General features: G+C 39.6%; 1 long non-coding RNA gene and 5 pseudogenes across 3 annotated transcripts; 3 read left to right on the forward strand and 3 right to left on the reverse strand.

Moving 5' to 3' along the window:
* Nucleotides 1-20635: 20635 nt before the first annotated feature.
* LOC144373710 (ankyrin repeat domain-containing protein 33B pseudogene) lies at nt 20636-24902 on the reverse strand (annotated as a pseudogene).
* A 239-nt stretch (nt 24903-25141) lies between these two features.
* Nucleotides 25142-79189, reverse strand: LOC144373711 (uncharacterized; annotated as a pseudogene).
* On the forward strand, nt 79188-86119 carry LOC144373712 (helicase MOV-10-like; annotated as a pseudogene). The gene is made up of 10 exons (XR_013433278.1): nt 79188-79243; nt 79691-79861; nt 80136-80372; nt 80572-80822; nt 82355-82489; nt 83165-83333; nt 84079-84232; nt 84500-84676; nt 84799-84946; nt 85503-86119. The product of XR_013433278.1 is annotated as a helicase MOV-10-like (transcript).
* A 2173-nt stretch (nt 86120-88292) lies between these two features.
* Nucleotides 88293-91163, forward strand: LOC144364803 (uncharacterized). Its single transcript, XR_013433270.1, has 3 exons — nt 88293-88535; nt 90058-90743; nt 90829-91163. It is a non-coding gene; the product is annotated as an uncharacterized LOC144364803 (long non-coding RNA).
* A 379-nt stretch (nt 91164-91542) lies between these two features.
* LOC144373686 (rho-related GTP-binding protein RhoC-like) lies at nt 91543-97920 on the reverse strand (annotated as a pseudogene). The gene is made up of 3 exons (XR_013433269.1): nt 97641-97920; nt 94383-94630; nt 91543-92130 (listed from the first exon to the last, which is right to left on the reverse strand). The product of XR_013433269.1 is annotated as a rho-related GTP-binding protein RhoC-like (transcript).
* Nucleotides 97921-100102: 2182 nt separating this feature from the next.
* LOC101974920 (chemokine-like protein TAFA-3) lies at nt 100103-103503 on the forward strand (annotated as a pseudogene).
* Nucleotides 103504-144179: the final 40676 nt, after the last annotated feature.

The raw sequence follows: 144179 nt of genomic DNA on the forward strand, positions 1-144179 counted from the left end.
TGCTGTGGCTGGCTCTGGGATATGATACCATCTCAAGCTGACTTACCTCATCAAATCTTTGAAAGCAATCCATATATAATCTTTTCAACTTTTTTAGTGTGAGAATGGCTTTTCTCTGATATGGTCTCTGACTGATATAACACCACTGTGAAGTTGCTGGAGATGCAGGTGGTCAGAAAGCAGACTCACATTAAGTTCCTGTGAACATATCCATCCCCTGCTTAATAAGTGGGGAATCTTGTTCTAAGCAAAAGGTCCTAATGCATTAGCAGCTATGGATCAAGGCTCTGGAGTCAGACTTTGAGTTTGAATTCTGGTTCAACCACTTACTAGCTATGTGATTTGGGACAAGTACCAACTTCCCTAAACCTCAGTGTTCTAGTCTACAAAATACAGATCAGGATAGCACCAAACCCAAAGAGGTTTACTGTAAAAATTAATGAGACAATTCATGGAATACATTAGTAAAATGTGTCTCATATGTAAGTGTTCAATAAACTTAGCTACTTTTCCTATACCTAATGGAATGGAGCTTGGTAGTTTATAAAGTGTATTTCAGGGATGAGGCAAATAATCTTGTTAGCTGGAGGAGGTTTCTGAGTACTAATTTTCCCAGCTCCTAAGACAGTACCAAGTCCATGCTGATGCTGGGAATTTCTTAATTACCTAATGTGGCTCAGGCTCTAAGATGGCACCAATTTTTTCCCCTCCTGGAATCTACACCTTCATGTTATTCCCCTTCCTTTGAAGCAAGACCTATGACATTTTAATGACAAAAATGTGGCAAAGGTGACGGGGTGCCAGTTCCAATCATGCTACTTTAGATGGCAGCTTCTGTCTGTCCTGTGTGCTCTCCCAGCTGTCTTTCTATAGTACACCATTGGGTAGCTGTATGGCAAGGAACTGAGGCTGGCTCTGTCCAGCAACTCTCCCAGAACTGAGTCATCACTGAAGTGACCTGGAAGGGCATTCTTTCCCAGTGGAGTTGAGATAAGACCACAGCTCTATCTGTCTCCTTGACTGTCCCCTAGTGAGAGCCAAAGCAGAGCATTCAGTGAAGCTGAGCTGGAGTTCTGGTCCTCAGAATCAGTGAGATATGTAAGAAATTTGTGTTGTTTTTAGCTTCTAAGTTTGTGGCCATCTTGTTATGCTGAGGTACATAACTAAAAGGACTATGAAGTGGCTCTGTTCTTTTGCTTCCTTCTCTAGCACTGGGTGGCCCTCTCTGAGGTCCTGAGGGCAAAGACTCAGTTTCTACCCTCAAGCAAGTAGTGGTGGGGAAAGGCTGACACTGAAACCACTGAGAATATCACAGAAACACAGAAATTTGGATGTCTGGCTGGGACACAGCCAAAGCCATAAGTAAAGGGTGGTCTGGAAGATGGGGGATTCAGGAAAGATGTGACCATGTGGTGGATTTTAGCGAAGTAATGGGAATCAGTGCTTCCTTGGCCAAAGGAACTGTGTTACCTAGGAAGAACATTATTAGTTAACAGCCTGGTGTGTCCAGGCAGGTGCAGGTCTTTATGGAGTAGAAGAGCACAGAATGTGTTGACATAGAAGGCATGCGGGTGGGGAGCAGGACCTCTGTGTAGACAGGGGTGGTGGCAGTGAGGTGGGCTAACCATCAAGGATTATGTGTTTGAAAGACAATTCTAAGACTTTAAACCATATATGATGTAGAAGAGAGACTAGAAGGTTTAAAGAGTGAAGCAACATAATTGAATTTCTGTTTTTTAAAGACACTATGTCATTGTAAGGGATGAACCAGAAGGGTAGAACCTAGAGTCAAAGGGACCAGCTGGGAGACTAGTCAGGAAACAAGTGTGTCCATAAGATGACCATGGAGAAACAGCAAGATAGAAGCCATGTGTCACCATCACAATGCGGGTGGAGGGTCAAGGTTGACTCTGAGACATCTAGGACTAGGGTCCTGCATGGGGTTGGGGGGAGGAGCAGGGTTGTACAGAGTAAGAAAGGAGGTTAGTGGGTGGGCTCCTTGGGCCATGACATTCATTATTGGAAAGAGACCATAAATCTTTCTGCTGATGAGAGGAACTGGGACCAGGGCTGGGAGAATCTCTCTAGTCTCTATGGGAAGGGAGCTGCTCATCTGAAGGGGAAAGCCCAAACAAAGCATCCTAAAGATGGTGCTGGTGTTGGGAGGCAAAGGTCAGAGGAAGCATGAAGTTTCAGACCATTGATATAGGAAGAGAGTTCCTCCCTGCTACGGGATCTCCTATTCTTAAGAAAAGAAAGATTCAGGATCTCTAATGCACCTTGAAGCCCCCATCTCCCTAGATCGTTCTCTTTCACCTTTTCTTCCCTCTAAGCATACTAGCCTCCTTTCATTCCCAGGGATGCCCCCTGCTTCCCTGGGGTGTAACTACCATTTAATTATCCTGCCCACCCCCAATGGATGCCATGACGACAAGAATGTCAAGTAGCAGCTTTCCTTTAAACAGAACCGACTTTGTCCTACACCCCTATTCCCAGTGTCTGACAGGCCTCTCTTCCTTTTTCACAGTGGCTTTGCAAAATCACACTTAAATATTTCATTCAGTACCCATTTCCTCTAATAAGCCTTCTCTGTTACCTCTCATATGAGCTAGGAACTCTCTTTGTGTTTCTATAGTACTCTTGATTTGTCTCCACCATCACACTTCTCAGAGAATTGAAATGATCTCAGGCCAATATATTTCTACCATTAAATTGTTAAAAACAGGCACCTCCCAAGGTTGGCACATGGTAGCCATTCAATCAACATGTCTTCAGTAAATAACCAATGTTTCTTGAACTGAAATGAATTGTTTTGATAGGAAAAAGCAAGGATTACAATCAACATCCAAATATTCAAGGAGACAGAGTTGAAAAACTGGCCTATGAAGGTATCATATTCCCAATGGGTCCCATTCATAATGGAGAAATGTATGGATGCATTTGAAGTGTACATCACTAATGGGGAACTAGCTTTTGCCAACAGTTTGCAATTAAATTTATACCACATATATATTTTTAACTCCCATGGCACTCAGGAGAACTTTCTGGCTTCCTGATGCCTACAATTTGCATAGGGCTGGGGGAGTAGTGCCTACACTTTGTTACATCTTGCCACCATTTACTACTAACCAGTAAAAATATGAGATCAATGGTGACATTCTTGTCATGAGCAAAGCTATAGGTTTAACGCATTTCCTCACACTCTCAGGAAGTCTATATTTCCTAGCACTCCTTGTGGGGTTGTCATGGAATGAGTTTGGCCAATGAGAATATGAATAGAAATGAGAATCACTGTGATTCCAAGGCAGAAATTGTTATGGATTTTCCACATTCCTCCATCTCTGTGCCTAGAAGTAAAGGAATCCAACATGTCAGATCCCATGGAAATAGCCTACATCTTTGCAATACTCTTTCACACTGAGACAAACTACACTGGTTTGTGATTTGATCAAGAAATAAATCTTTGTTGTGTTAGGTCACTGATGTTTATAGGTCTTTCTATTGCAGCAATCAGAGTTGTTTATTATAAATAATACAATCTCACAGAGCTGTTTTGAAGTAAATAACATTCCTCTACATAACCGTTGAAATGTCTATTTATTAATAACTGGTACAGTGTTTATTTTTAGATAGAACATAAAAAATCAGGTAAGAATTGTTTGCATAATATTTATATTTATATGGAAATCAACTTATTAAAGTTGTTCAAATATTGGACAGAGCCAGAATATAAATTACACATACAGTTTAAAAATTACAGGAAATCATATTATATGGAGCACTAAAGGCCACTTGTGGAATAGTTGTGTTCCCTTGTGAGCCAGAACGTGAAGAGAGCCTATTCATAGCATGGAGGAGACAAGTCCAGGGGGCAAGGCATCAGAATTCTATGCCAGAAGAAGGGGGTAAAAGAAGAAAATGACGCAGATCAAATACAATGGGTTTGCATCATTGGAAACCTCAATTTTTCTTTGATGACTGATGTTTTTCATCCCTGATACATAGAAAAAGTTGGGGGGAAATAATCCTATCTCATCTGAAGCAAAGTAGAGATCATTTTTTTCTTTAAGTCTAGGAAGGGTCAACAGATGTGATGAGGTTCATCTGTCTTTCTTAGGGATTGTCCAGAATAAGGCAGAGCCTACTTTACCTCTCTATCAGCAAATGACTGAGGCTAGACAAAAAGGCTGCCCCAAATTTTGGAACTTGGCCCACAGCTGGGTTTCCAATTTTCAGGGAAACACTGGAGAGTAAAGCTGATTCTCTCTTCCTTGGAAATGTATTCAGAGGGGTAAAGAAGGGTGCCATTGGCAGATCTGGTTGGCTTCCATGCAGAACCTTGATCTTTTCATATTGTGAAAGAAAGAGTCACAACTGTTCAGAGCTTTTGGCCTCCAGAGAATGTTTTTAAAGACTAGCCTGTTTCTACAGGAATCCAAAGCCCTGAAATAAAGGTGCAGTTTAGAGACAAAAGACCAGCATTGGAGTCAACAGAGACTTAGAGACATTTGAACTCCCTCCATTAAAAACAATGACAGAAGAACTTTGGGGACAGAGAATAAAGGGCACTTGTGGGATTAGCTGCAGCCACCAAACCCAAAGAGCTAATGGATTCCATCATGAACCAGGTGAATAACTTATGTGGCCTTAGTTTCTGCCATTGACAGCTGGATTGTGAAATCAAAGGACTGAATAGTCCTGGCATCCCTGCTCTCCCCAGGGGAGTCTGTGGGTCTGTGATCATTTTACTGTAAAGCTTACCAGACAGAGGAAAGCAAGGCCTCATGGGGAGACACAGGGCCTGATTTGTGAACATTTATATGACACAGGAGTCTTGGAATGCAGGTGAGGGCAGAATTTGAGTGGGAGAACCATGAGATTTGATTACAATCTCACCACTTCCTCCTATAATATTTGAATTTTGGCAAGGTCATTTCTGTTTCCTTCCCATTTTTAGTTTCCTCATCTCTGAGACTGAGACAGGAATGTCTCCCTCATGGGCTTGGGATGAGGATGGCATGGTCCATAGAGAAAAACTGTGTTTTCTGATATTCATGAAAAGAACTTAGGTTAAGCTTCTCTCTCTTTCTTTGACCTCAGTCTTATGGGAAGAGAAACAGAAGGGAACACTGAAGTTAAATAAAACATTCTGTCATTTTTCATTACTCTTAGGCTTCAAATTTCAGTCTTTTTGACAAGTAAAAGAGCAATTACAAATACATTCCTAAACAGTAGGCCAGGTTTTGATGGATTGTTAGCTATTCTAAGATTATTCTCATAAAGTCACCATTTTGACTGTTATGATCTAGTAATTCTTTTTTTCCTGAAACTTATGTTAATCCCAAAACAGTTCTATTGGGAAGAACAAGCCTTGGGTACAATTATAATTTTTCAATTACTGCCATCCAAGAACTTGACCACCTTTCTCCTTGATTCTCTTATTAGCATTTGGTTAAGCCTGATGCAGGAGAGCCAAACTCCTTCCATGGAGTTTAAGAGTAACCAAACATGGTTACTCTTTATCAAAATGCAGAAAGCCTAGATAGGTCCCAAGTACAACCCAAGTGGAAACCAACTACAGAGATCTTTATGAGAGTCAATAAAGTCCTGGTGATTTCTTAAAATAATACCCTACTTACACAAACATAAAATGTCTTAAGTTGGATCCCATTTTCTTTTTGTAGCTTTTGATGAAGGCCCTAGAATACCTGGTTAGGATCTGGTGAATATGGGGGTTCTCTGGAACAAGGTATGAGGAACCAGGTTGTGCTCAGATGAGACCAGATCCCAGTAGAGAGGGACACCTTTGGTAGAAATGGCAATTTGGGGTAATATAGATCCCCAAATAAATCATATCTCATTGTCTTAAATAAAACCCATAGAAAAATCAATTTTCTCGTCCTATAGAAAGAGGTACAATCTGAGTTGTGACTCTGGGGCTGAAATGAGTTCAAGCTGGGCCAAATGGATGAACCAGTTCAAGTTTGTCAGGATGAAGAGGAACAAAGCGGGAATAGCCAAATAAGTGGCCAAGGATTGCTCTTTATATTTTCTCAACTACACCTAGCAGCAGAAGGCCTTTGGAAGATAGAAGGAGTTTTTAAGGAGGAACATATTCATCTTTAAATACATGGGAACATCGATCATATTTCAGAGATTGGAAGAAGTCTCAGGAAGTATGTCTGGTTTAGGACTTTATTGAGTGGGCCAGGAAATTTTCATTCATTTTCTGGGCTCCACAGTCACACTTCTTTGTTTCCAACATCTGGAACAGGATTCAAGAGACTTGCATTCTAGGTTCAATCTGCTACTCCATCCCTTATTCAATCAGAAACCTGGTGTGATTCCCCACACTCTGAGCCTCTGCTTTCCCATCTAAAAAGAGAGGTAGTTTTTCTGGATGGTCAGGTTTCCCCATGCTCTGAGTATCTCAGAATTTATGAAATTTTGTCTCCACGCATCTATATAATAAGTCAAAGCCAGTCACAATTTTCCTACAGGGGTGCCGAAGCTGAGGCTGATAAAGTCTGGGAAAAAGTCCCCAGGAAGCATTTGACATACTTTAACTTTCTTCTGGAAGTTTCCCAACTTGCTGCTAGAGTGAGTCTGACAGCCATCACGTCTTGTACCAGGAGTCCTTTCACATTTAATCATATCTCTTTGACTTTACTTCCTGTAAACCCTCTTTTGAGAGAATGGTACAGCAACTGGGTCTAGGGGAATGTCAGTGGGATCAAACTTTTCTCCTCTCTTCATCCTGACATTCCTTCTCTTCTGCATTTTGTTGAAGAGTAACCATGTTTGGTTATAGAGTGGTACTTATATAAAAAGTAATTGTAACAGGGTCTGATTTTGTCATGCAATGATTGGGATAATATCTCCAGCATCATTTTTTCCTGAAAAAAAATTCTGGTGTAAAATTAGAAGTCATAAGTAACATCAAAGAATTAGACAAATTATTTACACGTACTGTTTAAAAGAACCTGAATAACAGTTCCACACATGGTTCTGTCACTGTACTAGGGGTTTTTCATATAGACTGATTGCCTTATTTGCAATTGACAAAATAAGACAAATAATAATTGATGTTAAATACTTTTGAATATTCTAAAACACAAAGTTTCATTCAGGTCAGCTCTATAACCTTCTTATCTCTTTGAATTACTATTACTAGTTCCCAAAACCTTGAAAACTATGCAGATTGCCTATCTTCTAACCTGTTCTAACCTGAGCCTCTATGAAGTTCTACCTGCTACCTTGTATAGAGGGCAATTAGTTCAGTTTTAAATGGTAAAAAAGCAGTAACAAAAGAATGTTGGGTTAATTTGGATGTGAAGAAAAGATACTCTTTTTAAAACTTCATTCTGAAATGAGTGAATTTTCAAGAACAAGTAAAGGCAAATTCCTAAGAATTTTCAGAAGGATTTTCCTAACTCCTTTTGTAAGGATTTTTGGAAAGCAAAGAAAATCTTTGTAATCCTAGGTGCCTTGAAAAACTATTCATGGAGACCAAAGGGCAGCTACATGCATCTGCTGGAGAAGCACAGGGTTGGGGAATCAGAGGTGTGTCAGCAGCACTGTTGGAAGTGTAGGTGATTTCCAAAGATCTGGACAAATTTCTTCTCTTGCTCCTAAAGACTTTGACCTGCCAGTTCCCATAGACTATGTGACCCCATTCTATTCAAAGGATAGGGCCATGACCATAGTCTCTCTTGGTAGCATGGTGAAAACCAAGTAGCTCAGCTTCTTGCCTGGCCTCCATCTAGGCAAGGATTTAGAGAGGAGGGAGAAGCTGGCTTCTTCAGATGCCACCTTCTTGTACAGCTTAACTGGAGCTATAAAGTCCAAAACAGAAATCCAGACTCCCATTCAGCCCACTCAGCTGAATCTCATTTTGTTTAACATTTGTAAAGTTAATTTATTTTATTAATTTTGATCTTTGAACCAAGATTGGTTCACGCAATCTTGATGCAAGGTCTGTGCTCTCACTTTCTTCCTAGTTGAACTTTCAACCATTTCAAGATGGGAAGCATTCTTCATGCCACAGAGTTGTCTGTGGCAGTTAAATCAGATATTTTCCATTCTTCTTAAACAGTTTTAAGGGACTTCTGACATTCGAGGCCCCCAGATTCCTAACTTCCTCATGGCAAAAACTGTGGCTTTCTAATCTCCAAATTTTGATTACACAGTTCCTGGCATAGAGTGGTGCTTAATAAATTTTGTCAAATGAATAAACCAATGATTTTTTTCTTTATTACACTCTCATTTCAGTAGCATAGAAATATAAAAATAGTTTTGGCAAATCATGAGTGGATTCTGTTATGTTAGTTTTCTATAGCTAATTACTCTTTCAACTCAAAGTACAAAGTGCCTGAATCGGATAGACATAGATTTTTAACTGTTGTCTAATAGTTTGCGTTGACCTCTATAGTTTGGGGTTTTCCTGTTTGGGTTTTTGTTGTTGTTGTGGTGGTGGTGGTGGTAGTGGTTTGTTTTTAATGAAAACTAGAGCTTAATAATATCAGTGTCATATCTAATAACTCTGAAGTCTCAGTTCTAAGAATGAATACAGTCATTGAAAAGATTTTTCTCAATTTAGTGTTACTCTCTTTGTCTCCCAGTTTTTAAAATATATATATATCTTTTTGTGCTTGCTTGTGTGCTAATGTTTGATAGTCAAACTCATGCTTCATCTAAAGTGTTTGTTCTCACCCCCATAGAATCTCATTTTGTTTAACATTTGTAAAGTTAATTTATTTCATTCATTTTGATCTTCCTAAAATTTGGCCTCTTTAAAAATTTGTGTGCATGCATGGGTGTGTGATGTGGGGGGATTGAACCAAGGACTTCATGAACAGTCATGCATGTCCTATCAGTGAACTTAATCCCCGGTTCCAAATTATTTGCTTACTTGTACTTATTGAATTTACTCTTTTTGTTGTTGTTCTGAAGATTAAGCTTGGGATATCAACCTGCTGCGCAGGTGCTTTACACTCTTAGTCTCACGTCTTACCTTTTTTATACATCATATAACACAAAGAGGACAAATAAAATGAGATCATAGTTTTACTTGAGAAGATCATTCCTAGTTTTATGATGTAATTAATTTGTCACTACTTCAAGTGATTTGGCCCAAACCCATGTGATCCTGGAAAATTGGAAATTCATTGGTGCATATAATAATCTTGGGGCATATTATTAGCCAATTCTTGTGGGTAATTCTTTTGTCCAACAGAAGGACCTTTGTGAAAGCACACTGTTTCTCTCCATCACTTAAATATTCCATATTGGTCCTTAAACTCCTGATTCCTCAATACCAGCTCTGTTGTAATGTAGTCTGTGGGCACACAACTTGAACTGGTTTGGTTTGATTTTCTAGAATGTATCTTTTGGGGGACAAATAGGAATATCAAACCAGAATTATTGAAGATCAATTTTCTTCTTTATTTTTGTTTTCTTAGATGGGAAAAACAGTTTTAAGATTCTTATTATTAATTCATGAAATGGATATTTTTCTGTGTCCACACTGATAGCTAATAAGAAAACTTACTAGATGTTGGTGACATATGGCAATCAACAAAAAATCAGTAGGAAGCTTCTTGGCATGCCATGTGTTTTTATGGAGATAATTATTTTCTTGTTTTAGAAAACTGTTAATTACCAGAGTATTTTACACAAAAAGTAAATTCTATTCTCTACTTACCAAAATAAAACCCAAGTCAGCCAACCAAACCAACAAACAGCTAGGCTTATCAGTAATTTTTCCCGGTACTGGTCCAGTCATGATTAAAAGGAAGAACAGCAGGGCCTTCTTAGAGAAACAAAAAAATGTAAATATAAAAAAAGCTTGAAAAATTTGATTTAAATTAAGTTTACATAAAAAGGTATCCCCTGGTTCAATTCCCCAAACACAGAGCAAACCTTAAAAAAATCAGCAAAAATGATGCTAAACTGTAAAATAAAAAAATGAAGAACAAATATAAATAAGGAATTTAGGAAACAGAAAATAAAAATTGTTGGAGAAACATGCAAAGATAGTCAACCTCACCAATAACTGGGGAAATGAAAATTAAGGCAATGAGAGATGCCTTACTTCACCACTGGATTTGCAAAACTTAGTGGTGCAAGGGGAGAGGCTCTCTCGCCCCCAGATGGTGGCTGAGTGCAAAGCTGAGCCTGTGCAAAGAGCCTTGTAATGTCACTATAGAAATTAACATGCATATTTCCTTTACCAGGCAAAATTCGCTTCTACATTCTGATCTTTTAAAAACACTCATTTGTGTGTACAAATAAATAGGTACAGGGACCTTCCTTGTTTATAAACAGTAAAAACCAAGAACATTTATGCTTCACCTCTCCTGGGTAATACTGTTTCACCACTTGGGAAGGGAGTTTGCTCTTATTTCTACACGTAAAACACCTTTCTAAGTACCTCCAAGACTTATCAAATTGCAGAATGAGTGACCCATTTGTCAGACAATTTCAGAAGCTGACAATGCAGAGAACTTCTATGATGGCAACGAGAACAGCAGACCCCCAACATGGGAACAGATGAAAAAGTTGACTCAAGAAGCTGAAAAAACCCTCCAAAAGGCAAATCAGCCTTTAAATCCTGTTAATCTTTTATTAGCAATGCTTGCAATTATTAATTGCCAGGTTAGTATAGTTTCTGCTCATTCTTTTGCTTATTGGGCCTCTGTTCCTAACACTCCTTTGGTGCACAGTGTTTCCTGGGGAAAACCTGAAGTTCGTGTGTGTACTAATAATACTAATTTTTCCCCCTCATGTATGTGGGGGAATTAAAAATATTCCATTCTATAAAAATCTGTATAATATTTATAATATAACTGTAGCTGTTGAAGGAGTCCCACTGTGTATAGGGGCTCATTTTTTCTGTTTGCCTCTTATAGCACATAACAACTCTCTTTCTTTTAATACTTGGGGAGTTAATTATCGTAGTTATTATACTGCTGTTTTTACTGTCATGATATCTTCCCGAGGATTTAATACCTCTAGTATGTATGTTAATCCATCATGGCTATCGTCTAAAGAATGTTTTGTCAGAACTCATCTTCCTTTATGTTCAGCTAAATATTCTGAAACATTTTTAACTCATTTAAAGTGGGAAAAATGTCATCATCATCACCCTAATACAGTAGTCAAATATCAAAATATCAATATAGTTGATTGGAGTCCTGATCATTCTGAATTTATAGAAAGTTGGTCAAATCGTACTTTAAGACAGCATTGACATAATGGGACAATAAATGCTTGGGGTAATGAGACAATTAAAATGCAACATTATGCTTTGGTCTCTCCAATATTACAGCATATAAGGTTTTCCAATATTCAAGGGGATATATAGAAATTATGGGCAGTATCTGGGAAACTCACTGTATGGACTGGAAATTTCACGTTAGATGTATCCCGTTCCTCTCCTTTTGAAGTACATCTACATAATAATCTGATTTATTTTGCTTCTGCATGTGTTAAATTCCCTTATTCTCTTATGATTGGAAACTGGAAATGGAATGTAACTCAATGTGTAAATAGAACTAATTGGGAATTAATAGAAATTAATAATTATTCTTTAGTTATTGTTAAGGCTGGCACAAAATTGTGGGTGCCTTTTAATTTGACTCATCCGTGCTCTGATTCATTGTCTGTTACTCATTTGTACAATGCTGTTCAAGTTTTGTTACATTGCTCTCTACAATTAATAGGAATAGTTATAGCTTCATTCCTTGCAGTTGCTTCTGTAACTGCCACTGCTGCGATAGCTAGTGTTGCTTTGCATCAAGACATTCAAACTGCGAATTTCATGAAAACATGGCATCAAGATGCTCATTTAATATGGCAACAACAAAAGGACTTAAACTCTCAATTGGCTACAGATGTGATCAACATACTGTTTCCTGGCTTGGCGATCAAGTTACTATCTTGGCTACCAGAAATGTTCTGAAGTGTGACTGGAATTCTTCTCATATTTGTGTGACTCCTGTGCCATAGAATACCAGTGGTTTCTGGGAAACTGTTAAAAGACAGTTAAATGGACATCAAAACTTAACTTTAGAAATTATAAATTTGGAAAAAACTATTATGGACACCTTTAGTAAGACATTACCTGAACTAACAGGATCTGACATTTTACAAAAATTGTCTTCAATTATTGCTAATTTAAATCCTTTAAATCATTTATCTACCTTGTTGTCAACTTCTTTAGGTAACACTATAATAATTTTTGTTTTGTGTTTTGTTTTGTATATAGTCATCCAATGCTGGAAAAAGCAAAGGCAACTGAAACATGAAACCTCTCTTATCGCTTCTCCTAAGGCTCATTTACAAAAACAAAAGGAGGGAGATGTAGAGAATCAGATGTAACTGCGTTACTATTACTGTTCTTGATGGAGTCTGCCTGCAAACGGGATATTCTGTCAAGGTATAGATAAGTAACAGCAGACATGCTTGAAAACGAGGTGTCTGCTGTCCTTGGGAGGACTTGCCTGCAAACAGAATGTTTTGCCAAGTGGGCTAGGAGGGCGCTGAGAAAAATGTTATTATCTGTTCTTAACAAAGAGCAGAGCTCAACGTACTCCTAGCAGAGAATAGATTAGCCATGAGAAGCGGGTCACTTCTGATTAGAAAGTAAAACTTCTGCATGCTATGTTTAATTAGCTGAAAGACCTGATTTATTGATGTTGGAAGGCTGCCTTCTTTGTTCACAATACTATAAAAAGATTGCTTGTACATAATAAAGGACTTTTTTTCTGCTGCTGCTTCACCTGCTCTGATTCTTCTTTTTCTTTCTTTTCCCATGCTGACCTGCAAGTGAATTACTGCAACAGAATACTATGCAGAAATTGAATGAAAGGGATCTAAATGTTCTCCCAAAATACAGACAATGAAAAAAAACTGCTTGTCCAGTGGGATCTTGTTTATACAATAGCAGGAAGAGCAGATTAAAAACTTGGTTCCAGCTGAGCATGGTGGCACATGCTTATAATCCCAGAGACCTGTGAGGCTAAAGAAGGAGGATTGTGATTTTGAGGCCAGCCTCATCAGCTAAGCAACTTAGTGCAATCCTGTCTCAAAATAAAAAAAAAAGTAAAAAGGACAAGAGATATAACTCAGTGGTAAAGCATCCCTGGGTTTAGTAAAATTATTGAAAAAAAAAGTAGATAAAAGGCTGGGTATGTTGGTGGATGCCTGTAATCCCAGTAGCTTCGGAGGCTAAGGGAGGAGCATCAAAAGTTCAAAGCCAGCCTCAGTAATTTAGCAAAGCCCTAAGCAATTCTGCAAGACCCTGTGTCTAAATAAAATATTAAAAAGGCTGGGGCTGTGGATCAGTTGTTAAGTACCCCTGGATTCAATTCCTGGTACCCACTCCCCCAAAAGTTAATAAAATACCTTTTAAATTATTTTAAAAGGTCCTCCAAAACATATCCAGCATACCATTTAGGTAAAAGGAAGCTCTATTTTGCTTCTGTGTGTGATGTGAATTTCTGCCTATGGGAGTGTCTGAGAAATACCATCTCAATTCTCAATCATTTCACTGTATGAGAAAGTATTCATGAGGAATTGACATATTTTAAATACTTACCTTGGAAAAATTAAGTGAAAGAGTGTGGAAATAAGAAAGTAAAAATCTGATTCAATTAAAATATCACCTGAAATATACCATCTATATCTTTTGTAATTTATACACACAGTTTTTTCAAATATCACATGAGAATATGTTTATTTTGCAAGTGGTTCTAATTCTTTTGCCACAATTTCCCCATGTTTTTACACTACCACATGTTTTTTTCTAGACTTAAAATATTCAATAGAATTTTTCATAAGTTAAAAAGGAAAAAAAACATTCTTTCTGCTGAAAATATCACATTTAAATTAAAAATCATGAACCTTTTAAATATCCGTAATTGAAGCTGCTGTGAAGGGGGGTCACATTTATCTGAAGGTCCCAAGATAGCCCTGAGATCTAAATAAGAAAATATCTCATAAACTGTAACAAAACTCTCACCTTAAAATAAAACACCCTGAAATGTATACAATTATATCCATATTCAATAGCTTTACAGTATCAAGTCTGGGTTTATAGAAATAATAAACAAAATAGCTTTATATTCAGAAAACAGGTTCTAAGACCCATTTATACCAAAATGACAAAATTTGAAACCCAGCACCCTGTGCAAATGTCTGTTCCATTCCTAACCCGTCACAAAGACACCGTTGCTTAAAAACACAGATCCTGGGACATCCAGTAAACACCATCTGTCATCTGAGCAAAGAAAATCCCAGTAAAATTAGCTCTAACACTTTATTTGAATGAAGAATCTGATTCAAACCAAGAGTCTGAATCCATCGAAGGTTCCTGGGATTGCTGGGTACCATTCCTGGGAGTGTGGTATCATGCACTTAGTTCCCATTGAGTGTAACCATAGTTAAGTGGTTCCAAACCAGGTTCTAGAACTCGTAATGGATGGTCAGGTGCCTTGATCAAGGCAGAGAGATCTCACAGTCCCGGCCTAAGTGGCTCTGTTCAAACTTCCTGTGTCATCTTTCAAAAAGAGATGCGTTACCTCGACTCCCAGGGAGCCCTCAGGTTTATGATTCTTCTGACCATGCGGGTCACCTAGACATTCCCTGGGTGCCACTGTCACCTTTCCAGGCAATCTGGTCTCCCTTGACGTCATCTGTGTGTACCTGGTGTGCATGCACGTGTGTGTGCCTGGTCACCTCTGCACACAGTCACCCTATTAAACACTGTGCTTGTTGGAACACAACAGGGGTGCACTTTGCACAGAATTCTTATTGCAGGCAGAGTGAGGAAACTCAGTGTGAGAACTGGCATTCAATGTCCTTGAAAATCAGTCAAATCAATGCAGGTAGTTGTTTTGTTTTGTTTTCTCCCGTTTCTTTATATTAAAAAAAAATCAGAGGCATTTTTTAGCCACTTATTTAAAATTTTAATGAAGAAATGTGAACCCAAGGGCACAGAAATGACTCACTGACTCAATAGTTATTATATAGGTGCATAAAACAAGCTCTAAATGCGTCCAGAGGTGGGAACTTGAAAAATCAGCATTTTGGAAAGAACTAGGTTTGTTCTAAGTTCTTTGTGGCTAATGTCATCCACTGTGAAATTTCCACGTGCCTCAATAACCGTGACTGGCTTGTTGTAAGTATTTATTGTGATTGATACTTTCTGTTTCCTATGAATCTTAATAAGAACAGGATCAATGTTCCATCCTTTCTTTCCCTAGAAGACGGAGGCCCTCCAGGTGACCACCTGGTTCAAAGTGGGGGGCTTGTGTGCTTCTGGTGGGCAGCAAACCAATAACGAGGCAGCAGGGTTCAGAATTCAAACAGCTACCCACTGTGAAAGACCAGGATCCTGAGGAAATTTGTGGAAGATAGGTGACTTCCCAAGTACTGTAAAGAAAAAGTAATTCATCACATAAAAGACCAACTGTGCTGGGAGCGCACAGTACTGCCTGACCACTCTGACACTAGTGGGAAGCAAGTGTAGTGTTAAAGGAGGAGCCAGCACAACCCTGTAGTAGACCCAGAGACTTGCATCAGGGTGTAACTCACTCCCCAGGGCAAATTTATGTCAAGGCAAATTGTACAAAAAGGGTCTTCTGGCTTTAGTTCATGTGGATAGGGTGAGCGTGCAGAGCACTTCCTACCCTCTCCTTGCTTTGGGCTCACTCCCTCAGTCTTCAAGAGTCAATTCTTCATGGAACTTGGGAGTCCTGTGGCTTCCCAACTGTCTGAGATGGCAGCCTTTCCATCACTTGGGGCTGCAATCTGGCCCCCTCCTTGGGCCTCTGTCTCACCCACAGCAGCCTCTACTCCAAACGTCTGGTTACTGCTGACATCTGGGAAGGAATGGACAGAGGCATCACAAATCCCATTTTCCAGCCCATGTCACAAACTCTCCTGAGCCACAAAAATGAGCTGACATCTCAGGAGTGCCCAAAGTGGAGGTGGTGATGGTCTTGCAATTCTGAGGTATCTAGCTGCTGGGAAGCTGCTAGGATAGCTCAAGAGGCCGCACAATGATGTCATGATTCCCAGGATGTCCATGATGTGATGTGGGTACTTCTCTACAGCAAGCAGAGAGGAACAGCTCTGACTCTCCCTGCTCCTTCTTGGTAGGCTGGTGCCGAGCCGCCTGCAGGACACTTAAGCACACAGCAAACGGGAACAACCGCATCAGCATCACTCTGCATCTGCAGCGTCAGTCCTGGTGTAGCCAGCTCTAGAGGTAGAAGCCATGAAGAGCCCATCTGCATTGTCAAGTAGCCACCTCTTCTCACACAGAAGCGACTTCACAGCCACTTTACAGCCAATTCCTCTGTGAGGGTCCCCCAATCTCCAGTAACCAAGGAAATCTCTGCCAAAGGGTAAGTTCCAGAATCCTCACTTAAAATCAGCAGCATTAACAAAGTTTTCGAAATATTTCTTCTGGCCAGTTTAATTATAATTTACTCAAGCTCTAAAACGTATTAAAGTATACTTCAACGTTCTTCCAACTCTATTTATATATAAATCCCTGAGAAGATACATGTCAACTATAAATTCATTATTTACAGTTAATAAACACACTGGGCGCAAGCAGAGGCCCCAAGCCTGCGCCCTCTGTGCTGTCCATATCAGGAGAGCAGACCAGGCCACCCTTCCTAAAAGTAGGAGGGGTTGGGTGCTGAGGCGGGACCCCAGCACAGGAGAGGCAGGGCCTGCTGCTCACTCATCCTTGGGGACAAGAGGTCCTGCCATGACAATGCATCAGGGCCACCATAATGCTTCTCAGGAACCCCTATTCTGATTTTTTAGACCTCAGGATAGCTGGTGCCAAAGACGAGCAAAGAGTTTAACCAAACTGGGAGAAGAAAACAGGCCAAGAAAGAAAAGGAAGGGGGAACTAAAGAGAAGGTAAAGAGGATTTCAGGGAAAGAATGTGGAAGCTGGATAGGATACTGTGATGGGTCCTCACCCATCAGCACCTGATGATAAATGGAGGGTGGAGCCTCAGTAATGAGATGCAGCTGTTCAAAGCAGTAAAAACACACACAAATGACGCCAGCTGGACTGTCAGAGAGACCAGGGGTGGTTTCTCTCCGCCTCAGGGACCAAACGATCATATCTTCTCTGCGAATCCCATATTCAGAAAAGGTCACCCTAACAATGTTGCCTAAGAAGGGACTGGCTCACTGAGCCCCACAAGCCTCCTCAAGGTGACCCAGATTACTCACTCTCTAGGTGGAGCTAATTCCAAGCCCAGCTGCTGCCCCCACCTGCCTCTCCCCACTTGCCTCCCCCCACCCTTCTCACAGTGACACTATCAAGCCTGGGCAGAAGGGTCCCACTTGAGGATATCTGTTCTTGTGCTCCCACAGATCCCCAAATTGAGAGACTCCAAAGGCCACCTGCTGAGAAGCATCCAGACTTCTCTTCCTGACTTCCTGCACTGCCTGCCCAAGACTGGGCACAGTGTCCACTGGCTGTCATGTAGCCCACTCCAAAAAGGCCAAGAAAACAAGAGCAAAAGCCTCTTCCTTAGATAGAGGAAAGAGGGGAGAGACATTGTCCTTGAAGGAGAACACTGTTAGAAAATATACTTCCACACAACCACAGTGACAATTGAGGGCACCTGGTTCAGAAGCCACCTGGACCCAACCTGAGGACATACCAGAGAAGAGCCTCCCCAGGCAGGGCAGTGATTTGATTCTGGAGAGAGGGACTGGTGAGAGTTTGCACCAGGCTGTGCATGGACACTTCCTGCACTTGAGTCCTTTGGGCTTCACAGACAAGTTCTTCTGTCTGGGGGTACACTTTAGCTCCCCTCCTGCCAGTCAGCTCTCCCACGCATCTGTCATTCTTACTTCATGAAACCCACCAGGTCATGGCTGCTCCAATGGAACAGGGAATGTGGCTGGTTCACCTTCAAGTCTGCCAAAGAAACTGATGGGCTAGTAGACTTTCTAAACATATGTATTTCAAAGTTTGCTGGCCTAGTAGACTTTCTAAATGCTTGTATCTCTAGAGCTGTCTTGTGGACACCAGCAGTATTGCTGGCCAAGCCCCATGCTGGTCAGGTGCGTCCTGTGCATCTGGTCAAGGCTGGAACAAACAGGATAGGAGGCCCCAGAACAGAAACTGAAGAAATCACTTATCACGCTGTTGACAGTCCACCCATCACTGGACAGTGACAATGGGTCGTGTGAGGTAGGGGGACGGGTGGGACCAGGAATGTGCACTTCTGATCAGGTAGCAGCAGAGACATGGCTTGGAGGGGTGCAGGGCTCCATACCATTCCCAGTGCATAGGTCCCACGGTGGTTAGCAAGCAGGATTACTTGGCAATGCAGTGGCAGGCAGATGCTGAATCAGCCAGAACAGACGCTGACTAACACTGTCTGTTCCAATGATAATTTGACATTCTTACAAAGTTAGAGCCTTTTGTGGGAGCTCAGGATGGGTGTTCAGGAAGAGCAACCCCCAAGTGAGAGGAGAAGCTGCAGTTCTCAACACAAGCTGCAGTGTACTCTCCTGGGAACTCAAACACTGGGGTTCTTCTCCCCCAGAACAACACAGTGCCAGCCTCTGCAGTAGGGGAAAAGGCAGAAAATGTTGACAAACTGCCTGGTGGTCCTCAGGGCACCCAGTATTGAAAGTCACAGATTAGAGGCCATTTGGCACTGCCTGGCTGGGCACTCAGCTGATGAGGGAGGAGCTTGTGGCAAGCTAGGTGAAGCTGTGGATTCTACAGACATGGCACGGAGATGCCACAATGCCAGGGACCCAGAGAAGACAACCTCCAAAGATAACTGAGGTCAAGAAGATGTTGTCAAATCCAACTTCCAAGTCACAGGGGTGATCCACAACCAACTAATATGCGTAGTTCTAAACGTGGGTCTAGGATTCTGTGGCATTCATCTTGATGTCTTTCTGGGATTAAGGAGAAACATGCTAAAATCTGATTCTGAAACACAGTGTTTTTATCTCACTAGTCTCTCCAACAGCCTGGGCGCAATCTTGCGATCTGATAAAGGGGGAAGGGCTAGTGTGAAATCCCTGATTGCTCAACACCAAGAAGGTGCTGATGGGAAGCCGCAAGGAGAACCCAGAGCCACAATTGCCTGCACCATGAGACAGATAAGTTCGTGTCAGCATGTATCCAGGGTTATAGTAAGGAGCTTCCAAACACTCTATGATAGTTTTTGAATTCATAGTTCCCAGTATTTCAAATAAATATTTAAATAAAGTGCATGTGTAACAGATATTCTAAGATCCAGTAAGAATTTCTCAGATTTTGGAGATAAAAGCATAAACAGAAAACTCCCCTAAGAGCTCAGGGCCCAGGCAAATCACATCTGCATCCTGCCAAAGTCCCCACATCCTGGACATCTTATACAATTGGCATGAGGATGAACTAAAGATCAGGGACAATCATCAAAGGAGAAATAGAAGTAAACTCCACTTGAGCCTGAATGAGAGGGATGCCCTGAAAATGCGAAATACTCCTAGAAATTTGCCTCAAACAAGCTTGTTAAAACTCAGTTCTAGCCTCCTGTTCCCATAAATCACCCTCGTGCCCCCTTCAGCAGTTCCATCCCTCTGGGATCCTATCTTTCCTGAATTTTTACATTTTAAGGATATACAGATTTGACTTATCTAAGAGCATGGAAGACTTAATTTTGTATTTCCAGTAATCATTTGTTGAGCTCACCCCACTTATTAAAAGCTAAATTTTCTCTTATATCCAATAAAAGATTTCCTATGCAGTTTATCCAAAGCTCCAATTTAAAATGAGTCTAGCAAGAAATGCAGTTAATGCATTGTTTCCTAATAATTCGACAATGATTTTCATTATTATTACTGTATGAACAAGAGAGTTTTAAAATAAGACACTGAAATTTGAACTATTTCATTTGATAATTTTGCTGTAAAAGTCAATGCCTCCATCAAATAAAAATAAATATTCAGCATCAATTAATCAAATAGGAAAATCTACACCAAAGCGCACCCACAATGAGATGGAAAGGCAAAAGCCAGAGCCAATGGCAAAAAGGAGAATCCCGTGAACTGTGTGAACTCATACAGCTCTCACAAATATTTATTGCTAGATACAGTAATTTAAACCAGGTGTCTTCAGACTCATATATTGAAACTGCCTTAAATACAAACATCCCCATCACCTGTAAAGTTCTGCAGATTGGTAAATAATGATTAAAAGTACAAAATTATGCAATAGAACCCCGCCCTTTGATAAATTGGTTTTTAAAAATTCTTAATTGAGGTTCTCTAAAGGGAAACATTAGGTGTATTGCCCGCTAGGTGTATTGATTGCTAGGGGAAGGAGGGTTAGGGAAATCAATACGCGCTGTTCCCAGCTCCCTCTTAGGAACACTTGACCACTTCCTGGGATCCCAGAAGGCGGCTGTGAGCGCGGTATGAGCGCACTGCAGGAGCCTGGAGCGCACCTCTGAGGACCCAGCCAGGGGGCAGCCTCCCCTGTGCCTCTCCACCTCCTCCATGGTCATGCCCCCATCCCCCTCCTCCCCGCTGGGGCTCTGCCCCACCCCCCACCCCCACCCCCAACCCCGCCCCCGCCCCCACCCCCGCCCTGCAGCGCTAGCTCGACACAGGCCCTCCACCCATAGACCCCTTCACAGTCCTTTTCCTCCAGCGTGGTGCTTTTCCTTCTGCGCTTCCTACTGGCACTTCCTCTGGGCCTCTTCTGCCTGCTTTTCTTCCTTGGCCTCCTTGTACTGCCACTTGGGGATCTGCAGGTGGGTGCTGTCCTTAGCTCTGCCCTTGCGGCCTATGCGCTCTGGCTGGAAGGTGGGCGCAGGCGCCTTGCTGATGCGGAACCTGGGGACCACCATACCCGGTTGCACACTGCTCAGGCACAGGAGCTGCAGGGGCAGGAGGCTCTGCTTCTGCCTGGCAGAGGCTGAACCCTGGGCCCCTGGCAGGTAGGGAAATGGGGGACTGAGTCTCAGAGCCTCCTCTCTGGAGCCCCCTACCTCAGAAGTCTGAAATTGCTGTTCAGTGCCTTCTGCCTTGTCCCTCTCTTGGGCAAGGGTGTCCTAGTCCCCCTTAGATGCCAGAATTTCCTGCACTGCCAGCCGCCTGTTTCCAACACTGGGAGGGTCCTCAGGACACACAGTTCGGCAGATGATGGCCCCAGCAGGACTATAAAGGCTTGTGGTCATCCTGACTATATGGTCAAGGACACCCCCCATCCTCCAGGTCCTGGCCTGAGCCCGAGGTCAGCGCAGACTGCACGAATTCAGTGAGCCTCTGCAAGCAGTTTTTGGAGGCTGCAGGCTTCAGAACTGCCTCCGGGCTCAGCGGCAGCTCTGGCCTGTAGTTCTCCCCAAACTGTTCAGGGCAGGGTCGCTCCAGCAGCCTCTGCATGAGTTGGACTACCTCCACCCTGCCTGTGTAAGCAGCCCACTCCTGGGGTGACATCCCACGTCGGCTTTCTCCGGCGTGTACATCTGCCCCTGAAAAACAAGAAGCACAAATGGATGGCTGCAGCAGCAACTCAAAGAATGGAACAAAGGTTAACTTTCCAAAACCTAATAACAAGCTCTATCCTGGCCCACTGCCACCTGCATGTGACAGTCACCTACTGCATTTACCACTGCAACAAGAAAAGGTTTCTCATGCATCATTTGATGTTTTTGTCTTTTCTAAATAAAAATTTGTCTAAATCATTATTTTTTTTTAAGAAATAAGATTCCAGCGGAGCACAGTGGCTCACTCCTGTAATCTCAGCAGCTCGAGAGGTTGAGGCAGGAGGATTGATTGCAAGTTCAAAGCCAGCTTCAGCAATAGCAAGGCACTAAGCAAGACAGTGAGCCCCTGTCTCTAAATAAAATACACAATAGGGCTGGGGATGTGGCTCAGTGGTTGAGTGCCTCTGAGTTCAATCCCTGGTACCCAAAAGAAAGAAAGAAGATTCCATAGCTCTCTGCCAATGGAGACATGACTAGACAACAAAAATGTATTGAGATCACTTGATGATGCAGCTTTAGTGCTCTAATTGCTAACGGTAACAGTCACTTGCAAGGCACTCGGAACCATCTCTTCTGTCCTATCACTTGGAGGGTTGGTCCTCTTTTGTGGGAAATGGTGGTCCTTCACCTCTCCCACTGGGTAGTTAACTGGCTGGGGGACTGCAGCCCATATTCCTATAGACCAGACAGTGGGCTATTCCAAAACAGAGGCCATATCTTATGCATTTTTATTCTGCAACACATCTAATCCTGGCAGGTGGGTGGCATGCCTATAACAAAGATTCATTACAGAATGAATGATGGTCACAGTGGCTGGGGGCTTGCCTGGGCTGCAAAGCTGGCAAGCTCCATGGAGTAGAGAGCTCCAGGGAGCGCCTTGGGTCCCCTGCACTCAGCTCTGTGTGCTAACAACCACCCAGCAGGGCAGATGTGATGGTCAGTATTCTGTGTCAGCTTGGCTACACTAGAACATCCAGTGCTTTAATCAAACACTAATCTAGGTGTAGCCTGAAGGGATCTTGTAGCTTTGGCTAACACCTTCTAATCAGTTAACTTTAAGTCAAGGAGATCAACCCCAAAGAAGTGGCTAGGCTTCATCCAATCATTGACTGCCTTAAGAGCAAAGACTCAAATTTCCTAGAGAAGAAAAAGTTCTTGTTGCATTCATATATGAATATGCAACAGCAAATCCCATCATTATATATAATTATAATACACCATACTACAGTGATGCAGCCACATCAATGTTTATAGCAGCTCAATTCACAATAGCTTTTCAGTGGAACCAACCTAGATCCCCATCAGTAGATGGATGGATAAAGAGACTGGCATGTATACACAATGGACTATTTCTCAGCATTAAAAAGAATAAAATTATGGCATTTGCACATAAATGGATAGAGCTGGAGAATATCATGCTATATAAAGTAAGCCAGTCCCTTAAAACCAAAGGCAGAACATATTCTCAGATTAGTGGGTGCTGATCTAAGTAGAATAAATAAAACATAAAAAAATTATAATGCACCAACAAAAAAACATGGAATAAAAGGAAAAGTTCTGCCTCTAGACTTCAGTATTAACTTCTACCTGTGGGCCTAGCCTACAAATTTTAGACTTCCCAACCCCCACAACTTCATGAGCCAATTCCTTAAAACAAATCTCTTAATTTATGCACCCTATCAGTTCTGATTGTCTAGAAAATCTTTAATAATGCATCCCCAATGTCTACCTGAATGTCTCTCCATTCTACCCACTAACCCCCCCACACATACAAACATTCCAACATTAAACTCCAAATCATCCTGGTGAAATATGCATAAATTTCAACTTGGCAATGCAGAAATTATTACAAAGTTGCTGTTAATCTTGGTCCAAACTCAGCCCCACATACAGTTTGAAATCATTCAGTATTTCAAGTCCCATTAGTCATATCTCTACTAGCAAAGCAATGTGAAAAACTATGGAAATTATCTAGTCTGTGAGCTCCCTGGAGACAGGCCTGGCAGAGGCAGCTTCATTTATATCCCACACAGACCCAGGTGTTGACATGCTGTGGCTGATCAATATGGGCTGAGCTGAGAGAGGTGGGGGAGCACTCCCACTTCCCTGCCCTGCCAGCTCACAGTGGCCTCATAGCCAGGCAGACCTGGCTCACTTGAGCTCACCTGCTAATAGTCTTAATACTGTGACACATTAAAGAATAGCCATCTTACAAGAGTGGTAATTATTTGGAACCAGAAATCAGGAGAACTCATTAGTTAGAGTACAATTTATAAACTGCCTAAAATGAAAAGGGGGCAGTAAAAATGTCATTGTAGAAAATAGATGACACATTAAACCTTAATTAATTGCATGTCACTTAAAAAAGGATCAAACTGCAAAATTAAAATCTTAATGAACACTGCATGAAAGAGACATTTTTCAAATGCTAATGGAAAACAAAAGAAATAGCTGTCCAAAGTGCAGCATTCTTCTTTCTGTTGTACCCACCTTTTCATTTTTATATCAGCCATATATATGACAATTGTGTGTCTTAAAAATTTATAAGCAATGATAATTTTTCTAACAGTGAGTATTAGGATAGGTAACATTCAATTAAATTACATAAAAAATTTAATTTAGTACTCTAAAAAATTTCAAACCCAGTAGAATTATTGGAAATAATCTTTTAATGTCAAAATTAAAATAAAAATTTGACTATAACTAAATGATAAAAATTAAAATCATTATTTTTCCATGAATATCAATCATATAGTTAGTTAATCTATCTGATACTGAAAAGTTGCAAATGTCTATGAAACCACCTGTTGTAAACAATCACATAAGGAAGGTCACAACTGACAATCCACAGTATTTATAATTTAGGTTATTTACTACAATTCAAGCATTCTAAAAAAATAAAATTGGGGGAGGGAGAAAGATGCCCTTGTTTTGTAATAAATTATAAACTACCATAGGAGTAGGAGTCGGTAATGCAATGAGGTTTTGAAACAAGCACTAAGAAGAAAGGTGTTCAGAGACTTCTAGCTAATTTTATATCTTCTTATTTCACCCATGCTTTCAATCACACAATACTATTTCATCTTAGCAAATTAAATAAACAAGATTTTAAAAAACATGATATAGGAAAATTTTTAAAAAGTTGAAGTACTATTAGTAAGCTTTACTCATCAAAAAGATGAAAACTTTAGGGACTCAGGCAAAAGTGGTTATCCCTTACTAAGAAGGTGAAAATAAGATGGATATCTATTCATGTGAATGAATTTTTAAAGAAAAAAAAGAGGATGAGAAGAGTTAGATGCTGGAAACAACTGGAATAAACATACAGACCAGCAACAAAATCATCGATTTTCCAAGATTTTTGCATAGTACCGAGCTTTTGCTTTGAAGTTAAAAAGGAAGTTTATTTCCTATGTGAATATGAGTAATGGAAATATAAAAATACTACACAGAGAAACAACTTCAGAGTTCAAAGATAATAGTCATAAATTTGATGTTTTATTTCACAATAATGTTTAGGAACCATTGGAGAAAATGTGACTGTTCAAATTGAGATATGAACACCATGAAAGAAGATACATGGCGGAAAAGGAAACCCAGGTGAGCTCAGGAATAGAAGAGATGCTGAGCAGAAAAAAAAAAGAGGAAAAAGATGGGGATATAGCTCAGTTGGTAGACTGCTTGCCTCCCATGCACAAGCCCCTTGGTTTGATCCCTAGGTCATACCCCCCCGCCAAAAAAAAAGAGGAAGACAGAATACATTCATCACTAAATAATAAAAACATAATGGAGTGCTATGATATTAATTAAGCATTTTAAATTACCCCTTTCCTGCTCTTACATGTTAATTTTTTTAATATTTTGGATTGAATCCAGGGGCATTTAACTACTAATCCACATCCCCAGCTATTTTTTAGAATTTTATTTAGAGACAGATCTCAATGCATTGCTTAGGGCCTCAGTAAGATGTTCAATATTCCTATATCAGTCCCCCCAACCTGCTAGAATTACAGGTGTGTGCTACAATGCCCATCAAATTAAACCCTAAATAAACTATTATAATGTTAATGGAAGAGGGTGATATCCCCCTTGTCGTAGTTTGGTATCAATGTGCCAATATGTTAACCAACTGGTCACGGATTTCTTTTACATGATTTAAAAAAAATATTGTAGTTGTTAGTGGACCTTTGTTATTTAAATTATTTATATGTGGTGCTGAGAACCAAACCCAGTGCCTCCCACATTAGGCAAGCACTCTAACTCTGGGACACAAACTCAGTCCCATCTTTTATGTTCTTTTGTTAGTGTATATTTCTAATTTTTTCTGCAACACTCATGGATCCTTGTGTCGTTTTACACAAAATCATCAATATAAGAAATCCCAATCAGTGTATATATATTTAAAAATCCAGTTTATATTTTATAAATTGAAATTTATTATTTATTAAAAATATTTAACATTATCTATTTGTGCCCAGACTACCAATAGGTACAGTATGATAAAGTATTTTCATTAAGAAATATTTACTATAGGTGCTTATATGAGGAAGAATACAACAACCATCATTTTGATTTTTTTCAAGAGAAAGTTTTGTGTAACCTTTATCAAGTCTGAATAGAAATTTAGGAAAAGTGCTATAAAGTGTTTTGTTGTTTTACTAAAAACAACAATCCTTTCCAAGCTAACGTACTGTAATAATGTCAAATTCATATAGTGTATATTCAAATACAAAAACTAATTAATATTGGGACCACTATGTTCTAAATCTATTACTATAAAATGAATATACAGAATTAATGTTATTTACCACTACATTACTGTTACTGCATATATTAATTATGTAACTATATTAAAGATTTTGTTTGCAATAGGATTTCAAATTTATACTACTTCAGTAATTATGTGCTTCCAAATTATCATAAAAGATACTTACTATATTTATGACAAAGTATAGACAGAGTCAAGAAATTGTAAATTTAAATTATAAAGAACAATAATTGTGTGACTGGCTCATCAAAGACAAAAAGATATTGAATGATATAATATAAAGAACCTTTTACCTTGATTCAAAAAATCTAGGAAGCTGAATTCCTGCCTCAGCCAAGAAATAGCTGTATGGCCAAATAGACTGTTTTCTCTGTGTAGAAAGTTTACTAAAAATTAAATCATTGGACTAGATAAATCATCATTTCTTCACCTCTTTCACAATAAACTATTACAAAAGTAAGATCCTTTCACTTTCACTGGACAGCATAGAGATAAAAAATAAAAAGAACTGGAGATCAGAATTACTTATGGGTGGTCTTTAAAGAGATACATTTTAGAAAATACTGACTATATATGGACACATAAATACCTATGTATTTACTATATTTAATCATATTCCAAACAGCTTTAAACTGTATGTATGAAAAGAATTTTTATATGCTGTTACCTCCTAATTCTTAATAAACTAAGAATATTGTAACTGGTATTTAATATTCTATATCTGAGCATCAATTTTGGTGACTCTGCAGTATTCCACTTTAAAAATGTAAATCCCTAAGTTTAATAATAATCTGGTACCTTTAAAACTGTTCTGCAATAAACATACCTACAAATATACTTTAATAAATCCTCATTATTAATTCTTCAGGGCAAATTCCTATGGTATTATACACAATTATAAAACACTTTTTATGTGATAAAAACTGCCCCCAAGGGGCTGGGGTTGTAACTCAGTTGTAGAGTGCTTGCCTAGCATATGTGTGTCACTGAGTTTGATTATCAGCTCTCTCTCTCTCTCTCTCTCTCTCTCTCTCTCTCTCTCTCTCTCTCTATATATATATATATATATATATATATATATATATATATATATATATATATATATATATATATAATCTCCCCTAAGTAGACTTCATCAACAAAGTAAAATGACACATAACCCACATCTTTAGAGACAATAGAATATCAATGCATTAGTAATTCCTCCTTTCCCTCCTGATACAAAAAGTTTACCTTCATATTGAGTTCCCTTAATGGTTTTGCTCTAGAGAAAATTCCATATGGGATTTTATTGATTTAATTATATTCCATGTTGAGGGAACAGATGGTGAAAAACTGAGCTGGACCACCCACTGGATATGACTGGAAGTAATTTCTAACCAAGTTCAAACTGTTCAGTTTCACAAGACTGCATAAAAGGCTCTGTTAAAAAAAAAACAAGCATAAATCTAAATTAGAACTAAAAAAAAAAACTTCATTTGAATAGAACAGCAAATTCCAAACACAAATACCTCAAGGCCTTGCAAGTAAGGATCTACAGAAATAGGTTAGGCTGATTCTGTGATACTTCCTCCAGATAATCAATACTCAATTCCAGGAAGCTATTGACTTGCCTCGTGGAAGACAGTGCACTCAGATTTTTCAGATTTCACAAGAAAACAGGAATTTTTTCCCTTTTTTTTGAATTGTTTGGCTTTAGTTTATTTAAATCACTGTATAACATAAATTACAAATTGGTGACTGAGAAGGATCTCAAGGTGACTAGTTTGAGAGTGCTATGCCACTTACTGTAACAAATCCTATATAGGTTTTAGTTATATAACTATCTAAATTAGTATTAAGATTAAGCTGGCGTTGTAGCTCAGTAGTAGAATACTTGCCTTGCACAAGTGAAACCCTGAATTTGATCCTCAGCAGCATGTAAAAATAAATAAATAAAAATAAATAGTAAAAAATTAACATAACTCCCTGTCACAGTATAAATCATTATTTAATAATTTAGTGGTTATTTAGGAATACTAAATTCAGAAGCTGATTATACTTCTTGATATAGTATAACACATTCCTTTTATATGGTAAAATTTGAAGGAATATAAGTACCTATTAAGCAAGTATTTACTAAACACATAAACTAATATGTCCCTACTTTAGTTTCCCACTACATAAAGAAACTGCTAAGTGTGTAAATATAAATAAATATCTGCCTTTAAGAACATTAAACATTTTTAGAGATATAAAGCACAAATAGGAAGCACTTAGAAAATAATGCACAATTGGCATATCATCAGTAAAAAATTACACAGAATTGGTGCTCATTATTTAGGCTGTATCAAGGAAGAGCAACATTAGTAGCTCCTGAAAGGCTATTAGAAATGGCGACTCTGGGCTGACTCTCACAGAATTAATATGCATTACAACAAACTTCTCTGTTGACTTGCATACCAATATTTAAGAAACACTGTTTGTTATTGGTTATTCAAATAGTTTTGAATCAATCTTGCCTTATCATTTAATAGCTTGTGATTTGGAGCAAACTATTTTTCTTTCTTCTTTTCTCTCTTTCTTTCTGGTGCTGGGGATTGAACCCAGGGTTCCTCCACCTATGAGCTATATCCTTGGAATTTTTCTTTGAAATTATCTTAGAGTTTTACTAAATTGCCTAGGCTAGCCTTGAACTTGTGATTCTACTTCAGCCTTCTGAGTAGCTGAGATTGCAGGTGGGCCCCAATATTCCTGTTTGGGTAAACTGATGTAGTAATACTTGGTTTATCCACTTTTGAAATGATAATGCCTTACTTTATTGGTTGTAGTGAAGGTAATGGAGACAAAATACACAAACAGTTTTACCATACCTAACATATAATAACTGCTAGAATTTTAGAATCCGTATTTAATTCCAAAGTAAAGAAGAAATACTAGAATAACTAGAAATAGAGAAAATAGACTGCAATGAAATTTTGAAATATCAAAAAAGAAATAAGAATTCAGAACAGGAAAAAATCCAATCTAGATTAAATAAAAATATAAGCAAAAGGAAACAAAGCCCACTGAGAGTATGTGGGTTTAAAATACCATTCAAAATTCAGCTGTCTGTCCTCCATGAAGGCTTGGTACCTGAGATGTCAGTTATGGCAATATAAAAGGAAGGAAGAAAATAACTATAGAATTGAAAGTGAATAATCTATTTAATAAATATTTGATTTTCAAACTAAACATTAAAATCTATCCTTAGCATCTATTTTTGCACACAGACAAAATGTGAGCAGAAGAACAGTGCTTAAGGAAACCTTACATGACATTTCAAGAAAATGTCTTTAGTCTGCTTTATCAGAAAAAAAATTTATTGAGATTCATTGCAAAAATGTTATTCTTAAAACTGACTTAAACTGCTGAACTGATATTCTTCTATGACAAAATATTAATATTTGATTATACTAAGAGTACAAGAAGACTTCTCTTCAACACATTTTTTTTTAAAAATTTGTAGTTGTAAATGTATAGAATGTCTTTATTTTATTTATTTTATTTTTATTTGGTACTTAGGATCGAACCCAATGCCTCACACATGCTAGGAGGCAAGTGCTCTGCCACTGAGCTCCCTCCCCAACCCTCTTCCATGCATTATTTATATCACACTGGGAAACATAGATGTTTATCTTTCCTTTAGAGTCACATATATCTAGATTCCTATCTTAGGTCTTCTACTCATCAATTTTGCCAACTTTGGTAAATTTATTAGATAATATCTCTCCCATATTTTCAAAAAAATGTTTACAGTAACAAATTTGACTAAAATAAAACTGTCTGTCTTTTCCCCCTATCTATTCAATAAGAATATTCCCAACAAATCCTAGGAAGATACTGAATATAAAATAATACATGTAGAGCTCCTAGCTTCATGTCTTGAGCATATGTGCTTAAAGTTATAGTTCCATTTCCTTATGAGTATTTAATCTTGCTAAGTGAAATATACCAGTCTCAAAAATTAAAGGATCTAATGTTTTCTCTCTCATATGAGGAAGCTAAAGCAAAATAAGAAAATGAAGAAAGAGAAGATTGGTATCATAAAATAATGGAAAGATCACTAGACTAGAAGGAGATTGAGAGGGAGAATGGAGGGAATGGAAAGGGGGTATGCAAAGCAATTTTAAAGTCATGTTATATACATACACAAACATAACATAGGCTATTTCAACTTTATGTAAAAGTAGAAAGAACCACAAAAAAGTGAACAAGTACATGAACAAAAGGAAAATCACTATCATATAGGAAGGAAAATGAGAAAAGGGGCATGAGAAGTAAAGAGGAGGAGCCCGAACTAAAATCGAGTTACATGCATGTATGACTTTGTCAAAAGTAACCCAAGTACAGCGTATAATTTTAATAGGGTAATGTGCGCGCACGGGCACACACACACACACACACATATATTTTTATAAGCTTCCCCTCACTGACAATAAAACTGGGGCAATATATACACGCATATTTAAATTGAATTTCCACTTTTTGAATTTTGATATAGACCCAGTCTTTATACTTATGTATATGGATATATATTAAAATCAGTCACTCTTAATTAAGCTCACAAACCACGTCCAAATATAATCTCAAAAACAACTAGTCAATGTGCTAATTACTTACCCTCTTATGTATACAAGTCATTCATTAGCAAGAGGGGTGACATTAAACAAAAGAAGCTCATACACTTTGATCATGTGTAAATTACTATGATCAAAGACAAAAACTCAGATATTCTGGTTCTCAGAGCTGTATCTGATATCTGTGGGTTTACTCCTTATCCCATTCAACCTGTTGCCAATAGAAGTACTCTTTTGTTATAGGTAGGCTCCTGTCATAGTAGTCTTAATGAACTGATAAGGAAATGAAGAACCCTTATTTAATTCCAAAGTAAAGAAGAAATACTAGAGTAACTAGACTAGAACTGCAATTGTGGGAAACTCATTTCCTCTCCACCCACGAATACTACAGATTGAACTCAGGGGCACTCTTACCACTGAGCTAAACCTCAGCCCTTTTTATTTTATTATTTTTTTTTTAAATTTTGAGATAAGGTATCATTAAATTGCCCATGCTGGCCTTAGGCATGCAATCTTCCTGCCTCAGTCTCTGGAGTAGTTAAAAACAAGCACCACTTTGCCTGGTTGAAATTCATCTTTCAACCCTGACCAAGCTGTTTTATGAAAATTCAGATACACAAATTTACTGTGTGTGTGTGTGTGTGTGTGTGTGTGTGTGTGTGTGTATCTACAGTTTTAATCATTAGGGAAGAAAAAAATTTGCAAAAAATCTATCAATTCTTAAGTCCACATTCCATTCTTTTTTTAGAATATTATGCTTGAGTAAACAGAAGCAAACATTTATGGTAAAATTCCCTTTCATTTTCGAGAGACACAGTTTAAAACAGTGTTATAATTTACCCAATTACTACCAACACAAAATAAATAAAAATTATTTGATATATACAACACAAGCCAAGTTAAAAGTAACATTTATGTAGCAAAATGAAATTAAACCTGTCTCCCTCTGTACAAAATGAAATTATACCTCTCTCTCCTCCTCTGTACAGAACTCAAATCAAAGTGGATAAAAAACTTAGGCATTAGAAAAGAGACCCTCTGCTTACTAGAAGAAAAAGTAGGCCCTACTCTTCACCATGATGACCAAGGATCTAACTTCTTTAACAAGACCCCAAAAGTGCAAGGAGTAAAAACAAGAATCAATAAATGGGATAGACTCAAACTAAAACATGTCTTCTCAGCAAAAGAAATAATTAATAATATGAAGAGAGATCCTACAGATTGGGAGAATATCTTTACTGCATGCACATACAATAAAGCATTAATGTCAAAAAAACTTATACAAAAATAACCCAATCAATAAATGGTCTAAGGTACTTAACAGACACTTCTCAGAAGAAATACAATCAACAAATATATGACAAAATGTTCAATATCTCTAGCAATTATAGAAAAGCAAATCAAAACTACTCTAAGATTTCATCTCACTCCAGGCAGATTGACAATGATCAAGAATAAAGGCAAGAAGATATGGCAAAGAGATAGTGAAAAAGGAACACTCATACATTGCTGGTGGGACTGTAAATTGGTAAAACTATATGGAAAGCAGATGGAGATTCCTAAGAAAACTTGATATAGAACCACCATTTGGCCCAGCCATCCAACTCCTTGGTTTATACTCAAAGGATTTGAAATTAGCATACTACAATGACACAGCCATGTCAATGTTTATAGCAGTTCAATTCACAATAGCTAAACTATGGAACCAATCTAAGTGTCTTTCAATATATGAATGGCTTAATAAATGTACAATGGAATATTACTCAGCCCTAAAGAAAAATGAAATTATGGCATTTTCCAGTAAATGCATGGAGCTTTAGAACATCATTATAAGCAAAATAAGCAAATCCTCAAACACCAAAGGCTAAATGTTTTCTCTGATATTTTGATGGTAATTCAAACTAAGAAGGGGCACTAGGAAAAAATACTTTAGATTACCTTAGATTAGGTAGATGGGAGTAAAGATAGGGGAGGGGAAAGGTTAGAAAAATAGGAACGATGACACAAACATTATTGCCTTATGTACATATATGTCTGTATTACTAATGTGATTCTATAACATGTAAAATCAAGGCTTTGTCTGTAGCTCAGTGACAGAGCACTTGCTTGGCACATGTGATGCACTGGGTTCAAACCTCAGCACCACAGAAAATAAATAAATAAAAATAAAAGTACTGTGTCTGTCACATAGAAAATCAGAAAAATAAATTATACCTACCTATGTATATAAAAGTGCACAAATGCATAATACTGTCATGGATAAGTAATTTAAATTTTTTTTCAAAAATTAAAAAGTAATGTTTAAAAATGAAAGATTTTGGTGATTCTAATATACTAAATACTTTTAATATTACTGCACTGATAAGGGTAATAATTTGTGTCACATTAGAGTTGTAGCTAACATTTATTTTAATAACAAGTAGTATGTTCTATCAAGGTTGTTCTTGCCATTTATCATCTTTCTACAGTACATTTTTATAAGGAACTGTGAAGGATAGATGAGATTTAAAACTAGCCATACAACTTTTTCTTAATATTTTTACTGCCAATGCCCAAAATGACATAAGAATGATTTACACAGTGCTACAGGGAACTATAGCACACTAATTTTCCTTTAGATTTTTACCTTCTTTATATTAAAAAAAGCTTCCCTGTATCCTTTCTTTCCTCTTTTTAATTATATTTTAGTGGTAGCTATATAGGATGCTTGTTATTTAAACAATTTCAGTTACCAAATTATGTCCCCAGCTATAAAGATTGGTTAGTTTTCCCTAAATTATCTTGAAGGTTATTTCAATCCAGTTATGTTTTCTCTCATCCAATTCTTACCTCTGGTAAGGCGAAAATGTTATTGTTCTCCAAATTTAAGTCTTCAAGTGCACTGCAGTTTGCTAGTGATCTGGGTATTGCTGACAGTCTATTGTATCTCAGACCAAGATGATATAAATGAGACAGGTTGCCTGAAAATATAAAATGAATCTCTTTACTGTCACAGGGTATCCACCGGATTACAAGATTCTTATCTTCTAGAACCAAGGAACTTTGATAAGAAAAATAATCAAATATGCAGCTATACTTTCTTAAGTATCCTATTGAAAATTATTGTCATTTTTTAACAACTTAATCTTTAGAACCAACTTGTGACAAGTAGTTACACAGATTGGGCATCACTAATGTAAAAATCTGAAGTGCTTCAAGATCAATAACTTTCTGAGCACCATACAAAAATACATCTACATTAATGAAATTTAAGCAAAACTTGCTTAAGAACATATTAGCCACTAATGAGTACATTAAAAATAGTGCTTTATTTTCCAGGCATGTTCTAGTTTTATTGTCAGTATGAGAATACACATGAGCTACACAGATGGATATAATGACATCTACTACCATAAAAGATTAAAATCAAATTAAACTTACCAAATAACATATATAAGAAAAAAGTTTCTTTGACATAACAGTTGCTATGACATTATTACATAGGGTAGGTTAAAATGCCAGATGTTGTCTTTACTTTTAAATTTTCTTTTCCAATGTTAGAAGACATAGAAATGAATGTCTGGTCTCTAGGTCACACTTATGTTTTTAGTGACAAATACTTGTGGGCTTTCAATTTTCAGAACCTTCTAGTATCTGTCCATTTGTTTCTCTTTGGTTTGATCATTTTTTAAAAACTGTTGTATGATAAACTTTCTTTTTGATATTTATAAATGGATGATAGCATACATTAAGTTGACAGCATAAATTAAGCCTTGGAACTTAAGAGGACAGTCATTATGCTTCATAATTTTCTGTCATTCATTCATTGGTTTCTTTCCCTCTTGCTGAAGAAAGTTACATGAAAATGATTAATTGGTACAGTTTTTCTTTCTACATTTATAAAATTTAGTCATTGAAAGTAAAAAAACATCGAATAAGTCTATACTCTAAATCTATTTAACTATAATGCAGGAAAGCATCAATGTCAGTTCTTCCAAGTACAACTATTGTTAGGCTCATGCACATCACTTTACTTCAACAGGGTTTGTAAACTGAGCCAAAAAGTATTCTGGTGCCAATTAAGCAATATTCCAACAGGAATAAAATAGTATACAAAAATCAAGATTAAAAACTATTACTTAGGAAATATTAAGTGTGTATTTTCTTTAATGTATCTTCTCAATTAACTAAGGAAATTCACTAGCATCTTTTTGATGACACTCTGGTAAATTACATCCATTTTGAAGGGGAGATGGGAATGGAGGGCTTGGGTGCATTTTCAAAGCTCCAGAGAACTTAGTGGTTAGTAATACAGGCAAAAATATTTACTATTGTGATCACTGCATTTCGACATTGAGAACAGCAAAATATGTGTTGGCCAAAAGTAAAATAATCTATGACTAAACATGTTAAGTTATATGCACATTAGCAAAAATGGAGACAATCTAAATGTTCAACAAAAACAGAATGTTTAAATTGGAGGCATAACCATAGAATAGAAAAACCAAAGTGTACTTATGTGACAATGGGCAAGTTGGTAACCTCTCTGAACATGCTATATTGCTGAGCCACAACCCCACCCCATGGCAACATTCTTTAACCCAAGGAAAAACTATTATGGCAGCTGCTATTTGACTAACATCAGCTCTTCAAGACAGCAGTTGGGTATTTATTTTTTTCATAATAAGTTACACTTTTGAAGTGCTAAGGAAGCAGCAAGAGTAAAGAAACAGAATCAAAAGATACATTTCTGTTAAGTTTGTGAATACTGTTTCAGGTATATCAATCTTCTCCAAGAGATAACAGGTAGAATCTCAAAAGTCAATTAAGACTGCTGAGATTTATTACAGATCATGATTCAAAGGTTCAAATTTTTACCAAAACTCAGGCTTCTGCTACATGATACAGGAGACAGGAATGATAAAAAAAAAAGAGAGAAAAAATTATTCTAATAAACACTGTAAATAAGAAAAACTGTGATTAATAAAATTTTAAAAACATAATATTATTAACTTTCTTTACTCAAAATAGGAATGGTACTATATTTGCTGACCACTAGCAAATCACATAAAATAAGGGCAATATTATTCTTAGACTTTATTGATCTCTAAAATATTACCTGACCTTGAAGAAAACGTTATACATGAAGCCATGTGTTTTTGATATGTCATCTGAATTACAAGATATTTATAATGAAGATAATTGTTTTCATATTCATAATATAAATTAAAATCAGAAGAATCATTTCTAATAAAAAAGAAACATAGAATAATTAATGAAACCAAGACAGAGAAGGATACATAAAGAAGTTACTTTGTGTTGAAAGAAGTGAACCAAAGGACCCTAGCATCCTACTTTCTGGGAGATTTTACAATCTAGTCCCATCGACGCTCTCTCTGTGGGCCAAAACCTTTCTTTTAGTGCTCTTATTGCATCACCCATGGATTAAGGATACAAATACATGCTCAAAAATACAAAACAAGAAAATATTGCTAAAATGTTAGAATGGATAGGGTCGATCGCTTACCAAGCCCCATGTATCCATTTGATGAACTGTATGAATAAGAAAATGATATCAATGTTTAGGAGAAAGGAGGCCTAAGCAGAGATACAATAAGATTAAAGACCTTGAGGCTATAATTTGCTTGATAAGCTCAAGTACCAATGGTGTATAGCATCCACAATATTTCAAGAATTATACAGTGTCAATAATTAGAAAATCCTAAAATTCCACCGAAAAATTGTTAGAGCTAACAAACAAATTTAACAAATTAGCAGGATACAAATCCAACATACAAAAATCAATGGCTTTCCTATATACCAACAATGAATCCACAGAGAAAAAAAATCATAAAACAATCTCACTCACAATAGACTTTAAAACAAAAAACAACAACAAAATAAACCACCAACTGACCAACCTAGGAACAAATCTAACCTCTACAATGAAAAGTATGGAATATTTAAAAAATTGAAGAGCCCAGAAGATGAAAAGACCTCCCATGTTCATGGATAGACAAAATATTATTAAAATGATCTTACTCCAACAAACAGAATATAGGTTCAATACAACCCCCATCAAAATACCAATAACATTACTCATAGAACTAAAAAAAATCCCAGAATTCATTTGAAAGAATAGAAGAACCAGAATAGGTAAAGCAATGCTTAGCCAACCAAGCAATGCTTTAGGCATCACAATAAATTACTTCAAATTGTACTACAGAACTACAGTAACAAAAACTGCATTGTATTGGCATAAAAAGAGACATAGATCAATGGTACAGAATAGAAGACACAGAGACAAACCCACAGTCATATGATACTTCAAAAGGTACAAAACATATATTAGAAAAAGATAACCTTTTTAGCACTTGGTGATGGGAAGAATAAAACTAGACCCTTATGCCTCACCCTGCCAAAAACCAACTCAAAATGAATCAAAATCCTAAGAATTAGACCAGAAACTGCAACTCCTAGAAGAAAATACAGGGTCATCACTCCAGCTTTTAGACACAGTCAATAACTTTCTCAATAGAACCCAAAAAGCCCTAGGAAATAGTAAAAAGAGTTAATACATGGGACAATATCAAATTAAAAAGCTTCTGATCAGCAAAGGCAATAATTAGGAATGTAATGAGAAAAAGTACACACCTGAGAGAGAATCACTGCTGTTCTCCTAAAATAGTGTTAATAGCTAAAATAAGAACTCCAAAAACCTAACAAATAACCCCAAATAACCCCCTAATAGGTAAATAGATACTTCTCAAAAGAAGAAGTACAAATGGCTAAATGGCATTAAAAATTTTTTTGAACACCTTTAAAAACTAGGGAATGCACTACAAAACTACACTGAGACTTGATCTCATGGCAGTCATGGGCCGGTACAGTATAGAATGCTTGTAACCCAACTGAATCCTGAGACTGAGACAAGGAATTCACAAGTTCTTGGTCAGCCTCACTGATTTATTGAAACCCCACCTCAAAATATAAAAGTGATTGGGGTTACAGCCTCAGTGGTATGTGCCCTTGGATTCAATTCCAAAAACAAAATAAAAAACAAAAAAACACCCAACAAGAACAAAAAATCAAAATACAAATGATAACAAATGCTGGAGATGATGTCGAGAAAAGAAGAAACTTTTACATTGTTGGTAGGATTGCAGATTAGTACAACCACTATGGAAATCAATATGATGGGGCCACAAAATCTAGGCATGGAAACACTGTATGACCCAGTTGAACAATTATCATCAGTACTTTTTTCTCAAAGAATTAAAGTCATTAAAGCTTTAATATATGATCCATGTATACCCACATTTATAGGCAGCACAATTCATAATAGCCAAACTATGGAGTCAGCTGGCTGTTCATCAACAGGTAAATGGATAAAGAAAATGTGGTATGTGTTCACAGAGGAGATAAATTCAGCCATTCTTTAGAAGAATAAAATGTATAATTTGCAAGAAAAAATAGATGGAATTAAGACCATTAGGTTAAGCAAAATAAGCCAAATTCAAAAGGTCCAAGGTTGTATATTTTCTCTCATCTGTGGGTGCTAGAATAAAAAAGAAAAAAGAAAAGAGATAGGGAAGGGGATCAATAAAAATCAAGGGGGAGACAATAGAGGAAAGGGACAAGGCTGTGAGAGGTATGAGGAGCTGGGTAGTGATAACTGGCCAAATTATATTGTTATATCTTGTGCAAGAACAAATATGTTACAACAAATTCCATCACAATCTACAACTAAGATGCATCAATAAAAAATGAGGAAAGAGAAATAGTAATACACAGTGACTAAGCACCAATGAGAAGAAGCTAACTTTTAAACATTTTGAGTATCTTAACTTTTGCTTCTTTTGTCTAATCTGCATAAATAGTAATAAATTTTTCTGCTTCTCTTTTAAAAACTAAACAAGATTTTGTATTTGATGATAATAGTTATTTTCTGAAAATGGAATTCCACTGAAGTTATCATGCTGAGATTCCACATTATTTTTCTCTTTACCATCCCAATTAGTTGGTTGTTCAAAGTAAACTTAAAGACATATATTTCAATGTAAGAACATATAACAAATTAAAAATGTAATTCTGTATTCAAAAAGTATACTGAAATAAAAATTGGATGTACATGTTGAGTTGGCCCATAGCATACCAGGGACATGCATCCTTGGGAAAAAAAACACTAGGAGATAAAATCTAGTTTTTGAATTTTAGAAATAAAGAATAATCTTTGAGTGGCCAGGCAAATAGATTAAATCATTTATAATGAAAAATACTGGACTGGCCTTGTAGTTTTGATCATTTAATTCCGAATAACAGAGAAACTGCCTGTTAGTTCTACTAAGATCCTCAAGAAAAGGAAGTCAAATACAATGACTTTATGCACATTCAACCTGTTTAAGTAAAAAGGTCACAAACACAATAACAATAGAGACACTACTGTTCCCATAAACTATGTTTGAAAAACTTCTACAAGGATTGACTTTAACTAAAGGAAAACTGACAAAAACAACAGTGGTAACAGTCTTGCTGATGGCCATTAAGACTGAAACAAAAATTAAGATTAGGGATTAGCACAGCAGTGTATGTTACCTGTCCAGACATTATAAAAATTACAAGGAAATACCCCAAAAGGCAGGAAATAGAATAAATTCACTGGTTGCCTCATCTGCACAATAGTTCATGACTGGCATTTACAAAACACCTGATTCATCAAATGTAGAATATACATTCAATTACATACAGAGTATTTAACAAGATAGACATCATACTTTTGCACCATAAATTTTGAATACACTAAAAATGATTCAAGACATACAAAGTCATGCTTTTCCCCACATGAAATAAAATTATAAATCAATAACAGAAAGAAGGAACACATGGTATATAAAAATGTGTGAGGTGCTAACTAAAGCAATCCTTAAAGGGAATGTCATAGCACTATATATCTTTATAAAAAATAAGGAAGATCTAAATCAATGACCTCAAACTCCTACCATGAGAAACTAGAAAAACAGCAAATAAAGTTCAGAGTAAGCAGATGAGAGGGAATAATAAAGTTCAAAATGGAAAAAAATCAATGAACTAAACATCAGAGAAATAGGAAAATATCAATAAAACCTTGAGAGGAGCAATAAAACTTACGGTTTTGATAAAGAATATTGGGGAGGGAGAGACAAGACAATTTACCAATATTAGATTCTGTAGATATTAAAGATAAGAAAATGTCATAATTTTATGTCTTTAATAACAACTCAAATGCAATTAACTTATTCCTAAAAAAAAAAAAACACATGACCAAGTTTGCTCAAGAAGAAAATAATAACCTGAACACCCCTATAACCTTTAAACACATTGGAAATGCTCTAAAAACCATTCATATAAAAGAAAACCCCTGCCCCAGACATCTTCAATGGAAAACTTTATGAATAGTAAAGAATAAAATAATGCCAATTTCATATAAATTGTTCCAAAAACAAAAGTGGGACTTACTATATGTTGGCCAGCAGTATCCTTAGACCAAAATAAAACAAAGATGGGTTGTAAAATTTTATACGTTAATATATAATTTATTCCAAATAAGTCAATGAATATAATTTTTAAAACTAAAAGTACCCTTTTTGATTATATTTTTGGAAACCAATATTAGTCTTATTCTTATTATCTAGGTTTTAATCAGTTTTAAGTAATCAGCATATTTTAAAATTATATTTTATAATTTTCTTCATTGGATTACTAGAATATTCTCTTTCTAGTACTTCTAGCTTTATTCTCATGATATAATTTTTCACAGGATTTACACACATTCCCTTCTTTCTGTTCTAGATATTGACGGAAATTCTACTTTATCCTATAGATCAATATTTTTGGTGTTTTTGATCACTAAAGTACATAGCATTTTCTATTTAGTTTGATTTGTGAAGCATATTTCTAAGATTTGTCTTTTATTCATGTTTCGTTTTTTAATTAGTCTGATCATGTTTTATATACAATACATATTTTCTATGCTTTTTTCTTCCAGGATCATTTCTCTTTGTTCATCATTGCCATTTCAGTAATTTTATTTTTTTAATTTTTTAAAGTTGTAGCTGGACACAATACCATTATTTTATTTATTTAGTTGTATGTGGTGCTGAGGATCAAACCCAGTGCCTCGCACATGCTAGATGAGCATTCTACTACTAAGCCAAAACTCCAGCCCCTTCAATAGATTTTAAAGAAAGAAAATTAGGATATAGTTGTTCTTGTTTCCTACTATATTGAACCATGAATATAAATCTCATATAGAAAATTTTTAGGGGAGGGGGGGATAGTAGAGGATAGGAAAGGGAGCAGAATACAACAGATACTAATAGGGCATTATGTAAAAATGTGGATATGTAACAGATGTGATTCTGCAATCGGTATTTGGGGTAAAAATGGGAGTTCATAACCAACTTGAATCTAATGTATGAAACATGATATGTCAATAGCTTTGTAATGTTTTGAACAACCAATAAAAAAAAGAGAAAAAAAAAGAAAATTTTTATAAAATATTCACTATGGCTATAAGACCAATTCATTATGAGTTACAGATGATCTTGCCTTTCAGAACAACATTTAGAAAATACTTTTAACCCATTATCACTTCAAATAAGAATATGACATAAAGACCCATGACAAGAATTCAGGAAAGCATATGTTCAATGGACAGTATCTATAATTAAGTCTCAGCAAGCTTTTCTGTATAGAGTTGTGCCAAATAACTGGATTTTAAAATTCTTTAGCAGTTTCTTTGGGAGTTAATTCAAACCATACCCTTAAAAAACTCTAAAAACCATCTTCCAAAATAAAAATATAGAACTAACAAGAACTAAATAATAGACCATAAATAATCAAAAGGCTGAAGATTTTGAGAGCACTTTCCTAACCTGCAGCTCCAAGGCTGTCATTATGGCAAGAGTCAAATCTAGGGCCTGAGCAGAGTGGGACCAATCATGACTATAACCAATAATATAGGTGAATTAGAGATAAAACATTCCTCCAAATAATCTGTAACAAATTTTGTATTACCTAATGGACCACAAAAAATATACAGCTATGAACACAGATTGATTATAGTGCTCCCATTAGGTACCTGCCACAGTTAATCAAAAATCTTTCTAGAGAAAGATAAGACAAACCTACATCTCAAAAAATACAATAGCATCTCTGAAATATTTTTAATGAGAGTATATGAATGTTTTTCCAAATAAGCACTCTTGTATTCTTATATTACACTAATAAATAAAAAGCATTATGTTTTTAAAATTACCTTTTGTGTTTGTAGAAATGTTGGGGCTTTAGGAAAAAAATCTACATAATTATAGAACATTGTCTTGGTAAGCTTAAACTTTTTGCAGTGTGGTGTATGAAGTCTTCAAAACATGTTTTTTCTTACTACTCCCTCAACACTACAAATAAGCAACTTTAAAACTATACTGGCCATGTTCAGAAAACTAAACAGCAAAGGCTTTATTTTTTAACATTGCCTACTTTAGCAAAGAAGGGACCTCCTCCATGTAATATGCTGAAATAAAAATACCAAAACTCCATCATTTTATAATTATCTATAAATAATAGAGTATATACATGAAACTTAACATTCTTTTAAACCAACTGAATTAATTTCCTAAAATTTAATTTTATTTTCCTGAAATAGAAAAAGTTTTCAAACACTGTCTTAAAATTCTTATTACTTATATAGTACTTTGATAATTTCTTTAATTTGTGTTACCAAAATGGATAAAAAATAACCCTTTAAATATCTAGGTTGCTATAAATAACCATCAATATCTTCTTTCTTCTCTCATACCTTTAGTATCTGGGAGGTCTAGCAGTTCATTGTCCTGCAAGTCAAGGTTGATTATGTATGTGCAGTTTTCAATTTCCTTTGGAAGGTTTTCAAGTTGATTATGAGCTACATCCAGCATAATGAGGTTACATAATTCACCTGTAAATTGACCAACATAGTGATTTAATAAGCATTATTAAATAACATCTCAGGTAATACTAGGATGAAAGGGAGTCATTTTTTATGATTTTGAAACATAACTAGAAATTTAAATTATTACATCGGCAACATTTTTTTGAAAATGGAAAATCAATGAACATACTTGTATTGTAAGTACAAAACCTGGTTTTCTCCAACATATTTACATTCTTTCTGAAAATATTAAAATTGAACTCAAAATTTGAATCTATTATTTCAAAATTACATCTAATAACATAAAAATATTGCTTGTAAAAGATTACTTTACTAATCTGTATCATGTGGGGTTTTCTTCTTTTGTCCTGTTGATTGAACTCTGGGTCTCACACCTACTAAGAACATATTTTACCACTAGCTACATCCAGGGCTCCATGTCATATATTCAAGTAGCAAATTTAACCACAAATTCTGGATGACATAGTCCAGATTTAAAAAGCTGACAAATATAGCACAATTATATCAAATACAACTTGAGTTCAGATAGAGACATGCCTTACACCTCAAAGTATACATGCTTAATACAGGCATATAATCTGATATTACATAAATACATAATTTTTTATTAAATAAAAATAACTTCTTAATTTAATAGAACTTTAAAACAATAGACAATGAAGAGAAAGTTGGTATGGCTATAATTTCAGACAAAGCAAACTTCAAAGCAAGGAAAATCATCTGGCATACAGAAAACATTACATAATAATAAATGAACAGATTAATTCACACTAGACATAACAATCCTTAGAGCATGAGTACTTCCTCATCTTCACTGTGTCTGTTTGGTGCTTAGTGCAAAGCATTATATTAATTGAAAGAATAAAGATAATTAAGAAAATTTTGGATACTTCTACTCTTCATTTCAGAATAAAACTTAAGATCTGTCATCATCTTTTCAAAGGCATAATACTTAAAGATGTTTCAATTCCATGATTTGTTTTTAGAATTAGAAATTTAGGAATAAAAGACAAAAGTTAGGTAGGTGCAAATATGAATCATTTAATGGCATAAAATATACCAACTTAAAAAGTTATGTTCAGGAGCTGGGATTGTGGCTCAGCTGTAGAGCTGTTGCCTAGCACGGGCTGGGTCCAGGTTCTATCCTCAGCACCAAATAAAAATAAAGGTATTTTGTTGTGTCCATCTACACTTAAAAATGAAATATTTAAAAAATTTTTTTAAAGTATATTCAATTTTCAGTAAAAAGGCTGCTTGTATACTCTCAAGAACAAAGTGAAGTTAAATTTAAAATCCTGTTAAATAATTCCTCATTCAACAATATTATATTAATGTCTAGGTAATTTGATGGCAATGCTATAGAAAGAAACCCTTACAGAATGACTTGTGAATTTAAGTCAAATTTTTTAGGACTAAGTATAGCACAAAAAGAAAACAACAATAACAAAGAAAAGCAATAATATCTCACATTTCTTTACAAAAATTCAGCTGTTGGCTGAGCATGGTGGCACATGCCTGTAATTCCAGTATCTCAGGAGGCTGAGACCAGAATACAAAGAGTTCAAAGCCAGCATCAGCAAGGGTGTGGCATTATGCAATTCAGTGAGACCCCGTGTCAAAATAAAATTCAAAATGTGGTGTGGGTGTATCTCACTCGTCATGTGTCCCTGAGTTCAATTCCTCAGAACAACAAAAAATTTAGTATTTGCTTTTCCAAGTCTATATTTCTATCCAACAATAAGCCATAAATGCAGGTCAAATTTTGACAATATGATACTAACAGCAGTCATTCTACAATCTCATTTCTATGGGACTATGTGTAATAAATCACTTCCACACAGAAATTCCTGGGAGAATTTTAATACCTCTTGAGCAAACTATACTTACTTCATACATGCTGTGTATTACTTGAGAAAGTCTATAACGGATAGTCTTGAGTAATTTGAAGTTAAAATTAATAATTAAGTGTCTAGACTTAAATCTAATAAAACAGGTTATCTAAAAGTTTAACTGCATTTTAAAACACAGAACATTATCTCCCTGAAAAGCTCCAGAGCCTAAAATAAGAAAATTTCCTTTATCACTAACAAGATCTATAATGAATGCAAGAATACAACAGTTACTAATAGGGCATTATGTAAAAATGTGGATATGTAACAGATGTGATGCTGCAATCTGTATTTGGGGTAAAAATGGGAGTTCATAACCAACTTGAATCTAATGTATGAAACATGATATGTCAAAAGCTTTGTAATGTTTTGAACAACCAATAAAAAAAGAATTCAGTATTTAATTCATCTTTGTGTATTTTGAATAAACCTTTTACAGAATAAAAGCTGCCCTTTAAAAAATAAAAATATACCTTGTATTTTGATTTTTAAAAACTCTTACAAAACCCCACAAAACTGTAACTTTAATTTCACAACATTAATGCCAATAAATTTCTATATTCAAAATAGTTCAGAAGTTTTCCCATAATTAAAAATAAAGATAATTAATTTCTTTTTTACTAACTTTACACATCTAGATTCATTACTTTTTTCCTACTACCATTCTCTTAAAACATTTCATTTATTTCCTTAATATTCAGCTTACTATAAAAGACAAGAATGAGTGCTATAGAAATGCTAAGTGTTGGTTTAATACAGATCTCTCTTCTACTTTTCTGTTCTGGATTTTTTTTGTTTGCTGTTTTGATTCCATTTTTGATACAATATGTTGCTCAGGCATATCTGGAAATGTTGGGCTCAAGCCACCTTCCTTGCCACAGCCACCCAAGTAGATGGGATTAAAGGCATGTGGCACCCTGCACAGCTACTATGTTTGATTTTTTCCTATTTTGTAATTGCATCATATTAGTGATACATTAGGATTCGTTCTGATGCAATTATAAATGCATGAAGTATGATTTGCTCCAATTCAATATAAAATACTTGCTTTTATCCACCCCTCAGATCCTCTTTTCTTTCCTTTATTGATCTTTCTGCTATTTAAGTACTTTTTTTCCAATTAATGTCTTGTGGACATACATGATGATGAGATTCACTCTAGTATAGTAATATTAGAGTTTTAAATAAAAATGTAGGTACTGCCAAAATTTAAAAAAATATTTTTCTATTTTCCTATGGCACTTCAGGTTCACAAAGGTATAATATGAAGATCTTTAGAAATACACTAAGTAGAAAGTGATGTGAATTTAAAGCCTTCAGATAAAAAAAAGGAAAGTTAGAGAATGGGCACATAAAGCCTTAATATATCTAGTATAAATATACTTTGAAAACAGATGACAACTTATTAATTAAGCAAATGTCTTTCAAATTCATTTTTCCAATCAAAATCAGAACTGATTGTGTTTGTAATAAAGGTCTAATTATATCTATATCCTATCTTACATTTTAATCCTACAAAATAATCTCAAGTCATGTAGTATTAAGTAGATCACAGGGAAAATGGAACTTAGAAACAAATATTAGAAATTTTCTGATGTGGAAAAGCACTCAACAGAATTATTTAACATAACAAACAGTAAAATCAATAGTAATAACCCAAATGTTCTTACCAATTTCAGCAGGTAGTTGTTTGATTTTGTTCTCTCGAATGCTAAGCATTCTGAGTTTTGAAAGGTTTTTTATGTCCTTTTCCACAGTAGTTATGCAATTAAAGCGAAGGTAGAGAGTGGTGAGAGAATCTAACCTATACACCACTGAAGGAATTTCTCTCAGTTTAATATGCTGTAAATCAAGTAACTGCAGCTTCTTTATGTTATCAAGAGAGTCAGTCAAACTGGTAATTGAATTTTCACTTAGAGCCAGTATCATGAGATTTACTAGACAGTCCACCAGTGCTGGGAGGGACTGCAGTTTGTTACTGTATAAATAATGCTTGGTTAATTGAGTCAAGTGTTTTATTGATGATGGCAATATGTGCATAGACTTCTTGGATATGTCCAAACACACTGCATTCTCTTCCAGGCATTTATTGAGCTCTTTAGTTACTTCTGCATTACTGTCTTTTTTCCCAGTCCCACATGCAGGACTTGGCCACTTGATCATATTGTCAACTAAAAAACCCACCCCTGGTTGGGCAGCACAGGAGACCTTTTTTTTTTCCATCTTTGGCATCTTTCCCTTTGGTTTTAGGTTCTTTTTTAAGGCTTTCTCTCTCCAAAACTCCAGAGGTCTTTGACATCTTTTCTCTTTCTTTGACTTATGGCCCTCTCTTCAAGGAATTTGGAATCTGACAGAGGTAAATGATTACAAATCCCTCTGTTGTAAAACTTTATGGAAGTTAAAGTGAGAGAAATCACAACGACAGCTAACATTTATTAAGTTCTAATACAAATACTGAAGAATTTACAAATATTTATATATTTTACATAGATATATATAACAGCACTATGAGATGAATTATTATCCACATTTTCTAAAAAGGGACACTGAAACACAGAAGTACTTTTAGATAACTAGCTTTGTTATCATGGAAGTGAAAAACAGCCGACATTTTAAATCAGCATATATCTACAGGCTATATTCCTAACCAGCACCCTAAACTGCTCTACCTACAAGTAATTATAGCTTTAGAGAACAGGAAAGGTTATAAAGTTGATAAAAGAATGGACCAGCAGTGTGGCAAAAGAACAAAAGGAACAAAATTATATAGATGGAAAAATTTTTTAAATAAGGGAAAACAGTATTAAACTGTGCACTTTAGTAAGCACTTTATTTTATTCTCATACAGATTAATCAGAAGGATCACCCTTGAGAATCCATGACACAACAATCTCTAATGATGTCTATATTCTTGGAAAAGTGAAAGATTAATAGCACAGGAAAAGTACAAAAAGTTCACTGGTGAAGAAATGGTATGGAAAACTTTTGTGAAAGGCATCAGTTCTCCCCAACATATTTTTAAATTTAAAATATACAATTCTTATTTTTAACTCTTGTTAGCTTTAACTGATGATACACATTGCTTGGCACGAATAAGGACTCTGGGTTTGATCCCAAGAACAGAAAAAATTGTAGGCTATGGCCCCTCACTCACACAAGTTCAGAGGTTAGACTGTCAGAACACTCAAGACAACTAAGTAACTAGGTAGTGTAGTATATTAATTCCTCATATGAGTGTCACAAACTATAGAATGTTTCAGACAATCATTATCAGTGAAAACAGCTGAGGTGAACTTAGGCTAACTTGCCCGTTATTAATGGAGTAGAGTTCAAACAAGGAGACGGGGGTGGTACATCAGGAAAGGGGACATTTTGTCTAAAATAAAAATGAATGGGCTTAGTTTACATATGATAGTGAAAAGCTAGGAATTTGATCAAACAGGAGACTTGAGATGATAAAATAAGCAGGCTAGGGAATGAAGGATCTATAATTTGAAAATGCAAAGTATAAACTTACACTGGTAAATACAATTAAATAAATGTGCTGTTATTTGCTAGCATACCAGGAAAACTCTGGATCATGACATTCACCACTATGGCCCATTCAAACCAACGAAGTGCTTTTACTTAAACAATATAACAATTAATAATGGAAAATATGCATCACTTCAGGGATGCAGAATTACTCACATATACTTAAAATGTCATCATGAGCCAGGCATGAAGTCACATGCCTGTAAATTCTAGTAGATCCCCAGAGGCTGAGGTAAGGGCATCACAAGTTAAAAGCCAGCCTCAGCAATTTAGTGAGGCTTTAAGCAACTTTGCAAGATTCTATCTCAAAATTAAAAAAATAATAATAATAATATAAAAGAGCCAGGGAGGTGGCTCAGTGTGTAAGCACCCCTGGGTTCAATTTCTGGTACTAAAATCAAACAAACAACAACAACAAAAGCATTGAAAAAAAGGCCATCATGCTAAGTTTCTGAAAATTCAGTTTTTATTTAGATATATACACACAATTTAGAAGGAAAAATCCAATGTTACTGTGTAAAAGTAAATAATATTTAAAAGTGCAAAAGCTGAGGCTCCATCTCTAACTACTCAATCAGAATCTTTATGGAAGAGAGTACAGGAAATGTAAAACCTAAACCAAAGTGTCTGCATAAAAGCTTATCAAGTTTGGGAAACATTTGATGTGACCAAATGTGTGATCTGAAAACCAGTAAATGTATTTCTCAAGTATCATTCTAAAATAATGAAGGTTGAAGGTCAAGGACAGTTCATGAAATAAGTACATTAATGAAAAAAAAACATTTCTCATAATTTTAGGGTACTCTTGAAGTCTAAAGGAGTTCCCTTAGTTTATTAACATCATACACTATATTTGAAATTCAGACTACCAATACTTGAGCTAGTTCAATGATTTTACTCTAGCCGTGATGGATTTGAGCTGAGTCACATACCCATCCTGCAGCTCCTGTACCTAATGATGTTTGCTACTACACAGTTTACTCACAGTTCACCATGCTTTTATTCTTTAATTAAATAACCAGGCTGGATTATTTACATTAAAAAAAAAAACACATCTAGTAAAAACATTTTGTTCAGGTGAACTGACTTGAGAGTCCAAAAGTAAATTCTCAATCTATTTCTGAATCAATTGACACTGCCAGACTTTTTAAGAGAAAATGTACTCAGAGTAATCTTTGATGTTGCTTGAAAATAAGATATTCAAGAGTCTGGGCTTTATGTAATTACTTTAATTGTATAATGTTTGGATGGACAGCTACATTTACAAAAATTGAGAATTTTGTACTCATTCATGTAATAGTATAAATAGTACTCAGTCTCAAATGCTTCAAATCCAGTTGAGGAAGAAAACCTAAAATTGTATCAATAATTAAACTGATGCCAGCAATGTGTTTTTATACTGAGATACTCACCACCCCTGGTAACTCTTATTTCCAACCATCTAATAATTACTGTATATAGAGCACTTTATATGGGGTTTTTCATAGTCTCACAACCAGATCCTAAGGAATATATTAAACAAATCTCATTCTTATAACCAAGTTAACTCTCTTAAATCCATTTTACTATTAATCCAAAATGGCATCAAACCAGAAAATGGCACTGATTTCCCCCTTGCAAAGGTCTAGGTTGAGGTAATTTCATGAGCAAAAAAAATATGTTATAAATTATGAAAACAATTTTGAATTTCTAAGTTGAAAAGTGACTCTATTCCGTACATATAAACAAGAACAATGACACATCTAATAAGTGGAAAATTTTTAAAAAAGGGATGCTGATTTTAAATTCCATGTATATCCTTTGCCTTATAACATGCTCAATTACAAAGATAAGCATCCATATCATGATTGCATATGGGTGTTGATTAATTTAGACTTCCAGTATCTTCTAAGTCAGGGTTCTGTCAAGAAGCTTTCTGTTACTGTGACAAAATATCAGATAAACAACTTTAAGGAAGTAAGGATTCTTTTGGTTCACATTACAGAGGCTTTGGGCTATGGTTGCTTGGCCCTGTTACCTTTGGACCTATTGTGAGGCAGTACATCATGGCAGGGAATACATGAGGAGCAAGACTTCTCTCAACATGCTTGCAAGAAGCAAAATGGGAAAAACATCCCAGAGTCTCAATATTCCCATTAAGGGTGTGCCTCTGAAGACCTAAATTCCTTCCACTAAATTCTACCTCATAAAAGGTTTCAAAGCCTCTCAAATGGGCCATAATGTGGGGCCCAGGCCTTTAATACATGAAATTTTGAGGTAAAAAACTTTCTGTAGAGGGCCATAGGCTTTGCAGACCAAATTAAGTCTGTGTGGCAGGAATATGGATTCTGTTATTTCAGTATGAGAGCAGAAGAAGACAACACACAACAAACAGAAGTAGATGAGTTTCAATAAAATTTTATAGCAAACCAGGCCTCAACCTACATTTGGCCACTGGTCCATAGTTTAACAAGTCTTATCTTGTCACCGTTTCAAGTTTTAAATGATTATTTCATAAGTCTCAAGATGACCATAATAAAACTAAAAAGAAAACTCGTAAATCTTCATCTATAATTGAGGATTTCAACACCCCCTTCTTTGCCAATTACTCAAGAGACCAGACAGAGTGGAGGTAATGGTTTCTAAATTGGTCACAGAAAAGTCTAAATTAATTGAAAGCATCAGAAAAACATTATATAAACAATAACTGATAAAAACCACAGGAACAAAAGATGACAACAAGCATGAATCTGTAAATTTGAATGTTAATGAATTTCTTGTAATACATAAGCAATACCTAAATAATGCACTAACCATATCTCTAAAATTACACAACTATATAAATCACCATGTTTACATATACTGTATATGAAAAATCATATGTAATATGTTCCAAAGTTATATGTAATATACTTTATAAGCATTTACAGAAGTTTGACGGAGATTTTGTATTTATAGACTGTTGTTATCATATGTGCTGGTATTGGGATATAAATTCCAAAAATGTGTCTTCTTCATAATGTGTAATTTTGTATCTTTTTAAAATAAAAAAGTATAAATTTATGTGGAAGTTACACATCTATGTAAGAGCACAGAAGAACTAAAAATATACACCAAACTTACGTGCTTAATCTCTCACAGGAAAAGATGTGGGAGTTGAGATGATGAGGCAGTAAGGGGAAGGCATGGTGAGGGCACAAAGTTGAACAAGGTAAAAAATTTGAGGCCAAATTCTTAAAGGCTATGGATACTCCGTTAAAAGAGTCTATACCCTGCCACATATTTCTCTTCTAGGATTTCATGGGTACTATATATCAATAACACCAATGAAACTAATATCTTGATTGATAATTTTTAGTTTCCGAGGGATGATGTATCTCTAAATGACAATTAACAAAGGAGTCTGTATTTGTCTGGCTGGCCTAGAAGGAAGCTGTATATCCCCATGTGTCTATGTCTGGCAGAACTCAGGAAAGGCAAATCTGTTTTAGAGCCTTTAGTTAAACTCTTTTCCTAAAAGCAGATCTCCACTCTATATGTTTTTACCCCCCATTCCACCCCACTTGGTTCTAATAGTATAAAATTTTCTACTTCAACTCAGACAGGAGAGTTTACCAACTATTACATTTGATTTCCAAAACAATTTTTTAAAAAAGCAAGCATCCCAGGTAGCAGTATTTTTATTTAACAGATAACCAAGGTCTAGTGAAATGATTTGCCAGATAGTATCATTTGAATCTGACAACAGTATTTGCAGCAGCAAAAAAGTAATTATTGAGCAATTGTTATGTGCCAAGCACTGTGATAAGTGCTTTTATCATTCAATTCACTAAGTTGCTAAAATAATTCTGAGGCAGATTAAGGCCCATTTATAGATAAGAAAATGCTGGCTTAAAGAAATTAAATGACCTATCTAAGAAGATATTTTTGACAGTCATGAGACTATCACCTATGATAATATATGCCTATTGAATTTCAGAATACAATAAGTAAATATAAATAATCATGTAAATAATTTGAATTGGACATATGAACCAAGAAAAATATTTGACAGAAAAAAGATTTCTAAAGGTAGGATTGAATTCTATGGTTTAAAGGAAAAATTGCCAACTAAATACAAAAAACTCAAATATGTATTTTTTTTAGAAATTATTTCCCCCTCAATTCAGTCCTGATCCTACAACCACACTTGTAATTTACTGATCATTCTGGAACTTAAAAATAATACACTTATATCAAATGCATAATTCATAAAGTCCAATTGTACTAAATATCTGTATGCAAAAGTGTGCCAAAATAGTTTTTTAAATAAATTTAAATTCAAAATGTAGATATTAACTCTAGTCATTTAAGTGCACTTGTTAAATAATATTAGATGATATAGATAAATCTTTCCATAACCAGCCACTAAGAATTGATGATGCAACTCAATTCAGAAAAGAATTGAACTCACCTATCCTTGGCCCATTTCCCTGGTCTTAATACCTAGCCCTGATAATTTGCTTAGTAGTATAACCAGTAAGGATACATGCTTATTTTAAAACTAGTAATCTTATGTTGGGGGGCAACAAAAGGTGGATGAGATAAAGAGAAGAGAAAAATAATTTAGATTATTGAGGAGAGAACTGTGTGTCTAGTGGCTTACTTAGTTTCTCATTAAATATGACTCACCTCATATTATACAAACAACCTTTTCCCTCAATTCTCTTGTTAAGTGGAGATATCATTTAACTAATTTTCATCTCAGAAGAAATATCCTTAAAAGAATAATACATAAATGAAAATGCAGTAAAAAGAAAAAAAAAGACAACAAAAGATGTGGAACTGGGGTTTTGGTTCTAAATCCCTTGATGAATTGCAATATGATTTGAGCAAAAAAATATATATATTTCTGGGCTTCAATTTTTTATAAGAAAAGTAAGTCTTGAGGGTATATACAATGATTTCATAGGTTTCTTAAAACACCAAAATTTCTACTACTAAGTCTTAATAGAATATAGTTCCAAAAAACCCAAAGGTTTAGTACATAATGTTGAAAATCAATTCTAATAAAATTCTTAGGATTATAGAAAAATACACTTGACAATAGAAGACACAAACATTATTAATTGTTCTGAGTATATTTACACACTGAGATATTTTAATATTTAAAAGTATATTAGGTCCCCATGGCCTTAGGTAACCATGATTATCTCCAAACACATATTTATGAATATCCTAACAATATGTTAATCTGAAAATATTCTGTAATATATTCTCAAAATCTCCCCAAAATGTATTTCAATATCCTCTAGTTTCAATGGTCAAAGATATTTGGGATAAAATGTGTTTCTAACATCAATGTTGATTGGATTTTCAGAAGAAATTATTTGTGCTCTTTATATTTTTCATGGGGCCATCATTACATTATACACAAAAGTTCTCAAATTTATGAGGATAATAAAACATTTTCTCAGGAATATCTATTAATCTCATAATATTTTAAGCATTTAAAGTTCCATTTACTAGCAAACGTGTCATTTATCAAACAAACTAGAACACTGATACATATTTTTAAAACTATTATAATTTTGAGATTTTAAAAAGTATAAAGTTACCAGTAACTGGAATGATAAAGAGCTGAGACCAAAATTTCCAATAATCTACCAAATATTAAAATATTCCGTGACATTGTCATATGTAATTTTTTTTGTTTGTAAACATGATGTCATTTTTAATACCTTTATTTTATTCATTTATTTACTTTTTAGGTGGTGCTAAGGAATCAAACCCAGTGCCTTGCTCATGTTAGGCAAGCACTCCAGCACTGAACCAAAATCCCAACCCTGTCAGACGTACTTTTAATTTGGAACTAAGAAAGTAATCTTGTAATTGCCTAGGAAAAATTAAGGGGAAAACACTGATCTCTTCCCAACTGCTATACTTCTCTTGCAAATCCAAAATGATAGGGAGAATGGAACTGAGTCAAATGCATATATCCAAATCAGAGAACATAAGGATTTTAAATATTTATTTTAAAAATATCATTAAGTGAGAAAAATGATTGGCATTTTCCTTTGAAAACAAAATGTCATTCAGAAAAAATATATTGTATAATTACTGTTATTATATCAAGGGTCTTAAAGTAAAATTATTTGAGTGGCAGAATCTAAAACATCAAAGTTAAATTTTCAGATTCAGTTCAAAAAGGAATCAACAGTAAGACATACTAAAGAACTAATAACCAATCTACTAATAGTGCCTGACTATATTCTCTAATATTATTCTTAATATTTTCTAATACAAGGCTTTATAATCACAAATTGATACAATCAAAATAATATAGTAGGGCTAGGGTTGTTACTCAGTGGTAGAATATTCACCTAACACACATGAGGCACTAAGTTCAATCCTCAGCATCATATAAAAGTGTAATAAAGATACTGTGTCCACCTACAGCTAAGAAAAATACTTTTAAAAACAATTTAATGCTAAAATGTGACTTTTTAAGTTAATTTTTGTTTAATCTATAGCTGAGATGTAGATCAGTGCTGACATGCTTCCCTAGCAAGCATTGATGGAGGGGGAACCTAGCACACCCTCTGTAAATAAAATGGTTTTAGCTCTCAGGAAACTACACTGACAGATAAGCATGTATTTTATTATTTTTAAAAAATATTTTTCAGTTGTATTTTGATACAATAGCTTTATTTTATTTATTTTTTTGTGGTACTGAGGATCAAACCTAGCACCTTTCATGGACTAGGCAAGTGCTCTACTGCTTAGCCACTATTCCAGTTCCCATATTTTATTTGTTATAGCAAAATTATTTTAATTTAAAAAAAACAGGACCAACAGTTCTTAAGATTTCTAGTTTGAAAAATGGTAGAGGAAAGATGGCCTCCTCTTCCTCTTGGAAAGTCTCAAAACAACCAGGAGAGAAAAATGAGAAACAGAAATACTAATACTATGTTCAAATAAACAGAAAACCACCATAGCCACATTATAGAAGAAGAGTTGCCAAATGCAGTGAAGAAACTAACGAGAAATGGTGGAACATCTCAAGCAAGCATGAAAGGTATAAGCTTCAAATCTAAAAACTATCATCTGTTCACTAAATTAGATTGCACAGCCAATCAATCTCTGCTTGCATCACCTGAAACATTCACCCAAATCCTTGGGCACCTCTCAAGACAGAGAAGAATCAGAAGAAGTCATAGTTTGAAAGGACACACATTTTCCTAAGAACAATAGGTACAAACTAATCAAAATAAATGCTATTATATTCAATATACTTGACAGATTTAAAAAGAGAATCCTTTGAGAATCTAGGCAAAAGCACTGCTATGTAAAAAGCAGAAGAATGGAGTTATCAATGTTTTAAAAACTGTGGAAATATACTCTATGTGTATATATCAAAATACATTCTACTCTCATGTACCACTAAAAAGAATAAAAATATTTTTAAAAATCATTGAATGAATACCTATATAGTCCTCTGGAAAAAAACTTTGCCTCAAAATACAAATGATAGAGTCAATGACAATGTTGCATAACCAACAAAAATTGAGGAAAAAAATGGACTGAGTTATAACATCGTTACAACTGTACTTCTTTACACCATTAAGTACACCTCCATTGTCATACATTCATTTATCTCAAACCATTATCTCTAAAATATGAAGAACTAAGCATTATTCCATAATATAAATGTTCTAAATATATCCACTATAAGAAAAAGCCTCAAGTCAAAAACCAAAACATAATTATGTGACTACGAGACTCGTTTACTTCAAAATATGAAAGGATGAAAAACATGTAGAAACTCTGTACATATTCAAAATGATGCAGGCATTACATAGGTGGAAACACATGTCCACCAACTAGGACATGGTTATATTAAGAATTAATTTTTAATTAATAGAATTCCAAGTATTTATTTAAAAGAATACAGCAGTTAGCTATATAGTGGTAGGAAACAATTGAATCAGTACTAGTTTCTTTTTTGCTTTTTATGGCTATCTACAATAAACCATAATCCTAACTGATCAAACAAAAATTTCCATAACAATTCACAACTTTTAAACTGTGCGCTCTTATGACTAGTAGGATGAAATCTCACACAATTCTGTTTCCTTCCACCTGGGATGTGGAATCAAACATATCCACATTGTATGTGCTACTGAAATTAGCTCAGTTATTACATCCAATGTCCATTTGTAAAAACTTCTGTTTTATAACTAGATACTATTAATTTCTTACTGTGACTAATTTATAAATTAAATTTTCTCATAGGTTTGTAAGAAAAAAATTTATAAACATAGTATTACCCATAGTTTCAGGCCTCCACTGAGAGTCTTGGATCATGCTCCTACAGATAAAGAGAAACTATTGTATAGCAGCAAACAGTCCAGTAGTAAGGATTCTACCAGTCTGCTGGAGTTCAACTCAACAACAAAGATGCTACTTACAGTTTCTGTGGCCTATTTCTTCACCTATAACAAAGGAATAGCATTACCTATTTCTCAAGGTTGAAATGAATATTAATAATAAATACCAAATGCTTAATAAACATAACCTAGAACAGAAAAAGTACTATATGCTAAATATTAATATATTTAACATATAGTACTTATAGTTAAGTGAGGAAAACTGAGCTCAAAAAGCATACTTTACTACTATGTGTGAAAAAATTATATGTCCAGATGTAAAAGAAATTGCATGCCTGTAATCCCCAGAAGCAGCAGTACATGCCTGTAAAAATTATATATACATATGCATATTCCAAGACTTTTCATAAAAACTCTAGTCACTGCTACACTGAGAGTCACATACCGTTCATATAACATATCACGAAAATCAGTTTGTTATTTCTTTTCCAACTAAGTCATGATCATGATTAGCCTGTACTCCTATTTACATACATACACACACACACACACACACACACACACACACACTCACACACACACAAACAAACACACACACGTGGAAAGTAGATAAAAAATGGTACTGGTTTCCCAGGAATAAAACTAAGCAGAATTTATTTCAAAATGGAAGAGAGATTTCCTTTACAATATCTGCTGAGCACTGCAATAGAGGTATGTATTGAGAAAATATTAGTACTTAAACCACCTTTTATCATTTATTTCCTCAGTAACAGCATTTTCTTTATCATTAGAAAATAGAAAGGCACTGAATTTATCAGGACCTTTAAGAGGAAAAAGGAAATTATGAAAACTAAGTATTTAAGTATCCACTGGTCTATCAGGTGATGTCCCAAGTTTAAATAGGGTGACTCTCATGAAATTACCATTTCTAACCATTAATATAGCAGTTACAACCTGGAAACATCTCAATCTAATAATTGACAACTGAATCAGATTACATTTCCCATTATAAAGAAAGATAAACTAAAACACTGATTTTAATGAACAAGCTTTCCTTAAAATATGTTATCTCACGTTTAGACCACAACATCTATGTTAACATCAACATCATAGAATCATTATACATTTGGGAGCAAAAATAATTAAGCAATTAGAAATATTAAAATGAAGAATCTTGAAAAAAAGGAGATAAATTCATGTTTCCAGAAAGTCTATTATTTATCAAGCATTGTACTCTATACTGTGTCACGTTTACCCACAAGACTGGCAGGTAATTATTTTACCATTCATATAAATAAGTAAACTAAGTTTCAGAGTGTTTAAATGACTTGCCAAACATGTTGAAGTATAGTTACCCTGTTAGGGTTAGGAAATATAAGTAACTCAAAAGAGAGTGAAACACATTTGGCCAACAGATGATCAGATGTGATTAATGAGCTCAACTGTTGATGGTCCACTGCCTTAAAGATAGGGCTTACTTTCAAGTCCATCATCTAAAAACTCTAATAATCTCCCCAAATTTGACACATATTATTACACTTTCCATACTCAAGAAAATTTCTAGCCTAAGGACAATATAACCTAAAAGAGAGCAACAAATTTGGAGTTCTTTATGGTTCCCATATTAATATCATCCTTGATTTTTCACTTATCCAAATCTTTTAGGATATACCTCAATCCAACTCCCTCCATGAAGACTTTTTGTAACAACTCTATAGTCACAGCTACACTAAGAGTCATATACCATTCATCTAACACATCTTGGAAATCAGTTTGTTATTTCTTTTTGAAGCAGCCTTGCTTTTCCAAATGGCTATGACTGTGATTACTGTGTACCAACACCTGACAAATCATCCTTCATTCTGGCAACTCAAATGTTCATGGAGATCACATGGAGACATTTAATCTTTGCTCTGAAAACTTTTTAAATTAGAAAAGCTATTTTATCACTATGCTGGTTTTATTCATCAATGGTTATCTCAAGTCAGAGCACAAAAAGTTTTTTTCTTATTCAGTAGTAGGGACTGAACCCAGAAACCACATGTATGTGAGGCAAGCACTCTGCCATTGAGCTACATCCACCATCCATTTTATTTTATTTCATTTTGAGAGTGGGTCCCATTCAGTTGCCCAGGCTGGTCCTGAAATTACAATCCTCTTACCCTGGCCTCCCATAGTAGCTGGGATTACAGATGTGCACCACTATTTCCAGGTCTTAAATGTTTTTAAATATGCCTACTTAAAACTATCATGCATCAGATCTATGTGCATGGGCTTTAATATATTTTAAGTTGTAGAAACAAAAAATTTTAAATGAAGCTCTAAAAAGGTTAACACTTAAAATTCATGACATAAAGTATAAAAGTTAATAACAAACATCATTGTAATAAAAAAAGCATGCCAGGCATGGTGGCATATGCCTGTAATTTCAGTGTCTTGGGATGCTGAGAAAGGAGGATCATGAGTTCAAAGCCAGCATGAGCAAGGGAAAGGTTCTAAGCAATTCAGTGAAACCATGTCTATAAATAAAATACAAAACAGGGCTGGGGATATAGCTCAGTGATAGAGTGCCCGCCTAGCACATGTGGAGCACTTGGTTTGATTCTCAGAACCACATGAAAATAAAATAAATGTACTGTGTCCAAATAAACAAAAAAATTAAAAAATAAAAACATTAATTGAAATCAATTTTTCCCATTATTCTCACAAGTAGTATTACTGTCTTTAATCTTTTAAATATCCTCCAAACAGAAAAGAGACTCATTTTCCAAAATATGCCAACACAGAAAACCCTTTGAAAGCTTTTCCCATTATCTTAAAATGCAAAGATTTTACCTTGTAAATTAAAGTAATCCATGATCTTATCCCTGCTTCCCTTACAGTATCACTGCTGACTAAAAACATATCCAAATCGTTTAACCTTAGATTTGGTATGATAGGTAGGTGTTCAGGGAATAAGTTGCAGGGAGGAATATAAAATGTATGAGATAAAAACATAAAATGTGATGGGGGTGACAGCTAAGAAAATGTTGCAGTAATTCAGTGACAAGCTAATTGGAAAAGGTTAAGTGTAGTAACTGGAGTTAATAATAATGGTTCACTGTTAAAAATGTCATTTCACATGGAACAGAATTAGCATATTGGAATAGTAAAATAATGCTTTACAAGTTTTTGATATGGGAAGCTGGTGTTACAAGAACATGTATGAGACATCATTATAACAAAACTAGCAAGAGTAGCTTACCATATTTAGTAGCACTTCTATAATTACTTCTTTTGTCATTACAGTTACTATTGTTAACCTACTAGATATCGGGTTCTATACTACCTGGTACACACTGTATACCAGGTTGCATGCCATTCACTTCTATATATGGTCTATAAGCCACACAAAGCTCTATAAAGAAGTTATGGAAGTTTAAACTCACTTTACAGAAAAAAATTATTTTACTGAAATTTTTCCCTATCTAGAAAGAACTGTGACCAGGAATCAAACCCACATTTTAAATTTCATAAAACTACAGAAAATATAAAACTAGAATTCAGCAGTGTTGAAAGGTAAAGAGACAGGATAAACAAAGGAGTAAAGGTAGAAAAAGATGAACAGAAGATAAGGGAAAGGAGGAAAAACCAGAGATAGACATATTAGATTGAGTTTTCAAATAAGAATGAGTGGTTAAAAAATCATTAAAATATCATTGAAATATATTGCTTTCATTCTGTTAACATTAAACTATAGAGGGTCCACAAGATAAAGGGCTTACAAGTATAACAAAAGGTGTTAAAACTCTATTGAAGGGCTGGGGATGTGGCTCAAGCGGTAGCACGCTTGCCTGGTATGCGTGCGACCCGGGTTCGATCCTCAGCACCACATACCAACAAAGATGTTGTGTCCGCCGAGAACTAAAAAATAAATATTAAAAATTCTCTCTGTCTCTCTCTCCTCTCTCACTCTCTCTTTAAAAAAAAACTCTATTGAAATATTAAAGTATCTAATTTATACATATGTATTTCCATACTTGAATTTCTTTTCTCCAACTATTTTAGCACCCTCTTCAATATGTGTTTCTGTGTCTGCAGCATTGTTTTCTATAATATTTTTATAATAATATTATAATTTTTCATCCATGCCTAAATCAATTCTTTTTTTTTTTGATATATTGCTATACAGACTTACCTAAATTTGGGGCAAGTCAAGTAACTGTTAATCTGACTGAATAAAATTAAAAAGGAAAAAAACTGAAAACAGAGAAGGTGGTATCTTCTACTGTGAATTAATTCCTTCTCTGAATTCTCTGACATTTCAGTATTAACCACTTCCACTTATATGACCAAAGTATCAGAAATCACATTTCCAATTCTGGAGTTCCAATGAATGGCAACCTTAGAGTAACAATATTAGGAGTATTTTACATACCTTAAAGGGTTTTATGCTTGACATACAATATATCGATAATTCTAAAAATAAATTTATAAAACTGTATACTCCCATTTTATACATAAGGAAACTGAAGGTTACATAAATAACCTACTTCCTCATAGTAAAAAAAAAAAAAACTGGTAAAGGTAAAGGTAGAAGTTGGATTAAAATACTATTGTCTCTGACTTGAACTATATGCTCTAGGAAGAATTTACTGCAAAGTTTGCCTCTTGGCTATCCAAATATTAAAGACTAAATCCCTTATTTCAAGGAAGTACTGGGAGGATGAGTTTTAATGAGGTCTTCTTGTAGTAAGAATACAAACTTATAAAGCTTAAAGGTATGCTTCCTCATAGAAGTGACATCTAGGCCACATCATTTAAAATTCTCTAGTAGCCACATTAAAATAATTAAAATGGGTAAAATTAATTTTAAAATATTTTACCCAATGTAACAATAATATTATTTGAACATGCAATCAATATGAAATTTGAGATTTCACCTGCATCTAAATTCAGAATAGCCACAAATGCCTAGTGGATATTGTAAGGGACAGTGCAGAAAAGAAACAGTTACCTATACATGAAAAACTTTTGTTTTGGTACTTTGGGTTGAACCCAGGAATACGTATCCACTGAGCCATATCACCAGCAATTGTAAATTTTAATTTTGAGACAGGGCCTCACTAAATTCCTGAGGATGGTCTTAAACTTGTGGACCTCCTGCCTCAGCCTTCATTCTCTAACACCTTTCCCAGTACTCACTTAGTCATTGTATATAGCAGCACATAATAATCACTAATTTTTGGAGCAAATTTTCTTTTTTATTTCTTTTTTTTAAAGAGAGAGAGAGAGAGAGAGAGAGAGAGAGAGAGAGAGAGAGGAGAGAGAATTTTAATATTTATTTTTCAGTTTTTGGCAGACACAACATTGTTGTTTGTATGTGGTGCTGAGGATCCAATCAGGACCGCAGGCATGCCAGGTGATTGTGCTACCGCTTGATCCACATCCCCAGCCCTGGAGCAAATTTTCAAATATAATTTTCTATCCTACTTTAAATCAAAAGGTTTAGATAAAGAAAACTAAAGTTGTATACAATAGTGAATAAAAGTCACTGGAGAAATGAAATTAGTATTTAACTGTTAAATAATCTACAAGTACAGAAAACACAAGGTTTTCATTTTAATAAAATTATTAACAAGCAATTATCTATAATATACCAATATCACTATTAACATATTGCACAACCGTAATTTAACTCTTTTGGGAAAAATGTTCTGAAAGTTACAAAATGAACACATTTTCTTTAGAACATGGTCATCTATTCCACAAAACCATGTTTGTTTTTATGTTGTTTATGTGCTTGAAGTACCATGGGAAAATACCATATGTAATTTATAAGAAATAGTTAGGAAATATATCAAAGATGCCAATTATAGCCTATGTTGAAGAGATCACTAACAAGTCAATGTGAAATATTAGTAAGTAGGTTCACTATTCTTCTCCATTCTGTACTATATACTTTATTATAAATAATGGCAAGTAAGAATATATGCAATGTGTAAGGACAGGCAGAAGAAAAAAAATGAGGGCAGAATAAATTTCTAGGAAAGTAAGAATCAAAAACTTGATTTTAAAAATAGCATCGTATCTCTGATTGTATATATGGTATGTTGACACCAAATTCATGTCTTCATACATGTATTTTGTTTAATGATGAGGGAAGAGTTATGAAAAATGGTGTTGTGAATGGAAAATTATAATAGTAATGCATTCAACTATTGTCATGTATGTAAGAAATAAAAACAAAATTAAAAATAAAAATAGCATCACTTGTTTCCTGATGGCAAAAAACGATAGTATTTAAAGACACTTTTACTATCAAATGGCCCGCACTCGTCATAAATCTCTACTCACCTATGGGATTTACACTCAGTATCTTCTCATTTTCTAAATTCATTTTTATACTGTTTTTTCATTTCACTTGCACTGATTAAACGAATTACCAAATAGAAGACTTCCTTTAGTATCTATTTTTTAAAACACAAAATTTTAACATTTTCTAAACTGATAAAACTAATGTAAATCCAACATATTTAAGAACATGGTAAAAATTACATAATTCTATTTTGGGGGCTCACTGATGATTGAATTCAGGGGCACTCAACCACTGAACCACATCCTCATCCATATTTTGTATTGTTTTTTTTTATAGACAGGGCCTCACTGAGTTGTTTAATGCCTTTCTTTGTCTGAGGCTGGTTTTGAGCTTGTGATCTTCCTGCCTCAGCTTCCTGAGCCACTGGGATTACAGGCATACACCACTATGACAAGTTCAGTTCTATTTTTATGAGTTCAATTTATATTCCAAGAAACCAGGAATAAATTAATTAACATTTGATTCAAATTTTCTCGACAAGTTTAACTATATGAAATACCACAAGATTTTAGTGTGTGGCAGTGCACCATTTAAACTTGGAATTAAAACATACATTTTCTGTATGTCTACATTTCAAGTTAAAGACATACACATATCCCAAATCTTTTAAGAATATCAAGCCCCAAAATCTGATGTTTACGTACACACACATACATAAATATGGGCAAGCTCTCTACCAATTACTTACAAGAACTACTCATTATTTTAAAGAAAGACTTTACAATTTTGTTTCTTGGGAATATATTTTAAAATATATTGCCAGATGTCAAATCTGAAGTAAGATTTCAAAATTTCTGGATTTTTTTTTAAAAGTAGTTTAAAGTATATAAGTGTTGTATACTGTTTAAGTCATTAATTCTGTATATAAGTTCTTCCAGTAATTTGCAGTGATTACAGTTGCAGTGTGCTTATCTTTCAAAATAAAATGCAACAATTAGTGAAAAACTAACTTCAGAATTTTTTTTCATATACAATGACTTACTGTTAGATGTCATTCTAGGATAAAATGTTATATGATGCTTCTAGGAACACAAAGATGAGCTGACTTTTGAATTCCTCAATACTCCTTAAGTCCATAGCTCTTTTCTCAAAATAAGAGGCTATGAAATTGTGAAACCAACATAAATACTGAGTATGCTAAAATTATAAACATATGGTAAACCTTAGTGTAAGATGCTATCATATTATAGATTCAGAAATTAAGAAAACAGAAATATCATTATCTAAGTCTATTCAGAATAAACTGTCATATGTGATTCTATATAATCACTTTTCATTATAATTCCAAGAAACTCTGGATTTAGGGGAAAACTGAATCTTAAAATATGAATAAGAGGGCTGTGGTCATAGCTCAGAGAGCTTACCTAGCACAGGTGAGGCACTAGGTTCCATAATCAGCAACACAGAAAAATAAATAAAGGTATTGTGTCCGGCAATAACTCAAAAATATTTTTTAAATGCATGTACACTGATTCAAACACATATGAACAAAAATAATCTGTAAACCAAAACATTTAGCCCTTTCCATGTCTAAGAATGCCACATACTGTTTAATTTCAGTATATTATAGGAAAGGGATAATGTGTTATATTTGTTATATGATATATGTTGAGTTTTTTTAAACTAAAGTTATATTTTAAAGTGTTTCACTCTTGATGCAAATATAATCTATGAGAGTTTTTCCTACAGAACCTTAGAAATAAAATGATTATAACCAAAGCTCATAAAGCCTTTATATTTCAAAATCATTTTACATTCTTTATTTCATGCACCTCACAGGACAATTTTGAGGTAGTTTACTCTGCATTTCACAGAATTAAATAGATTGAGAGAAGGTAGGTAATCAGTCCAAGGAGAGAAAGCTGCTCAATGGAATAACCAAGGTTAAAATTCAGACCTAATAAATGAAGTAAAAGATTTTATAATATTCTTCATGAAAATTCTCTTTAGAGTTAATAGAGGGAAGCTTATTAAAGCATAGACTTCTATTGTTAAATCAAAATTTTAAGTACTGCTTATTGAACAACAAAATTATTTTAAAATATTATACAGAAGACATTGAGTTAGAAAAAAATTATCAGGTTTTGCTTATTATCTATAACTTACTAAATTTGTTTATATTAAGTAATTCTTTAGACAATGATAACCTTATGAAGAAATCAAGAATTCAGCCACACATTTGGTAGTAGCAAAGTAGTTGAAAGGATAAAGATTAAAACATTTTTTAATTAAAAAAAAAGAAAAAGAAAAAAGAAAGGATAAAAAAATCCCACATTCCCATTCTTCAAAGTAGATATTTTTCTATTTAACAATCTTAAAATATTCTCAACTTAAAATTAAGAAAATGTACAGGGAAAAAACCCTAAACCCTAGTTCTTTCATACTAATCTATAAAAGTTAATTTTCAATGAGGAAACAAGAGGTGGAAAAACATTAAGTTGGAAAATATTAAGGCTGAAATTGAATTTTTTTGTTTTTTTAAAGAGAGAGTGAAAGAGGAGAGAGAGAGAGAGAGAGAGAGAATCTTTAATATTTATTTTTTAGTTCTCGGCGGACACAACATCTTTGTATGTGGTGCTGGGGATCGAACCCAGGCCGCACGCATGCCAGGCGAGCGCGCTACCGCTTGAGCCACATCCCCAGCCCAGAAAATTACATGTTTTTTTAAATATAAAATGACTTTTTTGCATTCCCTGGCTCCAATCGTCCTTATCAGCAACATAAAATCACCCGGAAATACTCTAGGAGTGTAACGCAAAAGTTTGCACTATAGAAATTATCCAAGTAGCACTTATTTTTGAATTCCTATTTTCCCTTGACATTTACTACTACATGAAAACAAAGTATATTTTGACACCTACTGGGATACTTAGGAATTAAATTAACCTATAATGAAATGTAATTAAAGGCATACATAACAATAGTTAAATTTAGAACATATCTGCTGTGGTCCCTTTTTTAAAATGTATAAGGAGGCTTCCCAAAGAGTATCCCTTTAATAAAAACACTAAAATTTCTGGAAAACAACAGTAACAATTTAAAATAAAAAACAGGTGGCAACGTTTCATCCTGACCATCCTGATGCACTGCATTGTTAATCACCTGTGGATCCTATGGATGCTGCTTATGCAGCCGGTTGGCACAAGGGCAAGAGGGAGATGGGAGACACTGACGACTGCAGAGCGGCTCTAAGCTCTTAAAAAAAATCGTGCATCCTACAGCAAACTGACATATGCAGCACAACAAGAACCCCTTCCGTCCCGTTTCTTTCAGATTATATTTAATTTACGCAGACCCTTTTCCAGTGGAGGGACACAGCACAATCAGAGCGGGGCTGGGCGGTGGGCACGTGTCTGACTCCCCATGAACGTGCTGCAATGCAGCCGCGTGTTCTGGACTCCCAAGGCCCCCAGCCCCGGGGCTCCTGGGAGGTGCCTGGGCTTCTCTAGGGGAAGCAAAAGGGTGGGGACCGTGTAGACCATCCTCCCAGAATTTCAGCCTCGTGGAAACACACTTCGATCCTTCTCCAAAATTAAAACTCTGCTGCAAATATAAACTCTTGATTCAAATATAATCTGCATCCCTGACAAAGCGCCCACGCCCACAAGCGCCCGGTCGGTGGGGAGAGGTCTTGGGAGAAGAGGAAGCGCCAACCCCTTGCAGCACAGGGCCAAGGGACAGGCCGGCCCGCTGGCGGGTTTGGATCAGGTGGTGCGCCCTGCCTTCCAGGACCCCGCCATATCCTCCATGCCCCTTTCCCCTCCCCACAGCGTGGTGTCCTCCGAGGATGCGCCAGGACGGGGTCAGAGGACATGGTCTTCCCGAGCCTGCAAGCAGTGCCCAACATTACTGACCCCTAAGTCCCACCGCCACTAGCCCACGCGGGTGGGTTTGGAGGGGCCGAGAATCCTTGTCCACCCGCCAGGCCAGGACCCCGCCTCCTCCCCAGGTGCTGTGGCCTCTGAGGAGGGTCTGGAGCTCCAGGAGTGGGCAAGGTCTTCCTGACTCTACAATCCATGCCCACTGTACTGACCCCTCAGTCTTGCCACCACTCCCCAGGTACCTGGTTGTCTGGCCTAGACCTGGCTCCTCAGCCTCGGCTGCCACCTCAGGCCACCGGGCCCCCTCTCATCGTTTTGGTATTCTTCTACCCAGTAAAAGCTGTGCACACAGTGGCGTTTATTGGCCAAGACACAGAGGTCCTCTGGTCAATCATAGCTGTGGAGCTAGAGTGCTGAAGGGAATTGGGGGGAGGGGCACAGCGGGGCACCTGCGCATTTGGCTCCTCACAGTGGAGGCATTGGAGCTCGGAATTGTTGGGACACTTGTCTGGATGAAACCTGGGCAGAACCTGGGATGGGAGCTAGGACAAGGCTGCCTTGCCCCAGCTCACCCATTCTCTCCAGAAGGCATTCAACATACTCAGCTGAAGCCAGGGTTTTGGGCTTCCTGAAGGCCCAAATTTCGTTCTGGACTGCCTCAGGGTATAACCCCAACTCTCCAGTTCCTTCTCTCAGTGGCCCATGCTCACTCCTTGGCTGTGTGAATTTCCCGTGCTAAGAAGTTTCTCTTTGTGAATATCCACAACCGTTTGATATAGAAATAGTTCCCATTTCACAGATAAAGAGACTAAAACAAGCTTTGAAGTCCCTTTGCAAATTAGGCAGGTTGCTGGAATTCAAATGCACCCATACAGAATTTCAAGGCTGTGGTTCTCAACCATGCAGGCGGTTTTTGTATTGAAACAGTCTCCTGTGGCTGGTCTCTGTGACTTTTCCTCACAAGCTATCTGATGGACAATGTTTGAGTGGTGTGTTGGTCTCTCCAAAACTGACTGCCTCCTCCCCTACCAGCTGGCTCTTTCTCCTGTCTTTAAACCTCACCATGCCTACATATCACCTCTAGTGCTACTATTTCTCTGCACAAAATAAAACACTCTTCACTAGTTTCTCATCAACTTCTGGAGTGTCAGAACCTCAGCTAAACTTTCAAGAACCGCAGTGAGGTTGAAGGCTTTCTGGCCATGTCTCTATGCTCTTTCCAGTACATACCCACCTTGACTCCAACCCACTTGCATCAAACACAGCTACATATGCTTCCCCATTTTCTTCATCATATCACCTTGAAATGGGTCTGCCCTACTCCATCTCTACCTGGTGCAATCCTATCCATGCCTCATGCTGCACCCACTTAGTCGTTATTCTGCCTCATAATTTTCATGATCTGTTTTCCTGTTCCTTGATTTCTCCCAGTACCAGAAGCCCTGATCAAATTTTACCTAGTTTTATTTTATATGAGTCCCTGTCTGAACTCTTCTCCCTAACAAGAATGTAACCTTGATGAGGACAAGATTTGTCTCACTCATTATTATTGTGGTGACTAAAAAATTGCTTCATCAACTTAATACACCCATGCAATGAATACATCTTGATACGAGTCCATAAAGGTTCTCAGCAGTTGGTAGTCTTCCCCATCATTTAGACAAGGGCATCTGAATTAGCCTCATGGGTCATGTTTACATGTTAAGATCACAGCTTCCCACTCAGTTTTATGATTTTTTTTTATCATCTGCAACAATCCTTTCTTCTCTCAGTCTCAGTTCCATCGAGAGGCTATTTTTTCCCCCAATCCTCTATTCTTTTCATGTTTTTTCCTTCTCACTTGATTTCATTTCTTGACCCTTTCCTTCTTCCTTCCTGTGATAAACCTCCTTTTAAAGCCCTTCTAGGAGCTTTCACTTCCATCCTCATTTAGCATATTTACTAAGTACCAGTGTCATAGCCATGCTGTGTTGGGCAGATATCCTAAGATTTATTATATAAGAATAGGATATAGATACCATTTTTAAAAGAACATACAAAAAACTCTGTTTTAGCAAATCAACCCAAGAAGAACTCATAAGGGAGTAAGAGGTTCATAGCACTACTCATGATGCCTGGCATCCTAGGACCCATCTTAGGGTACAGATGACCATTTAGGCCAAATAGTCAGGAGATTAGGTTCTAGTTTCAACTTCCCCTCTAATATTCTCTAAGAACTTCAGCCCCTCTCAGGTGTCTGTTTCTCCATCAGTAAAATTCAGAATTGGGGTTAGGTCAATAGTCCCCAAGGTATTTTCCAAAGAACACAAATTTTGCAGAAATTTAACAGATGTCATGAAAAAATGGGGTAGGGATTGTTCCATGTCCAAAATCTTGGGAAAACCTCTTTCAACAAACATAAAAACTTTCTTTTCTCCTAACTCTTCACAATACCTTTATTAAACTATGCACCTTAAGACTCTTGGGGGACAAGGTAGGAAACAATGTAGTGACTGGTAATTCTCCTTTTAATTATAGAAATTATTTCCAGAAGCCATTTCTGTGCATATTGGAGACAATAAAAACAGATATATCAGAAGATTTTGAACAAGGAATAATCTACAAATTTATTTCATCTTTCTAAAGCCTTATTGAAACTAACAATTTAGAAAATTTTAATGCATCAAAGATATGGGAGGAACAAAGGAAGAAGAAACTTTCTAAAACTGAGTAAACCAGTTTGAGAAACATATTTTTGAGTAGAAGAATTTTGCAGGTGACACTGAATTTTATGTAGGAATCTTGGAGAATAAGGTTATTCTCAAATATAGAAGAATTAACAAACAATAAGAGGAAAATATATAAAAATACACTTAGAAATGTCATGTTTTCTAAAGAAATCTTAGTCCAATGGATATATAATAGGAGAGATTAATTTAATTGACTTTAAACTTGATTACATGGGCTAATTTAAAATGCAATGTCAGTCCATATTTTGATGTGTTAAACTGATTTCTCAATGGTTCTGTTGAAAGTCAAAAGGAAACAAAATTAGTTTACACCATTAATTTGGCAATTTGGGGGTAAAATTCACTTTTTTAACAGAGATACACAAAGCAATCTCATGAAACATCCTCAAAAATGTGTTCCAACTGGAAAACATGCATGTATATTTATATATGTATGTATTCCAATAGAAGCATATATGTGCATTATATATGTGTGTGAAAATGTGTTTGTACACATACAGATGTCATGAACATGCACTGGGACTTAAGAGGTTAAGCAGCTTATAATTTGAAATGGTGATTTTAAAATACTTTAAAGCATAAAAAGGAACCTATGTCAATAGGAAGGAAAAGACACAGAGTCTAGGTATGCAAACTGCTATTCTCTTTAGTTGTTGAATCAATATGTAGGTAAAGTTTTTATGTGGAACATTGTGCAAACATGAAACAAAGTGATTACTCCTTGGTTTGCCTTTGGACTGTACTATTGTCAGGGTTCAGAGAACACATTCTCCACATCCAGGGTTCTTTTATGAGTCTTAATTATGAACCCCTGAGGAACTCGGTGGAGCCTGGGGTTACTGGAGATGATGTCTTTCTTGGCATATTTATCATCTACAAATCATCTGCTATAAATATACCTCAGCAGGCTCATCATCAGGCCAGCTCAGGAACCTGTGATTTATGAAGGTTACACGAAACAGTGTGAAGGCTGAAACACTTTATTAAGGGTAGCTTTCTTTTCTGATCCAGCCCTGCACTCTACTTGAATAGAAATGATCCCGAGAATGAGTGCTCTTTTCCATTTAGAATTAAGCCTTTTAAAATTCTCTTTGGATGTTATTCTTACATCACTGAGTTTTGACATTTAAGAATTTCTTAGAAACATCAAAATCACTATGTTAAAGGATAATGTGAGAAACCACTAAATGTAAAATAGAAGCATATTTAAACCTTACTTTTCTTTCATTTTTTTAAAGCACAAACTGTGCAAAGCAGTTTTTCTTAATTTTTATTACATATCTATCATTAATCTGTATTTTTGTCTGGATAAAATAACAGAACTGACCAAAATGTTTTGGAGATACCATGATTTCAATCTCTGGAAGTTGAAATAAATAAAATGTGTACCTTCTTTGTATTGCTGAATGTTCTTTGTTTTTTAAGAAAAATGTGTTTGTTTTATAGAGTTTGCCCTGAACATATAAACCATATTTTCTTTGCACATTTGTTTCAATGAATTAAAATTGTTTTAATGAACCAAAAATGACACAAAACAAAAATGCCACCCAAGTTTCTCTCACTGGTGATTGTTCCTGCAAATACTCTTAAAGCCAGCTAGGGAATGATTAACGTTTCCCTTACAGGGTTTTTCTTTAAACGCTTATCCTAGAAAAGAAAGCCTTGAAGAGGGTCATTCTATTAACATGTATTAAGGAACAAAGGGCCAATTTTAATATTTCAAACCACTATGTTGTTTTCACTCAGCTGTTTTCACTCTAACATTTTAATAAAATATCTTTTTTGTGGCTACACAATTGCCCCAGGATAGAGAAATAAAAGAGAAACAAAAATGCAGAAGAGTGAGGAGACAAAATGATGGTAAATTGCTTTAAAACTTTACCTGTAGCTCAAGCAACTCACCCTTAAGAAGACTCCACACTTGAAATGAATTACCCTTTATGGTCTCCTCCCACACATCACTGAACTATTTGAGCACTTGTTTTGCAAACCACCAATTGAGTCTACAAGCAGAGACATAGTAAGGAGTCCAATGATATTTTTGCAGCCCATATTTGAAGCTAGTTCAGCAAATACTTCAAGAGCCTACAGTTTAGGAGGCTAAATAAATAAATAATAAAATATGGGGCGGGGCAGTGGAAATTTATCTTTTCCTTCCCTCTTACATGGAGAATCAGGTACTTCTCTTGGTTTTCCCGGGTTTCATCCCACTTGTTCCCCAAGCTTGTTACTAGGGGAAACTTGAAAAAGAAAAAGATACATTAAGACCACAAAACAAAACAAAAATTTAGATGCCACAAACATGATCCCATTCCCATGCAGAAATAAATGCAAGATTACCAACCTAGGTCGCTTCACTGCTGTCCCTACATAACCTGTACCGAACCTGAACAAATTAGATGTTAATTGTGTCCTTGCTGAGAAAAACTACTATTTCCAGGCCAAGACCCACAGCAATGGAAGCTGAGATATAGCCCCTTCTGCGTGGCCTGGATCAATTCTGAATCCTGATGCTGAAATGACAGCTCTCTCGCTGAGCAAGGTACGTGCTGAAAGACAGAAAGAGAAGGATGGTCAAGTCCAGCGTTTACTTCCCACCCTTCAGAGTCGCCTTCCCATTCACCATACGCCCCCCCACCCCACAGGACCCCCGCCTCACAGTTTCTTTTATAGTTGGTCGCTGCCAGCCCGAGAGTAGGAACCAAGCACACAAAACCTTCCCAGACTCAGAAACTACCACTTTTGGCACTTGCCTGGGATTGAGTAGTGGTTACCTGCAGGCATGGCCCTGGCTGGATCTCCATGGCACACTCCTCCAGCATGCTCCTTCTCTCACCAGCCTGCCCCTCTCTCTTTGTCCGCCCCCTCTCTCTTTGCCTGCCCCTCTCCATCTCTCCAGCTCACCCCTCTCTCTCTCTTTGCCCACCCCCTCTCTCTCTCCCGCCTGCCCCTCTCCCTCCCGCTCCTCTCCCTCTCTCTCATGCTCTGCCTCTCTTGCTCTCTTTGCCCGCCCCTCTCTCTCTCCCGCCCGCCCTTAGGGCCCTCCCTCTTCTCCCACCCAGCTGCTCTCCTCGCATGCCCTCACACACACCCGCCCTCTGGAGACAGAGTTCCTAGAAGGTTCCCCAACCTCGTGGCGCACAAGGAACCTCAGGCCAGCTTTTCAACGCACAGAATGAGTGCTGGCAGCGGGTGCGCGCGCCCAGGAGCACGCAGGGGATCATCTTGCAGGCGCAAGCTTGGGGACCGGCAACTCTCTAGCGCGTACCCCGGGGAGATGGAGCGCACAGCCAATACTGAGCTTTACCGTCTCTCAACGTCTCTTGCCTCCCTCCTCGCTGAGAATTCAAACAGCTTTCTGATATCACCAGCCAAAGATATTTTCCCCACCTCTCCTTAGTCACCTTTTGTCTATCAGTACTTATGGGAGATGGGTGGGAGGAGGTAGAGAGAGAAAAGCGGAAAGAGGGAAAAGCATAAGCTTGAGCCTTCCCATCCAACCAGGAGTACTCCTGTAATAAATCCACCAGCCCAACAAATCTGCCTTAGCAGCTGCCACCACCACCACTGGTCTCAGTGCTTTCTTTGCTTCTTGGCTATTCAGTTTGTTGGGGGATAGATTTCGTAAAGCAAATCTTTGTTCTTAATCCACTTTCATGTTTGTGTGTGTGTGTGTGTGTGTGTGTGTTTATTTGTTGAGAGATTTATATCTGTGCACAACTGGGAACATATCTGCCACTTAATGATATAAAAAAGCTAGGGTAGACTTAGGCCTTAGTCCAGCCTTAGACAGTATGCTACATAATTGAAACAAAAACATCAATAGCCAGTGTCACCCTGAGAAAAGCAAGATTGGGACCATTTATATGACACCCTAACTAAACAGTTTTCTGTGCTTTCTATTTTAATTTACATTGTGCTGTGAAAGGATCTACACGTTCATAAGTGCTAAGATCAGAGAAAAAGTGATAGTTGTCTATGTTCAGGCAAGGACCTCCATGGACTTTAACTCCTGGGATCAGGAGAGAGAAGTTAAATCTAAAAGAACTTGGCTTCTACCTTAATGAGTGTTCAGCAAACGAAGAGCTCCAATCTTGGGTTTTCCCCTGTAAAAATCACAAGACTGCCAATTATTTCCAGAAGGAAAAATTTTCATCACTGAATGTATTATCTCTTAATAGCTTCTGTTCAATGAAAGAAACTAATTGTCTCACATAAAACAAAGATTCCCAACCTACGTGGCAAAAGAATAGTGAGAGGCTTAGGCTGAAGGACCCCAAATATAAAGCCATTTTAAATCCTCAAGCGCTGGGAGTAAGCTTACTGAACACGTGCAAATCTCCCCTAGATCACAATCCAGTCATTTCTCATTGCTGTACAAGTTTCTCAATGGGCTGTTAAAATCCCAAGCAATAGTGTAGAGAAGGTGTTATAAATAATACTTGCCCATTAATCTCCCAAAAGGTTTGTAACACACACTCTCTTTGAATTCATGACAGACTGAACTCTACAATCTTTCATCAGGGATTTGATGCACAAGTCAAACAGTGGACAATTGTATACAAAGCACCACTGTTAAAATAGCTTTTATCACGAGGCATGGTGGTGCATACCTATAATTCCAGCAGTTTAGAAGGCTGAGGCAGGAGAATTGAGAGTTCCAAGCCAGCCTCAGCAACAGTGAGGAACTAAGCAAATAAGTGAGACCATGTCTCTAAAGAAAACACAAAATAGACCTTGGGATGTGGCTCAGTGTTTGAGTGTCCCTGAGTTTATTTCCCAATAGCCTTCCCCCCAAAAGAGAGAGAACAGCTTTTGTCAATAATTTAATAATAACCAAGACTCAAGAAACTACAGGAAAAAGAAAGCCCTTGTACACTGTGGGTGAGAATGTAAGTTTAAAAATGTCATTTTTGAAAATAGTGTAAACTCTGAACCATTTAAAACACAACTAACGTATAATATGGTTAAATTGATTCTGGGTGTAATTTCAAGGTATTAGAATCAGGAAGATAAAGAAACAACTGCATGCCAAATTTTATGTAGCAGAATTGTCAGTAGTAAAAAAAAAGAAGAAGAAATAAAGTTTCTTCAAATGAAGGGTGTACCAGGAGATTACTTGTAACTGCAGGGCATCTAACTACTCCCCTGTTAACCCTTATACCATATTTCAGAACATTTTCTCTTGGCAACAGAGGACACTGAGACTCAAATTAGCTAGACACTCCAAAGTATATAGACATGAGAGCTGTGGATAGCTCAGAAACCTCTGAGCCAAGAGAAAGTATAAAAGTGACACGAGGACACATCATCCTGTCAAGTCTACAATGGGGAAATCCCACTCAAAGACTTTCCAATAAGGTATCTGTATCTATGAAAGACAAAGAGGGGGCAGAAATGAGCATTGTTTTACAAATGAGCCAAGCGATCTTCTCTTTTTTTTCCTCTCATATAAAATACAACAGAGAAAAATCCCATAAACAGTGCCATCTAGTGTTGGAGAAAATAGTTACACAATACTGTGTCTGAAATATAATAGGAGAAACTGTTTATTATACTGTGGAGTAATAAAGTTAGCATTAGGAATGTGAACAAGAAAATGAAAATATAGGATATATTCTGAGATACGAATATAAAGCTAAAGATCAGATCCAGCATTCTGAATTTGATGTTCTGCTTCTCAGAAATTTCAGGAAGAAAAAACAACTCAATCACCTATATACCAGCAAAGCCTTATGCAAAGAAACAAAAATCACACCTGGATTTGGGATTCTCTCCTGATAATCACAGCAATCATTAGCATACAGTCTGGGGAAATGCCAGGTTGCCAGAACAAAGCTATGCACATGGGTTGGGGCCATGATTGAAGATACCATGAATGGAGAAAACAGAATTTCCAAAATTTCAGCTGCTGGTATATTTCCCACTTGATTTCCCAGAGGAAACTCAGAAATGAACTGCTCCATAGGAGGATTTATTTTGTCAGACACTGGAGACTAACTGTAATGGGTCCACAATTTTTTTTTCATATGTAAGACCATTTTATTTAAATCATCCATAGACACATTCCAAATGTTTCATTAAACTCCTTTGTCCTCCCTCCCCTTCCCCCCACCTCATGATCCTGGGGAATGAATCCTGGGCCTTATGCTTACAAGGCAAGCACTGTACAAGCTTAGCAATACCTCCAGGCCCATTTGAGGCAAGAAAACAAGGGAATGAAATCAGGGGCACTCCACTGTGACTGACTTTTGTTTTCATTTTTAATGTGAATAGTAGAAAATTTAAAATTATACTTATTGAGTCACTTTTTTTGAGGGGAGGAATATGGGAACATTGCTGATTCAGGGAATTGCTAATGAGTTTAAATCTCAAGCTGTTTTTTATAAGACCAGAAAACAGAAAAGTTAAATAATTTTAATGTAACTGTGATATAATTTCCATAAATAAAAAATATATACATATTTATTCACAAATTACTTTAACCATATATACAGTGATAAGTGTCAATGCACTTCTCTCTGGGCTGAACTCTAGCAGCAGCTGGTCAATCTCCTTGAATGCTGAGAGCCATTAGCCAAGTAGGTATGATGCATGGCAATTTCCTTGTCAGCGTACCCCATGTTGCTTAGAAGGACTCTCCATTGTGGAAATGGGCTTGCCTTGGTCATTTGCAGTGACATTGCATGTAAGGTGACCTTGCTCAAGGACCAGGGCAGATCTGGGTTTAGGGAGGATTGGGGTTTAGGATGGTTCCAGGTTTAAAGTTATTCCTGCTGGGAATAGGGCGTATCCTGCTGCCTGAGTTCCCGTTGAGTTCTCACAGGATTCGCAGAGTATTTTTGAGAGACAGAGCCCAGTGGAGGTGGAATTTGGCCAGAACATGGATTTCCCCAGAATGTGTCTGTAGAGTGCCGGTGAGAGTTTCCAGAATAAAGAGTTGCTGTTTGAATCTACAAGGTGTGAGTGGCTCGTGATTTTGTGCCCAGCCAGACTGCGGCACTTGAAGCCTCTATCCTGATGCCCTCGTTTTCTTTTTTAAAAATATTTTGTTTTGGGCTGGGGATGTGGCTCAAGCGGTAGCGCGCTCGCCTGGCATGTGTGCGGCCTGGGTTCGGTCCTCAGCACCACATACCAACAAAGATGTTGTGTCCGCCGAGAACTAAAAAATAAAATTAAAAAAAATTGTTTTTTTAGTTTTTGATAGAACTTTATTTTTATTTATTTATACATGGTGTTGAGAAACAAACACAGTGCTTCACACATGCTGGGCAATTGCTCTTCAAATGAACCATCTCTCAATATCTCATTGTTTTCTTAAGTGAATGAAATTTGACACAATCAACCAGTCCTTGTACTTTTTTTTAAACACATGTGATTTTATTTATTGCCCATTTATTTCATCTGGAATCTAAACTTGGTTTACCTGTTGATTTGTGTGATAAATTTCACAAGGCCTTAGTTGTCACTCCTGCTTTGTATGTAGTTCATTGATGGAAACCATTCTTATTTGCACTAGTACATAGATCTCGGATCTGAGACTAGAGATAATAGATACAAGATTTTGCTGAAACAACTAAAAAATACATATTCATCTTTCTCTCTTTCTGACATATAGGACACATATCAGCATGTGGAAAAATAGGTCTTTGAGATGGTAAGCAACAACAATTTTTTATTCACCATCTGTACTCCTCTGGGGCTTCATCGGGTAGTTGGATGCTGAGGGCCATTACCAAGTAGGAATGACGCATCGAAATTTCCTTGCCAAGCGTACCCCATGCTGCTTAGAGGACATTTGATGGAACATTGCATGCATGCTTTAATAAGGTGACCTTGCTCAAGGACCAAGGCGGATTCGGGTTTAGAGCTGATCAGGTTTGAGGAAGTAACCGGCTCCTTGAGTTTAAGGCGTTGCCAGTTTAAGATATGGGTTTTAGGGAAGTTGGCGGTTGAAGATTATTGCTGGGATTAGGGTGTTCCTGCTGCTTGTTCCCATTGAGTTCTCGTGAGATTAAAATGGGATTTGGAGAGAGCCTCGTGGAGTAGGTGGTTTGTGCGGGAGACAGGAGAACGTGTTTGCCCCTGGACCTGTGTGGAGGCGGTGTGAGAGCTGGAATAAAGAATTGCTGTTTGAACCTACAAAGCTGTGAGTGCCTCGTGATTCTGGTGCCAAGCCCTCAGCAGTTGGGGGAGGGGGAAAAAAGGGTAAAATATTTGGCTGCTCTCCTAGTTTTTTCCTCTACTTTGCATAATCAATTTCTACAACATAACGTTTTCCCCTGCTTAATCTTCCCCATCATTGTAGCTTTGATTCTCACTGACATTGCATTTCCTGTTGCTAAAGCCTGTTATTCCTTATTCCTGGCTTTCCTATACTGTTGGCCTGGAAGAAGGTACACGGTTTGCCCAGCTGGAGAATGACTTGGGTTCTGGACATTTCCTCACATTAGGTTAGATTGTGTGGCCTCCTATGGAGAACTACTTGAGAACAACACAAGCTGTGATATATTTGAAACTTCTTTATGGTGTATTTAATTTTTTATATAATTATCTTTATCCCATCCTACTGTGGGTTTCTGTTATTTCTTTCTGGAGGATAAACACGCAAAAGGCTTGCTATATTTGTTTTGGTGGTAGCTCCACCCCTTTATTTGTCTAAACAGTTTCTCTTCCTGGTACTCATGCTGTTGCTGTTAACCATTTATTGCCTAACATAACAGTACCTTGCTCTCAGGGACCTAAGTTTATTTTGATGACTGGGGCAACCTTTACTTAAATACTACTAACACTTAAAGAGCAATACAGACTGGAGTGTAATTAAGTGCCCAAATATGTGGCTCAAGGGTAAGAATCACCAGCCTTTCAACATAATGAAGCCTGTGTGGTGAAGAAAATGACTGTTCGTCCTGGCAGAACCCCTTGTCCCTCTCTCCCACATATAGGCACCTTTATCTCAGAGACTCCTAGTTCTTTCACCCCAAACTTCTTTGACTCATGCCTTCCTCCCTGCATCTGAGCCCAGCAGAGAATATGGGGGAATAGGGCTTGATGCCCGCTTGGCTGGCATGCTGGTTTATGTCTCTGCCAGTCTCTGGGAAGTGCTGGATGAGCTGCCCTAGTCCAGCTGCAGCTGACCCAAAGCACTTCTGCTTTTCAATAAGTCTTGAGGCTGTGGAGGGTGGGAGTAGCCTCCAGTGCTAGGGAGTATCCCCAGCAGAGGTTCAGAGGTCCTCCTGGGCTGTTTGGGGGCCCTTGGCGATGGCCACATTCAGATACTGACTGGAAGCCAGGGGAGGGAGCTTGGGGTAAGGGGAGGGCCCTGAGGGAGGGTTCAGACTCCTTAGTAAAGAGTTAATGTGAAGAGGGGGAGGGGATAAGAGGAAGAGAACGAAGGGAAGGCTCAGGTAGGGAAAGAACAGCGGAGAGAAGCCTGGTAGGGGAAAGGGAGCTTGCAGGAGCAGGGGTTCAGAGGTAGGGAGCTTCCCACTTCTGCACCCTTGTCGCAGGGCCGCCAACATCCAGCCGCGGCGGGGACTTTCAGTTTCATTTCCACGGACCCTCCTGCCTGGGCAGCAGCCACTACGATGCCCAATATGTTCAGCTGCCGGCAGCTCCGGGGAGACGGGCCAGTGCTTCCTAGTCATAGGAGGACTGGACATGGAGACAGATCGCAAGCAGCTGCGAACCATTTATAACCCCGACTTCAAGATCAGGTAAGGGCCTACGCACCCCAGGCCCGAATCGTGGGCCCTGCCTACCTCTGCTGCCTCCTGCCACTCCCCTCGCACTTCTCACTTTAGTGCAACCAAACTTTATGTGATACTAATCATCACTCACTATTACTGAGGTCTTCTATGTGCCAGGTGCTGGGCTAAGTGGCTTGCCGCAATGCTACTATCTTGGGTGAGGATCACAGCAACCTTTAAAAGAGGCAAGCCTTGCCATTCCCATTTCATAAAGGAGGGAAGCAAGGCTCCCAGAGGTGCAGTAACGGCCCAGGTAGCAAGGTCACACCCCCTCACCTTGACTCACAGTGCCCTCCCTCTTTTGCCTGGGTAGTGCCCATTCATCTTTGGGAGACCTGTCTCCTCCCCTAGGCTGCCCTGGGAGCCTCAGAAGCTGCATTGCGGTCACACACTGGAATCTCTGGGTTCAGTCTGAGTGCTTCTCAAGGCAAATCTGGCCTACATCACCAAGACTCGGGTCAGGTTCTTCAAACTGGACCGCTGGACTGACTCGCGGCTCCCAGAAAAGAGGAGATATCAGCAAGCACCACAAGGAGATATCAGCAAGCACCACAAGTCACTGCTAGCCAAGAACTTTTATGACAGGTGTGTGTCCGTGTGTGTCCGTGTGTGTGTGTGTGTGTTTGTTGGTGCACACACACTTGCTTGTGAGGGGTGCTCAGGGCATAGGGGAAGGGGCTGTCTAACCAAGAAAAGAGTAATTTGCTCAGGTTGTGGGGAGGCCTCTTCCTTAAGGAATGGGGGAAGCAGGTGGGGGGCTTGGCTGCAGGTGGGAGCATGGCTGGCACTCTCCCCAGGGCATTCCCCATCCCAGGCCCCTCCTGCCCTGGCCCCCACCCTTGACTCCCACTCTCCCCAGGGCTGAGAATCTTCACGGGAAGCATGGGGTGAATGTGGAAGTCCAGGGGCCCCAAGAAGCACAAGATGAGCAGCTCCTTATCTGCCTGGATTTGAACCACAAGGAGGTGCTGACCCTGAGGCTCCGGAACAGAGGAAACAAAACCTGCTACCCTCAGTCACCTCTTCCCTCTCTGCTAGACACCCCAGTTTGCCTTCTACTATGGTGACCAGAAGCTGCCCTGCCTGCTGGGCCCTGGTGAGTAGCTTTCCAAAGGAAAGAACTCTGGTGGGCAGGGCTTGTCCTAGCAGGGCTGCAGCTTTGGAGCACACACTGTGGCTGTCCAGAGGTCTCCTCTCAGGATGGGTCTGGATGGGGGAGTGTCGGGGTCAGTATGTTGGTGGGAGGGTCTCTGCCTTTCCTCCCCCCTCCCATTCACTCAGCCTTCTTTCTGCAGGTGAATGCTATGAGTTGCATGTGCAATGTAAGACCAGCTTTGTGGGCTACTTTCCAGCCACGGTGCTCTGGGAGCTGCTGGGAGTCGGGATCAGAAGAAGCTGGCACTTTCTACATTTCCCGTTTCTTGGCTGCCATTTCCCACAGCCCTCTGGCTGCACAATTGAAGCCCACGACTCCCTTCAAGCGCACCTGGATCACTGGAAACCCTGTGTTGACCAACCGGATAGAGGAAGGAGAAAGACCTGACTTGTAAGCCCTCCATCCAGACCTGATGGGTCTTGGCATGTCTTTATCACAACAGTGTGGGCCCTTGGGAAAAGCCCAGAGCTGGGAACCAGGGGCCCCTTTATTCCCTCCTCTGGGCTCAGAAAAATTTTTCTGCCTAGGAAGCAAATTGCAGGACAGTATCAAGAGCAAGGACAGTATAAAAACATTTTTTAAGAAGTGTTTTCACTGTGTAATGAATTATCAGGCAGCCCATTATAGACAGACACACCTCTCTCTCTCTTTCTCTCTCTTTCTCTCTCTCTCTCTCTCTCTCTCTCTCTCTCTCTCTCTCTCTCTCATAGCATTGGGGATCAAAATCATGCATGCTAAGCCCATGTTCTACCCAGCCCCCTCTCTTCTCTTTTTAAATTAAAAAAAATTGGTAGTACAGGAATTGAAATCAGGAACACTTTACTACTGAGTTATAGGCCCAGTCCTTTTTATTTTGAGACAGAGTCTTGCTACGTTGTTGAGACTGGCCTTGAACTTTTGATCCTTCTGTCTCAGCCTCCTGAGGTGCTGGGATTATTGCCATGCACCACCGCACCCAGATTTCTCTCTTTTTTAAAACAACTTTACTGAAATAATTCACATATCATACAGGTCAGTGATTTTTTTAGTATGTTCACAGATATGTGCAACCATTATTATAGTCAGTTTTAGAACATTTTATTATGCCAAAGAAGAGCGACCCAATACCCTTCAGCTTCCACCCTTTTATCACTCACCCACCTGCTCAGTGCTTAGCAGCCACTCACTTTATCTCTGTCTCCATAAATTTCCCTATGCTGGACGTCATGTGAATGGACTCATGTGTAAACATCTTTTCGACATAGTTAGCTAGTTACAAAATACTGTAGGACTTTCACAGTTAGATAATTGTTCACTTTTATTTAATAATGTATAGGTGCCAGGTGCAGTGGCACATTCCTATAATCCCAGTGACTTAGGAGGCTGAGGCAGAAGAATTACAAGTTTGAAGCCAGCCTCAGCAACTTTGTGAGGCCCTACGCAACTTACTGAGACCCTGTTTGAAAACCAAAATTAAAAAGGGCTGGCTGTGGATGTGGCTGAGTGGTAAAGTGCCCCTGGGTTCAATTTCTAGTACCTCAAAACAAAAACTATATATATATATATATATATATATATATATATATATATATATATATATATATATTAACCTGGAAGCCTGAATACCCCCCAAAATTAACATTGGCTGTCTCAGGATGGTAAAAATGTTATACTTTTTTGCCAGATTCTTTTTTAATAATGAAAATGTATTATAAATAATATTTTTTAAATATTCCAAGTATTGGGCTTTCCAAAATTGGTCCAGCCATGGACCGAGCAGCCACATGAGCTAGTGAGCTCCATGTCCTTGGGCAGAGGCTGCCAACCACCCTTTGGCAATGGCATCACAGGGGTCCTTGTGCATCCTCCACGGAGGGGCATTCCCAGAGTCTTGAAGGTGACAAGTTCAATGTTTATGAAAGCTTTTCCCCCGACTTCTGCAGTGCTAAAGGCTATGACTTGAAGCTAAGTATGGAACTGGGGACCTAGTACCCACCCCCATGCCTCAGGCAGCTGCTCCCCATCCGTCTTCAGGGAACAAGTATCTTCACTGCCTCAAAGGAGATTGCTGAGATCAAGTAAGTGCCTCCCCTCGATACCCCACTCCCGTCTTCTCTCTCCCTGCTGGCCTCTGCCTGTTGCTTTGGATGTCTGTCCAGCCTCCCAGGCTCTATTCGTTCACCCTTGCTGAGTATGCCCTCTTGCCAGGTGCTGTTCCAAATGAGCCTTGCCCATTCTGGTGGGGAACAGTGAGCACTGATCATTTCTTTTATTTTTTCTTGTACATTCCATATTCTGGTGAGTGCTTTGAAGAACTCAAGTAATGCTAAAGTAAAACCAAAGCAGGACAAGGGGATGAATTGGTGATGTTTTACAGAGAGCAGTCAGTCCTGGCCTCTTTGAGGAGGTGACATTTGAACAGAGGGTGACATTTGAACAGAGAATGACATTTGAATGAGGTTAGGGTGTGAGTCATGGAAGGAAGATCTGGGGAAGAATGTTTCCGCCATAAGATCTACCACGGATACTCAAGTCAGGTCTGAGGTTGGATCAAGGACATCGGAGGAAGCAAGAGTTGGGGCTCCCTTCTTCAAGGCCTCTGACCCAATCCATTTCTCTGTCCTTCTGGTCTTCTCTGATTCCTGGTGTGTTCCTAGTTGCAAATGGGAGAGGGTAAATGCTCCTGGTCATGGGGGTGCTTGACCTGTCCCTTTCCTGCCCTTCCCACTTCATCCTCCAACCATCACTGCCAGGGCCCAGCTGGAGACAGCCCTGACGTAGAGGAACTATGAGGTGAAACTCTGACTGCTGCTGCACCTGGAGGAGCTGCAGATGGATCACGACATCTGGCACTATGACCTGGAATCGGTGCCCATGACCTGGGACTCCGTGGACCAGAACCCCAGGCTGCTCACTCTGGAGGTTGGGGCTCAGATCAGGTGCAGGGAGGGCAGGCTCAAGTCAGCCAACCTCTATAGGCCATTCCTAAATACAGGGCAAACTAGAAGAAGGATGAAATGGTTCCTGTCCCAGAGGGGTCAGCAAGGGGTAGGGTGGGCATCCTTTGCCCAAAATGGTGTCAGAGCAGGACATTGGGGTTTTAATCTAGACTTTGCTACTACTGGCTGTGTGATCTTGGGCAAGATCCTTGCTTTCTCTGAGCCATAGGTTCCTTATCTAAAAAGCACAGAGCTGGACTGGATAATTCTTAGGCCCCTTTCTAGCACACAGATTTTGAATGTGTGTACCTTAGACCAGAATTGCCCATGAGAATGAATTTCTCCACACAAATGCAGGTGGGAAGAGAGAACAAGGATGATCAGGGCAAGATGACTACAGGAGATGAGTTTTAACAATATTTTAAAGGCAGAGTAGAACTGAGCTGGTGAGAGGGCAGCTGAGTAGAGTGGGAAGTGTCTGCCAGGCCTTAAACTAGCACCCTGGAGTTCTGAACCTGTGAGCAGCTGGGGAAGGTTGTATTCTTCCTGTCCCCACAACTCCTGTCTGGTGGGAGAGGAAGGGAAATAGGGAAAACACAGCTCTCTGAGTCTTGGGTTAGAAGTCCAGAGCCTCAGTTCTCGTCCCTCAGAGATCTGGAGAGCCTGGGGGTTGGGTCCTTCAGTGACCATGCTTGGGACAGAAGCTTGCTTACGTTCACACCCTGTAGGTTCCTGGTGTGACCGAGAGCCACCCCTCAGTGCTGCGGAGGGACCACCTGTTTTCCCTCTGTCCTCTGAGATACACCAGGAGGACCCCATAACCTACAAGGGCTTCATGCACAAGGTGGAACTGGACCATGTCAAACTGAGCTTTTCCATGAGGTGGGTGTTGGGGGAACCCTTCTTCAGTCTTCTCCCTCAGGCCAGGGGAGACGAGAGGCTTTCTCCTAAGATGAGTGGATCCCAAGCACAGGGCAGGGGCTTTTCTTCCAGGGAACTCTGAGCTACCTCAACAGCTGCCTGTCCTAGGGAGCTTTTATGGAAGTCTTGGAAAGAGGGAGTGTAGCAGAGGGAGGTGGAGGGAGGTCCTGGCTTTTTACTGTCTGGCCCACCTAACTGGAACTACTCTACCTTTCTCCCTATCCAAACCCTCCTGAACCGATTTGTGGATGGGCTGACCTTCAAGGTGAACTTCACCTTCAACCGCCAGCCCCTGCAGGTCCAGCATCGGGCCCTGGAACTGACAGGGTGCTGGCTGCTGTGGTCCATGCTTTTTCCTGTGGCCTCCTGTGGGGTCCTGCTGCTGCCCTCAGATGTGAAGCTCAAGTGAGACTGAGGGCAGGGGACTCCAGGGCTGGTTGGAGTGTGGGGCTTGGGGATGGAGTCCTAGAGGCCTCTGGGATGCTGGCTGGATAAGTTGAAGTTCGGATTCCCGGCCTCCCTGCCAGGCTGTATGACTGGAGTCTGGAGTCACACCCAGAGCAGCTGCAGGCCATAAAGCACATTGTTATGGACACCACACATCCAGCCCCCTACATCATGTTTGGGCCTCCAGGCACTGGCAAGACTGTCACATTAGTAGAGGCCATTAAGCAGGTGAGGCTTGAGGATAAACCTGGGACCTATATCCTTGACTCCCCCAGATGGAGCGGTTTTCCCCAAATTCTGATTTCCTTCATCTCCCTGAAAGTTCTTGTTTCTCAGCAGCCATCAAAAGTAGGTGGGGAGGGCTAGGGCTGTAGCTCAGTGGCAGAGCACTTGCCTGGCATGGGTGAGGCACTGGGTTCAATCCTTAGCATCACATAAAAATAAACAGATAAAATAAAGGCATTCTGTCCATCTACAACTACATTTTTTTTTTAAAAAAAGTGGGGAGCTAGAGTCAGTGTGGCTGTTGAGCACTGTTGGGTAGGTTGGGCACTGTGTGGCTCTTGGAGTGACTTTTTGCATTTTGGTATTCATAGACTTGTGTGTTTTATTGCAGTTGTTGTCCCACGTCAAAGTGCTAATTGAACTAGCAGGGCTCCAGGATAGAACTTGTCATTTATATCACTGCCTCCCTTGGCTGTGGGAGGCAGATGCTTCACTGCCCCAGTGTGAGTCACCAGAGTTTGGGAAACTGCTTCCCACACTCTACCTGTCCGCATCTCAGGTGGTGAAGCACTTGCCCGAAGCTCACATCCTAGCCTGCGTTCCATCCAACTCGGGTGCTGACCTTCTCTGTCAGCGGCTCTGGGTCCACCTGCCCAGCTCCATCTACTGCCTCCTGGCCCCCAGCAGGGACATCTACATGGTACCTGAGGACATTAAGGTCAGGGAAGTGCAGAGGGTCAAGGGATGGCAGATGTCTGGGAGATTCTAAGGGTAAACCAGAAAAGTAGGGAGACTTGGATCCTCATCCTTGGGTGGGTGAGAACCCTCTCTGGGCCTCAGTTTCCATGTCTATAAAGTGGCCCAGTGACAGAGTGAGGGTGGGCATGGGTAGAGCCAAGCTGATGCCTCATGTTGCTTCACAATCCACAGCCCTACTGTAACAGGGATGCGAAAAAGGGGGAGTATGTGTTTCCTGCCAAGAAGGAACTGCAGGAATATTGCATCTTAATTACCACTCTCATCATGGCCAGCAGGTGGAGAGTGTGTGTGTAAATAAAAGGGTAGTGGGCTGGGAAGATGGGGAAGGGTTTTCAGTGGGTGAGTGAGGGATCAGATTGGGTGAGCATTCAGGTTTGGTAGTTGGGTGCCTGGGGATGACCCTGTCTGGCCTGACACCTCCCAGGTTGGTATAAGCCCAGTTTCCCATTGATCACTTCACACACATCTTCATCGATGATGCTGGCCACTGCATGGAACCTGAGAGTCTGGTGGCCATAGTAGGTGAGCGGCTCAGAGTGGGGTACAGGTGTGCCACCCTGCATGGGGAGATCCCATCACTTACCTTTCTCCTCATACCACCTTTGCCTTCTAGGACTGATGGAAGTTAAGGAAACAGGCAATCCAGGAGGGCAACTGGTGCTGGCTGGAGACCCTTGACAGCTGGGACCTGTGCTGCAGTCCCCACTGACACAGAAGTATGGGCTGGTGTACTCGCTGCTGGAACGGCTGCTCACCTACAATGCCCTGTACAAGAAGGGCCCTGATGGCTATGACCAAGCTCATCACCTCAGTTCATAACCAAGCTGCTATGAAACTACAGATATGCCCACACCCTCATCTCCCTCCACTGCTAGCCCATGCCTTCGTACCCATTGTGCTCCAGCAGGAGGCTGTGGTCTGCATTCCTGGTGCTCTGTGCCTCTGTGATGCAGAAAGGAGTATAGACTGGAAGGTCGGAGGCCTCCTTTAGCTAGTGGTTTTATTCTGGACTACTGAGATTATCTAGATATGGGGATGGTCAGACACCAGGATTTGTCTCATGTCTGTCTCGGATGGCATTTCCAGGCAATCCAAGGAGAAATGAGAAACTGAATAGTTTTTCATAAACATATTATCAAATTAGAGGGCTAGGCAGGGTTGTTTGTTTTGCAGTGGTGGGGATTGAACCCAGGCTCTCACACATGCTAGGCACATTCTACCACTGAGTTACATAGCCAGCTCTGTTTTGTTTTTTTAAGAGTCTCTTTGTTCCCTAGGCTGGCCTCAGGCAGTCCTCCTGCCTCAGCCTCCTGAATAGCTAGCTGGACCTACAAGCACACAGAACCACACCCTGTTTATATGCTTCTTTTACTGAATAAGTTTAGACATTAAAAATGCTTGGATGAGTACCATATAGGACAGTTGCAAAAAGGAAATGTTATTGTGTCGTTACTAGTTTTATTTTTGGATTTAACATATTATCTCAAATAAGGGAAATGGGAAGTGATATATTGTTTTTGTACTGCCCTTCCTTGGCAAAATTGAAAGCTGAGTCCCTAATTTCTTAGTTTTTTTTTTTTTTTTTGAGGGATGGAGTGTCCCAGGGATTGAATTGGGCATATGACCACTGAGCCATATCTCCAGGCCTATTTTGTATTTTTTTAGAGACAGGGTCTTACTGAGTTGCTTAAGTGCCTTGCTTTTTGCTGAGGCTGGCTTTGAACTGGTCATCCTCCTGCCTCTGCCTCCAAAGCCACTGGGATTACAGGCATGCACCACCATGCCTGGCAAATCTTAGTTTTTAAAAGTAATTTGAAAAAAAATAATAATTTCACTGGTCACTGGATCCCTATGGACCCACAAGTTCTGCTTTATGTGGTGTGCAATGCCTGGCAGGAGAGCTTGCAGGTGAATGTGTCCTGCTATGCAGGAAGCAGGAAGCAAGACGCTCATGTGTGGGCCTAAAGCCTGTCCCCTCAGGGCAGGACAAAAGTAATCCAGGCCTTGGTCTAGCTCTCCCTCCCTCCCTCCTGCCTCTCAGGTCCCATCCCACCATCCTGGACATTCCCAACCAACTCTACTAGGATGGAGAGCTGCAGGCCTGTGCAGATGTGGTGGATCAAGAGTGCTTCTGCCACTGACAGGGTCTGCCTCAACAGGTGAGGCTGGAAAGAGCAGGACTCAGGCCCCCACCCCCATATCTTGATTGTTTACTGAAGGTAGGAAAAGGCTCGACTGAACACCAGGGGTCCCTCCAGTTGTCACCTTGGCCTAAGCTTCCTTATTGCCTGCAAGTGTTTTGGAGTGGGAGGGAAGGGAAGCAGGGAAGTCCAGCTTAGGGTTTCTTCTAACCTTGTGACCAGGGATTTCCCATCATCTTTCATGGTGTGATGGGCAAAGATGAGTGTGAGTGCAATAGCCCATCCTTCTTCAACCCTGAAGAGGCTGCCATGGTGACCTCCTACCTGAAGCTGCTCCTGGCCCCTTCCTCTAAGAAGGGGAAAGCCCACCTGAGCCCATGAAGCATTGGAGTTATCTCGCCATACCGGAAGCAGGTCAGGCCCTCAGTTCCCAGCAAGGATGGGTCTTCCCCCAGGTGATACCTCTCAAACAGCCCTGGCCTCTGCTGGCCCTATATCTCAGAAGAGTGCAGAGGTCAGCTGCCTCCTCCCTCTTTGCTCCCCAGCTCTCTGGCCTCCTTCCTGCCTGGTTACTCTTGAATTGAGGTGACCGCATAAGAGAAAGATGCCTTTCCCTTCACTCCAGGTGGAAAAAATCCGTTATTGCATCACCAAACTTGACAGGGAGCTTCGGAGACTGGAAGGACTTGAAGGTGACTCACTACTTCACATTCACTCTCACCTTCTTTGTACCCTTCTTTTCCCCAAATCAGAGACCTCAGCTCCTGTGCCACTGCTTCAGTCTGGCCCAAGTCCCTGTCCCACCTCCACTGCCTTGGACAGAACTGGGTTTTTCCCCATCCTCTTGCTCCTCAAAGCTCCAGCTTATATTTCTGGCATGGGATCAGGAAGCCTGCATGTTTAACAACCTCCCAGGTCACTGTGATTGGGCAGGTTTGAGGTCTTTGCCCTAAGAATGAAGTCCAAATGCCACAGCCCACCCTCATCTGTCATGTGATATTGTCACCTCATCTCCACCCTCAGTAGCTTAACAGTTGCTCTGAGATGGTGATTCGAAGCTCTTTTTTTTAAAAAATTTTTATTTTTTTATTGGTTGTTCACAACATTACAAAGCTCTTGACATATCATATTTCATACATTAGATTGAAGTGGGTTATGAACTCCCAATTTTACCCCAAATGCAGATTGCAGAATCATGTCGGTTACACATCCACAATTTTACATAATGCCCAATTAGTAATTGTTGTATTCTGCTACCTTTTCTATCCCCTACTATCCCCCCTCCCCTCCCCTCCCATCTTCTCTCTCTACCCCATCTACTGTAATTCATTACTCTCCTTGTTTATTCTCCCATTCCCCTCACAACCTCTTATATGTAATTTTGTATAGCAATGAGGGTCTCCCTTCATTTCCATGCAATTTCCCTTTTCTCTCCCTTTCCCTCCCATCTCATGATTCTGTTAAATGTTAGTCTTTTCTTCCTGTTCTTCCTCCTTGCTCTATTCATAGTTGCTCTCATTATATCAAAGAATACATTTGATATTTGTTTTTTTAGGGATTGACTAGCTTCACTAAGCATAATCTGCTCTAGTGCCATCCATTTCCCTGCAAATTCTATGATTTTGTCATTTTTTATTGCTGCATAGTACTCCATTGTGTATAGATGCCACATTTTTTTTATCCATTCATCTATTGAAGGGCATCTGGGTTGGAGCTCTTAGTACAGAGAAAAATCACCTGGAGGGCTTTTAATACTACCAGGGCCCCTCCCAGCCAATTAACACTGATATCTGTGGGCAGAGCCAGGGCACTAGTATTTTTTACAGCTCCTCAGTTACAAGCCTGAAACCTACTCTTTTGAGATTTGGAGAAATCTGCCTTGGAAAATTCTGATCAGGAGGTCTGGGTTAGGGCCCCAGGTTCCATAGTCTTAACAAGTACTTGCTGATTATCTCCAGGAAAGTTTCAGAAACACTGTTTGTGGTTACTGTGTTCTTTGCAACACTGTTTGCTTTGTTCTGATGGCTTTACAGGCCCGATTCCAGAGCTAGCTTCACTCTTGAGGCTTGTGCTTCTGTCCTCTGTGGCAGCACTCACCCACTGATTGACAATTGCCCAGTGTACCCTCCTTGCAGATCAAGAGCCATGGGGCAGACGTCCCTTAAGTTCCCCTTTAACCCACCTATTCTCACGCCCTGCCTCTATCTCTTCTAGGTGGGCTCTGTGGAAGAATTCCAAGGCCAAGAACACAGCGTGGTTTTCATCTCTACTGTGTGAAGAAGACAGAGATTTGTGAAGCTGGATCTGCACTTTAACCTGGGTTTCCTTAAGAACCCAAAGTTTGGAGGGCTGGTGGGTGTGGCAGGAATTCTTCCTTCCTCTGGCCCTTCCTTCCCATGATCCCACCACTTCTTCCTTCTAGAGGTTCAACGTGGCTGTGACCTGGGCCAAAGCTTTGCTCATCATAGTGGGCAACCCCATTCTCTTGGGTCATGACCCTGACTGGAAAGCGTAAGCATTCCTGCCCTGTAATCCCTCATGGTGGCCACAAGCCCCAGCTTAGGCAGCTGTATCTTCATTAGTACCTGCTTATGGCTCAATCCTCAGGATCAGTTAATCTTCATAAAACCTTCATCTTATTTGTAAGTGAGCTGACATTTAGAGCTTAAGCAACCAAGGCTCAGATGTGGCAGGACCCAGGCCTGGCCTCGAGCCTGCGCTGGTACTCCTCATCCAGGCCTGCATAGCTCTGTGTGTCAACACCTCTGTACCCCACAGATTCCTGGAGTTCTGTAAAGAAAACAGAGGGTATACAGGGTGTCCCTTTCCTGCCAAACTGTACCTACAGAATGGACAGAACTTACTTCAAGATCTGAGCAAGCTCAGCCCCTCTACCTTAGGTATGGCTGGGTCAGGGTGGGCCAGGCAGGGGACAGTGGTGGAAGAGAAGATAAAGAAGACAAAGCATACCTCCTTTCTTTCTAGGGCCCCATGGTCATGACTACCTCCCCCAGGAGCAGGAGAGTGAAGGGGGTCTGTCCCTGCAAGTGGCGCCCCAGTGGAGGAATGAGCTCTGAAGACACAGCTGCCTGCCTTCTCACACCAAGCCAAGCCTTAGCCCGCTGCACCCAACCCTGAACCAGAACCCAGCTGAGCTGCCCTTCTAAGGGACAGGAAGGCTGGGGGAGGGTGTTTACAACCAAGCCAATCCACCCTTCCACTGCTGGGAGAATGACACATCAAGCTGCTTGTTAGCATTGTTATGGGGGAAGGGGAAGGAAGAAAAACTCTGAAAACAAAAAATCTTGTTCTATGCAAAAGCCTCTTGATCATGTCTCCTCATCTTGGCCCCAGCTTCCTGTGTCCCCAAGCTGACCTGCAAGAGGGTGAGACTGTCACACCCTGTCCAGGGGCACATCTCCTCATAGCCTCCATGTCCAGGGGAGGAAACTCAGTGGGAAGCCACCTACCGGTTTCTAAGTTTAGTCCAGGCTAGAGACCATGCCCCTCACCCACCTCCCAGGCTAAGCCAGGCATGACCTCATCTCTGCTCTAAGACTCCACCCTTCTACCCTAGTCCTGCCTTTGCCAACAGGGGGCCAGTCTGGCAAGCAACTTGGAAATGAAGAGAGAGATGGGACTCTGGGCTTGTAGCTAAGATAGGAACCAGACAAAGGAAACAGGAAACTGCCACACACGTGTTGGAACCTGTGGCCTTTATTCATGCCCCCCAACAAGTGCAGTGAGAGACAAGGCCCCTGCCCAAAGGAGAAACCCCAATCCACCTACCCTAGAAATGCTCCTCTGAGCCAGAAGTATATAAAGTGCTGGTGTGTGACCATCCTCTGGGGAGGGCCAAAGGGAGCAAGAGCCCTACCCCTGGACCAAGGCAGCAGGGAGAGGGACTGCTCAAGAAGGGCAGGCCACAGGCCCAGCTCCCAGAGGACAGGGAGGGAGGGCAGACCTGTCACCACTCTGGGGGCTAGGGAAAGAATGCAATCCTGGGCATGAGGAAACTGGAAAAAGGAGCCTTCAGCATGGAGTCCTAAGGGTGGAGCTCAAGGGCAGGTGGGTGATCCCTAAGCCCCTGTGAAGGAAAAGGGCATCAGGAGCCATGGGGATCTCAGAGAATGGGACAACCCCTCTGGCGCTTATTCTTGTGGACCTGGAGGCCAGCTTTAGTGGCCATCTCAAAAACTTCCTGCAATCCCTCATAGGTTTTGGCAGAGCACTCAAGGCACTGATATGATTTGCCATATCCCAGCCTTCCTCAGATCCGACGGGTTCCTGAGAAGACAGAAGATAAGGCAGAGGAAGCTGTTGGCTAAGTGCACCTCACACCACATCACCCATAACAAATACCTCCTCCAGCCTTGAGCTTACAAAGCATCCAGGCCCCGGCTGCCCCAGGCAGGGATCTAAACCTCATGTTTACATTAAAAGTTGTCCCCAGACTAGCCCCTCCTCTCCCACCTAGTTGCAGACCCTATGGTCCACATATGTTTTGCCTGAATGTGTGTCAGCTACCTCCTAAATGACTACCTTCTCCATCATCCCCCCAACCCATCCTCTGCCTGCTGTCCCCAGTTTAAAACCTTGCCTTATATAATTATTTTATCAAGATAGTCTCTATTCCATACCCTGGCAGCTTCATGTAATAAACTCTTCCTCTGGTCAGTGGGCCACTTAGTGAGACCCTGAATAAGCCAGCTCCCTCACCCTCTAAGCCTTTCTTCAGCCATTGATGATGCCCTTCCTCCCCAGGTACACTGATGGCACAGTCTGCATACCCTAAGTGAAACATAAGCTGTCTCCCCATGGACAAGGACTTCCTTATTCATCTTAGTAGCCCCAATTCCAAAGACAGAATAATAAACTGGAATAAATTAAAATGCCAAGTGACCTTGGACAAGTCACTTCATTCTATGATCATCTGATTTGATACTGAGGTTCCTTCTGGTTCTTAGCAGGGCACACACATGGGAGAGGAGGAGTGTAGATATCACTATGACTGCTTAACACAGGACAGTGGGCTGAAGAGAGAGCTCCTTTCTGCCCCAGACTGCAACCCCTTAGAGGGCACCTTCCTCCCCAGGGTTCCCCATCAGGCAGCCCCACCCACCTGCTTCATCTTGGCCAGCTCTCTCCTGGTATGCTCATCTTGCCTCAAGTCCTTCTTATTCCCCACTAGGATGATGAGCGCATTGGGGTAGAAGTGCTTCACCTCCGGGGTCCACTTCTCAGGAATGTTTTCTGCTCTAACATGTCCCAACAGGTACCTCAGTTTAAGCATGTGAGCACTGGTCTTCCTTCCCATAGCAGTCTGAGGCTGATAGTCTCCTTCATACCTCAAAACCCCGTCTCTTGTAGCATATCCTCCCCCAAGCCCTTCCAAACACTGGAGATGCCACAACAAAGGAGCCAGCAGAGCCTGTGTGGCCGTTGTGACTCCATCCCCACAGCCTCTGAAGATGGCTGACTCCAAAGTGTCTCCACCACCTCTCTCCAAAGTCCTCACCCAGGCTGTCAGGGCTGTCAATGAAGAAGCACATGAGGATGACATCTGTGTCCAGATAGGAGAGAGGCTGAAGACATTCATAGTCTTCTTGCCCTGCTGTGTCCCACAAAGCCAGCTCCACCTGACAAATGGGCAATACATAGCTGACCCCAAGGGCCCCAACCTACTACCCAGAGATCCTCTCAAACCACTAGTCCTGATGTGTGCAAGGCACCATATTAATCACAGTCATAACAAACTCAATTGAGTCTTTCTTTAAAGTTCTAAGATGTAAACTGGGTGCACTGCTGCATACCTATAAACCAGCAATGTGGGAGGCTGAGACAGAAGAATTACCAAGTTCAAGGCCATCCTGGGGAACTTAATTAGACGCTGTCTCAATTTGTTTAAAAAAGTAAAAAGTGCTGGGGATGTAGTTCAGTGGCAAAGTACTGCTGGGTTCAACCCCTAGTAACCCCTCTCCCACAAAAATCACTAAAATGTGTTTGATTTTTGTGATCTCAAATGAATTGCTATCGTGAATACCACTTTAATTCTCACACTCCTTTGGGGTAAGTCATGCTATCATCACCATTTTGTGGTGGTGGGGAGTTTAAACCCAGAAGCAAAGGGACTTGGCCCTGATTACACAGCGAGTATGTGGTAGAACCAGAGGATATATCCAGGTTTTCTTTGGGGTACTGGGGATTAACTCAGAGCCTCACGCATGCTGGGCATGTACTCTACGAATTAGCTACACTCCAGCCCTTTTTATTTTAGATAGGGTCTGGATAAGTTGCCCACACTGACCTCAAACTTGTGATCAATCTTCATGCTTCAGCCTCCTGAGTAGCTGGCATGATAGGCATGTACCTCCATATGTGACTATATCCAGGTTTTCTAAAAGTACAGTTTCATTTCTCAAATTTTACTTGTTCCCACAGGAAAATAAAACAAAATGTGAGTGAGTGGTAAGGAAGGACATACTACGTGACCAAGAACAGAGTTCCAAGGCAGGATTGAAAAGGGCTCTTGGCCTTACCTGCTTGCTGTCCACCTCAATGTCTGTAATATAGTTCTCAAAGACAGTAGGGAAGTAGCCTCTGGAAACTGATCCTTGCTGAAGACAATGAGGATGCAGGTCTTTCCACAGGCACCATCCCTCACAATCACCAGCTTCTTTCTGATTGCAGCCATGGCTGGGACTGGCAAACAAGAGGCAGTAGGGATTTGGGGAAAAAACTGGTAGTCCAAAAACTGCTCTGTGGCCTCCAAAACCTCTCCACAAACCTGGAAGAGAAAACAGAAAAGGGGGCTTGCGTTGGCACATTCTTGCCAAGCACCAATCCTGTAGGAAACAGAGTTTAAGATTCCTAATTTCTGGGGCAGGGACAGGTCTTCTCCAATGGGTTAAAATATAGCAGTGCGAGGTGGAAGAACCCACTTGGGAACCAGAAAACATGACTTTCAACGTTATCCACTCAATTGAAGGGAAACATTCAGCAAGGTGTTCAGGGATGCCTCGAGAAAAGCCAGCTTTTATCTGCTTTGCATATTGGAGTCATGAGACAGATTTAATTTGTAACAAGATTTGATACATTTAAGGTTTAATAATTGCTAAAGTGTAATCTAGAACAGATTGTCCCTCAGCTTGAGTCACGCCTGCCTAGTCAAAAACAAGGAGTCCCTCTACAAAACCAGATACTAGCATAACCACTTACTGGGTGGCTGATACGTAAGAGAAGGAATATTTATAAAGCCCCAAGGTGCCCACTCTTTGTTGGGTATTTTGACAAAAATTATTTACCTCAGTTTCCAGTGGCTTGTTAGGTGAATGGTGCACTTCCCATTTTGACCAACAAGGAAACTCTCTGAGGGTTAGATAATCAGAGTGTCAAGGACAGCACTCAAAGCAGGCTGTATGCCTCCAGAGTCTCTGCCTTTCTACATGTCACCTCAGAGGTGGAAAGGACAGCAGGAGGAGGAAAACCCAGACAGAGGACAGAGGCAGCAGCCAGCAGCTTCTCTGACCCACCCCACCCTGTCCCCAAACCCCGGGTCACACAAAGGAGGCTCAGTCCAGGCAGTGCCCACAGCACACATTCGGACAGCCTGCCTTCCTCCCCTCTTCCTCCTGGGCCTGGTGGCAACACTAGGTTACTCAGCCCCTAGTAGGGGACAATGACTACACTGTAGGGAGTCATGCATCCACCACAGCAGAGGGACAGAATAATCCACTAGGGAATCACCTCCACTCACTCTGGAATAGCCTCTTCCTCCCTCTGTCCAGCTCACTTTTATGCCCTGCCCACCCCTCCCTGTGACTCAGGGCAAGGGGTCAGCTTCCCAGGGTTAGCATGTGTCCCTCGTCACCAACACACATGAAGGAGCAGTTCATCACACCTGCAGTTCATCACACCTTCACAGCTCCCCTCACTTCCTCCTTCCCCAGGGAGGGGAGCCAAACTCCACCCAGCTAGATTCCCAGCCCTGCAGTCAGGGAGAAAGAGAGGGTGGGCTCTGGAGCTGAAATGAAATCTAGGCTGTTGGGAAGAAGGAGGGAGCTAGAGCCTGGGCTGGGAGGAGCCCCAAAAGAAATGACAAATGAGGACCAGTCCCTCCACCAACTAGGCAGGGAGCACAGGGTATGGTAGGTAACCTGATCTCTGCCTCAAACCTAGTTTTTCCTCAGTCCCACATCCGTTCATGCTGGGCTGAGCTCTTCTAGTCCCTGCATTCCACCACTTCACATTATATAGCCTGGGTCTGCTTTTTAGGAAGCAGAATACTCCAGCCCCAGGCTGTTTCTCTTCAACAGTGAGATGCTAGGGGGCCCCTCCCTCTCCTCCACTTACACCTTCAGAAAACTGAGATGTGGGGGAAGAGGACATGAGTCACTGAGAATTTATCAGAACCACTCTCAGGATCACAGAGGGGCTCTTGCTGATACCCCAAATGACAGGGAAGATGTGCCCTGCCAGCACATCCCTTTCCAAACAGGGGTTCATTGAAGTCTACCTAGGTGACTGACACTAGGATTTCTTCCAACTCCCCCACCTACTCCCATTAGTTCAACTTATGCAGCTGTGTAAACATGGGTTGGGGTAACTCCAACCCAGGCAGTGCGGATAGAGAACAATCACTACTGATCTACCAGTCACTTAGGCAAGAGTGCGCCACTGTCATCCCCCAGCAAGGCAACTGGCACCAGATGGTGGGAGGCAGAGGCCAGAACTTCAGGACAAGGACATGAATTAAGTGACCTGGAACCCCCAGCTCAGAAGACTTTCCCTCCAGGCTCTGGTTGGGCCAGAAGAGCAAGCAGCCAGGGCCAAGCCAGGACACAAGGCCCAAGGCCAAGATAGCATGAACAATAGTTCCCTGTGAGAGGAAACCCCAGAGGAACTGTCCCACTGACCCTAAAAGGGGCAACCAAACCCCACGCAGAGACTGAAGTGGAGCTGGAACGGAGCCTGGAACTTCTGGCGCCTCCCCTGAGACAAGATATGTGGGATACCTAGCTCATTCTCTTGATTTTCCCGCAGATCCAGTGGGCCTCCTACCTGGCTCACTTCCCCTGAAGTTTGGGAAAGACTCACTCTTCAGTTGACACCTCTTCCTCAACTTTAAAGCCAGAACTGAGAGAACTCTGTGCCCCGGGCTCCCCAGCCGGCACCCCTAAAATAAATCTTTAGCCTAGCTGGGGAGTGTGGAGGGTAGATTCCTTCACACATGAACGAACACACACGGGCTGGATCCTTCCCGGTCTCCCCTACCCCATGCCCCAGGTAGTTTCCAAGGACTGTCGAGGGCAGTGTCCAACCTCTGCAGAACAATGGCAGCCCCCAAGGGTCATACTGCGCCCTTATTCCCTCCATTCCACCCGTCCGGGCCTGGGAGAACTCCCAGCCCATCCCCAGCACCCCAGGCCAGGTCCACGCTGGGCCGTCTAGCTTGGGGCTAGCCAGGGCGACTGGGCTGGGTTCCCTCGTGGAGGGAGAACAAGGCCGCTCCCTTGTTCCGCGGGGGAGGCTAGGGGGAAACCAGGAGGGAAGGGAAAGGGCTCCGATCAGGGCCTTAGCAGGAGAGATCCCTTGCCAGGCCGCTCCTGGGGCCCCTCGCTGCAGTCTGGGAGGAGCCAAGCAGGCTGGACCCCAGCGCAGCCTGGATGCCGCGTCCAAGGGGAGGGAACAGGCCAAAACCCCTCGCTGGACCCGCCCGAGCTCCCAGCGAGTGGAGAGGAGGAAAGTGTTCTCCCAGGAACTGGTACGCTCTTCTCCCCCTGCCCAGACTCCTGTACCTTCCGCTCCATTGCCTCCAGTTGCGTGGCCATTGCAGGCGGCTGAGAATGACCCTAGGGGTCGAGCCCCGCCCCCGCCCTCCTTCAGCCTTTGGCTCGGCTGGCCTCTGGCCCAGCCCCAGGCGGCCAAGGGTCGCCTCCGCTGCGGCGGGAGGATTTGGGGCTCCTGCCCCGGGCTGGGTGAGAGGCTGGAAGGAGAGTCGCTGCGAGCTGCCAGAACTGCAGAGAAGTGGGCGGTGACCGGAGCGGGTGGGACCCTGGAGGACTCGGCCTCTGCCCCGCCTTCCAGCCCCTAGGGGAAGATGGGCGTAGAGAAAGTTGAGAAAGTTGAGAGGCGCTCTGGGTGGCATCAGGAAGGGCCGCTGCAACCCTCCCGCGGCCAAACAGCACCCGCTCCTGCCCCACCTGGACGCTCTCGGGAGGCAGGACTGGGAAACCCGGTGCCAGCGCGGGCGATGGAGTGGGACATGGTGTGTGCAGAAGACCACTCTCTGCCACTAGAATCCTTGCGGACCTTCTGGGACCTGCAGACCCAGACCACCGTTCTGCCTCATATTCCCTTCCTTCCACTGCCTGGAATTTCCCTGAGTCCAATTCCTACCTACTTCTCCAAGGGTACTACTCTTGGAAGTGCTTCTGGATCCCCAACCAGGAATACAGTTCCCACTCCTATTGTATTATTGTGCTGTTAGTGACGCTTAGCCCCCGTCTGATGTGTTACATACCGTATTTACATACATGTAGATCTTTCTTGTTAAAATGACTGAGGAGGTGGACAAAGAAGGAGGAAACCTATCAACATTTTATTGACTTGTATATTCTAGGAACTACATAACTCAACCTTTTAAATACTTGTCACAATCCTTTGGTTTGGTTTGGTGCTGTGTGTGTGTGTGTGTGTGTGTGCGCGCGCGCGCGCAGTATTAGTGATTGAACTCAGGGCTTCTCTATTGCCAGCTACTTCCTTGGCCCTTTTTATTTTTAATTATTTTTTTCTGAAATTGACCTTTATTTTGTTGTACTAAAACTGAAACAAAGTAACATTTTAGTACAGAACCTCCCAGGTTGTCAGATCCTGTAACTGCCTGCACACCACCCATCACAGCCCAATCTGCCTGCAATATAGAAAATCAACGTGTAACCAATGCTTCAAGAATTGTCTATAGTTTTTCTCCGTTGTCTGAGCTAGAAAACTTGTACCTGAAAAAGAAAGGTCAGCATTGAGAACCGAAGCTTGTTTCTCTTTTGAAGCACTGTGCAAGAAATCATATCCCTTTTTTAAAAATATCATTAATGGCTAAACTACAATCTCGTTTCTAGAATTACAAAGAATAAAATCAAGTCAAAGACATCTTGCTATTAAATGAAATGTTAGGAACAGTATTAAAATATGGATCCTACACCAATGACATCAGAGCCTGGTATAGAACCTACTAACAGGACACACCATTTAAGGAATCTTCAGCCAGACTTATCTGGTCTCCGAAGTGCATGCCCTTTGTATTGTATTTTGAGACAAGCTCTCACTAAGTTGCCCTGGCTGACCTCCAACTTGCAATCCTGCCTCAGCCTCCAGAGTTTCTGAGATTTACATGTACAGACCACCACATGTGGCTCCAGAGCTAGTTTATGCCTATTCAAGCAGCATAAATAATTCCTCTCTTTTACACATTTTATACACATCGTCCCACATGTCCCTGCTCCCTCTTAACAGTGGATTATCATTGGAGATCACTGCATGCATCATTAAATAAAGCATTTTCCATTGTGTTTCCACAGCTGTTTGGAAGAGACTGCCCAGATTCTCTTCAAAGCATTTAGCCAGTCCTTCACTGGTGGATGTTTGGGTTGTGTCCAGACTTTTTGAGTTTCCATTTGCTCATCTATAAAATAGGTAATAACTATCCTACTTTTTGGAATAGTCATGAAGAATTCAAGAGCATGCCTGGGTTAAGAACTGAAAAAAAATGGGAGTTAGCATGATTGTTCCTCCCACACCACAGCCCATTTTTAAAATTTTGGGGGGATACCAGGGATTGAACTCAGGGGCACTCAACCACTGAGCCACATCCGCAGCCCTATTTAGTGCTTTATTTAGAGACAGGGTCTCACTGAGTTGCTTAGCACCTTGCTTTTTGCTGAGGCTGGCTCTGAACTCTGGATGCTCTTGCCTCAGACTCACAAGCAGCTGGAATTACAAGTGTGCCACTGTGCCCAGCTCTAAGACCCCTTTTAAATGTCACTTCCTCCTCAGGTCTTCCCTTCCTGCTTCCCTGTTCTCTGTGGCATCCATCGCTTCCTACAGTGACTTTGTGCCAGGCTTTGAGCTGCTTGGGGACAAGGTGGGCATCTCACCCACCCTTGCCTCTCAGAGGGCATAGCACAGAGAAGCAACTAGGGCTGGGCACTAGGAGAGCCCCTCCTGTCTGGAGCTATGCAAGGTGTGCCCTTCTCTCCACAGGATGAGTGAAAGGGCCATGCAGAACTGGAACTCAGGCCACTGGCTGCTGGCACTTTGCTTGATGTGGCTGTGGACCCTCCTGGCCTTTGCTTCCTTGCAGCCTCCAACTGCCACAGGTTAGGGAGAGGCAGCAGGGACTGGGAAGGAGGTTTTCCAGCACACCTGGAAAACTGGATAACACCCCACCCTGTTCCACACAGTGAGCAGATCTCGGAGGCAAAGTAAAATCCATAGATTTCAGGGTTCTGACTCCTTCTTTGTTTATCACCCAGGCAACTGCTCCCTTCTGCTATCCCCACCAGGAGGATGCCTGGGCAGACCCACTGTTCTCTGTCCCTTCCAGGCCAGAAGGTGTTCTTCAGGGAGAGAGGCCCTCGGGTGGGGGCTTAAGTCTAGCCTCCTGGCCTAATTCTGGGGTTTTCCTTCTGGGGTGGCTGAAGCCTATATAAGTGGATGATCCTCCTCATGCACTGTAAGCCCTGGGGCCCTTGCCCTCACCCTGAGAAAGCAGGGAGGTGGGGGCAGGACCTGGTGCCAGACTTCAGCTTTCTTCTGCACAGACCCAGGGTCTGCCAAAGGGTGATGAGTGTGGCTTCACTGGGGAGGAACAGGAAGATTTCATCTGCTTCTTTCTCCCCTGCCATTAGATATTTTCTATGTGTGATGCTGGGGATCAAACCCAGGACTTGATGCTGCTGGATGTGGTCCATCAGTGAGCTAAAACCAAAGCCCTGGAAATCTCTTAAATAACCTTCCCCCAGCCAGGTGTAGTGGTGCACACCTGTAATCCCAGTGACTTCCGAGGCTGAGGCAAGTTGAAGCCAGCCTCAGCAACTGAGCAAGACCCCGTCTCCCAATAAAATATAAAGGGCTGGGGATGGGGCTCAGTGGTAGAGGTCTTCTGGGTTCAATCCCTAGTAGTTCCCACCCAACACACACAAACAAGAAAGGAAGGAAAGAAAGGCCTTCTCCCTAGCAGGTAGAAGCGGCTCAAGGACAAGCAGGTGGGTGGGAGGGGAGCAGGTCTGGAGGCCTGGGCTGGGGACCTGATCTGATGTGGCTGGCCCCATCAGTCTTTGTAAAGCAGGGCACCTGTGAGGTGATCGCTTCTCACTGCTGCTGCCACAGGAACCACATCGAGGAGCACTCCCAGACCGTAAAATGCTCCTGTTTTTCTAGCCAGGTGGCTGGCACTGTGCGGGCAAAGCCCTCCTGTGAGGATGGTGAGTGAGAAGCTAGGCCCTGGTCAGTGAGACTCTGAGCAGAGAAATAAGGAGGTCTGGTTGGGCCTTTTCATCTTCTGGGGATCCAATTTCATACCCATCTCAGGGCTTTCATGATCAGAGTCTCAAATGATGGGGCACCCTCTGGGGGACAGGAGGGTAGATATGACTATCTCTGTGTTATAGACAAGGAAAGCTCTTGTTGTGTGCTGTCCCTCACTGCCCAGCCCACACCAACAGACAAGTTTCCTCATACTTTAGGCTTTCTGCCACACACAGCCTGTCGGACGTGGGCTCTTCACCTACTGCTCTCTCCCCAGCCTCTTCCACATGCTCTACTCTCAACCCTGCCTTTACATTAACACTTGTATTCCTTCACATCACCCTTTCCCACCTACCCACTCTGGCTTCTGTTCTCACGCTTAAGTGGCATCTGAGTAACCATGCCCAGTGTGATCACATGCATTCCAGCTTGTGCCCTCCTGGTCTGTGGACCTCTGCACATGGTGCATAGTAGCTCACACACACCAAGCTGAAGATTGGTACCTCTGTGACAATGACATGATTGCCTCAGAGACAACTTCACCTGCCTCCTTTCCCCCTCAATGTTTTTGGTGAGAAGCTAGGACCTGTAGGATTAAAGTTGGTAGGGCTATGTCCCCAGGCCTCAACATTTCTTCCTCTCTGGGCATCCCAGAGTAGGCAGAAGATAAGGGAAACGCGGGACTCTATGCCAGGGGTGTGTGGAAATGTGTACCTCATTCACAGACCCACCCCCCCTCTTGACTGCTGGCTGTGCTTGCAGAGAGCTTAGAGATGCACTCCTGCCTCCTATCCCAATAGCCTCTATCATCCTGCAGAGGTGGTGGTGTCAGATGGAGCCCTGCCTGCCAGGATAGGAGTGTAAGGTGCTCCCAGACCTGTCGGGATGGAGCTGCAGCAGTGGACACAAAGTCAAAACTCACTAAGGTATCCAGGTGGACACCTCATTCTACTCCTCTTCTTCCTCTTTCACCTGGGGCATCCAAGGGGGCACAGGAGCCCTGGGGATCCAGGATGGCATGACCCAAGTTGGTATCTGTGAGCAGTGAGATACTCACTGCATCCCCAGGTGGTCCTTCCATGTACAGTCAGACTCTGAGGACTGGTGTTAGGGCTCTGGATCAGAAATCCAGGAGTGTCTTTCTGGCATATTTTTTGATGGTCCATATGCCTTGTTTTCTCTTCTTTGCCTATAGTGAGTTTGCTTCTGGAAAACATCAAGTCTATACAAAAAAAGTGGGGAATTGGGGAAGCTATCTAGATAATTCAGGGAAGAGTCTCTCCTCCTACCTGAATTCCAGGTATAGTAGTCACTCTGCCCAACACTTCTCCATGGACTATCCCCCCATTCCCACAATTCTAAACTCCAAACAGTTCATACCTCCCTTCCTCTAGTCAAATTGTTCTGTCTGCTGTGACAGCACCGAAGAGGATTATTATTTTCATGGTTTGTTGCCTATCCTATGAAACAAGGGGTAATTAAAATTTTATTAAAGTTGTTAGCAATTCCATGTGTGTCATGGTTAATTAGTTGCATCTCTTTGTCATCACCATTTGTACAGATGAGAGTGACAATGTGAGGCAAGGCAAGGCACTGCCTTCTACATTCCGTGCCCATCACCACACACATCAAACAGGCAAACAAACAAGAAGAGAAAGAAAGGCAGCCTCAACAGTTTTGAAAAAAGCAACAATTTTCCCAGAGCACAGAACAAATGGAGCAGGGAGTTTGACTAGATATAGAGCATCTTATCTGTAGGCAGAGAAAGGAGACAGCCATTCTGATTATACCTAAGCCTAGATGAGAGTGAGACCCACCACAGAGCTTGTAAAATTTGTCACCACATTATATGTTTAGGTTTGTAGCCCATAAAGCCTACACTGTGCTTGCAATTTGTACAGTGACCTGGAAGCAAATAGTAGGTAAAGCGTGCCTGATTTATGTTTGCATGGTCCAGCTGGGCCACTTTTGCAGCCTGGACTGCTTCAGGAGCAAGGGACCAGCAGCATTGTGACCTGCATATCCTGGAGAGTCTCTGGCACAATGGAATGGATCCACCTTGTCTTCTATTGTTTGCTGTTTAGGTAACACAATAGCTCTTAGGGATCACAGCCTGGATAGGAGAAGCTTGATTGAGCATTGGACTAAAGAATGGCATCCAGTCATCACCCAGCAAATTTAGAGATTCACTTACCTGGACTCATGCTTCATGTTAAATTCAGCATTAACTCTCTTGATTTTAATCAAGTCTCTAAGTAGATATGGATGGATCTCCAACCACATATCTTGAAGACTGTGCTCTGCTAGAGACAAAGAAGTTCAAGACACAATTCCTGCCCTTAAGGAATATCCAGTTGGGCTGGGGAATTGAAGACAGATAATTTAGGTCATTGAGAGTCTATGGAACCATGACTTCTGAACCACCTGCTGAGGGCATGATAGGAGTTTGGGGATAAAATTTTTGAAGTTCTTTGGCTACTCCCTGGTCACAAGGCACAACGATGAGAATTCACAATCAGCACCTTTCCATCCACCCTGATTCCATGGTAAACTGCTAACAAGTTGAAGGAAAGCTTTCTTCCTTATGCCAGGCCAGTAATCTCTCATTTGGATGGGATTGGATTGACTTGGGGAAGGAAAGAAATGAAGCATCTGTGGAGTCACAGCATGTTTGAGCTGTGTTGTTGGGTATGGAATGCACAGGTCCTTAGAATCAGCCTCATCCAAGCACCTCAGGTTTCTGTTCATTTGTTTATTGTAACAGATAAGAAAGCTGGATGTGGTGGCGCACACCTAATCCCAGCAACTCTGGGACTGAGGCAGGAGGATCACAAGTTTGAGGACAGCCTGGAAAATTTAGCAAGCCCTTGCCTCAAAATAAAAAGAGCTGTGGGTGTAACTCAATAGTAGAGTACTTGCCTAGCATATGTGAGAGGTCTGGGTTTGATCCCCAGCATTACCAAGAGAGAGAGAGAGAGAGAGACAGAGACAGAGACAGAGACAGAGAGACAGAGAGAGACAGAGAGAGAGAGAGAGAGAGAAGAAAAACTGAGCCTCAGAGTGCTGAGGTTGAGATGATTATCCCATGAGCTCACAGCCTGGTCTCTCAAATCTCTAAGACTGCAGCCTTTCACTAGTATGGACCTTGAGATTCCAACCTGAACCTTCCTTATTACACCTGATCCTGTAAAGCATTGGCTGGACAGTAGCAACATTTTTCTTGGAACATGCTAGACACTTTGACCAAGTTTACTGTTCTCCTATCTGCAATAACCCAGAATCTTCACACACCAGGATGTAGAGTCACTTTGTCTCTACTCTGCCCTAAGCCCCCCAAACTCCAAATAAGCTCCATGATAACACAAACATCACTCAGCCCACTTGCAGTGGGTGTGCTCGGTTGGCATCCCCATTGCCTGCTCTGACCCATCTCTTTTGTGGTCTTTAGCCTGTGACGCTCTCAGAGGTTCTGGTTCTAGGAGAAAGTCTGGGAGGAGTGTAGGGCTGGCCAAAGTCCTGTCACTTCAAATTCACCTGCTGAGATGGTAGGCTGGAGCCTTTGTCTAGGGCTGAGGATCAGCTGGCATCATATGACAGCTTGGATGCAGCCTCTGTGATGGTGGGGATCACCAGGGCTTTAGGGGTAGGGTGTCATCAGAAACCAACTGGGATGATGCCGTTTTCTGATCCTCAAGAAGGCAAATAAGATGATTTGGGACTAGTTTCAGTTCCTCCCTCTCTGCCTACCTCTTTATACAGTAGAATCAAGACTGATGTCTCCCTCACCCCACCCTAGTGTATTTTTTCTTTTTTCTTTCTTTTTTATTAACGGGGTGAACAATGGTGTCAGATTCTTGCTGGACTATAAATATCAGTGCTCTGACAACTATAATCTCTGCATAGAGTGGGCTCTCAGGTGTGGTTGTCAGTGAGCTGATCAGAGCCAATCTTGCCTCCTTCAAGGCTGGGAAAGGACCTGGAGGAGGGAATAAAGGTTGACATACTATTTCTGGAAAGAGTTGGAGAGTAAATATTTTAGGCTTTGTAGACCACAAAAGTGGGATACCTTCTCCATCAGATTGAGGACAGCCTGTTGCACATTCTATGTTTTTGTTGTTTGTGTCATTTGGTTTTAAAAAAAGCTTCAAAACTGCAAACAACTTTAGCTCAAATACAAAAAGCAACTCTTGGCCTTTTTCAGAAGGTCACTAACCCCAGTGAACCTCTAAAGTCAGGCCACGTTTGCAGCTTGGGATGGTTTCCCAGCCTCCTGGCCTGCCCTGGGTGCTGTGGAAACTTGAACTTGAGGGCAGGGGTGGGTTTTGTTTTTCTCTGAATGCTCCTTTAGGGATGGGTAAGTTAATTATTTAGACTACAAGTGAGATAACTTTAGCAGAGTCAGGCAATAAAAGCCTGCTCTTCTGGAGGCCAGGATGTGGGCTCTTCCATTCCCTCCTCACCCTCAAGACTGTGTCTAGGAGGTAGGGACAGAGCTCCAGGCCCCTGCTCATCATAAGCCAACCAGTGCCAGCCTCTGCACCAGCCAACCTCATTCTCCTACCTTCCCTGGCCTCCCTCATCCCTGCTCAGAGGAGACTGCTTTCCTTTGACACATGCTGCAATCTGGTAGTTTATTTTATTAGCTCCTCAAAGTCACATTTCCTCCAAACCTATTCATATATTTATCTGAAGGGCTTTGAAGGGTATCCTTTGCATGGCCAGAAAAGCCCCGCATGAGAGGATCTGATGGAGAAGTTGTCCCACTTTCCAATAGTAGCTCCCTGGGATCTTGTTTCCAACTAAGTCAATATTTGTAATACATTTTGTAATACATTTTGTAGCTGTATAATGAGAGCCTAGAATGTAAATTAGTTTCCATGGATTGTCTTCCTCATCTCCCCTTAGTGTGCTGAGTCTCACATCCTCTGAGTTCACAGGCACCCTCTGCCCCTCAGCTGTGAAGGCCTTAGGAAGGTTGCTAGTTACAGATCATGTAGTGGATTTCTGTTGTCTCCTGGCAGTTTCCTTAAGGTCTGTGAGTGACATCTTAATTAATGGCCCCAGACAGTTGCACAGAGTTTATGCTGTAGCTTCCTAAAATCACAAGCTCAAAGCTGGAAGGGATTTCAGGGGCCAGTTAGTTAACTCGCTCATTTATTAGATAAGGAAAGGGTGGCTTGGAGAGCTTAGATAATTTTCCCAAAGATACACAGCAGACTGCTGGCTTGTTCTGCCCAGTGACCCACCCAGACAAGTGATCTTTTCATTACTGCTCATCACTTTTTACCCCAGAACTGATGAGAGACCTGGAAAGTAGTTATCAAGAATGAATGTGAAGCTAGGTGCTGTGGTGCACATCTGTAATTCCAGCAGCTCAGGAGGCTGAGGCAGGAAGATCTAAGTTCAAAGCCAGCCTCAACATTTAGCAAGACCCTAAGCAACTTCCTGAGACCCTGTCTTTGAATAAAATATTAATAGGCTGGGGATGTCTCTCAGTGGTTAAGCACCCCTGGGTTCAATCTCCAGAACAAAGGAAGAAAAAGAGGAGGAGGAGGTAGGGGTGAAGAAGAAGAGAAAGAAGGAGGAGGAAAATTATTAACGTGAAAGAGTCTGGACACTTTTATGGCTTGAGTGCAAGAGGACAGAAGTAAAATGGAAACATTTAGAGATATACACACAGAAAGAGGGAAGAAGCATCCAGGTGCAGTGGGCACACATGTAATCCCAGTGACCGGGGAAGCTGAATTGGGAGGATCACAAATTTGAGGTCAGCCCAGGCAACTTAGCAAGACTCTGTCTCAAAATAAAAAGTAAAAAGGGGTGTGGATATAAAAGGGGTCAAGTGCCCCTGGGTTCAAGCCCAGTACTGTATCACTTTACCACAACTTCAAAACACCAGAGCACAGGACACAAAAAAACAAAACTAATGCCATTACAAAGAGAATTTATTTTTGCCTTTTCTGGAGAAAACGGAATGGAGCCCCTGTCAACCCCTGAAAGCTGTGAAGCCAGCCTTGATTGCTTTTAGGTTCTTACAGTCTGCTATAGGAGTCTGTAAATGAAACTCCTTGGTCACCTTTTCTTGTTAATAAAGTTTTATTGCAACAGAACCATGTTTATTTGCTTATTATTGCCTAATTATTATCGGCTACTTTTGTGCTATAACAGCAGAGTTGATTTTTTTTAAAGAGAGAGGAGAGGGAGGGAGGGAGGGAGAGACAGAGAGAGAGAGAGAGATTTTTTTAATATTCATTTTTTAAGTTTTTCGAGGGACACAACATCTTTGTTTGTACGTGGTGCTGAGGATCGAACCTGGGCTGCACGCATGCCAGGCGAGTGCACTACGGCTTGAGCCACATCCCTAGACCCAGAGTTGAATTTTTTAAGAGAGACCATATGTCCCCCCTCCCCCAAAAACCTAAATAATTATCTGAGCCTTTATAGAACAATTTTGCCAATCCCTGCTAAAGTGTTTTTTTTAAGCTTTCTCAATATGTACATTTCACAATTTGGAAAATGAGACTGCATTGTATTCCTGCTCTGAGGGACCTGTTTGTTTGACACTGAGTGTACCTGTGTCCCCTTTATTCCCTTCCATTGTCACTTGTGATACCTGAAAAGAATTGAAGACATCAGACTAAGAGAGAGGGGCTGAGGCTGTGGCCCAGTGGTAGAGCGCTTTCCTAGCATGTGTGAGGCACTGGGTTGATTCTCAGCACAACATACAAATAAATGAATTTTAAATAAGAAAGAAAGAAAGACTAAGAGAGATGCCATAGAGAAGACTTGGAGCAGATAGAGCCTTCCCTAAGGTTTTGTCTCTCCATATATCAGTACAGTTCATGCTTTCCAAGTTCATGTTGTTTCTACTTTTAAACTTAAAGAATATAACTGCAGGGGCTGGGACTGTAGCTCAGTGGTAGAGAGCCTGCCTCTTAAGTGTGAGGCACTGGGTTTGATCCTCAGCACCACATAAAAATAAATAAATAAAGATATTGTGTCCATCTACAACTAGAAAAATACTTTAAAAAGGGAATAAACTGCATATGTACCTTGGGGGTAATCATATAATTGTACATGCCTGTATGCTGCTGGTGTTTGGGGTATCTGTGGATTTTTGTATTTCCATATCTACAATCAAGGATGATACTTGTATCATCAAACTATTTCAGCACAGAGATGATTAATCAAGACAGATGGCTAGACCAGGGCACACAGGCTGCACACAGTCTAGCACATAACTGTACATTCCTGCTCCACCTGCTGGGGCTAAGATGGGACTCCATTACGGGGTAGAGAGGATTCATTTCTCTCTTCCCCCAGGGCAAGTAGCTAAACTGGATCCCGATATCCTTAAGCTTGTGGTTTGTCACTAAGTGTGGTTCTGCAGTGAACATGGGCACAGCAGCTATTGGACCCAGATGGCTATTCATGTATTTGGAATAGCCTTGTAGAATAGGTAAAAGAAAGCCCAGTCGACTGCTTTTTAAACCATTAATGAGGGTACTAACTCTGGAAGGGGAGTTCAACTTTTGAAAACGATTATGTATTTTCAAAAGTTGGATTGACCTACATGCTGGGTGATTGGCAATGTACCATCATCACTGCTATTAATGAATGTCTACCATGTCTCAAGTACCATGCGAGGTAACCATATATTAAACATGTGAACTAAAGATCTCCAAAGAGCCTGAAGACTGTTTGATCTTGGACATCTAACATATCTTGAGTGGAGAGAATGTTGCAGATAAAGAGCCAAGTTATCTTGGGCTATCTTTAATCTCTTTAATAGCTTTTTATTATTGACCTGTGTATCTGACCTAGCATTCTTGTGACTATGAAATAAAACTTTTGGAATGAATAATAAGCTTGATAAAAATGTTATAACATCTGAATCTTGTAAAAGATTTCCTCAGTTTATGAAAGACAACACCTGAATCTTCTAGAAGAGATTTATCCATCTGTTTGTAGTCCCCATCTACTTTCTTCTGTGACTGTAAAAGCCCATTCAACTTCTTTCACAGGAGAACCATGTCATTCCAGAGAACTTGAATCTGTTCCCAGCCCATGGTTACTCATGTTTGGCTCTGAATAAATCATTTTTTTATTCCTTAGAGCAGAGTTGTTATTTTTGTTGACAAATGGAACTCCTCCCATCTTAAAATTTTGAGAGAGGGATTAAAGATTGGAAAAAGAAAATGGGGTATGAATTATTCTCAAGCAACCCTACATTCTAAATCAAGATGCAAGACTATTTGTTCAGACTTGTAAAGTGGGTGGTCAACAGCTCATTACCTGCCTCCTCATGGAATGACAGAAGGCTAACGGTTGAGGCTAAAAGGTGCACTTGAAGAACTGTCTGCAGAGAGATGTCACTTTCTTCCCCCTCCAACCAAGGGTGTTGATTCTTTCTTGCTATAACACTTAAGGTGGGTATTCCAGAGGGAAAAGAGTTTCGACTGGAATCATTGATATATGTTTGGGGGTAAAGGGACTCAGGCCTAAAGATAATCTAAAGGCAAGTGGCTGTGGCAGGATTTCTGCTCTGATAGTGAGTCCAGATCACTACCTTCAGGGTGAGCGCACCCCTGAGAGCTTAGTAGAGCAGATGTTTGCATTTTCCATGGGCCAGATGTAGACTACCCCAGAGGGCCTGGAAAAGAGAGGTGACCCTAACTAGGGAAAGATTTACAGAAGCTACATGGCCAAATGGTCTTAAGTGGCCAGTGGGAGGAGTATTGTCCACATCAGTTGCAGAGAATCTATTACTTATACCTATAAGTAAGAGATCCTCTGCAATAGGACATCATCCAGAAACCCAGGACAATGACCCTCAAGACAATGCCAAACTGTGATAGAAAGAGAAAGATTCATAGATATTAAATAATTTGCTCAATATCAAGCAGCTAATAAATGGTGTATGGTGGTTTTGTATAGGGTCAATTTGGGTAAGCTAGAACTATATTTTTCAGAATCATCTTCTTGTCATGGTTAGGGTTGGCTAAAAAGATATATTTTTAAATTATGTGGAAGGCAGAGAAATTTAGCAGAAGCAGCAATTACTTCCAGCATGTTCCAGGTTGTACTTATTCTGCCCCATGCCACTACCAGAAGTAGTAGCAACTTCCAGCCCTTTTGACCCACAGAAATCCCAGTCCATATTTCAGAGGCAGAGACAACGGACTTCCATTGACTTCTCTAGGATCCTGCTCTAGTAGCTGGCCTGCCTGAGCTCAAAAAGTTTGAAAGGCTTTCTCTGATCCTCCAATTTCTCTATTCAAACCTTATTCCCCCAGTGTCTCCAAAAATCATTGCTATTGCTTGATTATGGTTTATTCCCTTCAAAGCTCATATTGTAATTTGAAGTGATGGAAGGTGGGACCTCTAAAAGGAGATTTGGTTGTTAATGCCTTTCTCATAGGAGTGGGTTTTGCCTCTTCTGCACACACCCATATGCCCTGACACACTGAGGCCCTCACAGAAACTGAGCAGCTGCTGGCTGTGCTCTTGGATTTCCAGCCTGTGGATCTAAGACCTCTAATGGCATCTGGTTTTCAGGTGTTGACCTGGCAAAATGCTTATTCTTTATGCCTGTTAGGAAAGATCACCAGACTCAGCTTACGCCAACTGGTAAGGCCAGCAATATGCCCTCATCTTCCTTCCTCAGGGCTTTATCTACTACAGGAATGAGATGATGCTGAATGGACCGGGTAGGTAGCAAGTAGCAAGTACTTCAGAGGCTTTGGTAAGACACATGCATCCAGATGGTTGGAAATAAGTACCATAGAAATTTGGGCAAAATTTATTGAGGCCCAGAGATTTGAGGTACATTAAAGTATCACATCTAAGGTGAAAGACAAATTGTTACCTCTCACTTCTCTACACTAAGAAAGGGGTGCAGTGTTTGGTGAGCCTCTTTAGATTTGGAAAGTAACATTCAATTACTTTGGTCATGCAGCTTTAATATATCAAATAATTCAAATGTCTGGACGTTTTGAGTAGGACCCAGAATGTGCAAACTTATCTGCTCCTTGAACCAAGCTTTCAGGTTCAATGGCGCTTCAGGTGTCTGGTACTGTGTAGGACTATGAATAAGTGTATGGAAACTTCAGCAGATGCTAAAGATGAATCACAGAACAAACCTGTAGGATTTTGGATCAAACTATGCCATTCTCTTCAGATAATACTTTCCCTTTTTGGCTTCATTGGGGAGGGTCTACTAGAAACTCAATGTTTGACTCTGGATTACCAAGTTACCATGTGACCTGAGCTGCATATCATGAGCTGGATATTATTTACAGCAATATTCTACTATCAAGTGGAAGTGGTATGCATATGTGTTAGAACTTGAGCAGGCCTTAAAGGTGAAAAAAAATTGCATAAACAAGTGCCCCAGATTCCCTTGGCTCCTAACCCTGCTAAACTGCCTCTTCCCTGTCATGTGACCCTATGAGAAATTCTCTCTGACCCAGTTGACCTAAAGGAAAATATTTGCAGTACTACTATGCCACTCAGAGGGGACCCAGAAAGATAGCTGGAAAATCCTCCCTTTGTTCAGAAGTTTTAAGCAATACACATAGTTGCTCATTTTTCCTGGAAGGCCAGATAGCCAGTGATAAAAATATATACTTAAAAAAAGTTTTTGAATGGGTGTGTGTGCTGTGGCTGAAAGTTTGACTTGATACTCATAGTATTAGAGGGAAATACACATTTGGAAAATCGGTAATAAGGAAATCTGGGGAAGAGGTATGTGAATGAACCATGATGAGCTGAGACAAAGTGAAAATATTTGTGTCTTCATGAATGTCCACTGAAGTGAAATCTTAGTGGAGGATGATCTTCATAATCAGGGCACTAAGATAGCAAATTTCTTTCCCCAACTGTCTTTATCAGCCATCTCTATCTTTGTCCAGTGTCTCATAGTTCCATTATATAAGTTCAGGGACAGAAATTGTGCATGGCTTAGTAACATGGGCTTCTATTCATGAAGTCTGATCTGTCTACAATCACTGCTTAAAGGCCAACTTGCCAACAGCTTAGACCAACACTGAACCTTCAATGTGGTGCCATTCTCCAAGGTGAATAGCCAGTCATATGGTAGCAGGCTGATTACATTGGAACACTTTTATCATGAAGGGGCAAGCCTCTCCTCACTAGGGGACACTTAATCTGAATATGGATTTTTCCTTCCTTGTCCACATACTGCTAATTAGATCACCAACTTACAGAATATCTTATTAATATAATATTTCACTAAACATGGCTTCTGATCAAGGATCCTTTAACAGCAAATAAAATATGGCAAAGTACTCATGATCATAGAATTCAGAGGTCTTATAATGTACCTGGTTACTCTGAAGTAAATGGCCTAATAGAATGGTGGAATGGTCACTTGGTGACACAGTTTCAATGCCAGTTGAATACTCACATAGGACAGAGCTGAAGCAATGTACTTCAGGAAGCTGTGTATGTCTTGAAGCAATGATCAATATGTAGTGCTTTTTTCCCCCATAGTCAGGATTCATGGTCTGAAAATCAAAAGGTTGAAATGAGAATGATTCCTCTCATTGTCATTCTTAGTGATCCATCAGGGAAATTTTTGCATTCTAGCCCCACAACTTTGTTCTTTTCAGGTTTAGAAAAAAAATATATCTGCCTAGGTTAATGGCATGTAAGTAAAACATGTAATACATATATCTTTCTTTTTTTAAGAGGGGGGGAGAGAGAGAGAGAGAGAGAGAGAGAGAGAGAGAGAGAGAGAGAGAGAGAATACCTTTTTTTTAGATGGACCCAACACAATGCCTTTATTTTTATGTGTTGCTGAGAATTGAACCTGGGTCCCGCCCAAGCTAGGCGAGTGCTCTACCGCTGAGCCACAATCCCAGCCCAATAATACAGATATCTTTCAGTGATGACATTTAGTGTGCTGGAAGCAAAGGGAATATAGATTGAATAATAGAGAATGAAGTTAAAAACACCAACTATGACCACATAAATAGCTATAAAAAAGAGAACTGCAATAGTTAAAAATGTTTTCCTCACATTAATATGAATATTATTATGACCATAATCATACAATTATAACGTAATTGATTACATTAATACAATATGTTAACATAAATACTAAAATTTATTTTCTTCCCTGAAACTCATGAAATTGATCAGGGCAATTTATTATCTAAAAGCAACCAGAAATATATACAGAAGCTGCCTGAGATTCATCCAGAACCACAAAAATGTTGGGATTAAAGACAAAGGTGTGGTAATAATGAAATTATTTCCTGCTTGAGCCTCCCCACCCAAGTCATTATACTTCAATGAACTGGAAAAATTTTTCAGTGAACTGATTACATGTACCTTGAAACATTTAATCTGCTCAAGACCTATGAGGTAAGTGCTATTAACACCAGTTTACAGATGCAGAGAGGGAAAAAAAAGCCTTTGGGCCTTCGATAGCTTTTATACTAACTGGGAGAGAGACCAGGAAAATGCATATGGAAAGTGAGAATTGGTGGGGAAGGATCAGGCAATGTGAGTTGTCTCATTAATCCTCAGAAAAATTCCATAAGGTAGCTATTAATATTCTCATTTTATAGACAAGGAATCTAAGACCCAGAGTCTAACTAATTTGCCCAAGATCATAGAGCCCACAAGCAGAAGAACTAGGATTTACCCAGGATTGCCCAGCTCTAGAGTTTGTAGCATTTTATAACATGTGGGCTGTGTCCTGGTTATATCCTTGGGGACCCAATTCCCCACAGTCCAAACACTCCACAAGAAATGCTTAGGGAAGATGAGAAGGCCTAGGGATAGGCTGAGTAATAAATGCCACTGCAGAAGCTGACAGTTGGCCAGAGTGAGCTTGGAAGAAGCTGGATACTGTGTAGTTTGAATTCTACACTAAAGACAATGGAGAGCCACACAAGAACTCAGGAGCAAAAGCAAAAGTAGATTAGCACATCGAAGACAGAGCTGCTAAGTCCAGATGAGGGGTGAAACTGCACAGGAAAGATCAGAAGTTTTGACAATAATCTAGGTAAGAAATGATAAGTTCTTAAAACAAGAGTTGGCCTGGGGGTGTAGAGATAGGGGAGAGGAAGATGAAGATACTTTCCATCTCTAGGCTCTTTCTATTCTCTAGTCAATGCTTGCTGTGTGTGTGTGTGTGTGTGTGTGTGTGTGTGTGTGTTTTCTCTTCTCAATTGATGAGTGGCAGCCCTAATTCCATCTACTAGGCAGATGACTGACTGCTTACATACTGAAGGCTCAGTATTCCAATATACTGCCTTCTGCAGAGCTTATAATCCCTTCTTGTGAGTTATTTTTATTTAGTTATTTATTTTTACAGCTGTATTCATAACAAGCAAACATAGTGGTACTCTGTTTAATGACATCTTTAAGGGCTACCATTTGAATCTGAACCAACTGTGAGGAAAGACTGAAATGCAAAAGTTTTAATGGTATGGCCATTCTGGAGGACTAGATGTCCAGGAATTTCCATGAAAGAAGAGAGGCCACTCTGCCCGGTAAGGATGGACTGCTGGAGCGGGAAGGGGATTCCTTGAACACAAATAATTTTTGCTCTTTGGCTTCTAGGAATTTTGAGCTTTGTCTTTTCCCTCTCATTCTGACACAGCATCAAGTTTCTCTTTAACTTCTCTTAAGGCACAAGGATTCCCAGAACAAGATTGCTACATGCCATCCAGAGCCTGCATGGAGCTGGAGAGGCACATGATAGAACATTTCCTCTGATGCATTTTTCCACAAGAAAGGAGTGACAGATATGGAAAACGTAGCCCATTAAGACTTGCAAGACCTATCAATGACCAGTCAAAAACAGGAGCAGTGTGAGCAGCTCAGTATCCAAGTCCCACGCTGCACAGTCCCTAAGCTCTTGTGTAGGACTGAGCCCAAGGCATTCAGCTGAGAGGACTAGAAAGTGTTTTAGTTTTTTGTTTTCTCCTCAAGAGTGATATCTGGGAAAGTCTTCAAAGCTGGAAAGTCGAGGATAGTTCCCTTTTTCCCACCTGAGGGGGGTTTTCCTTGCTGTTCTCCACCAGCTCCTGCCCCTTTTCTGTGTTATCCAACACAAGCCAGGGGACATGCAAACATCGTTTGCTTTTAGTTGCTGATTGTTAAAGATTAAGCTGCTGGTAAGCTGATTGCAAAACAATAATCTTCCAGAAAAAAAAATATTTTAATTAAGTTTACATAGAAACAATTGGTTGCAATCATAGACATTAGTCAATCAGACGTCCAAGGGGAAGGTGGGGGGCTGGAAAGGTGGAGGTGGGGAGTGAGTGAAGGATATGTACAAGATGGGGGGGGTGTCTCTGGGTTAAGCAGGGCGACAGCTCTTCCAAGACAGTTTCTGCTTCCCTGTCGTCCCCATCCCCTTCTGGTTGGACAGTTACTCCCAGGAATTCTATTTTACTTAGAGGTGGGCAGATGCCTTTGATCAATGAAGCAGCACCAACTGAGGACCGTCAGGACCGGACCGCATCGGGCTAGGCTCTGTCAGTGCCCCTCGGGGAGCTGCGGAGCCCGCAGATCTGGGATCGGCGGCGTCTCCCAGAGGATGTCCACTGATGCACCTCTAGGCTACAATGAGGCACAGGAGGCTAGTGGACGAGCCAGAGCCCCCCGGCACCTCCTGAGCGAGCTGGCTTTGCAGGAGGGCAGATCCGAGCGCATCTGGGCGGGTGACCGCCTCCTGAGAGGAGGCCGAGGCTTCTCCTTTCCCGCCCGGTAGGCTGCTCTGGCCAGACAGGTCCTGCCCGCTCCCATTGCTGGGTGGTCCATCGCCCCAGTCCTCCAGAAGTGGCACGCGGTGGCGCTCAGTGCAGGAGCGGGTGCGAGGCTGAGGCATTGGGGACCCAAGGGCGGATCCACGACCTCCAGGGCCATCCGGCCTCCGCGCATAGTCAGGGGCACGCATATTGGTTGGGTGTTCTGGACATCCAGCCTCCGAACAATCAGCGGCCCCTAGCGGTGGGATCGGGTGGTGCTCCCGGCGCCCAACCCCGCGGGGGCGACGAGGGAGCTCCGCATCCTACCTCCAGCCCTTCCCGGCCTGTTCGCTGGACTCATCCCGCGCCACCTTCACCTGCTCCACTGTCCGGAGTCCAACCGGGTTGAAGGTATTAACTAGAGTTCCTCTTGGGCTCTGTGGCACCCCGACAGTCTCCGAGCAGAAAACCTAGGGCTCTGTAGGTGAAAATGAAGATACAAAGGTGCCAGAATATTGCCTGTCCAGGTTGAAGCTCAGTGGAAAGCTGCCTCCTTTTTCTTTTCTTTTCTTTTCTTTTTTTAAACTGAACTTCATCAAAGTACATATTGCATGCAATAAAATGCACCCATTTTAAGTGAATATTTAGATGAGTTTTGACACATTTACATACCACTGACATGATTATTTATATACAACGTACATCTCCTTAAAAGTTGTCATGTATGCTCAGTAACACACACACACACACACACACACACACACACACACACACACACACACAAGTTATCTGTGTGGTATCCCAAACTACTCTCAGCCCCCACTCCAACCCATCCATGCATTTGGGTTCCAGGCAATCAATGGACTGCTTTCTGAACACTATAGATACATATTTATATTTAACTGTGCCTAATTTCGTTCACTTAGCATAATGTTGTTGAGAATCATCCCTTTTGTTGTAAGTCATTAATTTACTCCTTTTTATTGCTAATATTGCATTGTCTGGTTGTATAGCAAGTTTATACTTTTCCTTGTCTATAGATATTTGGGCTTTCCCCACAGTTTTGGCTATTTAAATTAAGATGTTATGAATATTCAAGTGAGTCTGTGGGGAATAAAACTTCATTTTTTTGAATGGTTATCTAGGAATGGGATTGCTAGGTCATATCAGAAAATGCATTCAATTTTATAAGAAACTGTACAACTATTTTTCTGAAGTGGTTGGAGAATTTTACCATCCCAATTGTAGAATATGAAGTTTTGATCATTTTCACATATTCACCAACATTTGTATTTTAGTTATTCGAATAGGTGTCTTGTGGTATCTTACTATTTTTTTTTAATTTCAAGTCTCTATATGGGGTTTCTTTTTATCTGCTTATTTTAACAATTCATATATCTCTTTTAGTGCAATGTCTGTTCAAATATTCATTTGCTTTTATAAGGTCATTTGCTTTATATTATTAAATGGAAAAGTTCTTTGTATATTTAGGATATAAGTAAGTCTATGTTTTTATGTATTTTCTTAAGTTTGTGACTTGTCTTTTTTTCTTTCTTTTTTCTTGGTACTAGATACAGGGGGCTCTCAACCATGGAACCTCATTTCTAGCTTCTTTTTATTTATTTATTTTTTATTTTTTTGGAACCAGGGAATAAACCTAGAGGGGCTTAACTCCTGAGCCACATCCCCAGCTCTGTTTATATTTTATTTAGAGACAGGGTCTCACTGAGTTGCTTAGGGCCTCACTAAGTTGCTGAGGCTGGCTTTGTAATCTCGATCCTTCTGCCTTAGTCTCCCCAGTCGCTAGAATTGGGGTTCATCACCACTATTTTTTATTCTGAGAGAAGGTCTCACTAATTTGCCAAGTTTAGCCTCAGATTTGCAAGTCTCCTGCTGCAGCCTCAGTAGCTCAACTCTGCATTCTAAAGAGTAAAGTTTTAATTCTGGTGAAGCCCATTGAGGATAATTTACCTTTTTGGTTTGTGATGTTTGGATTTTAGCAGAGAAATCTTTTTTTTAATGACTTTATTTGTTTGTTTATTTATCTATTTATTTATTTATTTTTATGTGGTGCTGAGAATTGAACCCAGTGCCTCACACGTGCTAGGTAAGTGCTCTACCACTGAGCTAGAGCCACAGCCCTTAGCTAAGAAATCTTTTGCCTTAAATGAAGTTGTGCAGATTTTTCTTGTTTTTCTTATAATTTTTATAGTTTTAGCTCATATCTTTAAGTCTATGATTTATTTCTAGGTAAATTTAATATATGATGTGAGGTACAGGTTGAGGGCCATTTTTTTTTTCTACATGGATGCCCCATTGCTCCAGCATCATTTCATTTTTTGAATAACCTTAGCACCTTGGCAGCTAGATCTTAAGATGGAATCTAATGAACACCTATATTCATGCCACTGTGTAATCTCCCACAACCTTGGTTGTATTGCAATCAATAGTGTATAATTTTGCAGAAACGGAGGAGTAAGATTTACAATGCTAAATCATAAAAACATTAGCTTCTACCTTGCCCTCTTGAATCACTTTCTCTGGGGGAAACCAGTTGGATACTCAAACTACTCTATGGAGAGTTTTTTTTTTTTAGCAGGGAAACAAAGCCTCCTGTAGCTCTCATCTACCTACCAGACACTTAGGTGAGCCATTTTGGGAGTAGCTCCTCGAACTGCACTTAAGGATTCAAATGCTTAGTCTCAACCAACATCTTGACTGCAACCTCAGGTGAGCCTGAACCAGAACCACACATCTAAACTGCCTCTGAATTCTTTACATACACAAACAATACTTCTGGAATCTTATAATTTTCTGGTCCTTGGATTTATGTCTTTCCTTACATCAATATCACACTGTCTTTATTATGGTGACTTTATGGTGAGTACTCACACCCTCTAATCTTGTTTTCTTTTAACATTGTTTTGACATTCTAGGCTTTTTGTTTTTTATACCAGTTTTAGAATTAGCTCATTAATTTCCTAAAAAAAAACTTGTTGATATCTTAACGTGGCTTGCATTAAATTAAATTTTAATGTAGGGAAAATATTAAAACTTCTGGTCTATGAACATGGAATGTGTCTGCATTTACTTAGGTTTTCTTAAAAATTTTTAAGCAATATTTTGTAATTTTGAATATTCAGGTTTAGGACTTTCAAATATATTTTGGCAAATTTATCTCTACATATTTTATGTTTTTTTAATAATAAAATGGCTGATACAGTGTTTTAAATTTCTGCTTTTAGTTGATTGGTGGCAGTAGTAATGATAAACAATTGATATTTCTATACTGACTTTTTATCCTGTGACCTTGTTAAACATCCTTTTTACTTCTAGTAGCTTTAAAAAAGATTCATTTGGATTTTCCACATAAATGAGCATGTTGTTTGTGAATAAAGATAATTTTACTTCTTACTTTCTATTATGGAAAATTTTTATTTATTTGTCCTGCCTCACTTCATGGATTGGACCCTTTGATACAATAATTACTAGAAGTTGTAACTACAGACATATTGCTCTTATTCCTGATATTGGAGAAACATTCAGCCTTTACTGTTCAATATGACATTAATTATAGGTTTTCTTAAGTATTCTTTATCACATTGAAGAAGTTCCTTTCTATTCTGAGTTTGCTGAGAAATTTTATCATGAATAGGTGTTGATTTTTATCATGGGATTTTCTACATCTCTTGAGATGATCAAATGATTTTCTTTTTTTCTGGTAAGTAATATGGTAAATTAATAATGTTTATTCTTGAATGTTAAACTAATCGTGCAGCATTCCTAGAATAGATCCCATTTGAGCATAATGTAGTTCCTTAATATATTGTTGAATTTGATTTGCTAAAATTTGCTAATATTTGGTTAGGGATTTCTAAAAATCTGTGTTCATGAATGATATTGTTCTGAAGTTTTCTTTACTTATAATATCTTTGTCTTTATTTTGAAAACAGGGTAATGCTGGCCTCATAGAATGAATTGAAAAGTATTCACTCTTCTACTTTTTAGGTAGAGTTTATATTATTTTGTTGCTCCAATTGTAATGATTATTACTCACTAATGAAGTCATCTGGCTTAGAGTTTCCTTTGTGGTTTGATTACTAACCAGAAATTAAAATTCTTCAATAATTATAATGAATATTCAAGCTATTTCTTCTTGATTAGTCATCAGTCTTTCAAAATTATTATTTTTCCATTTCATTGAAGCATTGAATTTGTTGGCATCAACTTATTTAGAATATGCCCTTATTATTTCTTGAATATCTGTACAAACTGTAGTGATGCTCCCTCTTCCATTCCTGATGTTCATAAATGAATCTTTTATCTTTTTTTCACATTCATTCTAGCTACAAGTTTTTCTAATATTGTCTTCTCAGTGAATTAACTTTTCAGTAATTGATTTCCCTAATTTCTGTCTTTTCTAACTAGTTTATTTTGTTCACCTTTATTTTTGCTTTGTTTTTTACCTTATATTGGATGTATTTTGTCTTTTGTTTTCTAGTTTCTTAAGGTAAAATTCTAGAATACCAATTTGAGATTTTTATTTTTTTTACTGTAAATATATATAATGCTCTTACTTTCCTTTAAAGCTTAGCTGCTTCCTATAGATTTTGATATGTTATAATTTATTATTATCCAATTAAAATATTTTCTAATTTCTCTCTTGATGGATTCCTTGGCTCATATGTCATCAAGAAGCATGTTGCTTCATTTCCAAATACTTGGGGATTTTCCACTTAGATTTCTGTTATTGAGTTTAATTACATTGTAGACAAAGAATATTCTACATGGCTTTAATTACTTCATATATGTAGGGACTTATTTTCCAATAAGTCTGTGGTAAATGTTTCCAATATGGTCTGTTTGGTAAATGTTTAGTATTCACTTGAAAAATATGAAACATTTTCTATTGTGTAAAAATTCAATTAAATAAGTTGGGTTGTAGGATTGCTCAAGTCTTTTATGTCTTAACTGCTTTTGTATGTAAGGGGGGGTCCATTTCAACAATTACTGAGAAAGGATTGTTGATATCTCCAATTATACTTGTAGGTTTGCCTATTCTTCCCTTTTTATTCTATGAGGTTATATTTTCTGTTTTAGTCTACTTTGTGTGATAATAATATAGCTATTTCAGCTTCTTTGTAATTGAGTCTTCAGATTTGAAGCATATTTCTTGTAAAGAACATATAGCTGGATCTTGCCTTCCCCCCCCCCCGCCTAAATTTGATCTGACAGTTTCTTCCTTTTAATTATAATATTTATAGCATTTTCATTTAAGGTAATTATTGATGTGGTTAAATTTAAGTCTAACATATTATTCTTTATGAAAATATTTATTTACTTTTTTAAGAAAGAGAGAGAGAGAGAGAGAGAGAGAGAGAGAGAGAGAGAGAGAGAGAGAGAATTTTAATATTTATACACACTTCTTATTTTTCAGCAGACACGACATCTTTGTTTGTATGTGGTGCTGAGGATTGAACCCGGGCTGCACGCATGCCAGGTGAGTGTGCTACCACTTAAGCCACATCCCCAGCTCCCCAAAACATTTATTTTTTAGTTGTAGATGGACACAATACCTTTATTTTATTTTTTATATGGTGCTGAGGATCGAACCCAGGTTTTCCATATATATTTTATAATTTTTTGAGAGAGAGAGAGAGAGAGAGAGAGAGAGAGAGAGAGAGAGAGAGAGAAATTTTTAATATTTATTTTTTTAGTTTTCAGCAGACACTACATGTTTGTTTGTATGTGGTGCTGAGGATCGAACCCGGGCCGCACGCATGCCAGGCGAGCGTGCTACCACTTGAGCCACATCCTCAGCCCCTCCATATATTTTTTTTTGTGTGTTTGTTTTTTCTTGCAGTGCAGAGGTTGAATGCAGGGCCTCATGCATGCTAGACAAAGCACTCTACCACTGTGTATCCTCCCAGCCCCAACATATATTTCTTTAACTTATTGTAGTTTACCTTTTCATAATCGCATACCCCTTTAAGTATCTGTGAGATCCTTACAAGAGTTCAGTCGGGTTCCTCTCCTCTAGGTATTTGTGTTCCCCTCTGTATCTGCTGTTTCTGGAGCTCTTTATTCCTTGGTATACGTGCAGATTTCCATTAACACGATTTCTTTTCTGTTTAACAAGTTTTATTAAAAAAATGTTTTTTGTAATTCTGCTCAAAATGAGTTCTCTTAGTTTTCATTTGTCTGAAAAAGCCTTTTATTTTGCCTGCATTTCTGAAACATATATTCAGAATTGAAAATGTAGGTGAAAAATTCTTGACAGGTTTTCTTTTTCTAATTTTTTTCTGTACTTTAAAGGTGTTGTAATATTGTGTTCTGACTTACATGGTTTTTATGATGTATTGCTGTCATACTTATCTTTGTTAACTTAATCTCTCTGTAGTGTCTTTTTATCTCTGATTGCTTTTTAGATTTTTTCTTTGTTACTAGTTTTCAGTGTTTGGTTATTATTTGTCTTAGTATGGAATTTTTTTTTCACCAGGGATTGAACCCAGGAGTCGTTTAACCATGGAGCTACATCTCCAGCCCTTTTTATCTTTTTATTTTGAAAAAAGGTCTTGCTGAGTGGCTTAGGGCCTCACTAAATTGCTGAGGCTGGCTTTGAACTTGTTATCCTCTTGCCTCAGCTTCCTGAGCCACTGGGATTTCAAGCATGCACCACCATGTCTGGAGGTATAGGATTTTTAAGATTTGCTTAGGATTTTTTTGAGCTTCTTGGATCATTAGGGTTATAGTTTTTGTCAAATTTGGAAAATTATCAACTATTTTCTCCCTCTTCCTTCCTATACTTCTGGGACTTTATTGGTACACCTTGCACATATTACACATGTCCAGTCATACATAAAACTAGACCACTTGTTATTGTTCCTCAGGTCAATGAGGTGCATTACCATTATTTGTTTCAGTCTTTTTTGTCTCTTTGCTTCTGATTTTTTACTGTAGTGTCTAACCTGTTGCTCTTCCTATCCAATGTACTTGTCAACTCAGCTATTATAGTTTTCATTCCTAAAAGATCCATTTGAATTTTTTATACTTTTCTTTCTCTCATCTTTATGTTCTTCTTGACCTAATTAAGCAAAGGAAACATATTTATGATAGCTATTATAATATTTGTGACTGCTATATCCATTATTTTTGTCATTTGAGGGTCTATATTTTTCCTGCAGTTTTGGAGATATGGCATTCTGTCATCGATGACAAAAGAATATGGGCTTGTCTCTATAGACCAGGCATATTTTGAGCAGAATCTATGAGCAAGCCCATATAATGGTGAGCAAAATCACTCTGGGCCCTTGCCTTAAGGAAGTCACATAAATTAATTTGGAAAACGAGTCTCTTACTCTTTCATGAATAAGGAAAAGATAACTGTAAAAATTCTGATGTTCAATTTTATTAGATGCCACAAAGCCCTAATAAAATCCAGATGACCTGGGTTCTATGTTTTGAGTGGATGTAGACTTTGTGTGCAATGTTAAGAAGAAGAAACAAATATTCAACCTTTCTGAGCATGCTTCTGCAGAAGCAGGTGCTTACAGGCAGAATGGAGGCCATGGGAGGGCCACATAAACAGAAAGATATTCTCTGTCCTGTTTTATGTTTCTTTGGATAAATTAAAAACATAGAAACAAAGATCATTGTTCTTATTTTTTTAAAAAAAGCCATATGTTATAATGCAATAAGTAGCTGCTCCTTCTGGGCTCTCCTAACACGTAACCGCATTATTCTGACCAATGTGATGCGTGGCTTTCAGATTTCTGGAAACAGAACATGCCTCCTGACTCACACCACCTTACAGGACACCTATTTTAAATCATAGGAGCTTACAGCATTAGTAATCAAGTTGGCCACCTTTTTAAAATAAAATAGCTGATTAGCAATGGCAACAGCTTAATGCCATACTAATGCCCATGTACTGATAATGCTAATGAAAATGGGCAGTGTTTTTCTGGAAAAATAAATGTTATTTTTTTCAAATGTCTTAAGATTGTCTCAAGCCTTAACTACTTGCTTAGGAATCTCTTTCTGTTAAACTAGGAGAAGGGAAAACAGAGTGACCTGTGATGCAAGGACATCCAGCTGGGAGGTCAGGAGAGGGCTGCTCAAAAACTGCTTCTGTGTCCAGGTGATGCATCAACCAACCACGGGAAAGAGTGTTTTCAAAAACTATTTAGTGGTATGGAAATCATTCTGATATAATGCTGAATAAAATGAAATGAGAGCCCAAAATACAATATAATCTCAATAATATATACACAAAGAATTTAAAAGGTATGTGTATGTACATCTATACATATTTAAAATTTATATATACACATATATAAATTTACCAAGAAATTAACAGTGATATTTTCTGAGCAGTGCAGATATTTTTTCTCTTATATTATTCTTTTATTTTTCCCCCAACATTTTCTATAATGGGCTTTGATTGCCTTTTATAATCAGAGCCAAAAATAAAAATTATCAAATGAAAACTGGAAAATACTACATAGAATTCAAAACCCTCTGTTAATGAGAAAGCTAACTTAATAATAACACTGTAATAAGAAAACTAACTTAAAACAGAATATCTCATTTTTAACCATTGTAGATAATTGGAAATCTTTTTACATGAATTTGTTCATGTGCCACTTCCTTACCAGAGAGACTTTAGGCGTTTAATTGGGAATTTACTAGAATTGGGCTCGGCTTTCAGCCACCATCACTTCATTTTGGCTAAACCCTAAATGAAAGAAACTCTGAGGCACATTTTTGTCTACAGTGGTCCCCCTGGTTCCCAGATCCCTATGCTAGAAGACAATAGGTGGCCATTTCAATTAACAAATTACAGAAAGAATAATGCCCTCATTAAAAGCTTATCAACTATTCAAAAACACACCCTGCCTTTATCCACCCCTGTGTTTGCTCAAAAAGCACTGAGTCAGGAACAGTACACTTCCAGGAGGACCCAAAGTCCTCAGATCCCAAGGGCCATTGGACCAGCACTACCCAACATACTACAAGGTACCCAGAGGATGAGGGAAAGACACCTCTGTCACAGGCAGGCAGTTGTTCTGTAAGCTATTAAATGCAATAAGCAAAGGGGAAGATTGGCAGTGGGTAATTTAGAAAGAGCTGTTAAATTCCAAAAGAAAAAGAAAATCCCTAGCTTTTATCAAAAGCTGAATAAAGAATAACGAAGAAATTCTCAATCAGGTGGAAACTATTGCCATATATACAGAAAGCCCTTTCTTTAAAACAGACCAAAATATAAACTCTCTATTATTAAAATGTCATCAGAAGAAATCCCAATAGAAATGACCAGAAGTCACTTTTTTGACTACTAGCTGTGATCGATGTTAAACCTCCAGCCCAGTCCAGATAGTAGTCACTAGAACAAGTGATTCATCTATCCATATGTGTACATAGAGAGGGGGATGGAGAGAGAGAGAAAGAGAGAAGATGGACTGAATCACACACAACTGGAGAAAAAACTGACTACACACAGTCACAATTAGACTTCAGCTTGACACGTGTCTGGGCCAAGCAACGACTGCTGTGAGAGCAGTGCATTCTATCCACAAGAGCAAGATCAGGGCAATGAGAAAGACTGAAGGAGGAAACTCAAAGCAGAGGAAAGCAAGGTTTGTTCCTTGGCTGCAAAGGAAGAAGTGACCCACAGTGTACAGACCCACTGAGAGCCCCAGCAAACGCTAAAGTACAAGCATGACATGACATCTCAACAACAGTAAGAGAGTAAGTCCACTGCTCACAAGCCTTTCCAGTTAATGAAACAGAGGGCTAAATATCTGAACTAATTTTGAAGGAAACTCAAACCTTGGAGTTGACTTATTAGCATAATTCAATGATTGACATGTGAAGAATCAATAATAAAATTTTATGAAATATTATGGATCTTAAGTTTGGGTCTTTGGTACAAGGAGAATGTTGTAGTTTGTTAGTCAGCTCTTTCTTGCTCTGACCAAAACACCTGACACAAACAGCTTAGAGGAGGAAAAATTTGCTTTGGCTCAGCATATCAGAGGTCTCAGCCCATGGTCAGATGGCTCCATCACTCTGGGCATGAAGTAGGCAGAAGATTATCATGGCAGAAGGGGGTAGTGGAGGAGAGCTGCTGTGCTCATGGCAGCAAGGAAGCCGGGGATGGGGAAAAGCCTGGGGAAAAGATAAGCCCTTCTAGTGCAAGCCCCCAGTGACCTACTTTCTCCAACTAGGTCCACTTCCCAATAGTCCATTCAGCCATTTGATGGATTAATTCACTGATGAGTTCAGAGACCCCATGATCCAACCATTGCCTGAAAGTTCTACCTCAGTATATGGGGGAAATTCCAGACCAAAACCATAACCAGTAAGCAGAGTAATGATTTCTCAGAAGGCCAACAGTCTGTCCCCAAATCTTGTGACAATATTACCTTATATGGCAAAAGGAGCTTTGCTGATATGACTCAATTAAGGATCTTGAGAGGGGAAGACAATCTTGGGTTACCCAGGTGAGACCAGTGTCATCTCAGGGACCCTGTAAGAAGGAGGCAGGAGGGTCTGAGGCAGAGAGAACTTTAATTATATAGCACAGATGACTCTGAACATAGAAGATGGGGCCATGAGTCAAGGAATGCAGGTGGCCTCCAAAAGCTGGGAAAGGCAGGAAGGCAGATTTTGTCCTAGAACTCAGAAGGAGCACAGCCCCAGTGATACCTATGTTAGTCCTGTAATACATATATTGGGCTTTCGAGGTCCAAAACTGTAAGAAAGATGATCTGTGTTATTCCAAACCGCCATGTTTGTGAAAATGTGTTACGGCATCCATCATCACTAATGCCAAAGAGCACCCACTGTAGGCTTTCATTTGTTTGACCTAAGGTTTAATAGAAATTGGGGCAAAGCAGAATTGGATAGGTGCCCTCCAAAAACCACTCTCCCATCTCCCATAGGAACAGAGAGTACTTTTAGTTAGGCTCTAACTTCCTGGAATGCAGACTTCTTTGCTCTCTACCCATATTGCTCTCCAAGAATGCCGAGCTTCCTCCACCCCTGTGCCCATGTGTCGAAGCTCCAGCCAAGGAGACACAAGGAGAAGCATGGGCACAACCACTGAGATGTGTCCCTACAGGAAACTGCATCCCACTTTGTCCTCTCCACATCTGCTGCTGGAATTGGTAGAGCTTGGAGATGGTATGGGAACAGAGCCCACCCATGAGACAAGAAACACAGCAGAAGAATCCTGGACTCCAACTCAAAGTTAGAAGTCTTTGAAAAAGAAATAAGCTGCTACCTTGTCCAAGTAACTCTCATTTAAGGATTTCTCTTATAGTGGAACACCATCCTAACCAGTACAGACATAAGTTAGAAATTATAGATGCAGTCCAAATATTATTTTATATTTAAGAATGATACAATTTGACAGGCCAGCCATGCACATGCCCTCCCTCTCTGGCCACTAGATCCATTCCCATTTACCATTCTTCCCCACCCAGGGACATTTCTAATTCAGCTTTTTTTTTTAAAAAAAATTCTAATTTGTTATATATGACAGCAGAATGCATTTCAATTCATAGCATACATATAGAGCACAATTTTTCATGTCTCTGGTTGAACACAAGTCACACAATTTGTGTTTTCATACATGTACTTAGGGTAATGATGTCCATCGCATTCCACCATCTTTCCTACCCCAGGAGCCCCCTTCCCCTCTCTCCCCTTTGACCTATCTAAAGCTCCTCTACTCCTCCCATGCTCCCCACCCCAACCCCATTATGAATCACCATCCTTATATCAGAGAAGATATTTGGCATTTGGTTTTCTGGGATTGGCTTACTTCACTTAGCATTATATTTTCCAACTCCATCCATTTACCTGCAAATTCTATGATTTTATTCTCTTTTAATGCTGAGTAATATTCCATTGTGTAATATACAAAAATTTCTTTATCCATTTTTCTACTGAAGGGCATCTAGATTGGATCCATAATTTAGCTATTGTGCATTGTGCTGCTGTAAACATTGATGTGGGTGTGTCCCTGTAGTATGCTCTTTTTAAGTCCTTTGGGTATAAATCAAAAAGTGGGATAGCTTCGTCAAATGGTGGTTCCATTCCAAGTTTTCCAAGGAATTTCCATACTGCTTTCCATATTGGTTGCACCAATTTGCTGTCCCACATCCTCACCAACACTTACTATTGTTTGTATTCTAATAGCTACCATTCTGATGGAGTGAGATGAAATCTTGAGTAGTTTAGATTTGCATTTCTCTAATTGCTAGAAATGTTGACCATTTTTTCATATATTTGTTGATTGATTGTATACTATATTCTGAAAAATGTCTATTCAGTTCCTTGACTCATTTATTGATTGGGTTATTTGGTTTTTTGGTGTTAATATTTTTGAGTTATTTATATATCCTAGAGATTAGTGATATGATGTGTGGGTGGTAAAAATTTGCTCCCATTCAGTAGGCTCTCTATTCACCTCACCAATTTGTTTCTTTTATTGAGAAGAAGCTTTTTTAGTTTGAATCCATCCTATTTATTAATTCTTGATTTTATTTCTTGCTCTATAGGAGTCTTATTAAGGAAGTTTGGACTTAATCTTCATGATGAAGATTAGGGCCTACTTTTTCTTCTATTGGGAATAGGGTCTCTGGTTTAATTCCTAGGTCCTTAATCTACTTTGAGTTGAGTTTTGTGCATGGTGAGATATAGAGGCTTAATTTCATTTTGTTGCATATGGATTTCCAGTTTTCCCAGCACTTTTTGTTGAAGAGTCTATCCTTTCTCCAATATATGTTTTGGGCACTTTTATCTAATATGAGATAACTGTATTTATGTGGGTTTGCCTGTGTGTCCTCTATTCTGTACTATTGGTCTACAAGTCTATTTTGGTGCCAATACCATGCCATTTTGCTCTGCACTTCATGATTTGGAACATGCAAAGTATACCGTTGTTCTTGATTTTTCATTGTGATTGGTTTTACAGGGTAACTTTATTAAGTAGATTTAGATTATCTTAAGGGAAACTCAAATTATTTGGGATGAAAATAATAAACAATAACGCCATTCACAAATGTGATTACAATAATGAGTATAGAAGTCACTCTTGAAGTTTCATCATCCCCAAAGACATTAAGATGACCCAACACAGTTTACAGAGAACACTATTGCTGGAAAAACGGTTGTAGAGATTTCTTAACTCCCAGCTCTTTATCATAAAGCAAATAACAATTTTTTTTATTCTAATGAATCATGAATCTCAAAATATACCTTTAAATTAAAGAGCTATTTCACAGGGAAAAAAAAGACACTACCACATCCAACATAGCACACCAACTCTCACGTGTTAATTTAATTTGGGGAATGTTCTGAAACTTAAATACTGAAGAAAACTAGTTTAAAAAGGAAAATCACCACCCATTTAAAGAGGCTGACTGTGTGCGAAGTGCTTTCTTGGCACTTCTCAGTGAAACTCCTGGGTGGCTAAGTCCTATTTCTATCCCTGTTGAGTGAATGAGCAAGCCAAGGATTGGTGCAGCTGGCAGCTGAGTCAGGGAGGGAAGATCCTCCATAAATTAAGTTCCCTTTACCAGGTCCTGCAGGAAGTTAGCAGGAGAGAGGACAGTCCATGCAGAATCCCTCCCCCTCCATGCAGAATTTTATAGCCCTGTTGCCACCCAGTGACAAAATCCCTTCCATGGCAAGCAGTTTCCCTAGGAGATGAACCTGAAAGGAAAGACAAAAATTGTAAAGCAGCCATCTCCTTCCTGTCCCTTGGCAAACCTCGGTTCAGGCTGAAGCTTCCAGGGCTCTGTTTTTGATCTGCCAAATTGAAGGTCTCTGTGATCCTTGAACCAGGACTATTAATCTCTTTATAATCAGTGCTTCCCACAGAGCCTCTATCTCAATTAATGAGAACCCTTCAAAAAGGAGTAGATAAAGACGATTGGTTTCTGTAATTTTGCAGTGTTTTAAAACACTGGAAGCTTTACACAATTGAGGTGGAAGGAAAAATGAAAGCAACTAGTCGTCGGATAAAAATCATGGCAGAGTTGTATGTAGTCAGAAAAAGAGAGAAATGAGACAAAGAAGAATTTTTGTTTTATTTTGTTTGTTTGTTTGTTTGGGTTTTAAATACAGCCTCCAGTCAAAGGCTTGGCTTAAGCCTGGGGGAAAAAACATGATTGCACACTCATTTTGAATATGCAAAGGATAGAATTCAAATAATGATTGAATTTAAACATATTCAGATTATACAAAATGGGTATGATGAGCCCTACTTTGCCTATGGTGAATTTCAAATAAAACAGTGTAGGAAAAAAGCATTTTTTCATCTGTAAGGAACCATTTAGCACTAAGGGATTATTATCATATGGTTATCAATTTCTCCCCCAGCTGCCAGAACAAGTTTGACTGCATTTTAATGAAATGTTGTGCATCATGAGTCTGTGTATTCCTGCAGTACAGAAAATAGCCAATGGCATGACTTATTCTCCATCAGTCAGCTCTTGTTTCATGTCCCCAACTCTTCTTGCTTGGGATATTCTTAGCTCTAGATATTGTCTCCCAAGATCCTAGTCACAATTCTAGTTGTCTGAGAAGAATCAAATAAACACATGGGTTTGGAGGAACATCATATCTGGATGTTTTTCTGCCCTTTTGAATGTGCACAAACTAGAGAAGGCTGAATAACATTCTAGCACCTAATGGAGGCATCCCTATTAGTCCATGAGCACCAGGCTGAACTTACCTGGGTAGCCTGGGACGTAGTAAATGCTCAAGAATTATTGGTGCAATAAATGGCGAAATGCATAGTTTGAAAAACTTACATAATCTTCACCCTTCATCGAAGGCAACATTTAAAAGGAGGTAGCTTGGCTCCTGGTTAAGAAAATGGCTTAACCAGTTTGAATATCAGCAAAAAAATTAGGCTTAAATTTCCATGGTCTCATCCACCAGCTGTGTGGCCTAGGAAAGACGTAGTATCTTTTTCTCTTTCTTCTCCTACTCTTTCCTTCTTGTATCCTGTTCTCCCATTCCTTTTCCTCTTCTCTCTCTTGCTACCTCTCCCTTCCTTCCTCTCCTCTGCCCCTTCATACTTAAAAGTCGAATTTGTCATATTCCTCACCTGATGGCCTAGTATTATCACATTTCCTCCTAAGCCTCCTCTTTTGATTGTTATCTGTCATTCCTCATCATTTGTCTCTATATTTCTCTTCTAATTCACCCACATGGACTATAGATAGTCATTCAAACATTTAATCTTTTTGTTTACAAAACGCATTTTTTAGTATTTTACTTGATGTGACATTTGCATGCAATCATAAGAAAGGTGAGTAAATGTTATTTCTGTTGAAATCAGCCTGTGTTTCTTCAACAACAAGGACTTAAGATCCATCATGTTCTTTTCTTACCCTCACATTTCACCTTTCCTCTCTCTCAGTGATGAACACACAGAGTGATTCTCAACTTCCTGAAGTGAAAATTATGACCCATGTCCCACGTGGACCCATCTGAGAATTTCTCAGGATTAGGCTCAAGAAGCCACACCATTGGTGCAAGTGTGACACTCCGTTGGTGAGTGGTGGAAGGTGGTGCCTCTGAACCTCTAACTAACTCTGTTTTTAATCTATTGAAAGAGGATATGACATCTGGTATGGTTGAATATATCCCCCAGAATTTTTGTGTTGGAAACTTAACTTCCAATGCAGGTGTTGGGAGGAGAGGCCTAGGGGCATTGCTCTGCCAGGAGGATCCCACTCTGGGTAGATTAAGTAGGTTAAATACATTTTTCAACTTAGCAAGATTTTCAGATTTATGAGGGGCTTGTTGGAACATGATAGCCTCATAACCTGAGGGGTATCTGTATGGAAAGGGCTTGGGTCCAGTGTTCCCAATATAGCTCTTGTCCTTCTTCCCATGATACGCAGCAGGAGTGATCTGACCTGGGTGGTCTTGAGCATCATGATTGGAGTGTGATGCCGCTTGTTAAAAGAGCCTATGGGACCCTACCCCAGGGTTTTGGTCAGCTTTCCATCATTGTGACAAATATCTAAGAAAAACAATTTAGAGAAGGGAAGGTTTATTTTGATTGACAGTTTCAGAGTTTTCAGCCAGTGGTTTGAGTGAGGCAGAGCTTCATGGTGGAAGGGTGTGGCAGAGGAAAGCTGCTCAACTTATGGCAGCTGGGAGGGAAAGGAAGGGACCAGGAACAAGAAATAGCCTTCCTAGGCAAACCTCAGGGACCTACTTCTTCCTCTAAGCATGTCCTACCTACCCATTAGTTTCTACCACCTCCCAGTAGTCTGTTCAGTTACCACTGGATTAATCCACTGATGGGGTCAGAGCCCTCATGAGCCAATCAGTTCCCTAAGCTCCAGCTCTGGACATTGCTGCACTAGAGACTAGCCTTTGGGGGACATTCTAAATCCAAACCTTAACAAGATCTGTCCCTTTTCTGTTGTGACAACTCTCCTCAGTGCTCTCCTTCCATGTGCCAGGCACCTCATCAGCCCGGGGCCACAGACTTGCCCAATGCTCTGGCCCTGGGCTTCAGAGCTCACTGTCTTCGGGCTGCAATTCCTGCAGGTTCCCTGGGAAGCCCCCAGCAGTGCTGGCTCCTCCAGCTTGTTCTAATGAATCACAAAATTAAATTTAGTCTCAGAGCTCCTGCCACTGTGATTTCCCGAACACGAGAGAGAAAAGCCAGTAACTATGTGTGTGTTTAATTTGCTGAATAAGTCATTTTGGAGCCATGAACTCCCAGCATCTAGCTGTGGTGGAAGGCACACATTGGGTGTATTCCCAAGCCTGGAAGCTTTCAGTGAAGATGTTATGTGTGTGTGTGTGTGTGTGTGTGTGTGTGTGTGTGTGTGTTTTCCCATGACCCACATTTTAAAAAGTCATTTAAACCAGTTAAAAAACAGAAGTATTAAACAATGCAGAGCTCGCCTCCACCCACCTGTCCCGTCCTCTTGAGCTCCAACAGTTGGAGGTGCCGCCTGCTGTAGTTTGCCTGCACACAGCATTGTAGAAACCACTCCAGCCTGCATGAGGGAGATCTGCATTATGAAAATGCTCCAGAGTCTGGCACATAGGCTTTCTAGATGTGCCAGCAATTTGTCTTTTGTTCTTTTTTGCAAAACCCTTATGGGATTGTGCATCCTCCAACATTCTAATAAAGGGATTTCTCCTTTTTTCTTTTTTCAAAAGAAAACAGAAAGACTGGTATATGAGACCAGCCTTTCTACTTAACAGATAAATATCAGGAAGACATCTCAGTGACACTTTGTCATATAAATACTTCAAATCACAAGGACCTGAGGGGATATCCAGACTGCTCTAGATGTAGGTTTATTGTGCAGATGGGAACTGATTGATGTAGGGGGAAAATACCCCTCTCCAAAGTTGATGTTTTTTAATGGGCTTGCAGAGATAAATCTGCCCTAAACATATTCTACTTAGTATATGTAGACTCATCCATCTCCGGGAAATAGAGATTCATTCTCCACCCTGCCTTTACTTGAGGTGGACCACACTTAGTGACTTGCTTCAGAGAGTGGGATATGGAAAGAGAAGGAAATAACCTACTGTGAAGGAGCCTAGCAGATGCTACCTTCTTCAAGGGCTGAGGGCTCATGCATGGCACGTCATGTGGATGTGACATAACACCTGGTATGGCGTGCTATGGTGAGAACCTCACACCACCTGCACAGCCTTCTTCCCCAACATTGATCACTCCACTAATCATGAGCAGAATATCAGACAGACCCCAACTACAATGTTCTCTAGATACAGAGCTCTACAGGATACGGAGCCAATCCCCCTCAAGACTCTCACTGTCATGAAACACAGAGACTGGGAAACTGCCACACAATAGAAGGGACAGAGGAGAGCAGGCTGGTGCCCTGTATTGGATCCTGGAACAGACAGATGATATTAATAGTAATAATTTTTTAAAGGGGAAAAATCTAAATCAAGACTGGAGTTTAAAACTTGGGTTTAAAAAAATGGATTTAAAAATGGTAAATTGTGCCTTTTCTATTGACTAAACCTTCAGAACCTCCAGGAGCTGGGAGGCATGATTCACACTGCCAACAAGTTTAAACTCTGCACACTTTATTTTTACACCAAAACCTGCAATAAAAATATCTTAACACCATCGCAATAAATATTGCAATTGTAAGGCAGAAAACGGGGGCTGATGATCTCTTTTGTCGGGATCTGACTGCCTGCCAGAAACAGTCCAGAAAGATAAAATCACTTTCCAATTATTGAAAATGAAAAGAAGAAATGGAAACCTGAACTTTAATTTTTTAAAAAAGCCCTATGTATGTAAGCCCAGATGGGAAGAAGTGGACCAGGTAATGAGGGATACATGGGAAAAATTAAATCCCAACCTGATGAGGGAGAAAGTCATGGGAACAGTGAGAGAGGCAGAGGCAGCCAGAGCCCAATCTCCTATGACACAGTGGGCCACTAGCAGACTCTCTGCTCAGCATTTTCTACTGAGTGTTGAAATTAGTGTTATCCAAAGCAAAAACCAGAGTCTGGCACAGATTGAGGATTTCATTAACCTATTTCACAGATATAATAACTGATGCTCAATGAGATCAAATAACTTGCTTGAGGTCTTAAACCTGAGATCCAAACCTTGATCATACTCCAAAAAGATATATATTCTATTTACTAAATAAAATTCCCCAAATGTCAATCATTATTTTATCAGAATATCTCTGTGGCACCTAAATTACCACTTCCTTTAGACTTATATGAGTAACACACTTTTTAATTCAAACATGTAAGTGTGAATGTATGTGGTGTGTGTGTGTGTGTGTGTGTGTGTGTGTGTGTGTGTACTCAGACACATGCTATCAAAACAAAAAAGGCAAGCATTTCAATGCACAAATCCTGAGAACCAATGAAGTTGGGTTTTGCTATACTAGACATGCAGAGAAGGTAAAGGTCAAAGGAGGTGATGTGTGGGTTGGGAAGATGAGATGTTGGGCACATCAAGTAATGGGGAGGTCAGTCTAGAGGAGAAATGTGAGATGTGGGCAGCATGCCTTTTGACCGTAGCCTGATTTCTGTGATTCAGTGAGGTTGCTCATCATTGATGAAGCAAGGGTTATGTAATTAGAAACACTCCAAGGTCCATTGTAATCTATTACTGTCCTAACAGCCATCAAAGGAAGAGATGCCATAATCCCTCACCCAACGGACTGACTCCCAGTTTTGCTCCACTGGGAATGTTACTCTCAATGTACTCACTCAAATTTCCCAAGGTGCTGAGAGCCATAGCCCAGTCCGAATGACGCATGGCATTTTTGCCAGAACGCCAGCAAGCCATTGAGATGATAATGGTTATGTTAAGCTGTGTATATTAGACCCCCCGATGTCCATCTCCACCTGCTACTTTGGAGTTCTCCTGAGGATTCCTGGAGAGTTCCCATTGGTTGGGGAAGTGCCAGAGGAGGGATTTCCGGTTGGTGGTTCCTGGAGGAGCCCAGGGAGCGTGTGTGGAGTGTGCTGGTGGAGTTCAGAAATAAAGTTTGTTCCTGCTTCATTGGCTCGTGATTTGTGCCCAGCCAGTCTGCAGCACCAAGGGTCTGCTTGTGTGTGTTAAAAAATCAACACAGTAACCCACATGGCTCTCTTTCTAAGGCTGCCCATGTTCAGGACCTTGCTCACAAAAGTCACTAATCCTGGGCTGACTGGTGGTCAGCCGCATTCTTCTGTGGCTACCAAGGTCATATTCCCCAGGCCTTCATGGGCAATTTCCTCTTCATGGTACACCTTGCCTTTCACCTTCAGCCTTGGCCTTCAGCCAGCTAACCCCACTTGCCAGTCCTGGGTCTCAGCTTAGACGGCACTCCCTGCAGAACCTGATCTTGACCCCTTCATCATGGTTAGCTGCTCCTCTCTCCATACCCCGTCTTCTCCTTACAGAAGCACCGAGTCAACGTTGACCTGTTGGCATGTTGTCCTTCCTGCTACCTAGAGCTCTCTAGGGCAGAGGCTGCACTTGGTTCCCCACTGTGTCAAGACTGGGAACAGAGCGCAGTACACAGCAGATGCCACTGACTCCGTACCAGTTAAATACAGGAACAACTAGGACCTCACAGTTGTCCAAATACTAGTGACACCAGTTAAGAATAAGATCAGTAGATGAGTGTGATATGTCCACACAATGGAAAACGATTCTGCCTTAAAAAAGGAAAGAAATTCTGTTGTTTTTTACAACATAGATGAAGCTAGAGGATATTATGTTAAAAGAAATAAGCCAGGCACAGAAAAATAAATACCCCTGTTGTCATGTATATGTAGAATGGCAGTTCTTAGCCACTGCAGTGGAAGGGAGGTTGGCTGTATTGGTCAAAAGGTATAAAATTTCAATTTTATAATGTATTTATATTTTAAAAACAGTACACATATGATAAATACATATGATTTATATTTAAATAAATTTTAAAAATCCGTACTTCTCTTATTTTGCTCCAGAGAGTGAGAAATTTGCAAATAATAATAGTGATGAAAATAAAATCAGGACAAGATTATCAGTGACTATACACGCCACACAAATGGAAGAAACATCCTTAGTCAGTTTCCATCACTATAAAAGTACTTGAAATAATCAGTTTATGAAGAGAAGAGGTTTGTTTTGGGCCTCAGTTTTGGAGTTTTCAGTTCATGATCTCTTGGTCCCCTGGCTTTGAGCCTGTGGAATGGCTTTACACCAAGGAGAGAATACAGGATAAAGCTAAATTGCCTACCTCATGTTCAGGAAGCAAGAGAGAAAGAGGAAGAGACTGGGGTCCCACAATCCCCTTCCAGGATATCCCCCCATTGACCAAAAGACCTCCCACTTCTACCCACCACCTCTTCCTAGCACCATTCTGGGATCAACCAATCCTTTAACACACAGGCCTTTGGAGGATATTTAAGATCCATGCTGTAGCCCAAGCTCTACAGTGATCTCCTCACAGCCTAAATCACATAGAATTGCTTATATGCACTCAAAATATAATGACTTAGAATATGTTTCCCATCAGGAGGAATGTCTGAACAAGGATATTATCTTATCCCAGTGGATGTTTAATCAAAATGTATTCTCTTATTAACTGTGATTTGACTCTGCACTGAATGCTGTGGCCCATGTGGACAAAGACATGGACACATCTAGTTGGGTAGACAGAGCTGGCACACCCAGGGCAGAGTGGTCAGGGATTTAAGGTCACACATGTTAAAATGATTTGGTGCTGAATTGCCTGATGCACAGGGGGCATAGTGTGAGCAGCCCTAACTGCTTTAGTTCTTTTCCTTCATAAGGGAGCTGAAGGTCAATGGCAAGGTCCTTTTAAAGGACTGGCATATAGGAGTGAATTACAGGGGCTACTGCCTGGTGCAATTTGAGGTCTGCAACCCAGTACAGCTCTTCCATTCGGTTTGTGTTTCTGCACACAGTAACTGTGAGGATGGGATAAGACGTTCCAGATCCAGGAAAGCTCTTTCATAATGTGCAATGGCACATAGTTCACTGTAGGGCTGAATTAACTTTAATAGCTTTAAAGTGACTTTTATATTTACAGAGTAGTAAGATCGTGAAGAAGTTATTAAGATTTCTTAGTTTCACTGCACTCATCTCTGTGGGGGAAATTGTGTGTTGCAGAGCAAGGGCTAGCTAATTAAACTTGGTTCCTACCTCGGAATAAAGTTTTATTGGAACACAGCCATGCCCATTCCCTTACTGGGTGTCTACGGCTTCTTTCATGCTGCAACTGCAAATCTCAGGAATGCAACAGACATTTGCCCACAAAACCGAGACTAGTTACTATCTGGTCTTTTGCAGAAAAGATTTGCCAACACTTGCCCCAGAGAGCAAGTGTTGCCCCTCTAAAATTTAGAAATTCATATAATTTCATATTGGATCCCTTATGAATATCAAGAATCTATGTTACCTTGGAGGTTCACAAAAAGAAGGGCTTCATAAAGATGGAACTAGAAGGGAGATGAGGAAAGATGCATGCAGAACCTGTTAAATTGCTGTTTAAATATTTGTATGCACTAAAAGACAAAATGCAAATCACTTTTTACATTTTCATGCATTTAAAAAGGAATAAATTAGTTGCAGGTGTAAGAAAATAAATAGATCAATGATGAGGCAGAAATAACTTTTTACCTCTTTGTCTTTCTGAATTTTGTAGGTTGTTAGTCTATACTTCAGTCCCCAGATCTTGAACTAAACTACTTGGACACTGAGTCTGGATATGTCAAAATCTTTTTACCAGTGTAACCACATGTTGTGTACATCAAGTAGGCATTTGATAATTATTCACAAAGTAAAAAATAAAGACAACAATTAATTTTCAGACAAGTAGATCATCATAAACCTCATCTTCTCTAGCTGAAAGAAGTTTGCAGTGCAGTCTGACAGGGTCCAGGGTGAGATGAGGATTAGACAGAAGGGAGAATAATTCGAATTTTTAAATAATTAGAGAAGTACACTCTCTACCAGGAAGACTTTTCTTTGTATATTAAAATCAAGAATATCTAAACAAATTCAATGCTGCAGATGAAGAGAACGTGTAGAGAAAACACATAGAAAGAATTCTCAAATATTCTCTAGAATTTTATTGCTGAATCCATTTGTAGTAAGGTTTCATTTCCAAATTTTGCATGATTTGCACAGAATCCTATAGAACACAAATAAATAGAACAATAAATGTACAACTATAAAATCTGTGTAATGGAGGCAGGAAATTAGCATAAATGCCAGAACTCAACCATATCAATAGAAGGATCCAGAGCTCCCCGAATGACTGTATTTCTATTCTGGCTCAAGGGAATGGATTGGCATGAATTGTGAATACAAAGTCAGATTAGGAAACATTCAGAAGCAGCTGGTTAAAAAGAAAGAAATCAGAAGCAACAGCTGCACTAGGATAATATCTTAGCTCAGTGAGTCTCAAATCCTACCTTCACAATGGAGTACTGGGAGCTTTAAAGCATTCCTAATTCCCTGGTTTCATGCCTGGACATTCAGATCTATGTGGCTGAGGATGGAGACTGCATTCATATTTCACAGTCAGGTTTGGGATTTACTAGTCCACCCACTTCATCTGGCATGAAAAACTGGCCATTAATGGTCTCACAAAGCAATAAACCTGAAGTTTCCCACACATATAATGTCTTGACATTTTTGCTGTGTTTCACTTACGTTATAAATGATTAAAATATTATTCATTTAATCAATTCATTTTCTAAAATCTAAGACTTTAGCCTGGTTTGAAGCAATAGCATCTGGAAAAAAATCACAAGTATGATGTGCTGGTTGTCTTCTTTCTAATACCTATTAAAAAATGCACTGTTAACATAAGTGTGATACCCACACCCAAGATGGTTTTAGGTGATAAATGCAATTTAGAAAACTTAAGCAATCTAATTCCTAAAACGATCTGTGTATAGATACTATCGAGCTGAAGAATTAAACCACCCTTTCAACAGGAACTTGAAGTGCCTGCCATACAGCCCCATAAAAATGACAATACACATCTAGCTCAAACGCCTTGCTATTCTCTACTGCATGTGTGTCATTGTGCTTGCAAAATTATATCACACTTGATTTGATGAGTAAAATAATAGGTTGTAGTGATATTTGAGAAGCTTATCTAGTGACTGATCCAGAATCTTCGGGAAGCTTTTAAAACTTTATCTTTCAGGAAGACAAAGGTGCTATGATATCATTATCAACTTGTTACTGAGAGAAAATGCTTGTGAGCAGCTCTACATATAATTAATTTTCTAGATATACCTAAAACAATATTATCTGATATAAGTACATTTGCTTGTTTAATTATGAGTGAGAGTAATCATTTTTTATTAGCTGGGAGGTTTCTCTGAACCTTTAATATGAAAATATAATTTGTGAGATTTAAGGAAAGAGAGTTAGTATATGGAATTTTCCAAGTTTGATTGAGCAGAAGACTCTTCCTACCACAAGATAGAGATTTCTTTGAATTTGTTTTTTCTTGGAAACACCATCCCAATAGATAATTATATGAGTTATCCCTATATTTAGTCCAAGTTATATACTCTACAGGTGTGTTGAATCAGTAAAACATATATATCATTTATTTTATTTTATCCCTGTAGAGCAGAACTCCCTTTCACAAGTTGGCATTCTGAGAAATTTTACATGGAAATTAACCGGGAGGATTGTACTGGAAATGCTTGTCTATGTGACGTATATGACACTTTGGGAATCAAAGCCTGTTCAGGGAAGGATCCTCCTGACAGATGAAGGAAAAGGTTTCACAAAGATTTTAAGCCCCACTTTTACATACTCATGGAATTCGACTCTTGTGTGAGAAAAGTGAACAGTGAAGAAATTAATCCAAAGCAATGAATTAGAGCAAAAACAGGAAAGAGGATTTAGAAAATAAGTGTTCAAATATCTTGGAATGATTATTCAAGTTTTTGCAAGCAGTGGTCTTGCCTTCCTTCACTAAGTACTATGCTCATTTTCCAGTGCTCTTAGAAGTTCTCGGTAAACATTAACTTGGTGACTTACATGCCATTTTATCACTATGGCTATACTAAAAGGTAATTTTTTTAAAAATCCTGTAGAGGCTGGAGGTATAGCTCAGTGGTACAATTTATGCTTACTATGTGCAAAGCCCTAGATTTGATCCCCAACACATGCCCAAGAGAAATTCCCCTATGATTTAGCAATTAGGTACCTCTCCCAATCATTACAGTAAACAGTAATTCAGTAGATTTAAGTGTTTTATTCATCCTCAAATATTTATATATCTATTTTGCATCTAGCACAACATTAGTTTCTGGGAATTCAATGGTGAGCAGGTAATTGTGCAGCCCCTGCCCTTGAGGCTTTATACAAATACAACTCATTTGCCAACCTTGAACATGCTTTTAATAAAAGATAGTCTGTGGTATGAGAACATGAAATAAGACATTCTTTGGGGGACAAAATAGGAATAACTTCTCTGAGGAGGAAAAAAAGATAGTTTTCTGTCCCTCTGAGTCCTTCCACTTATATCTTAATGTTAAGATTTCATGATTGTTGATTACCTATTCTAAAACACAGAGTGTATTCTTGCCACATAAAACTTTTTTTCTCTTCTAATAAGAATTATGGAACATAGACGGGTCATGCTTTTGCAGGAACTATAACTAATCTAGGTCAATGCCATCTCTTCCTTGTATTTTTGTAGTGGCTTTGAAACCGTCCACCAGATAATTTTAAAACTCCATGCTTTTCTTTGGGTATTGGCAAAGAAAGGCAAGATGATTTGGGCTGCTTAGTCCCATCCTTAGCCATTGTCCAGAGCACAGTGGAAGTTTCAACAAATCACAGGATGATTTCAGCTCCTGTGTCTGGAGCTGGCATCTGATAAGTTTTCTGTCTTCTTCAAATGGTTCAATTTGTCAAAGAATACCACCAACTGTTATTTCAGTTTTAGGTATTTTCAGTCCTATCATAGTATATAAATAAGGTTTTGTTGACTTGGTTCAAAATAGTGTGTTTTTGCTGGAACAGGGCAGGAAAAGATAAGAAAAGGTTTCCAATCAGATGAGAGAAGTAATGAACAAAGAAACCCATGACAAAATAGCTGCAGAGTACAAATGCATGTGTTAAATGGCACAGGGGGAAATTGTAAAAGAGAAGTCCTCTGGGCTAGATCTCGATAACACACCATCCTGGGCTTGTTTCTCATTTGCATGAGCATCATTTCATCTCTTTTCTCTGAAAGTAAAATAAAGTCTTAAAACTTGTGTGCTGGGGAAAATATTAAATTATGAAATTTTTCCAAACCAAAAGATGCCACAGTGAAGAATAAAAAAATAATCCAGTTATGTATATTGCCTCTAAATTAACCATGATTATGAATATGCAAAAGAGAGAGAATATGAGTTAACATGCTGCCTGCAAGGATAAAAGCACTGACTGTCCCTTAATGACAATAATGCCTCAGATTGGTGTGTTTTTCTCTGAATTTACTATTAACTATAAATCATTGAAAGACTTAATATTTCGCTTGGTCTCATTTGTGCCTAATGTTCCAAGGAGACAAGAGACAGAGACAGGATGTTTTTGTAAAGAAAATGATCCAGTGTTTAATGCTTTTCAAATCTCATTCTACTAACAGTATATCTTTCCCTAAATAGCTTCCATGTTTACAACCATCCCATCACCAGGGGTCTTATTGATTAATAGGGCTCTTGTTTACCATGTGTTTAAATTCTCAGGAACTTTTTGTAACAGGGGCAGGTGTTGAGGCCTGTTCAGAGTCTGTCCCTCATAATGGGTATACCCAGCCCAACAGGACAGGATGCTCAAGCAGCCAGGTGGAAGGCAGCCATGAACTTAGTGGACCAGGACAGGGGAAACATTCACCTCAGTGCTCTGGTAAGCACTGAAGCATAAAACTGTCCCTCAATTCTCAAGTATAATATTGTTGTGGGCTCCAATTGGATTTGTAGACAAATTTCTAACTCTCTACTCATCTGTGATCTTTATATAGACTCTAGGTTCTAGATTTTTCTGGACTCTATAGTTTATTTAGGCTCAAGAGAACGTAGTTAGAACATATGGCTGATTTAGTGATTCTCTAGTAAAGACACAGATTAGGTTAAGCTCTATAAGCAGCAAAGAACAAACACAAATTAGTTTAGGCTAAAAGGGGTTATCCTAATTCACATATCTGAAAAGTTCTAGATTAGAACTGCCCCACCCATACTTGACAGGGCTCAAATAATGACACTGGGACCTAGACTCTGTCACCTCTTCTCCAATAGCTTCAATGTCAGGCTCCATCTGGTGGCAGACCCAGATGGATGGACTCCTAACTTCAAGACCCACAGCAAATAAAGTTCCTCTCCTAACCTTTTTGAAGACATGCCAGATTTCAGATGCCCAGACCTGAACCCATCTCTCAGATTGGATCACGGAAAGAATGGCTGAACCCAGGTCACACCATCATCCCTAGACCTGGCAGTGGGACCAATTCCAATCAAACTGGATGAACTTAAAACACTGTTCCTCCCCCCAAAAGAAAAACAGTTTGATCAATAGCTAGAAGAGTGGATGGAGGTTAGGCAACAAATGAAATTAAAAATAAATAAACCAACTAATTACAGTTAGAAAATCAAAACGAACACACACACAAATATAACTCTTTGCTACAACCTAAACCAGGAGGGGAGCTTCATCCTCCCTTCCATCATTTTCCATGGAAAACACTTTCCTTTAGCGCCCCCCCCCCTCGCCCTGGGAAGCATCCATACAGCGCTGGTAACATAGCATTCAGCCCTTGTCAACTTCCACATTGTCTCCAACCACACCTTTCCCTTTCCAGTTTAATAGGAAAAGTGGTTCAACAGGGAAATAATTGAAAACAATTACTTTTTTAAAATTCTCATTTGTAGAGTTTAAAAACAATGTTCTCCTATGTCAATTCCACTACACTTTGTCATTGTCCCTTGAGTGTTTTACTCAACTGAAAGAAGGAATGAACCACCATCCAGGCTCTGGTCAGATGCATGTTCAGAGTTTCAAATGTTCTGTAGAAGGATGCTGATCCAAACTCAGCAACACCAGAGCTGCAGTACAGAAGGGGTTGGCCTGTGGGCGTCACCACGGTTCAAATGTGCTCTAATTGACATTCTGGTCATTCCCAAGATGTCTCAGAGATGGAAAAGTTAGATTCTCATCATTTAAATGAATAACCAAAATGACTAAACGTAATAAATTTTACCCAGAGAACAAAAACTTGGGACATTTTCGGAAGTTTGGTTAAAGATAAGTATGGGGGGAAAAATAACTAAAAGACTGGGGAAGAGCTAACTGCTTAGGTAAAGCACTTGCCTACATACACAGGGCTCTGAGTTCACCCTGAAAATGAAAAGGGAAGAGGAGAAGAAGAAGAAGGAGTGGAGGCAGAGGAGAAAGTAGAGGGGAAGAAGAAAGGGAGGAAGGAGAAGGAGAAAAAAAGAGGAGAAGATAAAACAATATCTGGAAAATAGAGGACCAGAATGAAAGAGGGAAGTTCCAAGCAACCCTTT

This window comes from Ictidomys tridecemlineatus, unplaced genomic scaffold (genome assembly GCF_052094955.1).
Source record: "Ictidomys tridecemlineatus isolate mIctTri1 unplaced genomic scaffold, mIctTri1.hap1 Scaffold_46, whole genome shotgun sequence".
Lineage (NCBI taxonomy): Eukaryota > Metazoa > Chordata > Mammalia > Rodentia > Sciuridae > Ictidomys > Ictidomys tridecemlineatus.